This window comes from Homalodisca vitripennis, chromosome 4 (genome assembly GCF_021130785.1).
Source record: "Homalodisca vitripennis isolate AUS2020 chromosome 4, UT_GWSS_2.1, whole genome shotgun sequence".
NCBI classification, from domain to species: domain Eukaryota; kingdom Metazoa; phylum Arthropoda; class Insecta; order Hemiptera; family Cicadellidae; genus Homalodisca; species Homalodisca vitripennis.
Window position 1 is genome coordinate 127633945 of NC_060210.1, and position 144179 is coordinate 127778123.

Here is a 144179-nt window from a genome sequence, read left to right on the forward strand (position 1 = left end):
GCCACAAGTTGTACCTTTTAAATAAGACATTCAGTTTCCTAGGAAATAAATTATTAGAGAAATTTACATTTTTGTATAGGGTTCTCATGGATATTATTTTATTATTACCATTATTTTTCGTATGTTCAAATAAGAGTGGTGTTAAACGTATCGCCTATGTATCATAGACTAAACTCCCATTGTCTGTTTTAAAGGTTTATTTATTTAATTCTAGTTTGTACTTAAATGTAAGAACATAACAGAGCTACTTAAATGAGCAACGTAAATATACAAATGTTTGTTTTAATGGATTGATCAAACTATAGTTGATTGTGGATATTTACTAAATAATAAGGATTTTCCACTTTGCTTTATGAGTGCCTTATTAATAAATAATGTTTAGCTCATTTTCATGTTATTTGGAAATGGTTTTCAGCCAGAAAAGAACAAGTATTTCTCACTCCCCTCGAACTAGAACTTCAACTCTTCTTTTTCACTGTTCCAAATATTATATGGTGTGGACATAGCTTTTTAAAACATCTTTATTATTTTAGGATTATAATGTTAAATATGTTTTTTCAAAAACTTGTTACATGACCAATGATTTCTGATACTTGATCTTTATTAATAATAATAACATACTTTGTTTATTACCTCCTAAAGTTTGTAATGGCTTAAAAATATGTTTTCACTTTTACCACTCTTTTGAATTTTGTAAAGGCAATCAAGCACGCTTAAGTAACTAAACCTGACTAACTGAAGTATAAGATTCTAACCATTTCTACCCATGTGTTATATAATAATGTCACATTATCGTCCCTACAATTATTATTCCTTATTTTACAATTACAGAAAGTGAAAGAATCTTGCTAGGTATGAGCTAAGGCACGAGCTAAGCAGTCAGGTGAGCGTGTCATGTGTCAGACGCTCACCACGTTCTCACTGTGTAATTGATTAGAAACCACTGTTTCTCGCATTGCATGACGTCATAGCTGTTGTGTTTAGTTATTGACTTGGCTCTGGATACGAAGTATTAGTTTTAATCACGTATTAAATATGCAAGCATTACTTCGCAACATAATTTCCCTATGATGCAACAACTGTTCAAAGTAAAGCTGGAATAACAATTCGGGATCACGGTATGAATAATGCCAACTATAGAGCATTCCTTTCAAAGAATTCAATACTAAAACTTTTATATGATAAAGAAATATAAAATCGTGTTGTATCATTCTTCAGTTAAATTTTGGTTCAAAACCTTGTTTTATACAAATATCCATCCAATATTGAGTTTTTTTAGTTATATTTCATGAGCAAAGTGCCAATTTGCTTTGTATAAGCATAAAACATTGTTTTCTTAAAATAAATAGGAAATTGCCTTTAATCAAGAAATTAATCGTCAACCATGCCAGTTTTTGTGGAGGTTAAAATTGGAGGGCATCCAAAGATTTAAAAATATTATATGAAAGTTTTTGGCAGATCATTGTATTTACACGCTTGAAACACGTCAACCCAACGCAAAACACATAAATAAATGTTAAATACTCGTCAAATAACCATAAACAGACTCTTAAAGTGGTTAGTCTCAGCCTCTTTCTCGTATTAGTCTGAGGAATATATAACTATTATTTAAGTGTCTGACTGTTGGTAATAGTTGTAGAGATGTGGGAATAAATATAACTAATCTATAAAAATATTATCGTTTTAATTTTTAACTTTTCCGATACTGTTTCATTTTGACCTCTACCAAAGCAAACGTCGCTGACGATCAATTCTTTCCTAAGGAAATATCTCTATCTCTATTCAGATTTTTCTAAGTTGTGTGCTTATTACAGTGTAAATTGGCTCTCTGATTCTAGCTTATATGATATGTCATTATGTAATAAGCATTCAACGAAAAAAATAATTTTGGAAGGAATAAATTATGAATATTAGATTTTTAAATGGCATATGTAATACTTTAGTATACTAATGTTATTTGTATTTTTTGTATTTTATAATGAAAATATCAAACATCTTTAGGCTAAAATGAGTACGGTAAGTAAAATAAATTTCGATGCCTGAACCGACAAAGTAGACTAGAAACAAAATCCAAAATCAATATCCGTTGGACAGATTGGCTTCATCATTAGTGGAGCGGACATCAACAGTTCTGCAGCTGTGATGAATAAATATCGGCCAAAGCTATCTCTAGTCCATGTTCCAGCTAAACATGTCTGGTCCAATATAGGTCCAATTACTGATTTTAGATAATTTAAATCAACACATTGTGTCAGAGTCTGATTTTTGGAATACACGTTATTTCAACTCACTATTACGATTTGTCAGTCATGAAAATGCCTTCTCCAGAAACATCCTAGTAGCACTTTATTTTTATCTTTAAAAATCAAATAACAAAAGCAGCTGTAATATTCATTATTGTTATTAAATATGTGCTCTTATCTTGATAACATATGTTACATGTTGGAAAATTGATAATTTTATTCTTTGCATATTATATAAGTTAATATTTTACTTTATTTAGACAAATTAATGGGAACTGATTTGGCCATCTTAAATTTGTGTCATAGTTTATTCACTCTCGTTTCATTTATTTTTCTTATAATTTATCATAATTATATGGATTATTTTAGAACCAATTTTGAATATTGGATTATTTTTTTAACAAGTACGGCATTTTATACTTCGAAATGATGTTGTACTCTCCTTTAGGTAACAGTTGGAAACTTGTCTCATTAAATCATCACTGGCCGTTAGACAATCAATTTATAAACATGATCTATCAGAGGATGGTTTTTGTAAAAAGGTATGTGTATGATAGGTTGTATGTTCTATATATAGATAGGTAACAGTCGGAAATTAAATCATCACTGACCGTTAAAAACAACCATTATAGCCTTCTATGACAGTATGTGTATATTTATACTAGTTTTAAATATAATATTTATACATTGGATATCTTTTCGAAATGCGAAAAACTACATGCAAGTCGGCGAGTCTTTTTACTTTACATACGTTGGGATATGACAATACATACATGCATTAAGGCTTACTATTTTCAACCAATATGTCGTGTGCTAGGAAAGAGTTTAAATTCTTATTTCTTTTAGGTTTCCTCTGTTATTTCCGCTTTTAGTTTGAGTAAAAAGTCTATAATCATTTAGTTTAATATTAATCAGATATGCATCCAAAATATTTTGTATTTCTTCTGTGATGCAATGTTAATGTACTGGTATATAAGCTTTTTATACTAAAGTAAAAATAAAATTATGACCTATTCTTAAATAACTACTATTTTAATAATAGTTAATAATAATAATAATAATAAAAATTAAAAATATGGTAATTTTTACTTTTATATTTTTACATAACTAAAACAATAAAAGTTAGGTAAACACAGCACATTTTATAGCTTACTACATGTTATTTCATTATATTTCCATATTATAGTGATTGAGAAGAATAAAGGTGCAAGAGATGCTGAAGTAGAAATATAATGGAAACACTCTTATAATAAGAATATATTACGACATCTTGATTGACCAACATAGAAGTACCTGGTATTATATGAAAAGAAGTAATGTGGTATTAAACTTGTTCCAATTTTCTTTAAAAACATATTTGAAGCTAACCTTTGAATAATTTGTATTTTCATGTGCCATTTATTGTTTCTCTCTCTCCGGCGTAAAAGTAGACATAAAAGTCTATATATGTCATAAACTAAAGTTAAAAACTGTACTTAATATATTTTAATTACACATAGTTATTTTCCGTAATAATATATTCTAAATTAAATAGTCATACAGATCCTTGATCTTAAATCATGATTTCAACATTTCCACACAAGGGATTTCCTTGGGGGATTATCAGGGGTAAGTAAGGTTTGCATATTTAAAGAGTAATTAAAACTAATACCCCTACACCACAGCTATAGTAATAACCGAGAAAACAGAGACGACTACCTGTGGCGCGGTAAACAGCAGTTTCTAATTAAATACTCGGCGAGAACATGAGAGTACCTAAACACAAAACACGTTCACCAGACTGGTCGGCTCACAACAGCTCACTTTGGGCCGAGATGCTTTCACTCTCCAGGGCTAATGTTTAAAATATTATTGGGTATTTTTCCCTTGTTCGACCACATCAAATTTCCTACGTATCAATTTGGGATACAGACAAAATAAATGTAATAAAATAAAAAAGCAGCAACACGTTTGATTTTCATTTTGCGTTTTCTTTTGCATTTATTAAACTATGAAGAGATCACTAAACAAGATTATAATGTAATGAATATCCCTTAAATTAAAATAATTAATTCCAATTACTACTACTATTAACTACTACTATTGTATTAACGCACATGCGATATACAAGGTGTTAACGAACTCTTTGTTAATATTTTGAAGATTCATTCTTCGTGTTAATAAACAAACACAGATCATAAATAGTTAGTTTACCGTCAGTCTCTCTGTCTGTATGTTTTATTTTTTAACTTAAGAAATCAATACAGATAAACATAAACTTATATTTTGCAAAAGTTATTGTTGTTTTAGTCTCGATTTCGAGATAAAACATTTAAATTGTGTTTTCATATCACGTTTGAAGATTGTGAGCAATTTCAAGTTTTAAAGCTTAATATCCTTTAGGAGCAAATTACCCACATTATTACCGGATAGGTTGTAAACACTCTGGTTTTCCGTTACATTCTGGAAATAAAAAACTGACAAATAATTATAAATTTATTTTAATAAAACAAATTCAAAAAGCAGTGTACCACTTTACAGCATTTTCTATCAGCTATAGTTTTAAATCTGGAGGAAATTACAATTACACAAAGAGAGTCATCTGAGCATTATAGGTAAAATTGTGAGTGTATACCGTCCATTGAATATAGAGTTCAAAAATGGCAGGGAAAGCTATGCAGACTCAACAACAGCTTATGGGGTAAAGGGAAAATGAACGCGATGAAATATTAAGAAACGATTATCTTGCTTTATGTACAAGTAACTCTATGAGGTAAAGAACTCTGAGAAAGTTTCCACTCTGTTCCACCTAATCAGCGATTGACTTTCAAATGAAAGGCTCCACTGACTGAACTGTACAGCTTGCAATGAGCGTAGAGCTCGTATTATAATTAACCACGGTGATTTAGCTATTTACTTTGTATTTTGACTTTAAGAAAAGCAAATAGCTGAACGCGTCCTGAAGTATTCTGCCATAATATCTCCTGCCTTTATGGCCATGAAATGCTGGAGTGATTTGTAGTCACAGCTTTTTAATATCCGTTAATTAATATAATAATTAATATCCCTTAATTTTTCTGTGACCCTTACCATAGCAACCAAATATCGTATAATTATGTAATTAATGGAAAATGAAAGCGTTTATGAAATACAAGCCTTGTATTTTACCAAAAGATTTTAAACCCCTCGGTATCATCAGACATCCTTAAGTGGATATCAAAAATTCTGCTAGGATCCTTAATGATAGTGCTAATCGTACCAAATACATTATACAACTTGACAATCCATCCCGTGTCAATGATCGAGGCCCACAAATTTGCGGCCTCCAGAAAAGTTATCATTGATCACCAAATCTTTCAAGAACCTCAAGATATACACAAACATCACTGAAGTCAATAATCAGGTGGATTTACGTATTTGGCGAGATTTTAGAAAGCATTCGTAGCTTCGGTAAAGGTTCTTGTGATAAATCCCGATCTCCACACCTCATCCCACATCACTGATTACACAGATAGAAGATCAGAAAGCCACACAAAGACATCCTTCACTTTGATGGCAAATTCTAATTAGTAGATCACGAAAAGTTTAGTGCAATTCCTAAGTGGATGCAACATGCAATTCCATAGATATGAATGAATCCTCAGCCAATCTCCTCTCGCTGAATCAAGCCTGGAGGTTCGAAACTGTTAAAAAGGAGCCACAGGCAATTGTTTGAATCTCTAAAGTAATGGAGTAAATTTGTTGTTGGTTACCATTTTCAACTCGTAACTTATCAGAAACCAGTTATATATAACAATAAAAGAGCTGGTAAAATAAAGAAAATTAAACAATCAACGTTGGCGCCTGGAACTGTCATGTTTGAAATGTGATATCGTCTATTTTATACGAACAGAAAATAGAGTTGCTGCGACCATGAGAATTTTTGTCTTGTACCATTTAAAGTACCCCTATAACTTTCAAGAAACTTTGCCATCATGGAGATACAAGTTTTTATCACCGGATAAAAACAATTTGCTCTATTCTTTGAAAAAAGTGCGTTGTTGTATCCTGCTGTAGATTATGGGTCCTGCTTGTTTGTAATTGAGGTTTTGCTGGTAAAAAGCTGGGAAACCTGATAAAGACAATGTCAATATTTAAATGATTAAAGGTACATAATTTTAAAGGACATTTGCCAAATGTTAACCACAATAAACCAATCTCACTACTGTTTATGACGCTATCCATTTGCATTTATATGCCAAGACACACCGTCATCAAAAGACTTAGTGAACTGTTAAACCTTTTTCGAATGCCTTCTTTTATCTATTAAAGCCGTGGATCGGAATTGATGTCATAAGAGCTGAATTAATTTCTTGAAACACACTCTTCAGCGTACAATTTCAGAAGCAACATGCAAGTTAAAAAGTATAATGATATTATATTGAGCATAGTATTATTCATGTATTAATTCTAAGAGTTTACATTTATTATCAGCTGTTCTATGATTCGCTGTTTACATTCAATCTTTGTTCATCACCAAAGAAAAATGTTTACAGTTTACTTCTGTTCAATAAAATCTATCTTTAGATTCTTACTACTGTTAGTTATTAATTCAAGTTAATTAGAAACTCATTTACAAATGGAAAAACTCTTTAAACCAAATCGTTATGGTGTAAACCATGATGATGAAAGTGCAGAAGAACAGTGGATACATTGGTACCAGACATACGCAAACTTTGTAGAAAAGCGACCTACAGAAGAAATATCAGACAGAGAAACTATGAAACTACGAAAACTAATATGTTACATTAGTCCATCTATATCTTCAAGCACATATCATAAGCTACTACTAAATGAAGCAGTCACTATTTCAAAAGTCTTGTAAGTTAGCTCGAAAAAAGAAATTGTCTCCCGGCATATGGTAGCTACTCATTATAAAAACCAGGTGAGACAGTTTATAAATACTTACAGGTCGTTGCGTACACGTAACGTAAATTTATTCATATTCTGAGTCTGTTAGCAGTGTTTAAGTTAATGCCGGCTCTAACAAGCATGTAGTCTCATCAGTTACCAATGTTAGTTTTGTTGCTAAACAAAGTCATTTCCTTGAGATGTATCCTGATTTTGAGGCTAATTGAGTGGCATGTGGCTAAAAGGGAACTTTAGTAAAGTCTGTAGGTCTGGAAAATATACTACGGTTTCTAAAACCCTATACCTTCTCCACTTTTCTCATCTGATGCATCTCATAACATACAGTAGTAAAATCGTATACTTATGCAGCTTCCTCTCCTTCACACTCCAAATCTACAAGTGAATACAGTACAAATACATACCTTGGTTATATAATAATTCATTTAACAACACAGCAGGGATCACGCTTGGCTGATTTACATCTTCCAGTTGAACCTACAACTGGGCACAGCAAAACGGATATGCCTCTTAAATCTAGGCAATATTATGGATGTCTATGAGGCAAATAATAACTGCAAATGTCGAGATTATGAGGTGCAAGGGTAACTCGATAGGTCTAGTCTACTGCGGAAGATGACTGTTGGAGTTGGTGGGGTTCGTTCCCTAAGTATCAGAGGTTCTTGCTAGCCTCAACAAGGGTGTGCCACTCCCTACCTCCTTTGACTGGAGAGGCTGGTTCAGAGCTGCCCTCCCCTTTTTTCCGGAGGGACATGACTTAATGACCTAATTAATTAATGCCGTAATTGTTCATGGATCTCGATAGGGGCGGCCCTTACTCCCTAACCTTACCCATCCTGAATATCCTGTCACTCCGGAAGCAGCGCTAAGGTACTTATAGGACGAAGTGCAATTTAAAAAATTCTTGTCCTAAGAGAATAAAAAAGTCATTTAACACAATAATAACTCATTTACATTTTGTGAACATTTCCTATTATTATCTTCTGCCCGTTTTAATTGGGCCTTATTACACAATGGCCTAAATTGCTTACCTTAAATACCTGTAGTTTGAAGTAAAGCGATCATAAAAGTCGTATTTAATGTTTTTTCATCCCGGAAAATTATTTTCATCCAGGGCTGTGAAGTTAAGATTAAAATATTTAGGTCCAGAATTAATTGTACTTTGATAAAAAAAAAATAAAAAATGATACACAACTGCAAATATCGTCGACAAAACTACTAAAATATTACTTTATCAAGTTCAGAAAATCGTGTTATGCCACATTTCAAAGAAAATAATTTCCAGTGTCTAGAAGTCTGTAGATTCACATACGAGCATAAGTGTGTGAATAGTGTGTGCAAATGTGATTTACATGCACATACGTATTCCAGAGCTTAGGTGTTATCGCAACAACTTCTACAATACGTCCTGTTCCTTATTATAAACTCACTAATGAAGTTACTTTTAGCAGAAATTACATTGTATTATTTTATAAAACGTTAAATTATAATTTTATGCACTTTATCAAGTGAAAATTTATTTTCTTCGTGGCACACTCTATGAACATTGGTTTTACAAAACTTGTGTACTGATTGCACATACTTTGAATCTTTTATTTATATTTTTAATATAGCCTATTTCTCCTAACATTCAAAACGAATTGCTTGAAAATAAGATATAAATATGTGCAGACAAACCGAATTCGATTAAATTAAAATTGTATGCAAAATTCTGGGAAAATTCGCGGATTTCTAATTTACACAAAGAATATCATGCAAAAATAATTCCGAGCCAAAAACTTAAAACCTCCAGTTAACTTAAAACTCTAATAAGTCCTTCACTTACTCGGCGAGTGAAATATTACATCGAAACAGTTAGTAATTTTGTAAATCTTTTAATCTTTTACACTTTAAAGTCTTTTTTTAAAGAACAATTTACACTTCAATACGTATGCCTCGTACCTCATTTCAGCATCACCGTCAGACAGCTGGTGTGCTTTAAAAACTGCCTTTTAAGATGTAACCAACAATTTAATATATACATAGAATCGAGTTACTGTAAATAAAGAGTTCAGAAATATGATACTTGTAAGGTTTAAATTATGATTGTCATGTTTTTACCTGTTTCGATTGATAAAACATATGCTGTTACTAATCACCTTCTCATTCTGTTCCATTTGATTATTGCACTAGTCGATGACCTATACTTGCGGGTAGAATGAATCACAAAACGAAACTGCCATTTAACCCAAGCTACTGGCAGTTAAAATGTATTGCACATTGTCAGGCTCCACTTCAAATTTATTTTAATGCAGGAAATATCTAAACCAGTTTCGATAGTGATATTATTTCAACTGTCGTACGTGTTACTATTGTAAAACTTGTTTAACTTTAAAAGTTTATTGATTAAACTAAATACTTGTCACTTAAACGTAAAATGCACTGTGAAACTGTACATTTTATGTCCGACGCAGGAGGTGTTGGTAAAAATGGACAGGACTAAAAATTCTGAAGAATGCATGAAGCAGATCCTTAAGAACAAGACGGAAGAAATGTTACGCTTGGAGATTCATGCTGCTCAACGGAGATTATGCATTTACTGGGATTTATTCTCGTTTAATAATGAAAGTCATTTGACAGGTATTTGGTCTTCCGATCATATGTTAGTTTGGTTATTTAAACACATATGTGAAAGAAACGGCCAAATACAAAATAATTGAATCGTAAAAAGTGAGGGCTCTGTGGTGTAATGGTAGCACATTCACCCGGCAAGTGAGAGATCCGGGTTCGAGTCCCGGCGGAGCAAGTACTTTTTGCGATTCAATGTTTATTGAAATAAATTAAATTCGGCTATTGCCATTTATACAAATTTAATGAATGTAAATAAAAGTCATTTGACAGGTATTTGGTCTTCCGATCATATGTTAGTTTGGTTATTTAAACACATATGTGAAAGAAACGGCCAAATACAAAATAATTGAATCGTAAAAAAGTGAGGGCTCTGTGGTGTAATGGTAGCACATTCACCCGGCAAGTGAGAGATCCGGGTTCGAGTCCCGGCGGAGCAAGTACTTTTTGCGATTCAATGTTTATTGAAATAAATTAAATTCGGCTATTGCCATTTATACAAATTTAATGAATGTAAATAAAAGTCATTTGACAGGTATTTGGTCTTCCGATCATATGTTAGTTTGGTTATTTAAACACATATGTGAAAGAAACGGCCAAATACAAAATAATTGAATCGTAAAAAGTGAGGGCTCTGTGGTGTAATGGTAGCACATTCACCCGGCAAGTGAGAGATCCGGGTTCGAGTCCCGGCGGAGCAAGTACTTTTTGCGATTCAATGTTTATTGAAATAAATTAAATTCGGCTATTGCCATTTATACAAATTTAATGAATGTAAATAAAAGTCATTTGACAGGTATTTGGTCTTCCGATCATATGTTAGTTTGGTTATTTAAACACATATGTGAAAGAAACGGCCAAATACAAAATAATTGAATCGTAAAAAGTGAGGGCTCTGTGGTGTAATGGTAGCACATTCACCCGGCAAGTGAGAGATCCGGGTTCGAGTCCCGGCGGAGCAAGTACTTTTTGCGATTCAATGTTTATTGAAATAAATTAAATTCGGCTATTGCCATTTATACAAATTTAATGAATGTAAATAAAAGTCATTTGACAGGTATTTGGTCTTCCGATCATATGTTAGTTTGGTTATTTAAACACATATGTGAAAGAAACGGCCAAATACAAAATAATTGAATCGTAAAAAGTGAGGGCTCTGTGGTGTAATGGTAGCACATTCACCCGGCAAGTGAGAGATCCGGGTTCGAGTCCCGGCGGAGCAAGTACTTTTTGCGATTCAATGTTTATTGAAATAAATTAAATTCGGCTATTGCCATTTATACAAATTTAATGAATGTAAATAAAAGTCATTTGACAGGTATTTGGTCTTCCGATCATATGTTAGTTTGGTTATTTAAACACATATGTGAAAGAAACGGCCAAATACAAAATAATTGAATCGTAAAAAGTGAGGGCTCTGTGGTGTAATGGTAGCACATTCACCCGGCAAGTGAGAGATCCGGGTTCGAGTCCCGGCGGAGCAAGTACTTTTTGCGATTCAATGTTTATTGAAATAAATTAAATTCGGCTATTGCCATTTATACAAATTTAATGAATGTAAATAAAAGTCATTTGACAGGTATTTGGTCTTCCGATCATATGTTAGTTTGGTTATTTAAACACATATGTGAAAGAAACGGCCAAATACAAAATAATTGAATCGTAAAAAGTGAGGGCTCTGTGGTGTAATGGTAGCACATTCACCCGGCAAGTGAGAGATCCGGGTTCGAGTCCCGGCGGAGCAAGTACTTTTTGCGATTCAATGTTTATTGAAATAAATTAAATTCGGCTATTGCCATTTATACAAATTTAATGAATGTAAATAAAAGTCATTTGACAGGTATTTGGTCTTCCGATCATATGTTAGTTTGGTTATTTAAACACATATGTGAAAGAAACGGCCAAATACAAAATAATTGAATCGTAAAAAGTGAGGGCTCTGTGGTGTAATGGTAGCACATTCACCCGGCAAGTGAGAGATCCGGGTTCGAGTCCCGGCGGAGCAAGTACTTTTTGCGATTCAATGTTTATTGAAATAAATTAAATTCGGCTATTGCCATTTATACAAATTTAATGAATGTAAATAAAAGTCATTTGACAGGTATTTGGTCTTCCGATCATATGTTAGTTTGGTTATTTAAACACATATGTGAAAGAAACGGCCAAATACAAAATAATTGAATTATATATATATATATATATATATATATATATATATATATATATATATTTATTTATTTATTTATTTCTACAAATTAATTTCTGGTAAAGAAATTGAATAAAAGTTTCATAAAGTATAATGAAGACAAAATTTTTGAATTGTCTACTCGATGTAAATTATTAGCAATTTAGTAAAAGCTTATTTTGTAACTTCACATCAATGGTCTAAGGATGACTATTAAGTTAAGTACAGTTCCCATGAATAACATGCCAGAACGTATGATACAAATATCCCGTAATTTTGCATGTTATTACAGCAATACAACCAGTTCAGATGTTATTATTATTAGTTAGTGATAATCCTACAAAACCTTATTTGTGCTGAAACTGATGTGTGCGTTAGACTGTTGACTGCAATTAATGATTTACTAAGAATTGCTGATAATTTTATGTTTACTTTAATGTGATAAGTGTTCCTCAACAGGATCGAACTTAAAAAATAAAAAAGAACAACAAGAGCTTAAAGATATTGACATAAGCAATGTAGTTACAAGAAACAGTGGGGCTTTAAGCGGAAGCGGTTCTGAAAAAAACTGACGGAGAGCAATTTCCTGTTTAAACGTAGTGCACCGGCAACGTAGCGCACAGGAAGAGGAGTTTAAACTCGGCAGCTTGTTTGGTGAGTTATCTCGCACCTTTATACTTTAACTGAGTTTAGTAGTTTACCTTTTCTGTAAATGTCAAAGTATTTTATTGTTTTAAGGTATATTTTACAGCTCTTAAGGACCGAATACTACTAACAAGTACTGATAACAAAATCTTCCAGATCATACAAGTATGATATTACAATAACTCCATGTAAAAGTAAAGTTTAGATTGGATATGTTTAGATTTCAAATAGTAAATTTTCAGAGAGCAGCACTCAGTCCAGGAGTAAACATATAAAATAGTTTAATAAAGAGTATTTCATTTATACTATAATAGAGAAACGCAGTGATATGAAGGATACTTAGTTTTTGACGAGTATAATAAATATATAGGTATTCAAAATATCAAAATAATATAACAAACGGTATTTACTCATGGAAGATGATTTTCAGACGGTTGTACACCGGAACGAAATTGGATACTTTAAATTAAACCAAATCATAATGACTTCTTTGATATTACGTAATGTTTTTACCCTAAAAATTGAAATGATCCTGTCGCTATAGTTCCCATAATCATCGCCTGTTAAAGTATTATTAAAATACTGAAAAGCACTAGAAAAGGCTTTACTTTAGTTTCTTATTACATGTTTAATTGTTTTAAACGTCCTTAGTTTAATCTTTGAAGGAGAGTTAAGTTATTTGACATAATATTATAGCTCAATATCCAAATAAATTGTTCCAGGTTCTGAAATGGCGCTTGGGATGTAAATATACGTATATTGTACGATTATTACAAGCTGTCTCATACTTAGGTTAAATACTAAGCCATTAAACTAAGTTTACTTTCTTAAAATACCAGTATTTATATAATTAAATTGAATATTAAGCTGTATAATAGTAAAATGTAATTAACATTACTGTATGCAAACATGTCATTTTAAACAAAAGTAATAAAACTATATATAAAAATAGCTTGTTTATACACTAAATATTCCTCATCAAGGAAACTCTGGGATTATATTTAATATTCTATTACCCTCTTCGTCTTGTTGAAAAGTATCTAAAATATCTTTGGTTTCACACAGCTCGGTAGACGAAATATTTCAATTGCAAATTATCTTTATTTGCAAAGCGTTTAAAATGAGGTTAGAGACCAAGAGTCTAAATTCCTTAACTCACATATAGTTAAAATTTGTAAAATATGCAGTTCTTTAACTGAAGTAAATTTTATAATGTTCACATTGCTGGGCACGATGGAAGAAAGATAAATGACTTATTTTGATAACTAAAAGATGCACGTCAGAGTGAAAGGTTCAAAATTATTGCGTAAATGAAAGACCCTCATATAAGTATATAAGGCCTTTCAACTAAAGCTTTAGCCAAGCTTTACCAAGCTACCAAGTTACCAAGTTATGAATTCGGTATATGGGCAAAATATTGAAAATTCTACCCTGTAATGAAAGCTTAAACCGTTGAATACCAGATTGCTATTTAGTTTCATGTATCTGAAATAATGTGTCAAATAATAAGTGTCAGAAAAATATCAAAGTCTGTGAGTTTTGTTGTGTTCAAGTTGTCGCGTTAAAATAAATTAAGATATCACGAGGTTGAATGGCCAATATATTTATTTGATATAAACAATAAACAGATTGAAATTCGTCAAATACTCCAATAAAAGAAGATAGGATGTGTTCGATGGGTGTGTGTGAGTGTGTTGTGGGGGAGTGTGACCTCCCCCAGTGTAAGCCGCTCCGTCCAACGCGACTTACTGTAGCGGTCAGCCTCTCGCAAATTCAGCACCGCTCCCAGGATTCGTTACATCAGTCCAGCCACCATGATTCTTCTAGCAGGAAAAAGAATGAAGATGGTTATAATGGTAGCAGACTGGTTTTATTGGATTCTTCTTGAGACTCTGAAGGCCTGGAACACAACCTCTCTGTTCAGGAGACTTTTCAAGCTCTGCGATGTGGTAGTGGGTGATCTAAACTACCGGTTGTAGGCTCCTGCTTAAAACTTCCTCTTCTCTCGAGTAGCCCTTTAGAAGTGTCTTCTTTCCTTACTGCACTCCTTGTAGGTACTGTAGTCGACTGAAAGACACAGGCAACGAAGAAAAAGTTGTTGTATTGGTTCTTCTAGAGTTCTTATAAACCTTCCTTTTTCTCTTTTCAAATTATTAACAGCGAGAAGAGGGTGCAAAAAACGTCCGACCACAACTTGAATCTTTCAAACAAGACATATGGTATCCATGGAAATAATTTATTGTGAATATTTTAATTATATTCTACTATTTCTATGGTTATTTTAGTAATTGTTGCAATTGTTGTAGTTGTTGTTGTTCATATAAATGACAGAGGCCATATATGTATTTATCATATAAAAAGTTAGGTATTAAATGCAAAACTTTAGAAAGTATACGCTACCAATGGTGTTAGTCATACCTAGATCCCGAATTGTAATTCCAGCATTACTTTCAACAGTTGTTAATTATCTTAAGAAGTAATGCTCGCACATTTAACACTAAATAAAACTAATACTTCGCAGCTAGAGTCGTCAGTATCTAAACACAAGATCGATGACGTTATGACGCCGGAAACAGTGGTTTCTAATTACACACTAATAACGTGGCGAGTGTCACAAAACACGGTCACCCGAGTACTTGGCTTGTGGCCTACCTCAGACCTGGCGATATTCTTTCGCATTCTCATGTCACCATTTTGGAAAATAGTAAAGAACAGATTAGTAAGGTTATGTTCAGGTTTTTTTGTTATTTATTTTTATTTTCTGCGTAAGGAAGACGTTTGAAATTATTTTATTGTTTATAAATTATAAATATAAATTATAAATTGTTTATAAATTTGATCGCGTATGCTTAGTGTGAGAGTTATTATTCTATTTGTGTTGCAACTGACTTGCTTTATTATGGTGTGTTTCACTTGGTAATATTATTATTTATATTTATAGTTTAGTAAGTGTATTATTGCAGTATTTCTGGTCAGTTGTTTCTATGTCTTATATTGTAAGCTATGCCATCTTACTGTGTGAAATATTGTGTCAAATATGTTGTAAGAATTATAATGGTTTACCGTTGGAAATAAATAAATAAGTAAGTACAACCTTTTGAACAATATGATAATGTGTAAGGATTTATGAATACATGTATATTTTGGTACAGTTATAGATAAATGTCTGTAAAATACTTAATTATTACTTTATAGATTTTATGTAGCATTTATAACTATGAGTTTTGTTTTAATTTAATTTTTCTTAAAATGTATGGATAAAAAATGTCTTTTTTGTTTCAATTTTAGTTGTTCATAAAAATGTTAGAAGTATGAGACATAATTTTGATATTTTCATTTCTGAATTACAGGCAAATTACACGGATAAGTACAAACGAAGTTGACTTTTATAAAATACCAAATTATAATTTAATAACTCAATGTAACGATAATTATAGAGCTGGAGGTGTGGTGGTTTATATTAATGATTTAATCAACAATGTAGATTGTATCCAATTTGAGTTACAATCAGCAGATGCGTTATTGATATCTTTTGTTTTTTGTAAAGAAACATTTTATTTACTTGCTGTATATAGGTTTGTGTTTAATGCAGTTGATATTTTCATCGATGAGTTGAGGAACCAATTTAATAAGTAAAATTGTAATTTTAAAAATATGGCAAACTTTTTACTTATTGGAGACATTAATATAAATATATTGGACAATTTTCTGTGCCTCTGTAGATAGTTATAAAACTCTGATGGCTATAAACGGGTTTGAGAGTTTAATACGGGAGCCAACACGAATTACAGAACAGTCGGAAAGCTGCATTGATCATTCTTATGTGAGAGTGTTCAGTAAGAACAGGATTATTGTAGACGCGTCTGTGATACACGCGGACATCACAGACCACTCCATGGTCTGTGTGGGCGTGCAGGTGTGTAGTGCGCGGGAGGGGGGGGGTGGCGAGCCTGTGCTGTCCTCGCCCCGCTGCCACACTGATTACGCTCAGCTCGATCAGCTGTTGAATAGCGCAGACTGGTCTCTTGTCTATAATCTGGCAGATGCGTCTTTGGCGTTTGATGGGTTTTTGGGAACTTTACAAAGTTTCTTAATACAAAGTAGAGATACATTTTTAAAAACCGTGGATTACTAATTTTATTTGTTCAAAAATTAAGAGAAGGAACCATATTTTTAAACTGGTTAAGAACCACCCAAACAATACCAAATTGAAACTTTATCACTTAAAATTTAGATAAAATAGACTTCATACATACATAAAAGAGCAAAAAAAATCATTTTTATAAACAAAAGATTGAAAATTGCAATAGAAATTCCAAGGGCACTTGGAAAGTTTTGAAAGAAGTGACTGGTCAAGCTAAACAAATCAAACAGACTATAATACTAGACATAAATCACACATTTATTTCTGATCCACTTTCTGTTGCAAACTATTTTAATGATTACTTTTTAAATATAGTGAGTAAACTAAACTTAAACGATCCTCAATTAAAACATTTTCCTCTACTGCATTATAAAAATTCCTTTGCAAAAGTATACCAAGTAAATTCAATTTTTATTGATTCAGTTCTACCACATGAGCTGGTGAGCGTTATTAAATCACTTAAAAATAATACTTCACCGGGTCTGGATGGAATTAGTTCATTCACGGTTAAGAGGATCTATCCCAAAATCATGGATGTCTTGTTGTATATAATTAATTTGAGTTTCAAACAGTGGAGTCTTTCCAACGCAGTTAAAAAATGCAGTAGTAATACCAATATTTAAAAAAGGTTCTGATTTGAACAGCAGTAATTATCGTCCTATACCTTTGCTTTCATGCTTCTCAAAAATCTTTGAAAAAACTAATGAAACAAAAATTGTTGAAATTTTTTGAAATGACAATTTTTTTTAGTAATAATCAATTTGGATTTAGATCTGGTATGAATACAGAGAATGCACTGTTCATTTTGTGACAGATGTGAATGATGGTTTGAATGAGGGTAAATGTACCCTATTAGTGGTCTTTTCCTCGATATATCGAAAGCTTTTGACACAGTGAATCATAAAATTTTATTGGATAAATTACATCAATGTGGAGTGCGTGGAATTACATACAAATGGTTTCAGAGTTACTTGGAAGATAGGAAGCAATGTGTAAGAGTTAATTCTGTATTAAGTGACTCTGGAATAATAAAGCAAGGTTTACCCCAAGGATCTGTTCTGGGAGGGGATGTATTATTAATTGTCTACATAAATGACTGATACAATGGTAGTTTACAAGGAAAAATAACTTCTTTTGCTGACGATACAGTTCTCTGCTATTCAGAATCTAGTTGAAACAGTATAAGGTTCAGTATGGAAAATTATTTGGAAGCACTTCAGTGGTGGTTTACTACGAATCACATGCTGCTGAGTGTAGAAAACACTAAATATATAAATTCCAGCCTCAAAAAAGATATTTACTTCGAAAATCAAGTTTCTTACAAATGTGCTAAGTGTCTAGGTGTTCAAACTGTATGTATTGGGAATAGTTGTGCTGTAGTTGATAGAGTATTGGATGTATTGGAAATTTTTTTTTGATAGCGAGGTTAATTGGAAAATTCACATAAATCATTTGAAAAACAAAAATTAATAATATTTTAAGGTATTTTTATTTTCTTAGGGAGTTATGTAATGAAAGAGTTATGCGTATGATATGTTTTTTCATTGATTCAGAGCAAAATTGATTATGGAATTATTTTTTGGGCAGTGCATATGATACTTATCTGAATGCAATATATCTTCAACAAAAACATGCAGTTAAGTTAATATTAAATAAAGAAAAGACAGTCCATTCGCGTCCCCTTTTTTTGGAGTTGAAAATTTTACCATTGAAATATATTTTTGTATATAAAGTTCTAAAGATGTTCTTTTGCAAGATTGGTAACATGCCACAAAAAAATAGAATATAAGCAAAAATTAAGATCCGGGAACCAATTTGCAGTTCCAAAACCAAATTCTACATTTTTTACAAGAACATTAAATTTTATAGCACCACGAAGTTTTAACAAATTACCAAACAATATTAAAGAATTATTGAATATTAATACATTTTTGAAAAGACTTCGAGAGTGGCTGCTAACTTTGGAACACATTGACTTTCTAATTCAAATTCAACAGTGACATTTATGCTTGTATACCATAAATATTTTCCATCTTTTTTGCTTAGAAGCTCTTTTACATGCATTAAACTAAAAAAAATATTTTTCTCTACGACATATTTTCTATTATTTTTGTTTCAATAATTTCTCATGCAACAAACAAAAGAAGCACTGATAGTAGGAAGAAAATTAGCCGAAAACATATTAAATAAAATATTCATTCTTTCACAATCTGGACGCTGTAAAAGAAGTATAATGTTTAATATTTAGAACCTCCGAACAGGCCACGTGCCTTGGAGGCCCTTAATTTTCTCTTCTGATATTTATATAATTCAGTATATTTACAAGTTTTTTTTATAACAATTTTATATGTAAGGAGACTGAAAAAAGTTATATTAAGTAATTTTTTAAGTTACGTTATGTTATTTTTTAAAATCTAAAAACATGTTTCATTTAGTGCATATAGTCAGTCTTGGCAAGTATAATTATATTGTTTATGATTTTTAATCATGTAAGTTCTTCATATATTTTATGTATGTTTTGTGGCAGAAACAGAAAATAAATACATTTATTTATGTATTATTTATTTTAGTAAGTAATCACAAGGACGATAATGTAACATCATTGTATGACACTCAAAATGATGGAATCGTAAAATTTCAGTTAGTCTTGTTTTGTTACTTAATAGTGCTGGATTGCCTATAAAAATGCAAAAGAATTGTTAAAGTAAAAACATTTGTATACCATTACAAATGTCAGGAGGTAATAAGCGCACAAACTAGGTTATTGCTGTTAAAAAATATTTGTTTCAGAAATCGTTGGTCGTTAAAAAGATTCTTGATTTTTATAAACATATTTCTAATGTTCTAATACTAACAGTAAAAATGAAGATTTTATACAAAACTATGCTCATACATGCAGTATTGGGAACAGTGGTAAAGAACAGGTGTTTCCAATGCGTGGGGAGTGACGTATCCTTGATCTTTTCTGGCTAGAAAACATTTTCAATTAACATCGAAATAAGCGAAAAATTATTATTAAGGTACGAGATTCCCTTTAGTGAATACTTTTGTAATATCCTATAATAAACTATTGCCTATACTAGACACTATTGTATAGAGAAATCGTCTGCATATATGAAATGTACAGCCATTGGAAATCTTAATAGGGCAGTTTTACCCTATCTTATTGTGTGCTGTTTACTTAAAACACGGAGACACTGCTTGAGTTGATGTCAGTATAACCTTTCCGCTTATCGGTTGGAAAATCTTTATATTGGTTTGTGCATGTTTTAACACACGGTACAGGCACGATGGTTTGACGTGTTTTTACTTCATTTTAACGTTTTTTTTCTCTTTCTTTCCGGATGAAGCACTTATCGGATTTGATGATATGTTACTAAATATCCTTTAAAAGGTCATATTTTAGGGCACTGCGTACCATGAAAAGTGGAAAGAACTGTTATTGCTAATGTATCCAGGAAAAGCACTACTGACTTAATAAAAGAATTAGACTTACAAAATTAACATATAAAGTTCAAATCGAGTCAAAATATTGCTTACCAAATTAAATCAATTAAAATAAAGATGTCTTATTTTGCCAGACGAAGTTAGGACTAAGAAAACCCTCTCTAACACTTAACCTGGGGACCAACAGCTTAAACTAACTTCCAAACCACCACACCCAAAAATAAGTATAAAAAATGTAGAAAGTGTTTCGGCTTCGCTGTTTAAAAGCTAGCTTCTATTAAAAAATATTTGAAACATTAATCGTGATGTGATGACTGTACAATAGCTTTATCATAATAGCCATGTAATCCTAAAATGCAAGAAAAATGCCAAAGTGTTAAATGTTGAATTATACGTAAAGTCACTGATAGCAAATATTCTTCGGTAGTATATTCGAGCTACTGATGCTATGCTGCCAATAAAAGAGTTTTAAATTGTGGTAAGCCTTTTCAGATAATTTACACAATTCTTCAATCAGTAAAAATGTACCAAATATAACAATTAAGAGGCTACAGGCACCAGATATCACCCAGAGTAGTCAAAATAGTATCCACAACAAGGGTGTATTTACCTTGAAAGAATTATCTAAGGATGAAAAGTATAATTGTCTTTTTGGAAAATGCATTTGACTACAAAGATTATGTGTCAAAGAATTCCATTATATTACTAAGATTCTTACATGCACAAATATGTAAGTATCTTAGACAAATTAGAAACATAGGCCCCTACTTATTCGTTGAACAGAACAGACTGTCAAATTTTCAACGTCACTACTTCTACCTTCTACAAATAAATCTAATTATAGCATAAAACATTTCAACTGTGTTTTTGTACAACATTATCCTTTGATGTGTGTGTTTTTTACATTGTTACATGTTGTTAAAGTTAAATTAAACTGCACTATTGCTAATCCAGTACAACTATTCGAATTTAAAGTGTAGATTTATTTAAATGTACGGTCCTAATATTAGAAAAAGTTATAAAGACGCCAGCTCCATCTAGGGACAGATGCAAAGGTCTATTTAACTAGCTAAGGGACGATTATCATGTATTTGTACAACTAAAGAACTCGCTTTGTAGAATTTTTACTCAGCACCACAAAATCAGCTATTTCGATATACTTTGAAATAAAAGTCTTCATTAGTAAGTGAACTCACATCGTATAATAAACTGAAAGCTCCATCATGCTCTTTCTCACCCCTTTCATCCTTTCTCCCTCCCTCAACCTGCCTCCCCACATCTCTCTCTCTCTCTCTCTCTCTCTCTCTCTCTCTGACTTTGCTTGGTATTAAGTACGCCATTCACAGAGTTTTTTTAATTATTATCATAGCATTAACAGCTAATATTGTTCCTACGTTTTCCTCGCAGGTTAATATGTCCATACATGTTACATTAAAAACAGGAAATGTTTCAAGGTAAAATCATCACATTAGGGAAAGCGCAAATTAAATTTGAATAAAAATTAAAATCATTACACGGAAATTAGGTGCACGAGGCTTTATCGTATATTTAACCTATTTAACCGTATATTCACGGGTATAAACTTGTCTGGCTGGCAGCGAAGGGGCCTGGAATAATGCATCACTCTTGCGTTCGTTTGGTCTTATATTTGTCAGAAAGATATTTAGAGAACGACATGAGCTGTAGATGAGACATTTGTCATAATTTGCAGGCAACATAGAGTTGGAGGTGGTGTATGTCCCTCCAAGGGGCGTCCAAAGAAACGTTAATTTTAATTTACATGTGTTAGAACACAGAAGCAGCTAGCCAACGGCAGAATATTATCTCGGGATTATTAGGTTGAAAAAATAATGCCTTTTTCAGCTCTACAATGATATTTATCTGATTTCCACTGAATCTTTGCAATCGTTAATAGGTGAAACCTTTATATGGAAACGTTATTGAAGCATCTTATCATGTTGTGGTTCAGCAGAGAGTGTTTCTATCTAGATCCCTCCTTGATTTCAACCAACTACCATTTTAAGTTCAAAACTGCTGCAGTTTAGTATTTAAAGTATGTTTCACCATAACAATAAAAAAGCGCAAGCCCCGTCTTTGAAAGCGACAGAAGTCGATTTTAAGGATTCCTTACTGCCAATTGTGGCCTGTTCGTTCGTCAGCTCTACTAACTGTATGGTAATTCCAACCTGAGAGGTGAAAAATATTATCAGGAGGTTTTATGAAAATCTGGGTGAAAATACTTTTATCTTCTAACTTCTACTTTTATCTAGTAACAAATAAAAAAAGTTGTTATCACACTCGTAGTAGAAATATTTTTACCATAGTGAAACATGAATAATTTCACCTAGCATGACTTAAGAAACAAGTAGCTTAAAATAACTGAATAATATTTATCTTACATGAATATATTATACAGATTCACGATATTAATACCACAAACTCAGGAAGATGCTAAACTTGTCTAACTTCACATCAGTGAGTCATTCTATAAGCGCAAATGTTTGAGCAAAGGTTCGTAATAACAAGTAATAAGGAACATATTTTACTCGTAAAATACGTATATTTCTGATGAAAATTCGGTTAACTTGCATTTTCGATATTCAGTTTATCTATGCCCACCAGAAAAGCGACTTGCTTTATAACGTTTCTTTATGGCAGTGGTGGATTTTATGACGTGTTTTAATACTGAAAACAAGTAATTCCACATAAACTGCTATACATTTACTAGGTTTTCTGATCCATATATAAATGTACGTTTCTACTTGGAATTATGGTACAAAAATTTTGAAATTTAAATGACATACTGATAATTAAGATAATTTTGTACCGATCATATTGACGTGGGACTGGCTGTTCAGCTAAAGAGGAGAATCTAGCTTGATATATATATATATATATATATATATATATATTATATATATATATATATATATATATATATATATATAGGACACTAACGGTGTCCTGGAACTCTCACGTCAAATTTGGTGTGTATAAATACAAGTAAGGTACCTAGACTCTTCCCTCTTAATAAAAACTTAAAATAGGTTATATTATTTATTGCCAACTTACCTAAGTTATTTTACTAAATACATTATTGAATACATGCCAAATGTTATATCATAAGTTTTACTTATGTATTTACTACGGGTTACTTACAAGATAAACGTTGTTTACAAAATTGTTCAGTTTGAACTTCCTTTCATTTGTAATCACACCCGTTATATAATTTTTGAACCTGGGCTATCCTGTATACAAAACAAAGGTAAAAGCAATAACACGTTTTAAGAATCAATTCAAAATGTTTTACTACGTGAATTACATATTTACTAATAAGATTAAAAATAGCCAAACGAAAATTGGGGGTATTATCCTTACCGCTTTTCTACAAAGGATGGCCGTTTCCACGGAAGTTTACAGATTTATAAATTAAACATGATTTCGTGGAGCGTATAAACTATTTAAATTACTGCAGTTGTGTTTTGTTGAAGTTTTCATTATCTTAGTTCCCAGACGGAAACGGTTAGTTGCAAATTATTCATAAATGACATTCTATTTCGCTGCATCCGTTAAAGTAAACAATAGTTTAAACACGTTTTAGAGGAAAATGTTTGATTTTAACGCTAAGATAGTAATTAATTATTTTTTTAATGAATTATAATTCATGTATTATGTGTGTGGATTCTTAAAAATATGTGAATGCATTTTTATGATTATGCTAAATTTTATCACCCCCCCCCCACACTTATTAAATCACATTAATTGTAGTTGTCGCATACACTTATTTGGTGTGAAATAAACATTAACATTAATTTTTTTTTTTATCATATACTTTTTACTTTTAAAGAGTCATTTGCTGTGATGGTCAGGTACCCTACTCATATTTTCAAATTCTTTTCAATGTCCTAAACTAAAGCCTGGTCTTGTAAAGTAACATTATGTACCCATCCAATTGTACTAAGCCCTAAACCTTAATTGGGTACATCACCAGGTATCAAAAACAGCTCAGTTTAGGCCGAGGACGTTTTCACTCGCCATCGACTATAATGTGTATAATTGAGTAACTTTGCATTATTCAAACCATATAACACTTACTATCTTGGGGCTATAGTTTGAATAGTTTGACCAAAACGAACACCCTGTATCATCGTCACATTCTCACGAAATAAAATCTTGCAAGTTAGTACAAGATAAATTTTAAATACAGAAATAAAGAAATTGATGTTCTCTTTTACAGCATTTTTATTCAGCACAGAGTTTTAAAATCTGATGGTAACTGCAACTGTATAAAGAGAGAGTCATCTGAGTATAATAAGTAAAAAAAGACGTCTGCTTATCAATATGCTAGTGGGAAAATGAATGCGGTAAAATGGTAAGAAACGATTACCATGCTCTTTGTTAAACTAAATAACTCAGAGAGTTTCACACTCTGCACTTACCCAATCAGCGATTGACTTGAAAATTGAAATGAAACGCTCCACTGACTGAACTGTACAGCTAGCAATGACCGTAGAGCGCGTTTTATAATTAACCAAAGTGACTTAGTTAATTACTTTGTCCTTTTAGTTTCCCCCCCACCCCCCCCCCCCCCCACCCCCCCCCCCCCCCACCCCCCCCCCCCCCCACCCCCCCCCCCCCCCACCCCCCCCCCCCCCCACCCCCCCCCCCCAATATACCATGCCCATTGATGTAAATCGCCACCAGGAGGTGCTGCAATAGATACAAGTTTTCAAAGCGCCTTCTCATTATAAACTGCAGTTACGAGACAGTTGCTTATTTTAAATAGCTAAACACTATTTGAAGGGGCTACGCTTTTATATTTGTCTTAAAAATAAATTTCTGGTTGAACTTTAAGCTTGAGTGTTAGACCACTTTAATGTACATGTACAATGGCTATCAACATACACTTTTGACAGACTTTCTTGACTTCCTTGGTAACAAGGTAAACTCTACATCAGCGTTTGAAATATAATTCACTTGAATAAGAAGTGCTCATATACGGACAAAACTTACGAAAAGCGTGCGAAGCCGCGGGAAACAGCTAGTAATATATAAAATGCATTTGATGGTTTAAGTTCATCAATGGCGCAATCTGGAGTAAAATTTTGATATTAACCTTTTATTTTTACTATCTGCATTACACAACTGATCAAGCACTGTTTACTTAATATTTGATTGAATTTAAATGTAAACAGATGTTTCAGCCAGTCGACATAAAACTGAAGGTGTGAACAGAGCCAGTTTAATTTGGATTATGAAAACGTAAAAAGTACATTTTTTCTGAATTTCAAAATATTTAGGCAACGTTTCTTATACTTTGCTACATATAAACCTTCCTCTTGAATCACTCAAGAGGAAGGTTTATATGCAATCTATTAAAAACAACCGCATCAAAATCCGTTGCGTAGTTTTAAAGATTTAAGCATACAAAGGAACATAGGGACAGAGAAAGCGACTTTATTTTATACTATGTAGTGATTAACAGCCCATATCGGTCACTGACTAGTTGCAAGAATCATGTGGAGCAGAATAAGAGGATGATTGATTACAGCATAAATTTTGTAATTCAAAAAAGTAAAATGTATGACAATCAGAATTTAAGCCTGCGGAGTATCGGTATACTCGGGTATATTTAAATACCTTTTATTTGTGGTAACTTGATTCTTTTTAGTTACAAAAAGTCAGTGGCCTTTGAAAAGGCCGTTTGTGAAGCACACCAGCAGTATGACGCTCAAATAATGTATCAGCTACCAGTCTGAAGTGTTGGTTTAAAATAAACCTTAAGGTATAAAAGGATAAATTTAATTTTGCATGATATTCTCCAGATAAATTTCAACGTTATTAAGTTTTACTTAAAATTAAATCCTTTTAACGTAAATAGTCTTAGTTTTTTCAAAGAAGACCAAATAAAGGCAAAAGTATAAATTGACACATTACAATCTGTTGGTAGCATAATAACCTTACTTTTGTAACCATTGTATTACTATTATTAGACTTTTCAAGAGAATCATGACACTAGCTAAACAGAAAAAACTCTAAAGTGGATAATTCAATTAGAAGAGAAAGCACGAGATAACTCACAAGAAAAGTTGTTGAGTTAAAAGCTTCTCTCATGCCATTGTGTTATGTTTGCACAGAAAATTGTTTCCGTCAAATTTTCAAAGTTCCTTTCTCTTTAAACCTCAACTGTTTTTATGCCATCACATTGTTAATTTGTACTTCTCAAGCTGTTTCTCTGCCTTTCATTTTTAATAAAGAAGATGATATGTTACGAGTAACCTTACTTTTTTAGTAGATTTACTTTAATGCATTGCATTGTATATTTTTATTAATGTAAAATTAAACAAATAAAATTTTCTATGTAAATTAAGTCTCAGAAGTATTGATACATTATTTGTTTAACCATTGACGTGTGTGGAAGAATGATAACATTTAGTCACCTAGTCGCGTAGTGCTTGCACTCGTTTGCACGCACCTTTTCCACTTTATGATAATAATTGTAGTTATTGTTAAACTAATCCATAGAAAAATTATTTGAGATATGTGGAAAAGTTTAATAAATACAGATTGCTAACAGATTTTGCCACGACGTGTAAAAGCTAGCAAGCAATATGCTTTTTTATCAAGGAAAAATCGCTGACTTTATTATATCATGTGACAATTTTAAACTTTAAAACCATTTTATATTTTCTGAACTTGAGGCAAAATGTTTTTACGGTCCATAGTTGTATTTGATACCCTAGTTGATAAAATAACATTCAATGCAATATGGCTCATGAGCTTAGAGTCATTCTTTTTATTCACTCATTATCATGGTGCTCCCAACTTGTTAAAAAATGGAAGCCGTGTGTAGGATGTCATCATGCTGTATGATCCACAAGGTCCCGTCATACAGGGAATCTGATTATCTCAGTGACAGGTTGTGGTTTCAGGAGAAGGTCTCGTAACACAGCAACTGCCATGGCTATCTCCTAAATTTTTGCACAGTAAACCCTGGTATCGAAACGATAATCTTTTCATACTTCGGTTAGTTACTGTACAGCGAACTCCACTCATTGATATAAAATACTCTGCTTGTAGTTTTACAGTTAAACTTAAGGAATTAAAAGATATATTTAAATAATTAAGATTTCAATAGAAATGTATTTTTTAAGTCATTAAACTAATTGCATGCATGTTAGATGATTTGTAAAATACCATGGAAATCGTAGTTTTTTAACGAGACTATTGACAATGGAGCAGGTTGCTTCTGTAGTACAAATGACACAGTTCATACATAGCAATTGTTTGCATGAATAGGTTCAGTGTTGAAGGCTATCGAGAAACATAAATTGCCCTTTCTCATGCTATTAAAAATATAAAAACAGTTTCTAATAGAAAATAAAAAACTACTTTTTGTATATGTAGTTAGAAATGACTGATAGTACCGGTACTTAAATATTATACATGTGAAATTAAATAAATTTTTATTCAAAACTAAAAATGTTAAAGCAATTTATATTGCAGTCTGGAGGCACAGCGGTATTTTCAGGAAAGTCCAAATCAAAGTGTAGTCACTGTTGCTATGGTTATAGTCATTCCGTTTTTAAATTAAATTTGAACAGTCCAGATATCTGCGTTTGAGATAACGAGATCAGGAAGCAAGTTCCGGCAAAGCAAGTAAAGTGTAAGGATCAATTTTTATTTCAATACATTTGGAATACTGCCGCTTATACATATTCAGTAAATAATTAATTTGACAGTTATTTTGTTTTCTGACCACGCGTCAGTGTAAGCATTCAGTAAACGTGTGACAAAAACAGCCAAATACAAAATTATTATTATAAAAAGAGAAAAAAATGAGGATCTGCAGTATAGTGCAGAATAAGATAGAGATCCTATGGAGAAATGTATGTCTGTAAACTATCGTTTCTGATTCAAATATGGCGCATAAAGATATTTCTTTAAAATAAAACAGAACAAAAATATTGTTTGAAGGAATGGGTAACGATCTCTGTGGCGTTCATAGCAAGACCTAGACCTTCATAGCAGATCTTCAAAGAACTATGAATGATACACGGTAGTGCGTGATATATTACTTTTCCGCAGAATTTACGGCTGTAAAGGTTGATCTAAAACGCCTTTACAGGAATGGTTTGAGAGAGCATGTTCCAATGTTAATGGAGCCATTCTAAGATTTCAAAACAATAAACAACCAAAATATTGTCGAAAATTCCAGGTTAGTGTCCTACTCTGAAGAGGATAGTTTATTGGATAATGTGTCTTCAGAAGGTTGGCACTACTTAGATGTACGTTTAATTATTTATAATCTTACCAAACAATTAAAATGAGGCGTTTACTAAAGCAATAATAAAGATCTTCTTTTGATAAATCTGCATTGAGGGATGTTTATAGTAGTATAAAAGAATCTGCCGAGTTTACATTACAAATAAATAGTTTAGAGCAGTTCTTAGTTCTCATTTTAGTTATCCTGTGAATTTGATACATACAAGTTATGTTAAATGTGTCGCCGTGTTAACATGTTGATGTTTAATGGTTTATGTTGTGCGTCTTTACTATTATTTTAGGCATTAAACAGTTTTTGTAGAGCAATCGTAAAGTTTAAATTCATTAAGCACTTCACAGCGATTATCACCCAAGGGTACCACGTGTATAATATACATAAAAACTGTCTTTTAATTGCCATTTATTGGCACCACGATCTAAACCACGCAATTCGAACATAGTTAGTAAATGTTTAATGTGCATGCAGAAATTAACCTGTCAATGTAGGATATATTGACCCGAGCACAGTATAAACCTCACGGAAGTGGCAATAGTTTCTCTACTACAAAAAAATCAACGCATGGAATGTGCACTATGTTCTATACTGTAATGTATTGTTTTTACTTATTGTCTAGTGAAATTGCCCTCATGTTAACACTTATGGAGAGTTCTACACATCTTCACCTAATGTAACCCTAACACTACCACCATTTATAGTTTATACGACACCAATATTAGTATCATTAATACCTCGGTCGTTGTCTATGTTGGTACGCCAGCGGCATTTGGTGCCAATACGTTGGCCTATCAAATTAAAAAAATACAACTCCGTTACGTTTAAACATATACAAAAAGTAGTGTTTTGAAATTGATACATTTCCTTAATTCATTACTTGTTATAAAATTGTTTTTGCATGTTGAACGGGTTTCTAGATATCGATTATAAGTAATATTAATTTTTCTTTGGCTTTATTTATTTACTAACTCGTTCTTTGCCCTTACTTAACTACCTATTGATATAAATAAATAAACGTTTGATTTATGATTATTATTGAGTTTATTCGTCACATGTACGATACAGGGTTTCATGAATTTTACTGCCATGGGCACATACACAAAATATATTCAACATAGAAAAGGTTTTGGTGCATGTTAGATTTGAATTTATACCAAAAAAATAGGTTTGAATTTTGAAAGATTTGGTATCTTAAATTGGGTAGATCTTACTTGAGTTCAAGTCCAGTTTTACTTTGTGTGGTCCATTGACATTATTCATCTTGCAATAATCCTTTGGTTTAGTGTGGATTTAATACTGGAATGTTGATTCTTGAAGATTTGAGAGTTTTGGTTGCCATCCAATATTCGAGTGGTCATCCTCTAGTAAATGTCTATTCTGTTCTTTTACAAAAATCGAGATTCGCCAATTTAACACAAATAATAAAATGTATGACTGTGTTTAATAACTCAATGTTGATTAACTTGTGTTTTTTAATTAGATTTCTTGATTAAAAAAGGTTCATCTCAGTCTCATATTAAGTCATGATTCAAAACAATAAATTTCATTATTGTAAAGTTACCAGCTGATCTAAATTCACTTTATAACTCAAGGTGTTGTAAACTTACTTTGCATAACAAATCTCCTTGTTTTTTATATTATGATTTAATGTGTTCTGTGTTATTTGGTCTAAAGAAATTACTTTATTTTGTCTGATGATTCAATTTTATAATAGTTTATGTATTTTTATCTTATATGTATGATAATTTCTAGTTTGTCTTAATTTTAAAATCTATTGACTTATATATGTTTATTAAAAGTTATCAAAATTAAATAATATGAACCATTAACTATTCTAAACTAAACTGTAATAGTAAGTACCATAAAAAGTTTAGATTACCAAGAAATAGCAAAATAAATATATTAGACAATCAAATTTGGTACAAAAATCTGTCTTATGGGTAATTTCATTAGCCAGCTAGGTACGTTATGTCATTCTAATAACAACTTTGTTAACTATGGGCCAACGGAAAATTGCCTTAACAGTTGTTAGGCTAGATTCGTGTGTTTCTAAGATATATTACTATACTAAATGTTAATATAGCTACTACAGTCATGATAATAAGCTGTCTGAATGTTCCATTATCCGTCACGAATTCTTCAGGCAAAGAAAAATTTTTGAAAATATTATTTTCTAATGCATTTAATTACATTACCTGAGGTGCATTTCCTGAGTGGCATTATCCAATTATATTTGGTGAAGTCATCTACAGCTATCAGGATGTATTGCATTCGATTGGAAGACGCAGGTAATGGCCCATAAATATCCATATATAACTTCTGCATTGGACGACTGCTCAGATTGCTGTTCAAAGGTCCTTGGTCCCTCCAGTTGCTACTTTGCTTTCAAAACACACTTCACAACATTTTACATTATTTTTCACATAATCATTTAGTTTAGGGTGATAAAACCTTTCATTTATTTTCTGTTGTGTTTTTAAAATGCCGAAGTGACAGCCAGACAATGAGTTGTGATAATACTCGTATACGACCTTGAATAAGTGCTCAGGTAAATAGATCCTTTTAGAATTGTTTTTATTGTTCACATAAAATAACACCCCTTTTTCCACACTGTAAACATCACTATTGGTATAGTTCAATACACCCTCCATAATTTTAGTTATATTTACATCCTGCTTCTGATGCGTTTTTTAAGTCCATAAAGCTAAAAGGCATCGTACTTATACTATTTATAGACACTGTTTCCTCTCTTATTACTAAGTCCTTATTATTTACAGTTTCATTGTTCATTTTTTATAGAGTTATCATTCATCTTGTCCTTATTCACTAATTTTTCTAGTTCATGTAACACATTGTGGTCAACTTCACTATCTTGAAATAATCTAGATAAATTAGTCCGCTACTGGGTTCTGATTACCTTTAACATGCGTAATTTTAAATGGTAGAGACAATATAACCTCCACCCAGCGCCCTAATTTTCCTAACTTACGAAAGTGGGACAATAACCCAAGCCAATGCTGAGTTGTCGGTCACTAAGTTGAATGGTCTCATTTCTAGGAAATTAACGGAATTTATTTAGTGAACAGACAACTGCCAAGCTTCCTTTTGATAGTAGTAAGTTTCACCTCACTTTCGTTAAATTTTCTCGAATAATAGGCCACCGGTTTTAAATGTCCATTGTCCGCTTCCTGTAATAAACAGGAACCGAGGGCCTTATCACTCGCGTCGCATTGGACTGTGAACTCCTTGTTGAAGTCAGGGATGGCTAACACGGGGGGACGGGTAACCCGCTCGTTTCAGTTTATCGAACGATTCCTCCTGACATTTTTGGTCCCACACAAATTTGGACGACTTCTTCCTCATTTCATTGAGTGGATGAGCTATTTCCGCATAATTTGGAATAAATTTAGAGAAAATAACTAGTCATCCCTTATGAATCTCGCAATACCTTTCTTGTCCCGGGGCCTCGGAGAGAGATTCTAATAACGTCCGTGTACGGTCAGGGTCCATTCTTATAGTGTCTTTGGAAACCCCAAATGTCCCAGAAATTTAATTTCATTATAACAAAATTTTACTTTCTCCGGATTCACAGTAAGATTATTTTTCTTTAAAACACTCTAACACTTGTTTCAAATGCATATAATGTTCCTCCAATGTCTTCGAATACACAATAATATGGTCCCAAAAAGGCGAGAGTGCAAGTAAATCTCAATTCTCCTAAGATTTTATTCATATATGACGACAATACCCCACTTCCAATTAATAATCCAAAAGGAATTCGTTTAAAGCTGTAACTTCCGAAAGGTACCGAGAACGTAGTTAACTCCTGGCTTTCCTTCGCTAAACTTATTTGATAAAAAACTTTTGGTTAAGTCTATTACTGAGTCAAATAATATTGTTTCCCTTCAAATGGTAATATAAGTTCGTGCATGTCGCCTATAGGATAACTCACTCCTTCCAACTTCTTGTTTAACTCCTTGTAATTAACTACTAATCTTTTCCGATTTTCCATCTTCCTTACCTACTAAAAAGGCTGGACTCGAGTACTGACTCACACTTTGGTTGAATAATGTTCCTGTTTATTGGACAATAATCGTCAATAATTTTTTTTATTTTTAATTGTTTAGGTGCATTCAATGGATATGGTCTAAGTTTTACGGGTTCATGATCTTTTAACTTTTAATTTATACTCTTAATCTAGAGTTTTACCAATTTTGTCGGTAAATACCGTTGGAAATTCCTTTTATAATTTTTATTAGTTCATTTACTGGCCTCTTCGCATCCTATTTTATAAGTGTGATTGGTGTTCATACACGCTACTGTAATATTTTGCACAAATCTTATACACTTTTTCTATATTAAAGTCAAATCGACAACAATTATTTTTCAAGTCTATTAACAAACCAGAATGTTTTATAAAGTTCGCTCCTAAAATTGCCTTTTGAGCTAAGTCCTTCACTATAACAAATTCCACTTTCCAGGTGAACATATCTATTTTTATTTTTATTTTTATATTTACACTGCCGATTACGGACATTTTTTTATTTTTCAGCACTCATTACATGTCAGGTTAGATAAACTGGTAACACTTTACAATCTTATTCTCTAATAATAGTTTATACAGTCTATCACTTATTATATTTATACTACTACCAGTATCTAATAATACATTTAATGATATATTCTTGCCAAAATCTATTTCTAAGCTGGGCAATGAACTGATATTTCCGAATTTTTCTTTTGCCAAGTATGATTTAATTTAGCAGATATAATTCATGTGAATTTTTGTTGGACACAATTTTAGGTAACCGGGAAAGTTCGCCCTTCCTTAACTCATTGTTCGAACTTTCCCTACTAACTAGTTTTTTGACTCCTGTACATTACGACCTACATTTTCGGGGTTTATAAGCTGGAGTGTGGTTTACAATAGGTCTCCGCTGGTTTTACAACAGGTTTCCTGTTTACCTCCCGGCACTGATAAGCATAATGACCAGGTCTATTACATTTATAACAAGTTATTGTTTCTTGCCTCGCCCTGATGCTTGTTAAACCGGTACATTATACTTCCTATTCACATTCAAAATTTATTCCCTGTTTTTCCTCACGTTGTCAGCATAACCTACATTATTCGCCCTTATACACATCTCATCCAGTTCGGAATATGTGCTCGGATTTCCCATAAAACACTAGTTTATTTCTGGTTTCAGGATTAATTCCCACCTTAATTAATTCCACAACATCCCTTTCATTTATATTACAACAAAGTACTTCTACTGATTCCTTAATGTCTATAATGTAGTTGGATTAAGCTTTCATTATATCTTTGGGGACGGTGCACCTTTTCAAATTTCAAAAGTTCACGCTGATGATATGGCACGAAATAATTCAATAATATTTCAAGCATTAATTTGACCGTGACATTGTCCTGTTTTATTTCTAATAGTTTCGACAAAAGAGCTCCCTGACTATGTGAAATCGCAATCTCCATAATATCCTCTTCCGTACATCTAGTTTCCTTTTTAAGTTTCAAGATTATTTTAAAGAATTCTATAATTCTTGAACATTTAATCCATCGCAGATTTTTAACTCTTTCAAATAACGCTCAATGGGGTTCGGTAGTTTATTATAACTTAAATGTGGCCGTCCCGAAACAAACACCTCATCTCTCATATTTAGACCAGGACTTATCTTTCACTTCCGGTTTACTAGCCTCTTCCAGCTCACCTTCTATTTCCAGATTGGAATCAGATAACTTACGCACCAAGTTATCAGATGTTTCCTTGTCAATTTTTTAGGTTTTTTATTTTTAACAACAATTCACTTAATATACTATTCCGGTTTTCAACATGTTTAGCTATATCCTTTTCTTCGATTTTTAAACAATTTACTTAAGTTAGTTAGTCGGCGCTGCCAATGATTTATTTTTGTTTCATCACACTAACTATGTCCAATGTTAGTCCCTGTTCAATGGATTCCTCCAGTCTACTTCCTAATACTTGGGTTTCTAACTTAATTTTATCCCATTCCTCCTTGAAAGCGACCTTTCCACTCAGGTTCAAATAATTACTATTTACATCAAGACTTATTAACTGCCGTAACCTTTTCCTTAAATCTATCACTTTAAGACTAGGAGACACTTCCACACCTCTTAACCTAATTTCATAGTCCAATTCCTCCTTGGTTAACAAGTCCACCTTAAGTGCCATTTTAAAAGTTTAATATTAAACACTTTATAATTTTCCAGTATCCAAGCCACTTATTAATTTACAACCACTAAGTTCAATTTTATTAAGGTTCACCTGGAGAATATAGCAGAGTTGCGCACTTATTTGTATACTAAATGTTAATATACAAAAATTTTTTGTTTTTATTATGGTGACCTTAAATATTCTCGAAACTCATAAGATTTAAGTAGATACTGGTGGAAATTAAAACTGCACCTTTTTAGAAATATTCAGGTTTATTAAATCAATCCAAATTTCAATTAATTAACCTTGTATTCCACCAATGAATATGTTTTGCACAATAGTTTAAAATTACTACTTCCTTAGGCAAGGCACTTTCGATTTAACATGGACTCACTGTCCTTCCAAATACGTGTGTTATAAAATATAAAATAAAATAATAATCTTGAATAAATTTGTATGAAATAAAATAAATAGGCTTCTTCTCAAAACTAAATAAAATAAAAAATTTATAAACTTTTTTAAATTAAAATTCTCAAAAACATCTAAACAGTTTCTCAACAGGAATTTTTCACAAGTTCCTACAGGATATGGTTGCAGCACCTGCAGCTGCTTCTTAATTTTAACTAGAATCCCTATAAATTTCAATTAAATTTTTACGTTTGACTTTAAATAAATAACTCCTTTACAATTTATATATATATTAGTCCACACTCAACAGTATTTGATCGTTAATTTCAAATTTCAATTCCAATTTCAAATTAATTCACTTCTTAAATTTTCAAATTTCAAATTTAGAAAAATTTAATAATTCCAGTCAAAAGTACTTAGCTCTTTGGTCGTGAAGGTCTTGGAGTTCGGTATTAAAATAATCTATACCAACGGATCCTACGCCCGACACTACTTTTAAACTCGCACTTAAAGACTTTACTCTATCGCTTCTCAACTCGGAATGGAAGCAGAGCGTGTTTTCTTGGCCTGCACCGACTACGCTCCTGTTCCTGCAGGCCTGTTTGAATCAACTCTCAACGCAGGTTCGCCGCCTAACAAAAGATTGAGTCCACTGTAGACTATTGTTTAGCATTCACTGCCATCAAGTCAGGTCTAGACCAGATTCCAAGCGCGTTGTGCCTGCCGCTGGATTACAATATAAATTTACTTTTTTATTCCCTATCCATTTACAATTCTAAAATAAAATTTTATTTATTAAATTTCTATTTTTTATTTAAAGTATACCATGTAATTGGTATAATTACATTGTTATTCAGTTTTATTAAATGTACTTACTTCTTCCAAATAAATTGGAAGAACTATTTATAATATGCGTTGTAATTTTTAATACTAAATATAAAAACATTTAAATACACGTCTCGACATGAACTCAATATGCGTTAGATCATCCACTGATAATGTCCAGAGATGAGAATGGTGTATTCTGTGAATCATGTATTCCTTCAGTGCATAAACGATAGAAACGTCCTATCACTTGTAATAAACCACAAACAACATCAACTGGAGGTAAGCCGCAACTTGACGTTCTCAATAATGAACAGCTGAGCTGTGGTGACGTCACCAGCTGTGGAGCATTAATGGACCAATCAGATAAAGGAGAATACGGTCATTTTTAACTGGTAGCCCTCAGTTTGCGACGTCACATTTAAAATTCTCAATTGCTATAAATGCTATTTTTTTTATCTCTATATATTTTGTGTTTTCTAAGATCGTTAATCTTGTTATACAATTTAAGTTAACGAAGTCGTTCGTTAATTGAGCATACACACGTTCGAGCTATTGCGTATCTCGTAAGGTAGTACTAATCAATAATTTTTACAATGGCACCAAAATGCTCCAGTCTTCAACTTGAATATTTGGCATTTATTCAAATTTGCTATAACACTCCGATATATCTCTCGTAAATGTTCTAAACATGTAAACATGACTAAAGTCCAAGCTTAAGGTAATAAATACACTTTTTATTGTATACTTAACTGTAAAACCACATCATTTTTTGTCAATTTACGTATTATTGTTCATCCACTTAAACTTATTGAAGATTTAGAATAGTTTGACAGAACATTTTTCTATTACATCAACATAAGACAACCAACAACATTACAAAGATTTGTTATTATTAACATATAGGTACCGATTAAACACCGGTTCTTTTGTAGAGTGTCTACAAAAGAACTAGTTATGAAATACTTTCTGTAAAATTTATATTGAATGATTTAGCTAATAACTTGTCAGGAATTCGTTCTTTTGGTTACCTGTACATATCAGTTAGGTTAAAAAACTATAACGCTAATCATGTTACGGCAAGGTAAAAACAGCATGATAGCACACACCGCTGAAACATAATGAACACACTTGATCGTTTCAGTTGATTCACCTTTATATTCACATTCTTTTTTTTTTTCAAAAAAGTTTAGATTTTAAAATTTTGATATGTTACTCGCAGTTCCTTTTCAGAGAGATAATTTTTCGTATGTGCTGCCGTAGCCTGCTCTGATTGTAGGAGACGTTGGCGATGAAAATTTTGTATACAATTACACCAAATTTTAAATGGTTATAATCGTCTTTGTTACAATACACAGGTCATTGACTTTTTTGTGTTAAATGTTTGTAGACATTTTTAGGAGTAAGTATAAAATCGTTAGGAATATGCAGGAACATAGTACAAAAGCCAGAAAAACAGACTTCTTTAGTATTACAAAGGTCCTCATAGGCGACAAGACATTTTTATAATGAGCAAATATGTAAGCTAGTAATGGTTAATACGTCATAATACTGTGAGCAATCGATCATAACTCTGAACAGACAAGACCGCAGCAGGTGAATATTCAGCGCAGGGAAGTGTTTAGCCTTACAGTCTGCCTGTGTAGTGGCCATGTCCGATTTACATTCGGGATCATCAGTTTGATTGCACATAGAGGGTCAGTTTTTTTTTACATTACCAACACTCCTTTTAGGGCAGTCTCAATGTAAATATTTGAATAGTTTGCAGCACTAATACGAGGGTCAGTCAAATATAAACAAGACTTTTAACTTATACGTTTATTAAAGCTAAACAATACAATGATTACATGTTACTGCTTTTCTACATAGTCTCCCTCAACTCTCACACACTTTTCCCAGCGTGAGGATAGCTTATGGATCCCTTCTTCATAAAAGATTTGAGGTTGTGTCTTAAACCAATTGTACACAAATTCCTGTACTTCCTCATCACTTTCAAAACGGTTTCCACCAAGTGCTTCTTTGAGAGGACCAAAGAGGTGAAAGTCACATGGAGACAAACCTGGGCTGTAGGGAGGATGTTCCAATGTTTCCCAATGAATTTGGCGTAAATTCTCTTGGGTCAAGGCAGCTGTGTGAGGCCTAGCATTGTCATGAAGCAAAATTACATCTCTGATTGGCTGATTACGCCTTTTGTTCCGAAAGGCTGCTTTTGCTTGCTCAAGAAGTTGACAGTAATAAGCAGCGTTCACAGTACGACGTTCGTGTAAAAGTTCAATAAGCAAAACGCCTTTGAAGTCAAAAAAGATGGTGGAAAGAACTTTCCCAGCAGACAACCGTGTTTTGGCTTTCACAGGGCGAGTTTCGTCTTTCCTTCGCCACTCCATTGACGCCATTTTGGATTCAGGAGTGTAGTGATGGACCCACGTTTCATCACAGGTTATTATGCGATTTAAAAAACCATTCCCCTCTCTCTCACGCCGATTCAAAAGCCTTTGGCAAATGTCTCTCCGGGTTTGTTTTTGATCGAGAGTCAGAAGCCGAGGGACCCATCTTGCACAAATTTTCCGAAAACCCAGATGCTCTGTGACGATGGAATGCACACTACCATGACTAATTTCCACTTCACTGGCAATTTCATCTATCGTTAAGCGTCGATCATTTTCAAGAAGTTCACGAACAGCACAAATGTTCTCATTAGTCAAACTAGTCCTGGGACGCCTATTGTGACTTTCATTTTCAACTGTTTCACGTCCGCCTTTGAACTTTTTAACCCAATCGTACACTTGAGAACGTGATCAAGTCTTATCCCCAAACTGAATTGTCAGTCTAACAAAAATGTCACTTGGTTTAACACCTTCGTTTGTCAAGAACTTAATAATAATTCGTTGCGCAACTGCAGGTACAACCTCTTGTTCAGACATGGCTACAATGACAAACAAAACAGCACTGAGAACGCATTGTTGCAGCTTTCCCCCTCCCCCAGGCTGCCCCCTACCACTACTGCAACATGGCTACCTGCTACAACCTGGGTTGGGTATAGTAATAAAAGTCCTGTTTATATTTGACTGACCCTCGTATAAGTTGTAACATAAATACAAAATGAACAATAATATAGGGTTGTAAACATATTTTGTTTACTTTGAAAAATAGCAAAGAAAAGCCCTTATTTCACTCAGTCCAAAATGCGCATTTGCACTTGGATAGGTGGGCAAGGTTGTGAGAGGGCTCGCGTCCTTCGAACTACCATGAGTATGTATTGCGGGATCTATATTTCAGTGATGTTACTTTGGAAAAGGGAGAGGCCAGCTCTATTCAACCTTTTTTCCAGTTTAAGCGGGCAGCAGAAGGTATTCTCTCATGTGTAAGCTATCAATAGCAGTTAACAATAAGAGAACTCCACCCTCCCTTACAGTCATCCCCCGTAGTAGACTAGACCTTTGGATCCTCCCTTTTACTGCAAAATCTCGAAAGTTGCAGTCAATGGACATTCAGAGAGTTTCCCATCGGTTGTTGCTGTACCCAGTGTAGGTCCAACTGAAAGGTATAAGCCAACTAGACGTGTACCCTCCTGGGACTAAGTAATCTCAAGCCAAATTAAAGACAAAAATATACAGATGCTAAACTAAATATCATGTGAACGTGTGACTTCATGTTCATTAAAAATTTACCTCCTAAAATATTTTATAAAGAAATACAGGTATGTTACCTTGTAAATTAATAAACTCTATACTTGTATATTAATTATTCATTATATGAGACAAGAAGTAGGTCAAAGCTTTGAAGAAAGATAGTTTTTGGCTGTTTACTATTAACAATACAACAAAAAACAAACAAATAAAGGAAAAACACTAAAGGAAAAATAATTTGTTTAAGTATTCTCATGAAATAAGCAAAACTCACACTGTAAAATACTTCATCCTGTGTTATAAAACTGACCTGCCAAAATGAATATATCACGTGATTTAATATTTTTAGCTATTTAAATTAATTTACTTTAATATTTTCGTGAATCCACGTACCTGCGGTTTGTTTTATTAATAGCTTTTAATGAATATTTAATAAAGGGTGAACTGTAACAACAGCTTATCAGGCATCAAATATAGCTTTTAAAACTAAATAAAATTAGAAAATTGTTAATTACTGTTAATTCTTATTAGCTGTTGGATAAGAAAAAGATGGAAATAGGTAGAAACATATAGACGGAAATTACTACATGCCACACACCAAAATATAATAATCATATTACTAGTTTAAAAATTGCTAAACTGGTTTTAAATAATACATAACTTTCAGTAAGTACAGAAAGTTTAATTTATCCAATAAATTGTTTTAGTATATTTTATGCTAGTGGTTTGACAATATAATACAAACGTAATATATGAATTTATGTTATTTAAAGGTAACATTTATATGCGACGAACTCAGCCCAAGTGTTCCCCAGGGGAAAGTAAGCTGCATATCAAAATGAGCGTCTTGTGTTCTTACATTCTCCGCTTCAACAGTATTAATATATTCTGCTCGCTCTACGGCTTCATTCTGTTGTCTTCTGAATATTCCAAATTCACGAGATGAATTTTTCTCTTATACATCAGGACTGCGATACACGTGTTATATTTGAATACAAAGATTTGTATCTACTGTATTACAAGGTGGTATAACCTTTATTGTAATATCTGGGTATTTTGTAAGTGATCAGTAAAATTACTAACTCAGTAGTATACTTAGATGTATAGGAGTTTTTATATTGAATTTCAGTCAAGACATGCGTATTGTGAAATAAATTACCACTGTATAGATGCACTGAAAGTTAATAAGGTTAAGTATAACAAGATTCGATTAGAAGGAAAGTCCATTTCCACCACAACGGTTACTCTCAAAGGGCAGATGAAAGGAGTTAAGCTCATATTATCCCAGGTAGAGCTACTTCAGCCACTCGTGTTGGTTTGTTTTCCTAACCACATCTGCAGTTCACTAAGTAACAGAGTAATTGTAGACTATTATTTGAAAATAATACTTTTTGATGTGTAGAAAGAAACTATCAGAATTAATTTTAGTTTCAATACATTTAAATTAATGACAAAAATACTTTCTTTTAAATGAATCGAAAAAATTGTATAGATACGTAGACAAATTTTTCAACGAATCTGTCCACATTAACTTGGAATATAAATTGAGTGTTTTATTCGCACTACCAGGTATTAATATAATTAAAATATCAATTACACATATTTCATAACAATCACCAAACACGTTTGCTGCTAAAGGGACGTGGAACTTTGTTGGGCATTTTAATGATGGATAGAAACGATAGATAAAGTGAAAAGATAGAAAACACTGAATGTATTGATACGTTGTTGTTGAAAATAAACGTTTAATGTACTGCAGTGTTTTCAATAATTTTTAAAAAGCAGTGGAGCTTGACACTTTTAAATATTGTTCCATGTCAACTCTTTTGAAATTGTGACACGTGGCATGTGTTTAATTAGCTTAAAATATCCTAATAATATTATAAATGCGAAAGTGCCTTTGTTTTGGTTTGCTTTCACGTATAAAATAATCAACCAATTGTTCTGAAATTTTACATGGACATTTCTACGGTCACTATGATGACCATAGGCCTATTTTTATTTCGTAAATCCTTCCAGACTACTCCCGACTGGTATTTAAATCAGGTAAACCCCATCTTCGTCACTAAAGTAGTGTAATGTGAATTGAAGGAGTCATTTAAATGTATTCAACTGTTATTTGTAAAATTATGAAAGCACGAACATATATTTGGTTATTTTAACCAACATTTTCAATTTGTTTAAATTTGTAGGGTATAGGCGTAACAAAAGTAAAAATACTTCTTATGTAAAAATTTTAGGCAAATCAAAATTTATTTATTATGGGTCACAAAGCAATACACGAGACACTGATTTCAATTTATATGTGTACGACGGAAATCTTCGAGGTGACATCGCATCCATTTCTCACTGTGAGGTACACGATACTGATTAGGTATATACATGCTGATATAATTTCTAGACTGTACTGAGGAAATAGTATGAAATAGCGAACATGGAGCAAGAATTTTACCGTACCATCTTGGATATTACGTTGATATATGGATATCAAGTGTCAAAATGTAAGTATTAAAATGTTTTAGCACTATTGATGTCGATTTTAGTTCCTAATTTTCAATAATTTTTATCTATATTCATGTAATTAAGAAAAAAGTTCTGTTTTGAATGTAACCTCATCACAAAATTGTATATTAATAGGTCTATTTATATTCTTTCTCGGTGAAAAACAGCAAAATCCAATTTTGCGTTAGAAATATAATTAATTAGTATAATTAATTTGAACTAGAAGTGCAAAACCTGAAATAATAGTTACTCACACTTTTGCTTAACTGCTGGTCCTATTAATCATGAAAACTTTAAAAAGGGCTCCTGATGCACGGTACATTACTAATGCTACTGAGGCATACATTACTAAAAATATCATAGTCATAGAAGCCTATCATATTACATCACGTGATTTCACTAAGGAAGTAATGAAATTCGATTACATTGAGTTAAATTAGTTTACCGAAACCGTGTCGTATACTACTTCATTACTTGGAACGAAGTAAGGAAGGAGGTTATTTAAACTTACATGAATTAATGAAATGTAAGTAATAAATGCAAAAGTATACATAATTAAAGGGACATAGCGAGTAACTTTGCAAACTACAGTTAAACACGGGTTTCTACAAAATTCCTCGACAAACTTTGCAAATACTTTGCTGCGAACATGAGAGGAAAATAAGAGAGATACCAAACTCTATAAAAAACTGATCCAATAAAGATGACCAGAAGAGAGATAATCGTTGGTCTTTTTATGAAAAACAATAAATATGACGCTTTACGTGATATCTATGTGGTACTCCTAATTTGTTTTAATAAACCATCAACTTACATAAGTAATTAATTGGCCATGCCTAATGATGTGTGGTGGATAAACATGCCAGATACACAAGCTAAACTGAACCAAAATCTGATTTTATAGGTTATAAAACACTAAAGTGGTGCTATAAGCAGTATGAAAGCATTTAAATTAATATTTTGGTATACGTTAGAGAAAGAATAATCGGTGATACAGAGAAGGGTTTGCAATATATGTTCCTAAATATGTCGCTTTTATCACTCGAGTAATAAAATTTACTTATAAAATATCGTTTTTATTCAAGAGATTTTACGAAAATTTGAAATGTTCTACACGTACATTTTTAAGTAAATTGATTTTTAAAATATTTTTAAATTTTCCAGGTTATTCAATTTATTTTATTTAACGAATAATGTAAATACAAAGGGAACCAATTTCGCGTCAAGAACAAATATTGAGAATTTAGTAAATGGTTCCTTCAGTTAAGAAGCTTATGTCTGTAAGCTCAGTCACTGGGGAATTTTTCTTCAGTTATTTAACTTCTTTAACATTTGATGATATAATATGGTATTTAATCAGGAAATCTTACCTTATTGCTGTGAAATCTTGTTCTAATCTCGTATTTAATTAGTATTACGATTCATTGTATAACTGATTATTTAAATTTGATAACTTTCCCTCATACTTTCCAATAATTATTAATATTACTTTTTATAAACACTAATAAATTAGAAAGGAATGATTATATGCTAATGGTACTTATCAAAAGTGTTACGTAATAATGACAATTTTATCTGTAAAACTCTAACTAATCGTTCTTAATGTTTATAAAAATCCTCAACTAAGGTTGCTATTTGTACCAAATAAAACAAGTTACGATTTCTATAAAAATAATAAACAATAGAATAAAAAACAAACACAAATAATGTGTATTTTATCTGTAAAATGTCAGCAAAATTGAACCACGTACTAGTAGAAACTTGATTTTAAACCTTACAACAAGTATCTGATATATTCTTTTTTTGCTAAAATATTTGTAATGCCATGTGCCATGGCAATATGTCTTATGTAAATGAGGTATAGTTACGAGCTCTGTTTCTAGGTCACAGTATTTTTAGCGCTCACAATAAAACTTAAAACAAAGATAATTCTCAAAGAAGATTTTGTTGGAATAACCTGATACGTCAAAAATAAAATACATAGAGTGAGAATTTATCACATAATAACATCGGATTAACAAACCTCTGTTTTGAAAGTTTTAGGATAATACTGAAAACCTAAGATTCAACTTTTAATATCATGCGATTTGCATAAAAGGTTCAGAACAAATTTTATTATGGATAGCCTTTTTGGAATGAGTTAAAAATTAAATCTTAAAAACATAGCCATTGTACCTTAACTTATACCATTGTTTTCACAGTCATATTCAAAATGTAACAAATAGAAATACAGACAATTTTTTCCATACTATCATAAGGATTTAGAATATAGTTTATTGATAACTGGTGTCACTTCCCATTAAAAAAGTTGTTGATGTCATTTTAACTATTAAAAAGTCTACAGGAGTACATTGTTAAAATTTGCAACACCGTTTGTTTTTTCCTTTCTTTTTGTCAAAAATATTTGGTGGAGTAACATTTATTGCAAACTATCTAGGTATTTTAGAAGTGACAAGTAATATAGATGTATAGGCGTTTCAATCTTGAATTTCTGTCAAAGAATGGCAACTGTGAAAAACTACCTATTTTAGATATTAAACAGCTACACGAATATATTTTTACAACTTGCAATGCTATTTTTTCATTCCTGTTTAGTCAGGAACACATTTATGATAAACGTATAGTATTGTTCTTAATATATCGTATGTAATAACTCGGTACTTAAAATTATGTATGTGCTGGGACAATTACGTTCCATGTATTAATATATCCCATATTTAAATCTCTTATGGGTGAATTGAGTTTATTTACACATTTATATATTTGTTTATTCTAAATTGACTATCTGGAATGAAAATTTTTCCAGCCCCATGTGTTATAAGCTTCGCTGAAACTCAGCCAATTAGAGTCAATTTATAAATAGGGTCACACTAAAAACGTACATAATCTTGGGTCTAAAAGTTCAGATAGCAGGGTTTTTAAGTTAACCGCAAACAAACCAGTATTTATATATGCTTTCAGAAATTAAAAACAAATTATTGAAACACAATAACATCTATGTGTAGTTATTTTTGACTGTTAACTTTCAAATTCGAGTATCTACATTATGATTAATTATAATTACAGTTCGTTTAATTGGAACAATGTCGAGTGCTGATAGTGAAGGTATTAACAAATTTGTATATGGTATATCAAAGCAATTTACCATGTTTCTGAGTGATTGGGTATTGAGGGAGGATTAATTGGAACACTATTAAGTGCTGATGGTGAAGATATAAAAAATATGTATATGGTATACCAAAACCATTTTACCACGCTTTTGAGAGGGTGGGTAGTATAACTATCCTAAAAGAACAATATAAATTTTAAAAACTTTATAATTGGAGTCTAAACATGAATAAAAAAATTAACATAGTATATTTGATAGTAAAGCTTAGTGTTTGCATTCTTTAAAGAATAAAATATAATATATAAATATAAAATATAATTATATATTATATAATTGTGTGTGTGTGTGTGTTTTTAAAATGTTAGCGTTGGTTAATAGTAGCTGTTTTATGAGTTCAAAACATTATATTAATTTCACGGAATTCTTTAAAATGCTTCACAGCGGAATAAATCATTTATTTATAATATTTGAGTATTTATTACATTAGTTTTTTTTTTAATAAATGGGAAGTAAATACAGTTTGCTTAAGAAATAAAAATAGTAGAGGTTGTAAGGGATGAAACAAGTTAAACGCTGATGACTGCTTTGTCAATGGACGATTGACTGCAGCTTTCAATGTTGGACCCTATATTACACCTTTTGTAACCGTAACTGCAAAAACTTAGGGGATCTTAAGATGGTCTGCCCACAACTTATTGCCAGAAAACGTTTTCTCATCATAGTTTTTCTTTATTTGCCACTGACGACATATCGCCAATGTTACGTCCTTCACCTCAATATGTTATATGAGATATACAGTGGTGAGTTTTTTAAAGTGATCCAATAGCTAACTTTTTAATTACACGACTTAGCACCACACTTTAAATTTGGAACTTGCTCAATTTAAGTTTCACTCAGGGATACACTTTCAAATTTTGTGAAGATGGCCGCCATTTTCCAATATGGCGGCCAACTTTAAAATCTCTTATGGAAACACCCTGTATTTTATGTTGTTTTTAGATTTTAAACAACAAAATAATACATTTTTGCTTTTGAGAGTTTTTCAATATCTCTAATGGTTCAGGAGCTACGTGGACTGGAAGTTTTCATAATTTTTTGCCAATATGGCGGCCAACTTTAAAATATTTTATGGAACACCCTGTATTTTATGTTGTTTTTATATTCTACACTACAAAAAAAGACATTTTTGCATTTTAGAGTTTTTCTATATCTCTAATGGTTCAGAGCTACGTGGACTGCAAATTTTTATCATCAGTCCGAAAAAATCCGAAAACTTGCAGTCCACGTAGCTCCTGAACCATTAGAGATATAGAAAAAAACTCTAAAATGCAAAAATGTCTTATTTTGTAGTGTAGAATATAAAAACAAACATAAAATACAGGGTGTTCCATAAAATATTTTTAAAGTTGGCCGCCATATTGGCAAAAAATTATGAAAACTTCCAGTCCACGTAGCTCCTGAACCATTAGAGATATTGAAAAACTCTCAAAAGCAAAAATGTATTATTTTGTTGTTTAAAATCTAAAAAACAACATAAAATACAGGGTGTTCCATAAGAGATTTTAAAGTTGACCGCCATATTGGAAAATGGCGGCCATCTTCACAAAATTTGAAAGTGTATCCTGAGTGAAACTTAAAATTGAGCAAGTTCCAAATTTAAAGTGTGGTGCTAAGTCATGTAATTAAAAAGTTAGCTATTGGATCACTTTAAAAAACTCAGCCTGTATAATTTTTATTTCTAAGTGCATATCATAAAGTTGTCTTTATATACAAATTTCATTTATGGATTCTGTCAACCATAACGAGTTTTACTAAGATTGAGATGATGGTTGATCAGTTTGAAAGTATTTTTGTTTAACTAATAACACATACATAGAGACGACAGGTAATAAAAGAGACACGTAACTTAGAGCAATAAATTAACAGGTTCCTCTTTATTCATAGAACAATATCCTTAGGTTTGCAGTGAGAACCTCCGTGTACTTGGACTTTACTGACTCTTTTTACATAAGTTCACAGGTAACTCAATCATTACACAGTTACTTCAATCAACATCCTATACCGGTAAAGACATAAACTCAACCGACAAAGTCGATAAAATACTACATCAAACGATTTTAAAATATTCGAATAATATAAAAGTCTGCCCTATTAAGTATAAAAACCGTATTGAGCTCATCATAAATCATATCAATAATTACAAAGATATATATTGATCAGACACCGGCTTTGACAGTAAAGCCGTGTATCACCAGTAATCGATGTTCCACTTCTCGATCACCGGCCTTGCCTGTATTGAATTTTTTTGCTGCCAGCTTCAATTTAACTTTTAGATTACACCGGCTTTTCCGGCAATTTTCTGCATCGCTAGCCTCAAGGTATAGTCTTTGTGTATATATTTATATATATATAAACAAAAAGAAATTTTGTACATGTTACAAGTACTACAAGTTAAGTATTGATCTGTGTACTTTTTTATTCATAACAAATTTTATCTCTTCTAGAGTGAACTTCTTTGAACTTTAAACTGTTTTTTGAAACTCGATAGGAAAAAATCTAGTTCTCGTGTTTCATTTAATAAGTTTATTTCTGGTTCTCTTTTAGAACTACAGTAATAGAAAATATGTTAAAGATTCCTTTACATATGATTTTACGCATTATTTACTCGTGTTGTCTATGATGCATCATGTTTCTGTTATTTAAATGTCCATATTATCTACATGAGTAACCTTCAGTCCTTACTATCGGAATTCTACCAATAAAAGATGTACGCTAAACCAATGCACACCGGACTTAATTAATTAATTAATAAGCAACGTCAGTGAAGTATACAAGGAACCACCAGAGAGTGCAGTTGGCGGCGACCAATAGAATGGACTGGCCTGCGCGACGTTGCCACACAACTGCCGCTGCCCGCCCGCACGGCTGGCGCATTGTGGCTGATAAACCGCTGCGCTGTCACAACTAACACTGACACTGAACATTTAAAACTTATCAGTATAATTGAACAAACAATATTTAAAATGCGTTGACAGTTTGCTATATTATATTAAATTACTTGTATAGTTTATTAATGTTATTACAAACGAACTATCGATTAAAACAAACAAATCGTCCCGTCAGTTAGTCAGAGTAAAGTACTTGCTTATTTCCATACAACTTTTCAGTGATTTTAAACGATTACTAAACACACACAAAAATTAATATACATGTTGCTTATATTGGACACTGCATGACGTGTTCCTTCCTTGATTAAAAAATAATTAAAACAATATAACAAGATAATCAATTTTAAAATTATCGAACAATCCTATTTTTAAATTATGAAATAATCAAATTTTCCACTAAATAATTTTTAGGCCTACTATTTTAAAATGAAATACGTTAAAAAGCCATGATTGACTTAATAATATTCTTACCTTTGCACTTGTATATTATTTATTCGCTCTCAGGCGGCAACATCGTAGCCAAAACCTCGAAGTCTTCTTCATTTTCACTTTCTGCCTCACTGCTACTCGTGTCAGAATTGTCTGCTAAGTTTATAATTATTTGATCTACAAACACTTGTTGCGGATACATTCCTTTTCAAAATCAGCTTGCTGCAAGGCTTCTGCGTGCTGAACTCTTGATTGCCAGTCTTCTTTAGTCACTTTGTCCAAGCATCATGAACAAGTTTCTCAACGTCGGTTATTTTAAATGTCTTATTATTACGTGCTACCTCTCCCTTCACTTGAGCCCATACCATTTCAATGGGATTGTACTGGCAGTGATAAGGAGGGAGCCTGACAACTGTATGTCCCATTTCATTGGCTAAATACGTCGAGTTCATAAGTTTTTTTGTTGGGTTTTATATGGGAGAACCCTCATTATAAGTTCTGGTTTCGTTTCTTTCATACAGTATTGTATGTTTTTTCGAGACAGCAATTTTGAATCTCTTCCTTTCTCCACGATGAATTTGGAATTTTCTCGGCGAGTACTGAGTGGTATGGAGCATTATCCATAACGATGAATCGAGCCTTCTTCCAAAATGCATAGCAATTTTTTAAACCATTTTCTAAACGATTCAGCGTTCATTTCATCGTGAATAGTCCGAACTGGATGATGTCTTAGACCGAAAAAAACCCACTTACATTCTTGCAAAAAACCCATCTTTTTGCCGAACGGACATGACAAAAAATTATTAATCTTCTACCTTTGCCGAGAGGAACCTTTAGTCCACCAGACTCAGTCGTATCCTGCCATATGTATTTTCGAGTATGGTTTTTCATTAAACCCATGTTTCATCGAGGTAATATATGGGCCTACAATCACCAGATTCTCTAAGCTCTTGCATAGTTCTCAAAAATTTTAAACGAGCCGCTACAATATCATTTCGTTCCAATAAAAACTTTCTACCATCATTGGTTTTCTTATACCTGAAACCAACATGCCTTAATAATCTATTTGTTGAAGTTACTGATCCGTTGTAATCAAGGTTTTTGTTTGAGATCCTGCGTGATTCTTTTTGATGTGGGAAATTCCCCCTCTGTCGTAGTACGAAAGGACAGTTCGTCTCAAAACATCTTTTTCAAAGTCGTCAAAGCCTGTTATTTTTGATTTTCGACTTCTTTGTTTTTCCTGGCGTTGAAACTTAATTTCTGATGATGAAGGTCCATCTTCTTCGGACAGCTTAGCTTTTTTACTTATTTTGTTAACGGTTCTTTCACTTACAACCACAGGCCTCAGCACACAGTTTACCCCACTTTGCTTAAAGTTTAGAGTTTCTCGGAAATTTGTCAACGACAGTTTTTTTGAAAAAGTTGTAAACGTTTGTAAATAATACGTCGTTCTCCCCACTATGTAGGGTTTTTCCGCTACCACTCTTACTTCCGGATGGCTGTGCACTTGAACAAACATCATCACACTCCATTTTGTCCAAATAAGGAATCACAATAACAAGTATATTACAATTGACACTACACAGAAAAATAATCGGTACACTTATAATAGCTACCAATAAACAACACTTAAAAACACGAAAACGTTCATCTCAACAGTAAAATTCAGCACAAAATAATATACGCGTACTGGAATTGAAGAGAATGCAGTATTTTCAACCGCCACTGATGAAGCGACAAATAGGCACTGATGACGGTCAGAGACAGGAAGGAGAAAAGGGGCTGTTTCTTGGAAATAGTATGACTCATCTGTCTGGTATTACCACCACTGCTGGCTGGTGCGGCTTTTGTTTACAGGTATTTCACCCGTTTCCTCCACATTTTCACTCGTCTGAATCTATTATGTACTGTGTTTCAAATTTCATTGGATGTTATAGAAAACCGTTACTTTAGAATTTTATAAGAAAGTGCATTCATATTATAAAAAATACTTGTGCTGTATGATTTTTCAACTATGACCAGTTTAAATATTTAAATCACCCACTTGTAATAAAAAAATTTTACATAACACAGATTCAAGACTATTAATAGACAGGTAGGAAAAATGCTTTCAAATGGTTATAAATTTATGAGAACCGAAGTGCGTAACAAAACCGTTGCGGCAACAATTCCCATCGTTATGTACTGAATAATATTTATGGAAAAGAACATATATTTCAAATGTATTTGATAACTTTCTTACCAAATTGAAAATCCATTTAACATAACATGATTATACCATGCACACAATGTAATGCCTTATATCAATGATAATGGCATTATCTAACTGTTAAATACGGAAAATTAACGTTTTTGCGGTATTTTTATGTTTTCTTTTTAATTTATATTTCGGCTAAAAGATTTTAATCCTACGATCTTCGTATATGAGTAATATAATACAATAATTATTTCAATCCATTTAACTCAAACATGGAAATAAGCTACAGAGATGTACTTTTTTTTTAAAATGACCGTAAAATTACATTTTGTAATACGTAGTTAATTAATTCAAGGACAGCTCTAACATTTCTTTCGAGCGTAACGGTTAAGTATTTTAAGAATGCTAGACTCGCGCGGCTTGTGGTTACAGCGGGGAACAAGTTTGGCAACGTCGCTCAGCTCTCGTTGGCCGCTCTCCAAGGTTACGGGCAAAATAGGCTCCTCCCTCAACTGCACTCTCTTGTGGTTTTTCGTATAGGTATGTATGATGTAACACAACTGTTATTATCGAAACATAATATGTTCACTCTGCTGCTTTCTCGTTTATTCTTGATAAACTGTATTTACTATTAACAGATATTACTGCTGTAACCATAAAGAATATTGTTGTTACTAACAATCTGATATGATTATTAGCGAAGGCTGAAGTATATAATATTTTAGTAAACAATACATTCACATACCAAAGTTTTGGTAATTTTTTTAAAGTTTTCAGTTTAATAAGCATAAGTTTTGAAACCCTAAATGGGTGTACTATTTATTTGATTTTGGAGAAATATTCATAGTCATAACTGCATGATGAGGATATTAAAAACTTAACATTTCCTGTTTTAAATATCAAAACTACCCAAAGAGTTAACTCTCAGCGTGTATTTTAATATGCCTTTTTGTGGTTACGAGTTAAATGTATAAATTCAGATTAAAGCAATAAAATATACACATTGATTTACGAAGATTAAAATATAATGCAGGAATAAAGACCAAATATTTTGTCTTGCTCTTAGAAACACGTTCGCAAAAATTGACATCTGTACATATCCTTTTGAAATGTTAACTTACACTTTATAAGGAAGCTAAAATACTGTCATACATAATTGTTTATAAAATAACTTGTAGTTAGGTTTCTGTTGGATTTTAAACAAACCCTTGTATGTAACTTTCGATTTCTTTACTTTTTTACTATTTTATTACAAAAGAGTATACATAAAAAAAAAATTATGGTTGCCTGTAAAGTCGGTTTTACGGGTGAAGATTTTACGTGACAACGTCTTTTTCTCGGTAGAATATTTATTGATATGAATATTATTAAATTGCACAATAGGAACAAGGAAATGAATGAAAATAAGAATTGCACAAATTTTAACTATAGAAATATATTTTGTTTACTAAAACATTGTACATAATTTCAAATTAATTAAAATTTGTTATTTTAAATGGTAAAGTTGAATAAAACATTTACTAAAATTGGAATTTGAAATTCTTGCTAAACACAGTTAAATTCTAACTCCGCGCGTGGTGATTGGTCGGTTTAGTTCGTTTGTTTGGTCGCACTGTTATGACAGGTTAGAGGTTATAATTTGTTATTTTAAATGTTTGACTAGCAATACGCGCTGTTTCTTCTCAATCGACTGAATTGCGATTGATTGCAGAGTGATTTAAACTAATAATTTACTTAACACTATCAACATTTGTCAATAGTATGACATAACCTATAAACTCAGTTTCTCAACTTTTGTGTCAATCTAACAATTAATCAATCAATCATAGTTTACGATAATGAAATATCAGTGTACAATTATTTACCTTTATTGTTGTAGTTGTTGTAAATGACGAATCTAAGCACTCCACATTTTCACGAATAAACATAGTTATCTGCTTTATCCCGTGCGGCGGACCCACGTTATCTGCTTTATCCCGTGCGGATCCCGTGCGGCGGACCCACTGGACGGGCATCGTAACGTTACCGGGCGTTACACTTTTTCATAAGTGACTCCGAGCCGCAACCTAATTTAAGACGTTGTCACGTCAAAATATAATAATCTTTATTTAGGCAAAAAATTAAAACTATATCAGATTTTATATGTAAAATAGTCATAATGTGTAAATTGATTGTAACTTTAAGAAAAACAGACAAACAATGTCAAAATCTGTACAGCATACTGTTAAATTAAAATAAAAAAACCTACTTCTATTTTTAGACTTTTACCGAACAGAATGTGTCATAACAATGGTAAGTTGCCTAGTGTACATGAAGTTGAAAACATTGCTAAACACAATAACATTCTTTACATATTTTGGTTACGTTGAGGAGCACCATACGTAACACCTTTCAACTAAAAATGCAGACATATCCCAATGTAATTTTGCTATCAACGCTTAAATGATACCACAAATATAATTGAAAACTTTCATTCATACAATTGCTTCTATTTATTTATATATTAATGCATGATTAATGCATTATTAATGCATTAACATATTTTAAAGTTAACTCACTGAATTTCTACACAAAACTAGTGTGCGCTAAAGCATAATCATTCTAGGCTGATATATAGTAATTGTGACTGAAGTCATACATCATGGTATGCTCAAGTTGTTGACAGCAATGCCAATATCACAGTGAAGGCCCTGCAGCACGGCGCAATGTGCGGAGATCTGACGTTAGGATATTACACGCCGAACATCTGTGTCGACAAACAATCTAAAGAATCTTCAATTTTACTTCTCTTTCCCCCAAGCAAACTCAAAAACGATGACGGAAAGAAAATTCTTTCCTTTTACATGCATTTTTACCTTTTGTATGAGTTATCTGTCCTTTAGGAATGCTTTTATTTTGTAACCGTGTAAAATACTGTATTTATTAAATTGTACGGGCTGCCTGGAATAGAACTCTAAAACGATCTATATTAGTTTAAATAGTTATAATAAATAAACAAAACATTCATTAAAAAATTTCATCTTTAACAAGTAGTGGCCCCGTGTTGTATGAGTATATGCTAGTTACTGAAATATTATTCAATGTTTGTGTATCAACACATCTATTTTTAAGTTCATAAAAACAGTTCTATTTGGTTTGAAAATTAGGTAATCGTTTTATTTTACTGCACAGACAAGTATATATTGCTACGATACTAATTAGTAAAGTTATAGTTTGGGCACTTTGCTTTTTTATAATTTTATTATAATCTTTATATTATGGCAGTTTGAACATTTGATTAAAAATGATAAAAGAGTTCGGCAAGACAACATGTCTTGTAATACGCTTTGCTGAAGCTGCATGCAAAGTCTGTGATAATTTCACTCGAGATGTATTGCAGAAAATTGGGCAGAAAAGATTTTTTTAACGCCCAGGCAGACTGCTGCTCAGCCAATTAAATGCTTACGTGGGACATGCACCATCGTCGATCTCAATTTTTATCTCAATGTAGAAATGAAGTTTCGTTCTAAGTGTAACTAACACACAGCCAACCCCCCTAAGGGGACATACATGCACCTATCAAGTATGACGTAACACAATGGAATTTAACAATACTTTAATTTAATGACTAAATGGCATAAATAATTGCATGGGAGAAAATATGAATAAATTAAGATACCAAGCATAGATATTTAGTTGGGATGTATAGACACTTAAAGATTCAAAACACATCGGTTTATGGTCACGTTTAAGTACGAAATTAAATAAAATATTACCTGAATTACTATTAATGAAATATTTATCAATTACATAAGTATTATATGCTATATATCCTATTTACCTATCCAAATCCTCTCAAGAACATTGAAACACAGTCATTTAATTTTAAAAAGTGTGTTTTAATGTAAATATTTTGTTTAACTCTGGATTCTCGAACGTTAATCGTTACGCTAAAGTGATTTTTAGGTCTCCACATCATTTAAATCTTATGAACAAAAATATTGTAACTTATCTTTAATATTTCAAAATTGTTCTTTGTATCATTGTTAAACTAGTGTTGATTTTTTTATTTTATTTTAAAACAAAATTTAAAACTACGAAACATTTAAAATTTAAAGAAGCACATACAAATTAAATAAAACAAAGACCTACCTAAATATGGACAAATTAGGCTGGGAAAAGTGCTTTGCCAACCATATGGACAAACAGTTTTAGAATCGTTAGGCAAAGTAATGGTAGGTATGTTATTTTAGTATACTACCACATCTGTGCCTATTATATCAATGAATTTATACTGCAAATCCTGTCTTATTTTCTAACCAATGTACAGTAAATGGGTAGCATGGTGGCATGTATACTGTTATCAAAAGATTTGGAAAATGTATTACCTGGAAATTAAAATTTAGTTATAAAATTATGAGTACAAACGTAATTTGGAATATACCTGTACTGTTCTTGAATACTGATCCAAATTTTAAATAATTGTAAATATTCACCACTTCCAATAATTTGATGTAAGAGTGTATGTAAATTACATAAACTTTTATTTTAATTAGTTTTGATTTAAAAAATGTCAATCAAGTTTGTGTTTGGAAATTTTTTTTACCAAATTCATAGCCCGTAAGAAAAGTCCTAAAACATTCAGACAAATAATTTTCTAATATTTTCAAATATTTTTTTTTATTTAAAGACATATATTTTCCTTATTTCATAAAATATTAGGAAATCTTGTCAGAGCTAGGCGTTCATTATAATCATTTACGTCGTAAACTACTGAAATCTTCGTATAGCCCCCAATTGAATCCTCGCTATATATAAAAAAAACATTAAGTGAGTAAAAAGAAAATTGCAACTTATTACTTTTTTGTGTACAGTGCATAATAGCTGAAATACCTGTAAACTCTTCCAAAACACCAACTTTTATAATCTTAAGAGATATAAAAAATAAAATTAACTTAGTTATTTGAAAATTAATTTGAATTTAGTTTTTTATAATATGATTACCACTATATTATATATACGTTTGTTGAGTTTAAATACAGTACTTTGCAGGAATATACCGTGTGTCAACATAATCGTATTCGATTTCTCCGGAAATTCCCAAACCATTAACGAAATAAATTAATCTAAATGTTTGAATTAAATTGCAGTTCTTAATTTATTGAAAGGTATAATGGGAAAAAACATTATCCTCAAACTATAGCGGTAGCTGATTTTGTGAAGTATAATGGTAATTAATTCAAAGCTATAACTCATTTTATTCTAAACGTTAAGCAAATTAAATGTACAGGTATTAACATATTTCGAGTTTTCTAGAGAAAATTTAATGGCGTAAAATCAAACTAATCAGATTTAGTAAAAATACTCACTTTTATATAAATGTGATATGGTTAGTGATGTACTAGCGACCTTTTTACATATCACCAGTAAGTCAACGGAAGCTGTAATGGATAAATTATGTAATACCTAAACGTGAGTACTTGTGATTTTATATATTGTTGAAATCACCATTGATGAACCCAACAGGCTTCGCACACTGTTCTTTTAAATGAGTAAAATAAATAGCTTTGAAGTAAATTTCGTTATTTAGTACATGTTAAACTCAGAAACGTCTAATAGTGATACTTTCAATTAAGTACATTTCCTTATACACAATGAAAAAAGCTGTTTATAATATTAATATTATGCAGATAATAATGATTAAATTAATCAAATCTAAAGCTTTTTCTTATTTAAAACTGCAACTGGTGTGAAAATTTTCTAACAAAAGTTAAATATTATATCACGTGCCCACAATATACACACTCGAAGACGATGGAGGCGCTCCCTAAGGTACTATTATCTCCGGTCGTGAGGGGAGCAGTAGTACAAAGTGCAAACCTTATCTTAACAACAAGGGAAGAATACAAAGCCTCCTTATCATTACATGAGTAAACCTTCTTGTATGTTTCTTTGTTATCCGTGCATTATGTTTTGCCTAAGTTTAAGTGATATTTGGGTGAAATCTTGACTGTTGTTTCCATAGTAGCATTTGGTGTAATGTGTTACTTTCTAATGTATATTTAAAACATTCGTTTAGTTCGTTAGCAATGTGTTTTAATTTCTTTTAACTAAACTGTTTTAGAATTTAAATATGTAATTTCAAGTTGACCACAAAAAATAAATAAATTATGAAAAAAAAAAACACAGTATTTACAAATTGTGTCTTTACTGCAGTAAGCATAACATGAAAGTAAACTTTTCTTTTAGTTGGGCTGAATTCATGTCTCAATTCGTGTCGCTCAGCTATTAAAATTGTTAACATTCACAAAGTATTAAAAAAAGTCTTAATTTCAATTTGTTTATCGTAGATTTCAAGTTTTATAAATCAAAAAAGTTTTTTTTAGATTGCTTCTAGCTGTATTAGAAATTTTTATACAAGACAGAACTTCATGTTCTAAATACTGGCATTGTAGTCATAGAGTTATACTATAACTTTGTTTGACGTAGTTGGTAATTATCATTGAATTAAGCTGATATTCCTAATAAGAAATTTTCTTGCCTAATAATTATTATTTGTACTCAACCGAAGCTAACTAACTATAAATTATGGAGTATAACCCATTATAGAGTCGTAATTTTACAAATTAAAAGAGTTAAGAAAAGAAACTGGTATAATATTCCTCTACACTACAAGGGTATCCCCATACTAATGAATACCGGTAAAGTAAAATTAAGAAGATAATTTTACAAAACGCAAACTATTTTCTGAAGTGAAAATGAGTTTAATATATTTGTATAGACAGCACACCAATTTGGGCGTGTTATATCCCATAAAATAATATCTAAAGATCAATGGGTTTAAAAATGCAAAGAATGTAAAGAATATTATTTACTTCGTCAATCAATGAACATAAGTAATATTTAGCACTGCTAAACTGATTTTTCCAATAATTATAAGAGACAATCCTAATATTAATACAACAATTAAGTGTAAAATTACTTCAAAATCATTCGATGTGGCGTTAGTAAGGATTATTTTTCAATTTTGACTAACATTTATAAACAAAGTTTGAAATGCTAGCGACGTGACTTACTTCATCATTAAATAAGTATTAATCCATTAGAACATCCTATTTATTATTTGTCTAAGCACCCTCAATCTTAAAAATATCGCTAATTACATTGAAGAAATTTTACCCTCATGTCTTAATGGGCACTTGTAGCTCAATGATTTACATTAGCACTTCGTTCCTAATTTCAATCCTCAGCGTGCAACATTCAGAGTTTCGTGATAAGGAAATGATTTACTGCCATCCCTAAATCACAAGATTGGTTATAACAAAATAAAGAAGTTGCGAATTGCAATCATCATTGAGCAATATTTATAAATGTTTAGTGGTAAGAAAACTATCTTCAGCAATAATGGTGTTCCCAAATCCCACGATTGTGTGTGGAAGAATAAATAAGGTTTCTAATTTCAGCCTGGAGTATTTACACATTTATTTCTTTATAAACAAGTAAGTGATTGTTTTGTGAGGATTCATTCTATCAGTTGGAGAAGGCGAGACGAGGGCCTTTAGTCATTACCAATTTAGTAATATTTAGGTAGAAGACTTTATGCATTTTTTATAATTTAATTTAATTCCTAGTCCTTTATTTACATGAATCTATAACAAAGAAAAGATAATAAATATTTAAAAAGATGTAACAGGTGTATTGTTATCAATTGTGATATTTAGCCATAATACGCCATCATGATAGCGTTTGATCCAATTATAGATATAGTCATGAGGTTTCATCCTCTCAGAGATAGCCTACTGTCGCGGTTAGAGTTTGTCATTAATGTGTATGAGAGTTTGCAGGTTATCCCCGCACTTATGTGGTTTGTGTTTTTTCCTACCGCGAGCATTTAGGGCGAGCAGGATATTATCAAGGGGAGTTTTATTCCCAGTTACTGCTTTATTCATGTGGAATATTCACAACTTGTGTTAGAGCACTGACTCTGGGTTCATGGAAAATAAAATTGTTCATAAGTAAATAAATGTAATAAATGATGCTGTATAAAAATAGATGTTATTTACATATAATAATTCTTCTAAGCAGTAATATTATGGCAGTTGGTTATGCAACTATACAACCTATATTCAGCTCCAACTAAGTCATACCATGCAACCATGTACGTGTGATTCATGGCAGGTGCCCTTTTACCTAGAACTATCCTACCATAGGTGCCCTAACTGTAATCCTTATGCTAGGTTGAGTGACCGTGTGAAAACCTATGACTGTATTCCTAGTGCAAAATAATACCTTAAGACGTTATTGAAGCTATTCACCTTTCATAAGAGTTGAATTATCAGCAGAGGCGATGGTAACACTAACTTTTCATGCGTTATGACTACTTTTAGTATAATTTGTTTACTTTACAACACAAAAATATGTTAAATTAATTTAAATACCTTTTAAAAATGTATTGTTATTTATATTCTAAGCATATGAGTATGCATAGGGTAAGCATAAAAGTAACATGGAAACCAACATAATATTTATAAGCTTAATTCCATTCCTAAACTGCACAGAATGCCGTATATCATTATGCACTATATCACCATTATTACTATGCATTATATCATTGATGGATATTGTCTTCAGTTTAAGGATTCCTTCCCACTGGCCTAAAATAGTTCAATTGTTATTAAATAAATAAAATAAATAAATAAGGCCTTTATTCTTGAGTGGATTTCAGTTTACAATCTGTTTTACAAATCGACTCACGTCAAACTAATCATACAGTACAATTTGTATTTTTAAAACTGTGACACCCAAATATTGCGTGCTGGTAATTTACATAGAAAATTCATACTTAAACAACAATACATCATTAAGGTACCTATACAGTTTTAACTTCCTTTTTGAAAGTTTTAACAGACAAAGTCTTTATAACTGGTGGTAAGGCATTGTACTCCTGGGGTCCAAAGTACGAGAAGGACCTTTTTGTAGCCTCCAACCGCACACGCGGCAGTTGCAGCTTTGTCGTCCTGTCGAGTGTGCCGTTCTCTTAGAGTCGCTCGCGCCACTAGTTTCCGTCTCAGGTAAGAGGGTTCACCAGTTACCAAAACCTTATGCACCAATGTCACAGTTTGGAGCCTACAAAATATCTTGAACAGAGTGTAAATTTGCTCTTTTGCGATAAGGTGAGATGTGGTCAAATTTTTTTAGATTATAAACAAACCTCAGCGCAATGTTCTGTATCCGTGCAAGGATGACATTTGCCTCTTGAGTTAAGCAGCTACCAAACACTGGAAGGGCGTAATATATTGATGGAAATACCAGAGAATTTACAATATGCAGCTTTGAAAGCATTGGAATTAACGCTCTGTATCTATTCAAAACTCTTAATTTACACATTGCACGTTGAGAAATCAATTCAACATGTTTGAGAAAGCTTAGCTGATTGTCAATTATAACTCCCAGAACTTTAGCAAAAACACGATCTTCCAAACAAATACCCTCAACAGAAACAGAGAGAATACTCCTGTTCATGGTCTCTTTAATGGACGGTGAGCAAAAATTGCACCACAGAACACTTATCTGCATTCAACTTTAGGCCATGTCCTCCGACCACTCTTTAACCCTACGCAGATCAGCATTGAAACACTGCACCGCTTCATGGACACCTGGAGGGGGATATGTTAGAAGCATCTGAGAGTCATCCGCATAGGAGTAGAGTGAACACGAGGACAATGCAAGTTCAAGATCAGCAGTATATAAAATGAACATAACAGGCCCTAAACATGACCCTTGAGGAACCCCTGTATCCTTCGACAGCGAGGAAGAGCATTTTTCTTTTACCTTCGTCACCTGACTCCGTCCGCTCAAATATGAGCCAAACCATTTTATAGCGATTTCATTAAACCTATAGAAATTTAATTTGCAAGAAACAGTTCATTAATTCACTGAGTCGAACGCTTCAGAGAAATCAAGCGTCGCCAAAAATACTTCCAAAACCTTTATCTTTCGCTACATGCAGCTCATCCATAATGTTTATCAAGGCGGGAGGTAGTGCTGAAAGACTTCCTAAAACCAGACTGATGTACAGGAAGAATATTTTCAGCCTCAATGAAAAGCTGTCAACTGATTCACCACTACCTTCTCAAGGATTTTTGACATGGCCGGAAGGATCGATATCGGCCTAAATTGGGAAATCACACTTGGATTCTTTATTTTGGGTATGGGGCGTGACAAGACTTTGCTTCCAGCATGATGGAAAACACCCAGAAGCAAGAGACAGGTTAACCAAATGCGTAATAGATCCCAAGCAATATGGGCTCATGGCTTTCACTAGCCTGATAGATATTCCATCAGTCCCCACAGCCACTGACGTAAATGTTATTCATTATGCATTTGATCTCACCCTCAGTAACTGGCACAAAATTGAAAACCATGCGCTAGATCCTCACAAACATTGTTTCTGTAGAAATTTCAGTTTCTCGAGGCTAATCCTGCTTCCACCACCCATGCCTGCAAAGTACCTGTTGAGGGTCATCAGCTGAAAATCTTATATCGTCACTATTACGGTCATTTTCCAGCACTCCACCGGACCGTTAAAACAACCCCAGAATGATTTAGAGTCCTTACAATTCAGCTTGTCGTGGAAAGTAATTTCGTTTTTGCTCTTCTGATGGCGCAGTTCAATTTATTTCGTGCCTTACAGTACAAACGTTCTAGCAGCCGAAACATCACTATCATGCAGTCTGTGTTGAAATAATTTTTTTCTTTCTGAGCTCTCTTATCTCGTCACTCCGCCATGGGGCTTTCTTCTTGGTGACTCGCTTTCTTCTTGTTAACGGTACGCAGGTGTCAAGCAGTTGGACAATGTAGGTAGTTAACAATTGACTAACTTCCTCGACCGAGGTCTTTGTCACGATATCATCCCAATCAATACGTGACAATAAAGAAAACATAAAGAGACACATCGAAATTGGAAAAATTTCGATAAGTTATAAATTTCTCCTTTGGCCTATAGTTGCCATACCTGAGATCACAAATATACCAGGTGGTGGTCCGTAATTTGTTCATAACATTTATTCATAACAGTTGCAGCACTGTTGATGTCCGCTCCCACTAATGATGAAGCCAATCTGTCAACGGATATTGGTTTTGGATTTTGTTTTTAGTCTACTTTGTTGATTCAGGTATCGAAATTTATGTTTACCTACTCTGTGTTACCCTACAGATATTTGATATTTACATTATAAAACAAAAAATATATATCACAATAGTTAAACATTACATATGCTATTTAAAAACTATTTTATAACAAAATCACCTCAGTTTAGAAAAATTTATTCAATAATGTTTTAAAAATGTGTATAGCAATTAATACCTGTCTGATTTCAACACATGAAGAGTAGATAAGTTATAAATTTCTCCTTTGGCCTATAGTTGCCATACCTGAGATCACAATATACCAGGTGGTGGTCCGTAATTTGTTTACGTCTTGAATCAAGAATTTTGGACGTACCCCCACTAAACCAACTTTGACTATGTCTAGACCTTTATTCACAACAATATGGTCGATCAATGTCGAAGAGCTCTCGGTGACACGAGTGGGCTCTGTTATGAGTTGTACCAACCCTAACGATTCATACAGGTTTTTCAGGAATCTACAATCGGCCTTACCAGTATCCATAAGATTTACATTAATGTCACCCAACAAATGAAAATCTTGTGCTCGTCGGAGCAATTTAATAAATTATCATGGAATTTTTGAGGGAAATTGAAATAAGAACTGTTTCACTCTACGACATCAGGGTCCAAAAAGAATGTTAAAAAAAAACTTAAAATGGATCAGGAGGTTGGAATAGCTTTGACTATCAATTATCTCAGGAGCGTTTGAAATCTCATAGAAAAATCATACGTGAATATAGTGTGTCCTGTTTTCAACAGGAAATTGCGTGCGAAGATGGGAGTTACTGCTAGTAAAACTATGAAAGTAAATATTACTTGTAACCATATTTTTAAAGAGGAGTTATTTAAGAAAAGTTAATAAATTTAATTTTACCTTTGTATAAACCGCTTATATACGAGTATACCGATATTTTATGACAGACCTAGGATAGATCTAGGATGATTATTATAAAACTAAATAATTAGACTTAGTTTTACTCAAACTGAAAGCGGTAATATTATAGTAAACCTAAAAGAAATAAAAATGTAAACTCTTTCTCAACACAAGACTTCTAGATGGAAAATCGTATGCTTTAATTAATGAATGTCTTATATTATAACGTATGTAAAGTTAAAAGACTCAGTCATGCATAAAGTTCTAATTTCAAAAAGGTTACTTTTTACTTTTACATTTCGAAAGGACATTGAATATTTTATACATATATTACTTTGGTCACACTAGTATAAATATATACAAGCTGTTATAGAAGCCTATAGTGGTTTTCTTTTAACGGTCAGTGATGATTTAGTTAAACTATCTTCCGACTATTACCTAAAGGAGAGCAAAACATCATTCGCCGTAAAACAGACATCATGGAATACCTAATGTTGTTAAAGGTTACAAAGACTTATATTTTTAATATTAATTTAATTGTAAGATCTCGTAGAATTAAAAACTTTTGCTCTCAGCTGAGATTTTGGACTAGTCCATATTACTCACTATATAATAGTGAAACAAATCTGTATTTGATACTGAAATAAATGAAATAGTGACAATGAAATATGATGTTTTAAAGATAGGAGTTTTAACGTAAAAGTAAGCAAAAGCTTTGAAAATGTATACTCTCCTTGCGTACTTCAAAGTGGTTATTTAATTGATGCTTTATGTATACCGTTGAATACAAATATAATTTTAAACTATGGTTTGAGTCTACTCACGGTATGAATTTATTGACGAAGAAGTAGGATAATGCAGTATGTGTTACAGTAGGATCCAGAATTAAAAATATGCTCTAAAAAATAATCAATAGAATTATAATAAATTGCAAAACAAGAAACGATAGTGCATAAACTATGACAGAAAACTAAGATAAACTCAAGGAAACGCTTTAGAAAATATCAAACTAATATATTGACTTGTATATACTAAGAATAAAATTAACAACTTTGCCACGTATGACATAGGTTATCAAGATAAGAGCACATATGTAAGAACAACAAATTTGCTTAAAGTTATGATTTTATTACAGCTGCTTTCATTGTCTGAATTGTAAAGATCAAAATATAGTACTGAAATGATTGTTGAGGAGGCTTTTTTATAACTGGCAAATCGTAAAAGTGAGTTGAAATAACGTGTCTCCAGAACCAGATTCGGTACTTTGGGATTATACCGACCACACCCAGATATGAATCGTTATTTGACATTTTGCTTCTACTGATTAAAAGATTAGCGTAGAACAATATTTCGTCAATATAAAACAGGAATTGTCTTATCGCAAACCCCTCCCCATCCTCAGACAGAGGTCAAAGTCGAGCGGTCTAGTAGATAACGTGATTGCAGAGTCTCGCCGCCCGTTCAGCTGGTTCGTCGCTTTGTTGTACTTCCGTGTTTTTACCTCTACATTTCTCTAAACACACAAAAATTCAACAAAAACAAACATTACTAAATTCTTTATTGAAAAAAACACTTAAAATTTGTTTTTATTCTTGATCACACTCCGCCACCCAAAATGCGAGTGCCTGCGGCCGAAGGTGCTGCCGAAGCCCGCGCTGATGTCGACGAAAGAAAAACATCCCTCGAGATAGTACCTATCAGTAAAATATCAAATTCTATAGGGGCTGATCAGAAATATAAATTGAATTGTAATGGAAAGGCAATTATGTACCGTGCAAATCATGTGTTTTTTCGTTCTATCATGTTTGTTTCTATAAATTTATATTTTTGTGTTCTTCATACTGGTGTGGTCGGTATAATCCCAAAGTACCCCAGATTCTGACACATTGTGTTGATTTAAATTATCTAAAGCAGTAATTGAACATATATTGAACCAGACATGGGTAGCTGGATCACGGACTAGAGAGAGGTTTGACCGACATTTATTCATAACAGTTGCAGCACTGTTGATGTCCGCTCCACTAATGATGAAGCCAATCTGTCCAACGGATATTGGTTTTGGATTTTGTTTTTAGTCTACTTTGTTGATTCAGGTATCGAAATTTATGTTTACCTACTCTGTGTTACCCTACAGATATTTGATATTTACATTATAAAACAAAAAATATATATCACAATAGTTAAACATTACATATGCTATTTAAAAACTATTTTATAACAAAATCACCTCAGTTGAGAAAAATTTATTAAATAATGTTTAAAAATGTGTATAGCAATTAATACCTGTCTGATTTCAACACATGAAGAGTAGATAATTCTCGTCCACGAACTATTTATAGGTTGTCTAGACTTTTCAAAAATATCTTTAATAAAAAGTGTTCTATAAAATTGAATGCTTCAAATACCATGATATACTCAAAATGTATTAAAAATATCTATGTTTCAAGATGATAATACTACAGTAGGAAAACTATTGCAGGAAGGACTAAATAAATATGAATGCTGAGTTTAGCTCAATTGTACTTTCAACTTAGTGCACCGAATTCACCTCTGATGCAAATAGTTTGTTTTAATCATTTTCATCCTCGATTTTTAGTCTCTTTAAACGGATGCGGACTCCAAATTCCAGTCTGTGACAGTGTCAGATTTGAGACACTGCATTCACAAAGTAACATTTTTATTTACGTGTATTTTGTAGACAGTGATATGCAAAAAGTCATGATGGCCGGTGAGGGCATACCTATTATGACCTGTATTCTATCGTTTGGTTTGAATAATTAGTGTTTAGTTTTTATTAAGTGCATGTTTTAGAGTTTTTCTTCAATATACACACAACAGGGCTGTTGTGACTTTTTACTTTAATCTAGGTTGTAGTCACGATTTGTTTAGTTATTTACCTGAAGAAGAGATCATATTGCATATATATAGAAACTTAGTGTACCTGTAAGCTCTCCTGACACATTGGTAATATTGCAACCTAAGGGTTGGAAATGCACATTGTTTATCAGGAGGTTTTATGCAAGTTCATGTTTTTCTCCAGTAATTTTCTATTGGGAGTCAAATTTTTCTTCCAGTATAAAATAAAATATTTTTTTATCTTTTCCGATTAAACAAAAGTTACCGTCACACTCGTGATAAGCGTGAAGTACTTTTACCTATTATGACTTGACAACAAGTAACTTAGAATGACGAAATCTTTTTTTTTTCGTTTATCTTACACGATTATATAGTACACATCATGCGTGATACATATTTGGTGAATACCACAAACTCAAGAAGATTTGAAACTTCCCTATTAGTGAGTCATTCTGTAAAGCTAACTATCTCAGCAAAGATTAGTAATAACAAGTAATATAGATAACGTTTTAAAAGCAGAATATTTCTAATGAAATCGGTGAACCGATGACTTGTATTTTCGATAAAGATATTCAGTTTACCTGTGCCCAACAAAAAAAGAGAATGGCTTTATGACGGTATTTATGGCAGTGGTAGATTTTATGATGCGTTTTACTACACACAGAGAGTAATTCCTCATAAACTGCTATGAATTTACTAGGTTTTCTTATGTTTATGTTAATACTTATGTTTATAATTTGATAGTTTACCATTTAAACCAGTAAAATTCTTGGTAATACAATGGAGTTATTTAAAACATCATTTTAGTAAAATACATTTCGAAAGAAACGTAATGTTTTTTCTTTGACAATTCTTTTAAGGTAAATACATGTTTGTTGTTGACACGGTTCGAATATTTTGGATAATACCAGGCCTCTTCATTATGATATTTGATACACTCTTACTGTTCGAAGAATATTGTGGATTGTCTGAAATATGATTACCACAATATTAACTCTTTCTGTTGGCAGCACAGCATCACTCGCTCGATATTTCACATGTTTCTTTGTCACCCTTTCTCGGTTCGCTTCCTGGAACATTGATCTAATATAGTTTCTTCTAGTTTAGCATTGAACTCCTTGGTAATTTTCTTAGACTTACACGGCCATTATCACACTATTACATAGTTATAACAACATGATTTAGTTTAAAGTACTCTATTCTAGCGAAAATAGTTTTTAACAACGAAGCTGAAATATTTTATAGTGTAATATGGCAAGCAGCGTTTTGAACCTGTTTAGAACTTTGGAACTCTGCTTCTTTTGCTATCTGTAAGTTTTGAAGTAGGTTCCATTTTCCTGGAAATACTAGTATAATCTTATTAACTTTTCATGATACACAGTGATCTAAAATGTCCACTTTGTAAGATTATTTTATCACCAATCATCAAACCCGATAAGCAAGTTCTCCGGATAAAGAGAGAGAAAGAGGCGTTAAACAGTAGTAAAATCACCTCAAACCATCCAGCCTGTACCGTGAGTTAGACTTTAGACAAACAAACACATAAATCACTTTGATTTTCCAACCGACATGCAGGAAGGTTACGCTGACATCCACTCAAGCAGTGTGTTCGTATTTTGAGTAAGGCTTACTCAATGAACTACTGTCCAATTAAGATTTTGAAAGCCCGTCCATATTACATATACGCAAACGATGTGTTTATATAATAATATGTAGTCGAAGTAATAGTTTATTTTTGAATCTGTAAACTATTAAACGAGGGGCTTCCGTACGTTCATAATAATGTTTATCTCATTTTGACGTTAATTTAAAATGTCTTCCAGCCAGAATAGAACAAGTATTTCTCACACACCACGTATTGAAACTTCACTTTTGACTGTTTTAAATACTACTCAGTGTGGAAATTGCTTTTTCAAAAGTCTTTATTTTTTTAACAACAATAACGTACTTTGTACGCTTATTACCTCACAATGTTTTTAATTACTTACAAATGTGTTTCCACTGTAACTATTCTTTTGAATTTTTTTATAGGCAATCAATTACGCTTAACTAACGAAACCTGACAAACTTGAATATGCGATTCCACTATTGTGAGTGTTATATAATGATGTCATACCTTAGCCCTTACAATTACTATTTATTTTTGTGATTTTAAATAATAATGACGTCAGAAAGGGAAAGAATGCTGCCAGGTCTGAGCTAAGCCACAAGCCAAGCAGTCTGGTGAACGTGTTCTGTGTTAGTCGCTACGTTCTCGCTGTGTAATTAGAAACCATTGCTTCCTGCACCGTCGCTGTTGTGTTTAGATACTGACATGGCTCTGGGTGCGACATATTATGTTAATTGCGTGTAAATATGCAAGCATTACTTCACAACACAAATTTCCTTGGTAGCAACAACTGTTGAAAGTAATGCTAGAATTACAATTCGGGATAACGGTATGAATAATGCCAACTATAGAGCATTCTTTGCAAAGCATTTAATACCTAACCTTTCAAATGATAAAGAACTATGAAATGTGCCATACCATTTTTAATTTAAATTATTATTCAAAACTGTGATTAATGTAAATATTCTTTCAACATTGAAGTTTTTAGTTATAAGTTCAGGAGCAAAGCGCCAATTTGCTTTGTATAGGCATAAACATGGTTTTCTTGAAATCAATAAAAAAATTCCTCTAATAAGGAAATTGATCGTCAGCCGCGATAGTTACTATGGAGGCTAAAATGGGAGGGAATCATAAGGTTTAAAAATATGAAACGAAAACCTTTGGTAGACCATTTTTTTTACACACTTGACACGCGTCAACCCCATTGCAAAACACGTAAGTAAATGTTAAATACCCGTCAGAAAACCATATACAGACCCTGGTACATTTCAGCCTTTTCCTCGTATTAATCTTAGGATTATATAACTATTATTTAGGTGTCTGGCCGTGGGTTTTAAGTGTAAGGAGGTGGGAAAAATATAAGTAATCTATGAAAATATTGTTGTTTAAAATTTTTAATTTAATCGATACTTTCTCATTTCGACCTCTACAAAGCAAACGTGGAGACGTTCCTAGTAAAAAACGTTCTTTATCACACAGAGCAATCGGTGCAGGAGAGGCAGAGGCGAGCGTTACCATAGGACAAACTTCATCGTCTTTTAGACTGGATAAGAAGTATAACCACAATATCAATTTTGAAATTTTTAAGAAAATGTTATAAAGTTTGTTCTCAATGACTGAGCGCATTATATAATAAATTTTATTTATTTAGCTGTGTAACGGTTTTTCGTCCTCATATGTCAATACTAACAGGGATTTGTTTTAATTTTCACCATTATATTTATTCTGTTTAGAGAATGTTAGCTAAGTCTTAAAGGACCCAGCAAAAAATGTGAGGCTGCATGTCGGGAATAAAAGCTTTTCTGCCGAAATTGATTCATAAGCTATAGGTTAGTACTTGATTTTGTGAAACAAATTTTTGGAGTATAATGTGTAAAAGCGTCAACTGTTCTTACCTATTATCTTCAATATATGTGTGGGTTATGTATTTCATTTTAAAGTATGTTCTATTTAAACCTTTTATACCTCAGTGCAGATTATTCATTTGATATTCGATACAATATAAAAATAAGGTAACAGGATTTTTCCGGACATTTGCCATCGTTCAGTGAAACAAGAAAACAGTAAGTGTTACTGTTTTCTTGTTTCACTGAACGATGGCAAATGTCCGGAAAAATCCTGTTTCCTTCATAATCCTTCCATCGTCAAAAATAACCTTTAAACAAAGAAAAATAAGGTTTTTGAAGTTTTTTTTATTAACTTGCAATATTTAATCTACAATTTATTACAACTGGTTTATTTAAATACAAGCTTGTACAAGATATGTTTTAAATAAACGTACTATGTAATATATTTTAAACCAACTCTTACAATTTATTGCGATTTAAATTTGCAGATTCAAAAAGTCAAAGCAACTGTCTAGATATCATATAATGATTGTAATGGGGTGAGGGGTGAGGAAAGAGGGAATTTTGTTACCGAAACACGTCACAGCTGTCCGCCCCCTCCATTCACCGCGCCATACTAATGGTTAAGGCAATCATTGGATTCGGTTTCATGCAGAAATATTTATATTTATACTATTGTCTATATACTGGTCAAATTTATGTATTTTCTTTGTTTGGTCAAGCAATTAACTCAAGGATTTGTGACCTCTATAAATTCGCAACTACGGCTAACGATTTAATAATTTTATAATGTACAGCATACATAATACTAATGAAAATATCTTCTGCAAAATATACTTGCCATGTCATAAGCTGAAACATTCATTAAAGGCCTTTTTCTGTTCTCTTAGTACTAGAAGCTGAGAGATTGAACTTAGCCCTAAAATGACTTTTGCACTGTTTCTGGAGTGACGGGATATTCTGGATGTTTAATGTTGGGGGTAGGAGCCGCCTCCTGACAAGATCCAAAAAAAGGACTTTAGGTATTAATATCGGTCATTTATCCTTAGTAGAAAGGAAAGCCATCTCTATACAAGCCTCTCCAGTCAAGCAGGCAGTGGGTACGCTCTTATGTCTAGGCTAGCCACAGCACTAAACATTTACGGAGCCCCACCAACTCTATCAGTCATCTCCTGCAGTAGACTAGACCTATCGATCTACCCTTGCATCCCACTATCTGGACATTAACGGTTAATGATGTAAAGGTCCTGGAAATTCATATGGTTGCCCATATTTAAATGACATTTCTGTTTTTCCTGTACCAAGTGTAGGATCACCTGAAAGATATAAAGCAGCCAGAAGTAAATCCTCCTTGGGAGTTTCATAAAGGTGGAAATACTGCAGAGTAAGTACTTACTATCCTTGATAATATCCCCACATTTATTTCAAAAAGAAGAAATAGCGAAAGTGAGTAAGCTGCAAGGTATTTTAATAAGATTTAATTGATAGAAATATGCGGTAGCTCATATGATGGTTAAAATAACTGGTCCAATATCACATTTTAAGTCTTTGTACCCTTACTCCGTCATCAATCACTTACTGACCTATACTAACTCACTAGTCTGGTGACGTCAATATGTTTCGATTATAAATGCTTCTATCAGTTGATCCATGTCGGTGGCTAGGGAAACGGGTCCTGGGATGAGACGTCATTAGTTATTTACAACCTGAAGTCAGTTGAGTCACTCTGAATTACCGAATCAAAACAAGTGGTAAATATATTAACGTTAGATAGTATATAAAGTAATATATAAGAAGTAATTTTAGATTAAATTTTTATTCTATTTAAAAATGAATTATTTATTGATCTACAAACTTATTTTAGATATTTTTAACACAACATTCTTATGAAACTAAAATGATTAAAATAGATAGATGATTATTAAAATTTCAACCTTCTAAAAAGATATTTGATCATTTCTAATAAAACGTTTAGTATATTATAATTTATAAGAAAAGGAGAAAACGTTATAGATACCTGTATGTGATAAAGCGACACGTAAAATCTCAATTCTTTAGTAAATAACCACATTAAACTATAGTTTGATCAGTCCATTAAGATAATAAATGTTTTATAAATGTTATGCTTACTTAAGTATTTCTGTGTGTTTTTACATTTAAGTACAACTTAGGATTAAATAAATAAACCTTTTAAACAAGAGATCAAGTATTCTTACTCTAAGATATATTAGTGATACAACTAACACCATTTTCATTTGAACATGAAACAATAGCATCTGGACTATTTCGCATGTAGCTATAGCTTTTTTAGAAATAGTCTTTTCACCATGCTCAATGATGCTTAATTTATTTTTTTTCTGATAGCTTGGTTTTAAATTGAACTTATTTGTTTTGTACTTCTTTAATGAATTAATAATTGTTTCTAAAATTGCACTGCTGAATGTGGCTGTACATTGTTAATTGCCTGATTTCATGTAACTGTATAGACTTTTTCAAGTAGATCTGCTTTGTTGTTTGTTATTTGCGCTAAATTTATCTTGTTAATTCTTAAATTTGTATCGTTGTTTTTCTTTTATCTTGTTGTTATTGTTATTATACTCGAGTTATATTAGTTTTCAAGTTGGTTAGTGTTATTTATGATTTGTTATTTTTTTATTCTTATTGCGTAGTCAAAACTAACACACCATGTTTTTATTGTAAATTTGTTCGATTATGCTGTCTGTCTTCAATTAATCAATTTGTATTATTCTTATAAAAAATTGTTGTCCGCTGATAAATAAATAAATAAGTAACAATTACTTAACTATCCATGGAAACATTAAACAAAAATTTAAATTTCTCTAATAATTTATTTCCTAGGAAACTAGATGTCTTATTTAAAAGATACAAGTTGTGACTGGACGCTTTTTTCACTCTCTTCTCGCTGTGATTAAATTGTAAAGGACACAAGGAAGGAAGGTTTAGAAGAGCCTTATAACATCTAATCCAACAACCTTTTCTTCGTTGCCTGTGTCTTTTGGTTGAAGAGACTAAACTACCTACAAGGAGTGCAGTAAAAGAAAAGGAGTCATCTAAAGGGCTACACAGGACACAGGAGGGGAGGAGGTTTTATTCGGCGTCTACATATCCAGAGTCCACAACCGGAGGTCTACCACTACCGCATCGCAGAGCTTGAAAGGTCTCTTGGACAAAGGGGTTGTTTGTGGCCATCAGTCTTGAAACTCCTAAGAAGAAGAGAAGAATCTAATCTAACCTGTCTGCTACCATCAAAACCATCTTAATTCTTGTACCTGCTAGAATAAGTATGGTTGGCAGACTGCTCTAACGAATCCTGGGAGCGGTGCTGAATTTGCGAGAGGCTGACCGCTACAGTAAGTCGCGTTGGACGGAGCGGCTTACACTGGGGGAGGTCACACTCCCCCACAACACACTCACACACACCCACCGAACACTTCCTATCTTCTTGCATTGGAGTATTTCATTAATGTAAATCTGTTTTATGGTTTATAACAAGAGAATAAATTTGGCCATTCAACCTCATGCTTTGTTTTTATTTATTGTAATGTGACACATTGAACAGAACCAAACTTCAGACTTATTATTTTTACCAAATATTTTTCCAACACTAATTATGCCACATTATTTCTGACAGCATAAAACTAAATAACACTGGTATTTAGTTTCAACTATCAAACCAGCTTAAGGTAGCACTTTATTCTACAAAGACTTAATTTATACACTGAATTCAGAACTTTATATTTGGCTATTAGCTTTAATTGAAAGTCATAATATACTTGTATGAGGGACAATGATACAGAACCTTACACTACTACTTGGATCTTGTAGCTATTAAAATAAATAAATTCTCTTTCATCGTGCGCAGCAGTGTGAACATTTAAGAATTTACTTTAGCGGAAGAAATGCATATTTTAAAAGTTCAAATATATAGGGTTTAATGAATTTAGAATCTAGGTGTGGGATAACTCACCAAACAAGCTGCCGAGTTAAACTCCTCTTTCACTGTGCTACGTTGTCGGTGCACTAAAAATAAACAGGAAATTGCTTTCCATCAGTTTTTCCAAAGAAGTTTCTACTTTCATGTACTCACATTTTTTATTTCAATATTTTTAAGCTCTTGTGTTTCTTTTTATTCTGAAAGGTAGACCCTGTTAAAGAAGACTGTAATCCTATTAGAGTAAATATCATTGGATAGGGACAAAACGTATTTTTTGAGTGTAACTACTCAGTAGGTATAATGCTTCAAATTAAGCAATATATTAAACAAGCCAAATATTATTATCTTGTAACATTTCTTGGTTGCTGTGAAGAACGTTTCAAATTACTAACATGCATACCCATACCCTAATCAGTTGCTGTAGAAATATTCTTTATTATATAAAAATACTAAGTAAACATTGCTTTCCGTTTGCAGCATACTCCCTTCGTATAGCGTACAGAGTATATGCGTTACACTATAAGGCGCAAGTAAGTACAGTCTAGATCCAAACCTTCTTTTGGTTTCTTACAATGAAATTCCTCAATACACTTTATCCTAAAAGTACTTTCGCGCTTGCTTTTGGAGTGCCGTCTCCTGTTGAGAGATCCAATGACGAGGGATAGCGGGTTCTATATTTCACATGTCACCATAGAAGCGGTGGAGGCTCGCTCTGATCCAGTCTCTTCTAGTGAAAGCGGCTGGCTCATGTCAAGGCTATGTAAAAGCCTTAACACTAAAGGAGCTCCATCCATTCCAGCAGTGATCCTCCACAGTAGACTAGACCTCTTGCTTTACCCTTTTACTCCACATTTTTTCTCGACATTTGCGGTTAGTGATGTGCCGCTCCTATACATCCATTGGTCTTCCAAGATGTAAGTGACACATCGGTTTTTGATCTACACAGAGAAGGTTTCACTGGTATAATGTATACCAGAAACATATGAACCCTTCTTGAGTCGATGGAAACCTTACTTTTCTAGTGAAAACATTTGCATCGGTCACACAACTTGCATAGCCTGATAGAATACACATTATAATAGAAATACCAGCACAAAAATGTGTATAGCATTATAAAAAAACAGTATAGTTTGAGAGTGTTACTTCATATCCCCCATACTAATGAGGAAGTGTAATATTATAGAAGTAGAATCAGCACCTTATAAACTTAACAAACTAACCCTGTGCTATCAGTAGCAATAAGCTGATAGTTATTTAGCGTTTTACTTATAATATTCACTGATTAACCTGTGGCAAATAATTGATGATTCCGTCCAGAAATATCACACACATGTCTGTATTTGTTGCTCACCAACGCTGAATAATGCTATGTTTTTGTGAGTAATGTGACTAGATTCTTTTAAAAGATATGCTGGCCTTCAATTTTCTGAGTATTTTAGCTATCTATTAGTAACTGCCTATTACTATTAGCTGAGTTTGTATCTTGACAGGTTTCCAAAACTGAACTTTTTAATTATGTAGTAGAAACTGTATTCTTGATTTTTTAATCTAACAAAATCTTTGACTTCGGTGCTAAATTTAGAAAACAATCAAAGAAAGATGAATTGAACTGTATTGTTATAAACTTTATAATTTAATTTTGTTGGAATATACAAGTTATACTTGAAATTATATTACATTTTTCTTTACTAGATAAATCAATTTGTAACTAATTTACTCTGAAGTTAGAGTGATTTTTTATTCTTAGTTTCGTCTAAGCTTTCTGTAAAGACTTTGTGCAAAGAAATGTGATTTTCAATTAAAATCTTCATTTAATGAGCTGAACGAGAAACTTCCTCTGACGACAAAGAGTGGAAGAGAGTTAATAGAATATTATCTTATAGAGAAGTTTATAGAGAATATCTTATCTTTAGATAAGATTAAACGTGATTTTTTTACTTCTTAAGTCAGAAAGCGGCATACATTCTTGATGTTATACTTAATTATTCATTTATTGCACGGATTTCCCATTACTTATATGATAATTTACAATAGTACTTTTCAGCTAATAGCTACAAAACTTTTCTTTTTTTAATAAATGGATAAATTTAAACCTACTAGATTATGTACAGTTCCACACTAACCAAAGGACCAGCCCGGTAAGTGAATCAAGGAATTAATATAAGATTTAACGCGAATAACGTAATGTTTATTCAAATGCAATATGTGAACTTAATAAACTGGACATATGGACTATAAATGTACGTGACGTTTACCATTATTTTCTATCACTAAACTTATCAACCCAAATTGTCGTGGTTCCCACGTGGTCGTAAGACTGACCGGCTTATCGACCTTCCATTGTTTGCGACCTATTGGCCAATTCCCACCCTTCTCCGACAATTTACTGCATTCACACGTCTCCAATGTGTTTTATCCCGGTAAACATTGTCGAATCTTGCGTAAATACTGTGCAATGTGACGTATCCGTTAACTATATCTGATTTCACATGTTTAATATTTTAATAATTAATAATTTTCTCTAACAAATGAATATAATTGTTTTAAATTTAAAAACTGTTTTGTTCTAGATATTGGTTTATCAGGAATATGAGTTATAAACCAATATTACACCTTCAGATGAGATTTATCCCACATTCGCCAGCGCTGATGATAGTGCTCTTGAATTCTCGTTCTCGTGTCTTGTGGTCGTTACTATTGTGCAACTAAAATGCCTGGGACCACTTTCTCCTGTCTGGAATAAACGCAGTTTTCAGGTATGTTTGGCCTATATTCTTTTTCTTTTTTATCTTCCTTTTATTTTTTTCTTATGAACTGACTATTTTCTAACCCGATGAAGGAGATAGATTTCAATCTTGGAAACGTTTTGTTATACATTTTGTAACATATAAAGATAGAAAATGTCCAAAATCCTATTATCCTTTCAAACCTTCCATCGCCAATTACAAACTTTAAACACTAGTTATTGTCAACGTGATACCTGTTATCAGGAACTTTAAGTAAAGAATTAATTGTAGTGAACCGTCTATAGCACGCATCACTTTCACCACCATGAGTCTCATAATAAACAATATACAATATGAAGGAATTATTAGTGTTTAAAGTTTACTAGGGTAAAGTAGGAATTTAATTTTGTATCAGATTCTTTGAGCAAATTGCAACAGTTATTAAGGTTTAATTAAACATTAAATCCTGTTCAAGTAAATTGTCTTAGTTATTTTCAAAGTAGAACTAACAAAGGCAAAACTATAAATTATTGAAGACACGTTGCAATCTGTTAACTTTTCTGTTATAACTAGACATACTTTATTCATAGTTTTATTCGTAACTATTTTATTGTTATTATAACATTTTTCAATAGCTATAATCATCACACTAGTTAAACGCAAAAACCTCTAAAGTGACGTAATTTAGTTACAAGACGAAGCACGAGATAACTCACAAGACAAGCTGTTGAGTTGAACTCTTCTTCCGCCGCGCCATGCCATTGGGTTATGTTTACACAGGAAATTGGTTTCCCAAAGTTTCTTTCACTTTAAACTTCCACTGTTTCATGTAATCTCATTGTTGTTTTCCACCCCTTAAGCTGTTTTAATATCCCTCAATTTTGATCAGTGGATTTTTAAATATAAATTATTTGCAGAGTATATTGTTATTAATGTTAAATTAATCAAGTACAATGTTTGTAGTGTACTGTAAGTTAAACCCCAGAGGTATTGATATATTTTTGTTCAACTATTGACAAATTATTCAATCAAGTGTCGCCTTATCATGGTACTGCCAAAATGGAAGCCATGCGTAGGATGTTATTATGCTGTATGATCCACAAGGTCCTGTCATACAGGGAATGTGATTATCTGAGTGAGAGATTGTTGTTTCAGGAGAAGGTCTCGTAACACAGCACCTGCCATGGCTATCTTCTAAATGTTTGTACAGTAAAACCTGATATCGGAAGGAGAAGCTTTGTATACTTGGATCCGTAACTGCACAACGACCTCCTTACGTTTATATAAAACACTTGCATGTAGCTCATTTAGAGCTAAACTTAACGATTTTTTTAAAAGATATATATTATTAATATAGCTTTAATGATGTTGTTCTAAGGTTTCATTGTGACATTATATAAAGTTAGATAAGTGAGTTTTTGTAAATAAATAGAATTAGTGAGCTTTTAAATTTTTAAGTTTTTAATTGTGTCTATTTATATTGTACTTTTAACTTTTACTTAGTTGGATCATCAATCGACTTGAATTGTTCTGGAAAACAGCTTTTTGCCGAGAAACATTTTAAAATAAGGGCATTGTTATCTATTTATTTAGTAAGCAACTATTGACTGCTTTCAACATTTTATTCTCACATATCAATGGATGAACACGCAAACTTCAATGCTTTAATAAAGTAGGAAATAAGCGGACAAAGATGTTGATCTTCAGTGCAAGGCTGAAGATTGTGTTATTACAGCAACCCCGCTTCTCGCCACCATCCTCCTATAGGCCGGCCCGCGGGGACGTTTTATCCCCATTATTAACGTGGCTTCGCTGTTTTCTACTTTTAACATGTGTAGGCTACCATTATAACTCTGAACTTATCACGATAGGCAACGCTAAAAGCTATCCAACTGGGTACAATGTATGAAATCGATTAACTTTCTTGTAACAGTGAGAATAGTTCAGTTCCTATTATAACAAGGACTGGAGCTGCACCAGTTACAACTATATTAACACGTGTTCACATTTCTGAGTTGTTTCAACAACATTGTTTTCTAGTGTGAACAGCAAGCGAGGCTTGTTTTAGAGGATGGGTTTATGATTACATAAAGGTTAAAGAATTTCTGTTGAAGGAACTACTTCTATCTACATTGAAACAGCCGTTACTTCTGCAAAATTTCTTGTGTTATAACATGCAACATTATTAATGATAGATAACAACAACAACAACAATTAATAACTGATTACTAATATTTGATAAGAATATTCTATCATTCATAAAATTGACTAGATATTTTTGTACGGATTATTTGGTACTTGTACTCAATACTAGCTAATAAATAGTCGAAATGCCAGAGAACATACCTCAGTTCACACACAGTTTTAGCTCTGTACTTCTTCTAAGTACAGTAATCTCTGAACGTCGTTCTATATAAATACTCACGTTGTTGACACAGATAATAGACATAGAGAGATAGGAGTGATCTTCAGCAGAACAAAGATCTATACTACCGGTATTCTTTCAATAAATTAGTATTAGTATGTCCTATAAATTTATTCTTAAAAGATTATAATAAATAATATATGAAATTTCAATAATGTTATTAAAATAATATACTATTAAATTAGATTATTTACTGGCCATGGTTGTTGCTTTTCAACAATTTTAAATTGCATCGTAGTTACTGTATTACTGTTAGAGTTTATACAAAAAAGTCAAGAACCGTTTTAAATCTGTAAGCAGCTATGTTTACTATATAAGTAAACGTGATTTAAAATCGTGGGTAATTTTTCAGGTATATGTTTATTTTACACGTATTTAAAGGTATAATATTTAACATATAAGGGTATTTGAACCCTTAGAATAGAATATTGCTAACTAAGGAAATATTCGGTTTTATAAATCTTGAGTGTACACTACGAAAATAAATGCCGATAGAATTGTATTTTGTCAGTAAAGATATGTAAGCAGCATAGTAAAATATAATTTCTCACGTATGAAACAATATTGTACATACTTAACAACTTTAACTAAAATAAAGCTAATCATTAGTAAATTGTCTGCCATAAATTCTTTACCCTACAAATTGAGTGGGAATTTCTCCATTTAAAATTACACTGGCTTGAATAAGTAAACAATAAGACAGCAACAAAAAATTATGAATAATTTTATTTAACAAATTAGTATTCTGTAGTATATGCTAAGTACGTGTAATTCAATAAAGTTCTATCACCATTTAAGTATTAAAAGAAAACATAATGAACCTTTTAAAACTGATAATAAATGTGTTTAGGATTTGTTATCATGTACTTACATAGTCAAATTAAATTATTATCATGATTGTAATTAATTGAATTTCTCGGAAATTTTATTCTAAAAATAGTATATTGACTGCGACAGATGCACTTAACTACTACCCCAACTACCCTTAATTCCTTTGATTGATTTTAAAGTAAATTGCTATAGGAAAACCAATGTTTGTAATTTGAGGTTTATAAAACGAAGGTGATTCCGAGAAGGTTTTTTTTTTTTTTTTTTTTAAGGGCAATTAAAACACGCAGGTTATCAATGCCCGTAGGGTTAAACGGACACCTACACTTTAAAATATTTGGTGTCACGTTATCAGTCTGCAAGGAAATAGGGACAGCGGATTGCTGTGTCAAATAACAGTATCACATTAAGACAATAAGAAAAACAAACAGCAGTGAAAGGAGGGACTAAAACTAAATAACAAAAATAGCCGAGAGGCTGTAAAGGGGTCCGGTAGTCAGATATAAAATATGTCAGATAAATAATAACGATAATAAATATAACAAAATCTAATGCTAAAACCAGGTAAGTTAGTGAAGGTTAAGGTTGTAAAGGGACCGACCCTCACTAATAACAAATAAAAATAGAAGGAAAAAATTGCCCGTCTCCTTACGTGACACCTACATATTAAGGATAGTGGTGTCTCTCGCCTCACAGAAAAATTTTTAACTGTAAAGGGGCTTACCCTTGATTAAAACACAGAAATTTTCCTAACGAAATTTAAAAGATTGCACTTAGCGGCGGTGCTAGTTAAGAGCCTTAAAACTAAATAACAACTCAGGGGAGGGGGTGAACTGTAAAAGGGCTCACCCTTGCCTAAAACTAGCGGCTCTAAAATGTTTACTAAAACTAATCAGGTACTATAAGACTCATATTCTGGACATTAATTTGGTGTGCTCTCCAGAAAACTAAAGAGCTTTGTTTAAAACATCTTCTTTGTCACCAAGCAACTCATCTAACCGGCCTGGCAAACGATGTGCTCTCCTCTGCCCGGCGTAGAGGCAGCAGTCTATCAATACGTGGCTGACGTTTAACGCCATGTTACAACTCCGCACACTGCGGTGGATCGCCACGACTCATTAGGAAACCGTGAGAGAGGCGAGTGTGTCCGATACGGAGTCGACACAGTACAACTTCCTCTCTACGGTTAGTGCCGGTAAGAAGTTGACCAAGGCTTTACTGTGTATTTAATCTGCCGAAGTTTGTTATTGGTCACTTGATCCCACGATATATTCCACTGATGTTGTAGTCGTGACTTTACAATCGGCTTTAGATCGGACGCGAATGATCGCCTAGTACATGGAGTCAGATAGATTGCCTCCTTTGCTGCCCTATCTGCGATCTCGTTACCAGGTATTCCGGTATGTCCAGGTACCCATAGTAAACGTAATTGCGATACCCCGCGACATCATCTCGCTTAAAGCGTAGCGGATCTTACCGGACCAGGACATGTTTGGAGTACATATCCTTGATGATAGCCAGCAGACCGCTTAGCGAGTCCGAGCACACTACCACCCTATTTGTTCTTGGACATACAATATTTAAAGATTTGAAGATTAGCAGTTTAGTTCTGCTGTGTATATTGAAGATTCAGGAGTGAGGCAGAATTTGTACTCTCCTATTGGAAGTGACAAAGGCACAACCCGTTCCTGCCTCACTCTTTGAGCCATCCGTGTAGATGACATCGCAGGGTGAACAGGATGAACAAAATTTATCTACAGGCGCTTGTGGACAACAGTGATGCGTCTTGCTTGTCCAACTGTAATAATGACAGTATTACATTGGGAGTTCTGACTGTCCATGGTGGCTTATCCATCTCGTGGACATACTTCAACATCAATCGCTCTCATGTCCACTTCTGCGAGATGTAACAGGATTCTAATGCCAAAAGGTGCGGGGGCATTAGGCTTATTGTGGTACAAGGGAGCAAGCAATGTGTCTAGGACTACCTCAAAGGCCGGATTTTCTGGCCTTGATTTTAAACTAAAAAAAATAGTTCATAGCCAATTGAACACGTCTGAAAGATAGGGATGGCTCACCACTTTCAGCTAACAGACTGACAACGGGGCTGGAACGAAAAGCTCCAGTAGCTAATCTGATAGCAGAGTGATGGATTGAGTCCAACATTTTAAGGGCTGTTGGTTTGGCAGAAGAATAAACCTGTGATCCATAATCAATACAAGGTCGAATATATGCCTTGTAAAACTGAAGCATGCATTTTCTATCTGCACCCCACTTCGTTCCGCTTAGAGCTCTCATCGCGTTAAGTCTCTTTAGACATTTCGCCTTAAGTTCTTTAATGTGCGGAACCCACGTCAGTCTGTAATCAAACCACAACTTCAGGAATTTCACACATCGACTCGCTGGGATTATTATTCTATTTATCCTAAGAGTTGGATCAGCGACGTTCCTCAGTCGAGAAAAGTAATTACATTTAGTCTTTGAAGGAGAAAAAGAAAACCCGGTTTGGTTGCTCCAATCTTCAAGACGGTGGATGGTGAGCTGAAGGTACCTCTCTGCAGTAGCCAGCCTCCTGGCAGGGACAAACACAGCAAAGTCATTCTACGATTTAGAGAGCATCTGACAGGAGCTCTGACGCAGGAAGTGATTTGCTGTTTATGGCCACAGCAAAGAGAGTACAGCTATAGGACACTCCCTTGAGGTATACCGTTCTCAAGAATTTTGGGGGTCGGACAAATGAGTTCCCAGTCTTACATTAAAAGAACGTTCATCCATAAAAAACCTTTAATAAAATATAACATATTACCGCCGACGCCCCAATTTGAAAGGGTGTGTTTATAACTCCCCTACGCCAAGCTGTATCATACGCTTTTGTTATATCGAAAAATACAGCAACAAGTTGCCTCCGTTCAAGGAAAGCATTCAGGATTGTCGGACTCCCAGGCATACTAGGTGGTCCAGAGTTGAACGGTCTTGTCGGAAGCCACATTGCTGTGGTGACAGGAGATTATTGTGTTCTAGGAACCATACCAGTCTACGATTTTATCCATCCGCTCCAGTATCTTACAAAGACAACTGGTAAGCGAGATAGGCCTGTAGCTAGTTAGGGGAGAACTTGTCTTGGCCAGGTTTGTATAATGTTAACGTGAGAGTTACGCCATGAACTTGGAAAGCTGCGTTCTTGAAAAATTCTATTGAAAAGGGACAAGAGGCACGCTTTTAACCTCTATAGGAAGGTTTCTCAACATGGCGTAGTGGATGTCGTCAGCACTGGGAGCTGAGTTTATAATGGGGAGAAATAGCAGATTCTAGTTCGTCAAGGGAAAACAATAAATTTAAGGGATTTATATAGTTGTGTTATTGTCATTTATGGGCTGTGCTTCATGTTGTTCTTTATTGCGCTGGAACAAAGGACTGTAGGACGTCGTCGTCCTCGACACGTTAGAAATGGACGAGGCCAGCAGAGCGTTTGCCACCCATCATCTTTAGGCTTGGTTAATATGATGTCGTTCACCCTTAAGCCAAGAATAGGCAGAGGTGGCTGTTTTCCGCAAATTGCCTTTAGTCTCCTCCACACCAGAGATTAAAGGGGTGGTACGGTTTATCGAAGAAGTAAATTTCCTTCCACGAATTTCGTCGACATCTTTTAAATATGAGACGAGCTTTAGCTCTGGCAAGACGAAATCGTGCAAGGTTTTCCTCGGTCGGTGATCTATTAAAATAACCGCAAGGCTTTCCTGCGCTCCCGAAGCGATATCCTACACTCTTCTGTCCACCAAGGTACGTTTCTTCTTTTGATGATTCCTGTTGTTTTTGGAATACTTTCCAGAGCGGCGCTTGAAAATGGCCAACTGTTATATTGGTTGACGGCGAGTCTATATCTACTGATGTTGAAACATCTGGTGCCTGTTAAAACTTGTTTAAATTTGCTCCAATCTGCCTTTATCAAGCACCCATTTAGGTCCTTTGGGACACATTACCTGGAATATCGAGAACTTTAGTTATGACCGGTTGCATGGGTCGCTACCGTAAAGGTCAGAGGAAACTGACCAGTCGAAGCGGGTAAGCAATTTGTGGAGTGCACACGGTTAGGTCTAATACTGACCAGGAACCTGTTCTCGGGCAAAGATAAGTTGGCGAGCCATCGTTCAATAAAACAAGATTCAGATCATCAAGGACCTTGGAAACCATGTTGCCCCTTGGAGAGGAAGTAGTAGAGCCCAAAAAACAAAAACGATGGTGGGCGTGGTTGAAATCCCCCACAAGTACGAAAGGATGAGGCAATTGATTAATAAGGTCCAATAGATCTTCTCTTGGAAGACATTCTGGTGGCGGGTGGATATAAACACAACATATATGTAATTTAAACGGTATGTCAAGCTTTATGCATTAGTTACTTTGTAGAGGTGTGTTTCAAAGGTACCTCCACTGTATTCAGAGAAGGATTTGCGAGGGAGAACCATAACTCCTCCACATGCATGTCCGTCATTATGGTTGTCATGGCGGAAGATATCCCATCCCCTGATGGAAAATTGGCATGCACGGCGAAGCTTGGTCTCCTGAATACATATGACATTTGGTTTTATTTGTGATGCTAGTAAGGTTCAGTTCTTCCAGATGGCTTCACAGTCCGTTAATATTCCATTGTATAATATTCATATAAAATTAGGTTTGAAATTTACAGTAGTTTTTTTCAATTTCTGAATGTGGCCTAAGGTCGTCATCAAACAAATCCTCCTCCATTAGGCTGGATTTGGAGGACTGGTGTGAGGGAGGGGTTCTGTTGGCACCCTTTGACCGTTCGACCACTTTAGAGGCAATTTTTTTTATTTAGCCAGAGAAACAAGTCTTTGGCGTACTTCCGGCGATATATTTTTTCTTTCCCGTCACACTGGAACCTCCAGCATTAGGGGGTTTTTAAAAATTGAGCAGCAAACCTGGCCTTCAGTAGACTGTTGCTTGCTTAAAGTAAAGTGTTCCGTCCCTTGGGTTGAGTAGGTGTAGCCGGTCTTACAGACACAGAAGGTGCAAGATCTGATATATCAGTGCCTCCACTACGTGGGAAGGTCTTGGCAACTAATTTGTTGCACCAAGGCAGCAACCTGTTGCGTTAGTTCTCTAACCCCATGCCTTCCAGAGCTGAGCAGGAAGAAACACGGTTTCGGTGTTGCACAGGGACAGAGGCAAGCCTGAGAATTGGATACGTCCTTCTTCGGGGTTTGTCCAAGTCGTTTCCTATTACTCTTTACGAGCATCGCCGAAAGACAATTTCTCGCTAGTAACTATTTTCAGCACTTCCTTTTTTTCTAAGTATACTTTTACAGCTGCGAGAGCTTGAAGGATGCTTGCCCTTGCAGTTGACGCACTGTTCTTCGCCACCGGCACAGTCCTTGTCACTGTGACCACTTTTTCCACAAAGACTACATGTTTCAGGGTTATTGCAAGTTTTGCTTGAATGCCCAAAACGTTGAACATCTATAACACCTCTGAGGATTTCTAAAGTATGGACGAACTTGTAGGAATAGATATCCTGCTCTAATTGTGGCTGGTGGGTGAGGAAGGGGCAAAAGTCAAAATGTAACCTGGTGTAGGTGTCGGTACACCGTGTTCAACCTTCATTATTCTCACCACATCAGTCACTAAGACAATCTTTCAGTTCTTATTTCAATTCTTCAATTGAGCAAAAATAGCATATCACGACAGAATACAATTCCTTTGCAGAAATTTTAATGTCTCATGAGGATGGACAACGACTTCTACTTTGTCGTAAAAGGATCTCGTGGAGAGAAATTTCTGAGCCTGTGGAGCGTTCGCAGACTCTACCAAGATGCTTCCATTACGAAGCTTCCTAACAGAAGACGGCGAGCCGCCTACTCCGACTAGAGCCTTGTTAACAAGGAAGGGGCTCACCTTTGCCAAGTTCTGAGATTCGTCTTTGTGTTTAAATACTAGAAAAAGTGGGGGTGGGAATATTTTGAATATTCATTTTCTTATCTGCAGTTTTTCTCTGTTTGTTTGTTTCCTCTTCAGATTCTGAAGAGAGGGCACGCTTCTTTTCAAGATCCATACTAGAATCTTTTTCTACAACTCTATTTTTTTGTTCTTGAGAAGGGTTTAAGGTAGCTAGCCATTCAATATTTGAACCAGCGCATCGTGATTTAAAGGTGCAGGCCGAGACATCGGGAACGGGTATACCCATCGGGAACCTGTCAGCCAAAGCTTGGCAGGGCACCCTACCCCAGTTCCCTGGGGCCCGATGTTATCTCGTTTAACCGAGTCGGGAATTCTCGCACGACTCGGGCTCGCACGTGAGGCAACAGTAATCTCCGACAATTTCTGTCCAATAATCACTTCCTGACCAGGGACCGAAGTGGCTGGCACCAGGATTCATACTACCGTTTGCTTCGGCAGAGCAAGCTCACATCAGCTCTCTTCTGCTACACCTTCTCAGAGTGTAGCAGTTCAAGCACTCCCCACAAACAATAGCACGATCCAGTCAGGAAAAGGTGTGAGAAGGAGAATTAGGAAATAGGTAGGATTTATGGATGAGACAGGGGAAAGTGCCAGGATTGGAGATGTGTCTGGTACTAGCTCGGGGTACGAAAGGTCGCCAACCTTTTAAACGAGATTCCGAGAAGTAGTTTTTGTGCTAATCCAATAGTTTTAAACAAATTATTAGTAACTCTTTTTATAACTTAATCGGCAAAATCGTTTTTTAGAAAAGCTCGTCCAGGCCAGTTGTGAAAGAAATTTTATATGTTGTATAAATTAATTTAATGTTTTTTAACGGAGAATCAATAAAAAATTCGTTTCTGCCTGTATATTTACAAGATATCTCCAAGGACAGACAATACAATAGTACAGACCGAGACGTTCCTGAGCAGTTATAGAGCACAGCACTTACAGAGACAATTCTATCGCTCTTGTCTCTCACAACCCTACATTATCCTTCTCTTCTCGCTTGGTCTGGAATGGATCGCTCCTTAGGGAGCTCTCCGGCGGCAGCTTGTCTGTAATGTGCATGGCTCAGACAGCATAATAGATCGATTGTTTCATCATTGAGCAACTAACTGGGTTAGAGGGCAATAAACAAATACTTCGGGTATCTTAAAGAAAGATACATGAACTGTTAACATTTTGTTAAAATTGATATATTTTAAACATGAAAATAGCTTGTATATAATACGAAAACTATTTTATGGCTATGGATCTATTTTTGAAAATTATAGACGAAAATTTACATGCTAAAACTATCAACAGAAGCTGTATAATAAGAAAAGAAATGCAAAGCACTTACATTTCAATTTGAACAACTATTATATTTATAGCAATATACTATCAGACTTAGCAGGCTTAGTAATAAAAGGATTAGCTATGAAAAAAGATACGATAAGTATCTCCAAAACTCAATTTCTGTGTAGTTTTGCTGTTATTACAAAAAGATATAATAAAATAACTACCAGTGAGCAAGAAATCACAACAATATAGTTTATTACCCCGGAAATTATTACACATACTCGAAACTTAGTTCTCAATTTGATTATGACACATGATGTTGTTGTATACATGATATTTACATGGTAAGACAATTACAGAATAATACGTAAATATAACAGGTTACACAGTGAAAAGTATTAAAAATCGTATAATATGCAACGATAGATTTCTAATCTTCATTTAATGAATGAACATCCGTTCCATTACCACCAGTGATGCAGGATCTGATCAAGATAAACAACTTCCTTCCCTGTTTGTTACCTGATCGACAGTCACTTCCGATATATAGTTCTATAATATACATGCAAAATTCTGAGTACTTGAGCTATATTCAAGCAGAATCTACATATGTTATGTAGTCTCGAATATTCACATATGTATCCATAAGAACGCATTTCAGTGATTACATATGAATTAAGACCATTTGATGTGATACACGGTATGTACGGTCTACACTCCTTCATGATGTAAAATATCGTATTTCAGCACTTGGCAATGAATTTAAGACTGTCCTACTGTTACTATTTATGTGTATTGGTTTAATTTGCAAATATAGTGTAATTAATATTTCAAGGATACAGCAAGATCAAAAATATGTACCTTTAACTAGATTCTCTTATTGTTTAAAGTTGAAATAAAGATAAAAATTCCATCGATCCTTATCTATAATGTTTAGTTGAACCTCGCACCTTTATGATCTTCATAACCCTGAGAAAAAAGTGTAATAAATTACAAACTGCACATTATTGAGCTCAACGCCTAATCACAAAAAACGCATGTAAACTGCGTCTTGCGTATGTATTATATGACAACTTTACTATTTAATCAACTGACAATACATAGCGAAAACAATGAAGAAACTAATTATCCCATTCAATCCCTTTTGATTAAGACACACTTTGTGTCAATAAGTGTCACAATGTTATTAGCATTTCAAAACCTCTGATACAGTAATTCATTAATTAAAGAAAGATCTTTGGGCATAAAGTAAATAAATAACATATTCTACTTACTTCATCAATTTTTTAATTTGAAAAATTATTTTTTGTAAACTATTAGAGGCCAGTTTTTTAACTTATTTCCGTTTACTCATTCAAAGCATCTTAATTGGGATTATAGTAAGAATGTTTACGATATAACTTAGAATACAACTAGATAGAAATAAATCAACGTCTCTTCTTAGTGTTAAAGTGTTTAAAATAAAGTGTACTTTATGATGTTTACTATCAGTTAGACTAAAAAAGGCGAGAAGTTACTCCACAACTTTTAAATGGCAACACAGGACATGCACATTTATGAGTTGACACACTCCACGTACTAAACCAAAATAACAAAGCAGAAAACTGCAGTTTTCATGAGTTTTTGTCAATTAAACGCATTATTTTTTATAACAAATTTTAACCTTGTTGAAACTCAATCAAACTCTGTTGGATGTTTTCAGGGTAATTTTAATTAAGTAATACTGAATTTTTAAATCTTATTCTGAACTCATCCTCAGGTTCATAAATAATAACACAACGTATTCCAAAACATTTTGTTTCACCGGTATGAGAAGCTCTGAACCTCCAACTTCTATGAGGTAAGTTATGAATGTTAGAAAGAATTATTTTACAACCCATTCTCTTTGCTGCACTAGATCTGGAGATCTGTAGATTTCATCAAGGATATTGTAATGCACCTATAACTATATATCACGTTATTCATAGGCATAAATAAAGTTATTAATTGTTCCTTAGGTAAATTCGTGCCATATTAAGATATCATTATCTTAATATACGAAACTCAAAATCTAAACTTTCAAAATGATGAATCGGAGTACATGCATTTTGAAGCTTCAAAGAGGTTAGTTAGAGTAAGGGAATCTATTAATAAGAAAGACTACCCTGCCGGACCAATACCGTTCTCTACCCCAAAACCTGACTTGGAGTCTCATTTACTCCAAAAATAAGTAATTTCCAAGTTCATCGTGAGGGTTTTCTGGATAGGTCTGATGCTGATAATGTCATTTTGCGAACTATTTTTATCACTATCTTCAACACCATTTTCTCAATGCAAAAGCATCCATGAGTTCTCTTTCACTAGACTCCCTCAGCTGCAGGACATCTCTAATCTTCACTGTGGTCAGGAAGATGGATGGATTTGACTTGGGTCTCACAGATTAGTTGTTGGCATCACTCATACATGCACACCACCAAGCAAACCCCACAATATCCGAGGACTGGAGGGGACCGGAGCAATTTAATGAAGCTTCCCTTCAGGCAAGACAAATTAATAAATGCACAACAAGGGATTTAAAATAATATTAATTTTTCAGCTAAAAATTAAATTCAACAATAAAAATGAGTTTTAACTGAGACATAAATACTACAAATTATAAAACTAACGGCTTTTGGCTGTCTTTATGTGAATTCCTAGAGAAATCATCTGCTCGTTAGCGACTCGAGTATCTCTCTCTCAGGGTTTGTCAAGTAAAATGTGATTTGAAGTTCCTTTTTGCTGCCAAGAATTTTTATAACCTTTTCATGTAGTCTTTAGAGTAACTCTTTATGTTATGTTGAAGTGAAATATACATTACGATGTAAACAATTTAGTAATCAAGAGTACAGTTTACGTTAAAAAGTACTTCATAGAAATATATATTTGACTTGTGCAGACAACTTAATATTATTTTCCATTACAACTTAAAAAAAATTAAACCGGGGCTACTAATTTAAATGGAATGATACATTGGCAAGATTTATGAAAAGTGTATACGTATGGTTGGAAACAATAAACTATCGTTTTAATTTCCAATATTAAATGCTGAGATTTTATATCACAAGAAAACGTTGAATTGTTATAGTTTATAACGTTATAAGTTATATTTGTGCTTAACAAGAAACATTTGCATACAAGTTCTGTTCAGCAACTAGTGATTTTGTTACGGTTTGGCTTGCCCAGCGGTTTGTTGCAAGATTTTAACTGTCATTTGACTGATAAATCTGACAACGTCTTCTAAGACTAGACAATAGATTGAACGGCAAATTCTGTAGAAACTATATAATGACTCTTAATACATTATTGATGTTTATACAGATATGGATAAAAGGAGCAGTCATATCTAGTTAGTAAAATTAAATTCTAAAACAGTTCTGTTATGAAAATACGTATGATATTTTAAATTTAGTTTACAATTTTCATCATAGTTAATAGGTACAATGCGCTGTATTTTAGGATTCACTATTATACAGAGTTTAATCTCAAAGTAACATTAAAAGTTACTACCCCATCGTGATGTTCGAGGCAAGAAATAATGCTGAAGTAAATGCTTACAGGTTGTGATATATATATATATTACAACCTATGCCAATTGAACCATTGATGTAAAATGTTTGAAAACCAATGTCGGCATATCTATTACTATTATCTTTTAGTATCAATATAATATTTATAAATTTAGTATTGGCCACGTTTAAGGTCCCGGAAAATAGGCCCTCCAATTTCCAGAGAGCTACAATGATAGAGGGTGTTGATATCAAATCTTTGCGACTTATAAGATTCAATTTCGACTCTATTGTTTTTTTAAATGTAGAGTATAATATTTTTAACTTGTTTTACGTGTTTAAATTTAACAAAGAGAACCAATCCTTGGTATTAAACGTGTGTACATAACAAGAGTTTCGGCATTACGTCATGTAGGTTTTTGTACTCTATGAAGATATGTACACAAGTGTAGTTAATAAATCATACGGGTTATTACTATGGGTTGTAGTTCTTTGCATACTAACTAGAAATAACTCTACATACCTAGTGAGTATATCAAATTAAATTATAATTCTAAATTGAATAACACAACTATTCTAATACAAATTTGTTTTAGTCAACAAATTAATGCAAGTGTAGTAATTTAAATTAACACACCGAAATTACCTCGCATTATCTGTTGACATTACTGATCTTATAAATAAAGCTTGGATTGTAAAATGCTTTAAGAATAAAACATGGAACGCAGATATAGAAAGAAGGGTTGGTTGTAGGCGAAAACAATTTGAAGCCGGTAGATTACATAAGTAAAGAGACCAGTAATACAACTTTCAGGCTCGTCTCGTTTTCCTCTTTTCTTTTTGCAAGTCTCGACAGTAAAATCTTTTAAACTTTTAAAACATAATCACTCACTGATATTGTAAAATTTCAATGCAATTAATATATAAAGGTATGTCGTAGATTTTAACCAACCATATTATTCGGAAAAATTAATATTAAAATATTTATTCTTTGAGAAATTTTCATTCTCTTTTTCCTATACTAACATTTTTGTAGTTCTTATTATCATAAATGATATTAATGGTTAACAGTATTTTTTTTTTCTTATAAGATTTTGTGTTACTTGGTATCCTCAGATTCAAATTTTTGAACATTTAAAAATAATCTTATAAAATTTTGATCAAAAAAGATTGAACCCTTATCGGATTCTAGGGTTGAAGGAACTGGATCATAAACGTGGCATTGGATATTGCCGTTAGACGATGAAATATCGTTATCTACGCAAGATATCATATGACTGATAAGCTTGTAGGTTTAAACATTCCAACAAGCACAGGGAACCTTTATGTGGGTCTTGGAGTGCTACATGATAGTCCTGTGATCATTAATATATCTTGGGATTAGTCTGCAAATCCGCGCTTTATTCATTACGCTGCACTGGAGATAGTCTTATATATTGTGCCCATTAGCTAGATCCGAACACATCTCTGACTGACAGACTGAGAAGCCTGTAGATTTGTATATTCCAACAAGAATAGGGAACCTTTATGTGGGTCTTGGAGTGCTACATGATAGTCCTGTGATCATTAATATATCTTGGGATTAGTCTGCAAATCCGCGCTTTATTCATTACGCTGCACTGGAGATAGTCTTATATATTGTGCCCATTAGCTAGATCCGAACACATCTCTGACTGACAGACTGAGAAGCCTGTAGATTTGTATATTTCCAACAAGAATGTCATAGGGGGCCTTTATGTGGATGTTGGGATGCTACATGATAGTCCTGTGCTCAGTGATATATATTTGGATTACTCTCCAAATCCGCACTCCATTCATTAACGCTGCACTGGAGATTGTCCTTACGTATATTATGCCCATTAGCTAGGTCCGAAGACATCTCTTCAGAGATTCAAATCTTTCAGACCTATGCCTTAGAACCAAATAGCTTACAAAAAGAAAGTTTCCTACCACGTTTATAATTGATTTCAGAGGTAAAATAAAAGTAAATCATATCTCTACTATGTGAACAATAAAGTATCCCTTAAATTAGGCCAATGGCCGCGTCTTTGCTGGAATACAAGAACCCTCAGGCTTAAGTACAGACAAGATATACTTCTAAGATGAGTATTTGTAAAAATAACTCTATTTTTACAATCTCTCTAGGAAAAGATGCTTCGGGAATTCCTGATATACATGTGATGACTATATACATTTATACTGCTAATTGAAAAGTCCTTTGTTAGAAATTTGTTTTTGACGATGAAAGGTTTGTGAAGAAACAGGAAATTTTCCCGACTTTTTCTATCGTTCGGTGATACAAAAAATTGGTAACACTAATTTTATAGATCCCTCCCTCAGGTTGAATAACTAAACTAACACGTAACTGCAATCAAGATTAAAACAAACAAATCATACTGGAGTGCTGTGACACGCATAAGGCAGGAATCACAACAACATTACTGTGTATCAAATCCATGTAAATGCACTTAATAAAACACAACACCAATTGATAAAACTGAACTATAGACTACAGGTCACAATAAGTCTGCACTTACCATCGAAGCACATAGAACTGTATTTAAATTTAATATAATAATTTTTTCTCATTTAAATGATCTAAAACCCATTTTAATATCCTTAAAACTACAAAATATTGTATATTATTGTTTCATCTAGTCTCAATACAAAAGTAAGAACAAATAAAATTATATCTTGCACTTATTTTTATCAAATAATCAATTTAAAGATGACTAAAAAAACCGTTCCAGAAAAAGTGTAGCGAGTCCTATTTTCAAATAAAAACTAATATGACTTAACTTTTAAGAATTTGTATTTCCTTAAAACAATTTTTCTTAATGGTTTTAGAAAAAGGTTATCAACCTTATAAAAGAAAACCCAAAAGTCCCAAAACTTATTACTAGAGCGTGTGGAGGATAAGCCGGGGAAAGAGACAGTCCAAGTAACGTGACTGGATTGTCTACAGCGGATTTGTGGCAATGCGACTTCGGTCGGTCAGTGATTACTCCCAGATAGACCCTCTAGATCTTAAGGTTACTTTTAATTGAGCTTCTCTAAGCGAAAACTTCTCTGAAGGTTCTAATACCATTTAGTTGAAGTACAATTGAGCTTTGCAGCAATTATTCACTTCGAAATACGGAATTCAGTGAAGTTATTTAATACCTATTCGTAAAATTTTTTTTTAGTCAAAAAATATTGCAATTAGAGTTTAAAAATTCAACAGCTATATAAAGGTATATAGAACAAAACCTTATAGTTATATAGTAAAATAAATCAAAAAACCGTAAAATCCGTTTTCTAAGATTGCTATACTAGATCTAAAGGGATCGACATTCATCATAATTATTTTTATGTATTTATGAAATAGCTAGACCTGTATCCATACAAGACTTTATCATAGCGGTTAAAAAAAATTGTTATTATTCTTGATATATATATATATATACAGAGTGAGTTTTATGTCCTTGCACACCTGCATATAATTTAAACGGCCCGAGATATCTATGTAAAACCTTGACCCTACCTATTATAACATATTTTTTTTAATTTTTCAAGTTGTTGAAAATTTTGCCCCCTTTTTCTAAAGGGAGGTAAAGAAGGGCAACTAAACATTTTCAAATACAAACCCCTATCCTGTGACCCCTCATTTTAAAAGGAATAAAAAAGAAATCCAATAATGCAAACTAGAGGTCTCTACGTTTATTTTAACAGAATGGTGTTTGAGATACCAGTGGTGTCACAGTTAAATATATATATATATATTTCAGCGTAATTGGCCAATCAATATATTGCATTCCTTTTTCTTGTGGAGTCGAGAAAATACTAGTGTTTCCACATGTTTTACGAGATACAAACCAGACCTTGTCCAAGCCATCGGCCCCTTTCACGGTTCAGCAGCAGTTCGGTCTCGGCCCATTAACTGCTTTCACATAAGTTTGTGCGTTCTTCCTTTGGGATTAGAAACACATTTTGACGATCTTAGATATGTCAGGAGCATTAATAGTAAAATTGGAGCATTTATTATTACTACATGTTGACCGTCATCGAAGCGCTTGCCTAGCGCACTCCTACATCTTTTAATATTTTAATTTACTGACCGTTAGCAAAGTCACTAGAAATCATTCGAAGGTCTGAAAACATTAGATTCCTTCTTTTTGTCTGTTTGTCCGCACGATAACACATATATCTCACGATATATCATAAACAAACCAACCTAAAGACTTTTGCATCAATCAGCGTTTCTGTATACACAACACAGAGTTATATTATGGTAAATGCCATTCCATGATATTTTTCTGAGCTTTAATGAACATTTTAACATTGTTTAATATTATAATAAGTATACAAATATTGTAAACAAACTGAATATAAGCATAACTTATGATACTTTAACATGTGAAATATTAATACAAATAGCCCAACTACCACAAAACATGCGACAAACACTTTTGGTGACTAGGTACGTAACATACTCGTAGAACATAACATAACAACAAAACACAAACAACACACATAAAAACACAAACATAACATAACATAGAAATACAAAAAGGTGTGGAACTTTTTATCATTTGAACACTTCTATGAATACTAACTTAAAGATCACACAAATTTGAATGTATCATAGAGCAAGATACCTAGTAGGTATAGCTAATATCATCTATAGACATAATATTTTGCATCAAACTGTATTTCTGCATAGATAAGAACAATTCTTTAATGGTGCATGTCCAACTATATAGCCTATTAAGTAAAGTAGGAGTGACATTGAAGCCTATCATTCAGTAGAATAACAACATTGGCTTTTGCCTGCCGGACGGTAGTGGGGAGTGTAAAATTTATTTTCCGAATGATTATCTCCCTGTCCATCTTTGGTCAAGACATGTCAATAATAAATATAGTCCTGAAATATTTTTCATATCATCTCAACACGAAGCCTGTTACGAAACACGTTGGGTAGCGTACTTTTTATACTTACACTATACTTGTTAAACTTGCACCATACAGTGTTATATTTGACAATACTCTACTATTTTTGACTTCTTGTCCTGAGATCGATAAGAATTTACAAAACCGTATAAGAAATAAGTGATTCTTAATAAGCCCCAGCTTCAAAATTGCTGACTGATTTATGCTTTGTAGTCCTACATTATAGAATTTAAGATACTGTTTAATGCGAGATTAATAAAGGTTTTAATTGATTATTAGATAACTCATTTGAATATAATACATTTTATATTATTTTATTACTGTTGAAGATAGTTCACTCTGGGGATCGTATTATAAACTGGACCTCTGATTAATCAATCCAGTTCTAGGGTTGTGGAGAAGTTCATGAAGAGGGTCTAGAGGCTAACGAAGCATAAACTCACAACACTCCCTTAACGAGCTCTCGCTCCGCCACATCTACCGTACACAGCGGTCTCCTTCCCAGCCCAATGGTTCTTAACTTGAGGAGAAAATATATGTAGAGACTAAAAGTACCACTACGAAATATAGGTTTCAGACTTAAATACTATACTTGTATGTAAAGTTTGGGCCAAATAAGCTATTACATAAGCCGTATTACAGGAATCTCAATTTTTATATCTTATTACCCTAATTCATAATATTATGTGAAATGGCTAAGAAGTAAGTATGAAAGTCAAATTTAAAGTATGTGCACTTGGCAAGAATATGATGTTAACAAGAATATGACTATACTTAACTCCTAAATACATACAAACTGTACATGTGAAAATACTATTTATGAGAATATCAATATGTGTAAATATTTATAAACATAGATATAATTTCACTGTTGGAAAACAATTACAATACGATTTATTAAAAAAATAAAATTTGAATTGAATACGTGTCCAAACCCTTATAGCATATACGTGTAAAATCTTACACGGAAAACTAACTTACACTCAAACGCGTCTATGTATCTATTCATTTTCCTTTAAAAATTTTAATTTACAACAGATTTTCTTCTAATTTTACATAAAACCTTTTTATGAATTATCTTCAAAATCCGAAATTCGGGTAATGCAAATATTTTAGAGAACTGTCTACAAACATTGTTATATTTCGTTGTAGTAAAAAAGTACATTTTATTAAATTGTTAATGATTTCTTAAAAACAGACACAAAATCTGAGTTTGCAGGTAAAAACTTTTAGTCAGGGAGTGGTTACACTTATAAATAATACTTGCCGTTTTACTATAGAAACGATACCTTTTTATGGAAATGTTTTATTTTAAAATGACATATTAATTTTGTGTTATGACATATTAAAACGTAGTGTTACTGATTTATTGTTTCACTGAACGATGGCAAATGTCTGGAAAAATCTTGTTTCCTTCATAATTTTGTGTGTTTGTCTTCCTGTACAAGTTGCTCCATGAATTTCTTTGAAAGATCTATGGTAGCTTCTCTGTAATCGTTTGGCCTAACAGCATCCTCCAAAATGACTATAACAGAAGCAACCATTGGAGTAAAACCACACAATCTAGATGGCAGATGAACCAAACATTTCTTCATTTCTGAAGTTGCCTGATGATGGAATCATTGATTCCGAAAGGCCTTGTAAGAATAAAATTAATATTGGAAAATGTGCATTCATTTACCAGTGATATTAAATTAAACTTTTTCCAATATTTCATGCTTCTTCATTCAAGTATCAAACAGATTAGATATTTGTAATTAACCAAAACTCTAGTACTACATGGTAATACACTTACTCAATTACTCCATAGAATCGATTCAAATGTTGCAGAGTTAAAAAATATATAATTTAAAGTGTTGATTACTTGTCTTTGTTGTCTAGTTGATATGTACGGCTTTACGATAAAATAGAATGGGATTAAATATAAGGTTGCAACTTGCAGTTGTGTTGAAGTTGTCTGGGGATTACAGAAGGGCGTGAGGACGACCGGAAGGAGGAGATAAGCGGTCACGTGACCAGACTTCATCACGTGACTGTATTGTAATATTGAGTCTCTAGGAGATTTACTGTTACAGCTTCCTGTTGAGACTTTATCTTGCAAATAATTGATTGAACCACCAATTATTAACAGTTTTGTTTAATAACTGTTTGATCTTTAACTTCGGTTATGACAATAACTGTACAATAAATCATGTGTTGCGAATTACATAACTCAGTTCAGACTGATAAAATGTATGGACATACACCATGCATTAAACAGAGTGTCCCGTAACTCTCTAGACAAGGTTATATCACAATATTACTCAGGTCAAGACAAAAACATTTACCTATTTGAACATGGGTTTTTCTGTGCTCAGTTTCATATTCTTCTAGTCTTTATTTTTTATACATAATTAATATCTTAAAAATTAATCAATTAAATCGTACCAAACTTGGCTCAGGCTATATACTTGGCCTGTTTATAGTAAAAAGTCTAGTTATAGCAGAAAGTATGATGCTAGTATCTTTAATATTTAAAATGGCCGAAATTAAATTTTAAAAGATTTTAAATGCCTTTAAACCCCGCATTTTCATCAATAATTGTAAGAAAATTACTTGTTTAAGGATTTTAATAACAATTAATGACACCCAAATTATTTAAATCGAATAATAAACAACATTTAAGTTACATTAAAACATAAAACCAAGTATTAAACATTGGTTTTATGCTTTAATGTAAGTTAACAGTAACCAATATATAAGCTCCATCTACAGCAATAAGCAACATATTTAGAGCAGATTTAAAACAAAAAGACATGGCCCACATTGAGGTTCTCAGCGAATAGCCAACAATAAAAATATAATAAACGGCCGTTCCCCAATATCTTATGTCTTTTGTTGATTTTGTGTTTTATAATGCAAAATAATTATACAGACAATTCATCATTACCTTAAGGATAGACCAGGATTAAATATGCCATGTTTAATTTATTTATTTTATTATCTGTTGTTTTAGGATTTATTTATTTACTGAAATTATGTCACACGAAAATCTGCTGTCAAACAAGTGATATATGTCGTTGCCAATTAAAAAGGCATTGTTGTCTGAACAATATTGTAAGTTTATGATAGTTATTTACTCGTATTATTCTTAATAGGCACCATTTAACCTAGTTAAAAGTGAAAGAATGTCTCATTTACGGGGTCAAGTAAGAGCTAAGCCCTCTCTAACACAACCATCAACGGCTTAAAGGTGACTTACGAAACCCAATGGGCTGCTTGCAAGAACAGGATCGGTCAGTGGTGCATCCAAGCAACAGCCACGCTCGACGTTGCTTGATCCGGTTATCTTGCGATAACAGCCGTACCCGCTACACTAGTAAAAAGTACCTAGGATATATAATATATTAAGTTCATACATTTATTTATTTATTTATTTCAACGGTGCACACCATTTATACAAATAGAATAGTACAGAGTAAACTTAGTGTTTTAAATTTATATATAAGTACAACAGTAACAAGAATATGACTAGGATTAATAAATTACTACACAACAATAACAAAAATATGAAACAAATAGATACATTACTTAAAACAAATGGTAACAAAACAATATTGAATTAAACTAGGAAAATAAATAACAAGACTGACATTGGTACCTATAGGCCAGCTGGTGAGCTAAATTACATATCAAATAATGGAAGCTACCTTACTTTAAAAGACACAACGATTTCATTGAAAAAGTCTACATGAGTAGCAATATCACTTCCAGTTCTCAGGAGTCTAGAGAGGCCGCTGTGGTAGGAGTAATAAGTCGATCGATGGCTTCTTTGAAATATCGTTCTGGAACGGGGTTCCTCTTGAGACTAAAGAGATCAACACTGCTGAGTAGAACCGGGCAGTCAATCAATCCATTTACTAGCTTGTATAAAACGTAACCAAGTCACTGATTTGACGCCTCGAATCCAGTGGACGGAGAGCAAATTGGTTTTCAATCTCGGCAATGGGAGTGCCAAAATAGGTCCAGCCAAGCCGGCAGCCAAGCATCCTGACAAAGGCGTTTCTGTACGTTGTTTAGACTGTGTACATGGTTGATTTGATAAGGCGACCAAATAATAGACCCATACTCAAGAATAGGGCGGACTAGGGCTTTGTACAAAGATTACCATAGAGTATGGCGAGACGAAGTGTTTAGTTGACCTGAAGATGAATCCAAGCAACGAGTTGGCTCTAGAAACTATATGCTGTATGTGATCGTAGGGACTGAGAGAAGATGAATGAAACACACCCAAGTCCTTGAATTTAACAACTCTTTTCAGTGGAACATTATCCAGCAAATAGTCTATTAAGATGATGTTAGAACCACGTTTAAAAGATAGTACAACACATTTGCCAGCATTCAGCTCCATACCATTAGAACTGCACCAGTTAACGATGTTATTTAGTGAGCAATTGCAGGGCTTTACCATCAGAATTAACCTTATCAAAAATCTTTATGTCTTCAGCCAATATATGAGAAAGTTTGTAAGTATAATCCCATGGATGTTAATTTCATAAAATCAAGAAGAGTAAGGGACCCAAGTGGGACCCTTGGGGAACTCCAGATAACACAATTATAGGTATTGAAGTACTTCCATCAAACTTCACTGTAAGAATTCTGTCTCTAAGGTAGCTACTCAACCAATTTAGGAGTGACCCTTGAAACACCGTATCCCTTCAGTTTAGCAATGAGCAAGCAAAAATCAACTCTGTCAAAGGCCTTAGATAAATCCCAAATAGATGCAGTCCACCTGACAAGAATCATTGAAAGCTGTCATTGACATACTCTGGAATTCAAGCAAGTTAGACACTGTTGAGCGAGAGCGTAGAAAACCCATGTTGTTCCAGAGAAATGAATTTGCGGAGATGAAAATACAGATGATCCATGATGATACTCTCAAACACTTTAGCCAGAGCAGACTGGATCACAAAAATATACGTATATAAAGATGTACTAAAATTATATTCAAGAATTTATTTCAGAAACTTCTTAATTTATATTACAGGATTTTGAAATTAAATTTAAAATGCCTTTAATGAAGAGGCGGAGTTAGGACTATAAAACCATCTCCACAACTCAAACTCATATCAAATCCAGTAAAGTAATAGATAGTAAAAGCCTCCCCCAGATATTAAAACAAAAATATATCCTTAACAAATTTTCTAGATTGTATTATATTTTTAACTCATCGTATTTGTATTGAACCTGTCATAGAAAGATAAGGAATTACAACTTTGGTACTTTACTCAGATTTTATAAACATAATATAAACACATTTAATCCCATATAAAAAACAATTTATATTTCATTTATTCTAGTTATTCATAATAAATTTTTATCACAGTTGGCATAAACCTCTTCCGATTTTATAATATTGACAAAGGTCTCATGGAAAATTTCTAAATGTTTGTATATGTCATATGCTAAATGCGAGATTCCTTATTGTTTAAATCTCAATGTCTCTGTCTCTTTTTGTTTTATAAAGTCTTTGGTATGACATAACAATATATCTACATAACAGTAATAGTTTGTTATAAATATTTACAAATCAGTAATTAATTTAAGGGCTTTACAATAGATACATTTGATGTTAATAAATTTATTTACCGTTATAATATATGCAGGTAGGATACCAAGAAGAAGAAAACAAAGTTAGTTTGTCCTCTCAAAACTGTCAAGGGATTGCTGAAAACAGACGTCCCTCGATAAACCTGTTTCGTTCGAAAGTAAACTAGAAGTAAAATCCTATTTACATTCATTTTGTTATCCTTCAGTAAACAAGTTATCCTTTACAAATGAGTACTATACGTGTCACATCAATGTACGGTAATTTTAAACATTTTCTTGATTGGAATACTGAGAAAAACCGAAGATTATTACTTAATAATAACAGACATCGACTCTCCTTAATGTCGCTAAAATCATGAAATAATGCTTGCTGCTAAGTGTTAAAGTAATTATATGTTAGATAAACACAGATGTTATTACTGAGATTTTTCTGCACAACCTAATGGTTTCAGCCTCCATATAAAAAGTGGCAACTGTCAGAAGCCATAACCTAACAACGATGAACTATATCTAACAAAAAACGAACAGTGTTCCTTGTTAGCGTTTTACTTCCCTCTTTTTTACTTTTAATAATCTCCCAATTTGTCCATCTACTAAATTTACAGTAAAAACATTTTAAATGTTTTAAAGAGAACCCAATCTCCTTTAATCATCATTCCGCCCTCATTGGACCAATGATCTGTGCGACGATATTAGAAAATAAAAAGAATCGATAAAGTAAAGGTCACGCACTACTATAAGTGCCCGACGTCACCATCTAGAATGTCCTTGAATGTCCGTAGAATGAATGTATACCGAATGTCCTTTTCCCCACTGTTACAAGTTTCCTTCAAATAAAGGACGGTAGAAAATTAGTTATAACGAGCTTTCTCAAAATCGAGTCGTTTTCCATCTGTGGTTGGGAACTCTTTGTAGAAAGGTCAGAGAGACTTGAAACTTGATATATAGGTGGCTCTTGGTCCTTCCTTTTCTCTCTGCGTCTGCGGTATAATTATTTCTTTACGTTTTGAAGGTTCTTTCGATATTCCGTTGTATTGGTTTACTAACAACTGAATCAAATGTCTTAAAAGTGTTATACATGAACATATTATTGGTACATGTTTTTCCGAGGTATATCACGGTGTCAAATAAATCATTGTAAGGGTGTAATACAGGGTAAATCAATAGTATACATTTGGAATTGGAATATAAATTCTAAATATTTTTGAGGATTCACCAAGATTATATTATGCGTGAATAAATTTCACAGTTTTATTTTTAGATTTACTTGTATGGTTAACGTGTTTAGGTCGATACTTTTAAATGTTGTAAAAATTTATTTCTTATTGTAAAAGTTTTAACAAGCAGAGATTTAAAACCATACAAAAGTGTACTGCAATACAAGATAAAGGAAAGGGAAATAGTACGTTAAACAATTCTGAATCTGTCAGTATGTTGTATAAAGTTCTACAAAAGTCAAACAAGTTGTAAGTGAGTCTAACAAACCGTGACAGCTACAAGAGACGCCGCAACTTTCTGGCACAGGAATCGTGGAGAAAGAGTTAGAGACTATTAAAATGTAAATCTTGAGCTTACTGTACTGCTTTTATCATTGTATTCTGTATTTCATGTTAAATGTTCCACTCCAAACAATGTTTATAAAGCAGTTGTAGCTGTTTGGTCCCTTTATTGGTTTCCAAGACTGGTCACCTACTTACTGACTGCTGAACGATTTTTCTTCAAAGCATCGTTTGGATGTAAATTATTGTTTAGCAATAGGGTCTTTGGCGTGTGTCTGTCAAATAACTCAAGAAAAAATTTATGTATAAACTTGAAAAATAGCTGAAACATTATTTACGTATATATATATATATATATATTGTAAAATATATGTATATATATATTTATATATATATATATATATATATATATTATATATATATATATATATATATATATATATATATACAGTCATGTGCAAATTAATCTGAACAAAACCAATTTCAGTTAAAAACAAACGTTTATTAGGCTAATTACATAATTTTTCAAATTATGCATACATTTTATACTTAATGTGGCCTCCTTTTGCTTGTATTAACATTTTCAAGTCTTTTTGGCATTGAATCGACCAGTTTCTTGCACATTTCTTGAATTTCAAGGTCATGAAACCAAACCTGAATTAGGGCTGAAATCATCTTTTCTTTAGTTGTGCAGTCCTTTTTTTCTTAATCTTTTCTTACAAATGGACTAGAGATTTTCTATTGGATTGACATCAGGCGAGTTTCCAGGCCATTCTAATCACAAAATACCCTGTTCATCCATGAATTTCTTAACTGCCTTGGATGCGTGACAGGGTGCGAAATCTTGTTGAAATAGCATATTTTACGTGATAGTCAGCTTCTAGTTTTTAAGTTCAGGAATCACTCTGCTTTGTAGAATAGGGATATATTTCTCACTGTTCATCATTCCAGATATTGCTACCAAAGGGCCTAAGCCTAAAAAATTCTCAACTTTCCAAAATTTGTACTTTTTGGCCCAATGTACTTCATCATAGCGGCTGTTAATAGTTGTTTTTTCCTTGGCCTTCTGGCTATTCTGTTAACGGCCAAAAGACGTCTTCTGACTGTTGAGTCATGAATATGAACCCCAGGACCTTCTAAGTCTTTTTTAAGATCAAAACTGATTTTTTTTTCAGGGTGAAGTTTACTATATCTTAACAAAATTGCATCATCTTTGGTTGTAGTTTTTCTTTTTCTTCCACAAAACCCTTTTCTTTTAGGAGATATTGATAAAGTTACGTTTTTTAACTTAATAATATTATTTACAAAGCCCAAAATAACACCACATTGTTCAGCAATCTGTCTTTGAGTCAAAAAAGTGTGTTCATGCAGAGTTACAATCTTGCTTCTTTTCCTAGGAGTTAGATCCATAATAAAATTACATCGAAAATAACCCAAGAACTCACCAAAATAAAACAGGTTAAACACATTACGACACAAAGACAGTAATATCACTTAACCATGTGCAAACATAAAAATAACCTCAAAAAGTGTTTGTAGTGATGTAGAAACAATGAATCACATGTACAAAAGAAATAACACCACATCTGCAGGTTGCCCAACGCCGAAAATCCAAATTTACCTCTCTGTTCAGATTAATTTGCACATGACTGTATATATATATAGGCAACATCGGTAATGGTTCATGTAACACCGTACGTTTGAACTGAGCGTTAGCGAAAGTTTTTACATTATTTTATGAATAATAATTATGGTAATGAGAATATTATAGATTGAACAAATTATCAACCAATAGTTAATTTCACCTATTGGGTTGCCCAGACGTATGTGAAAGCGTTAGCTTTTAACATACTCTGTCTATATTCTACTGAAAAGCATATGTCAGCCAGAAGGTAACTATTAACTATATACATATATGAACTTTTTTTACAGATAAATTCGGAACTCTAAAACTTTCTGTTCCTGACCATAGAATATATTTCTGTTTATATATTTACATTTAAATGTTGATTTATTTCATTTTCACAAGTATAAATTGTGAAAATGGTATGGTTAAAAGTAATAAACGACTTCGTAGATTTGGGCTTTATAAACCGTATTACTGTAATTGATTGACGAAAATAGTTAATTAAAATGTTACGCTATTACTATAATTACTTTACCATTTTCATTAAAGCGTCAAAGAATGGTGATTTTTATGGTAAATTGAGGATTATTGTGAATATTGTGCTTACCTCGGATTAACCAAAGTTATTTATGTTTTATATTTGTAATAGTATATTTTATTTTAATTTATTTCGACAAGAGCTTAGGAATTGAAGATAAATGAAAAAGTGGGAATATAAACACAATGGACACAATGAAAATTGGCGGAAAGCAATTTCTTGTACAAACTTAGGGCACCGACTAGAGCGATACTAGTGGATGAATAGTTTAACGGAGCAGCTTGTTTGGTGAGTTGTCTCAAACCTTTGTTCTATACCAGAGTTAGATGATTTACTTTATCTAGAAATGTTACTTATTTACAGTGCTTGCAATAAAGTCTAAATAATTATTACTAGTTATGATTACGATTTTATTACAAAAATAAAGCAACAAATGGTTACTGAGTTTTTGCCTACTCAGTTTACAACTTTGCATATTTGGAGCTGAAGTTTCAACTAAATCAATCTGTAACAAAAGAAGGATTTATAGCGTTATAATAAATAAAGAAGTAAGTGTGGTTCTTCCATTGTCGAATGTGGCCAACCACCATCTCAAATTATTTTCTATATCAGAAATTTATCTCACACGACTCCAAATTATTAAAACAGTATTATAATCAGGGTGAAGTTTCTATATATTAATTTATTTATTTATCTACGTAGATGAAATAAAACGGTCTTATTAATTCATCAACGACCATAGAGACATGGCATTTCGTTCAAAGGTTAATCTTGCGCCCTCTGGGAGGAAGGATTCCTCCTTCCCCATCCAAAACAACATAAGGGCTCTGCCACGCTGGCCTCTAAAGTTACAAAACATTAGGATTCCTCTTCCCTGGCCTAAAATAGTTGAATGTCACTGAAATAGAAGGGACTATTAAAAAATATATAATAGAATTTTGGAAAGAAATTAGTTATTTAATGAGTATTTATAAAAACTGGTTCATTATCCAATTTCAAGGACATAAAAAAAATACCCACTGCAGTAAAGAAATCTGTTGATTTCTGTAGCTCTGCTGTTGTTTTTACAGTTTATATAGTAATATATTTACACAGTTATAGAAATAGTTTTGTTTTTTGCAGTTGGAATAACTGCCAGTGGTAAATGTTGTCCTGCTTATTCACGAGATAGTTTATGTTGATGTTTTATAAAGTTTTTTGTTCATCTAAACGAGTTCCAAGGTGAATATGGAATCATTATATAGAAGTCCATTATATGGAGTCATTATATGGAATCAAAGACCGAAAAACATTTCAGTACAGTTTGACACACTAACCTTACGTTTTCATGATGGTGTAGCAACCTACAATGTTGGTAGTATTGTAAGATCTACTAAATATTACTGGGGTCCGTCTAGAAAAATTTTGCGCAAAAAAACAATAAAGACATTAGGCGTATACCGTATCCATAAAAAAGTGGCCGTGAAACCCAGCCATTTTTAAAAACAGCCAACAAGAAGACCATTGCTGCTAAGAGGAAGTTGAGGAAGCATTAGAAGGACAGTAAGGCTAGTATTTCCTATGAAGCAGGACTGTACTTAAACAGGAAATTGCATTTCAAAACCTTTGTTTTCCGACAGTTTACTTTTTTAATATATTATGTTCCGTATCTTAAAACTTTTTCAAGATAGATCTTTAGATTTTTATCAGTTGTTTAGTGAGACCGTGGGAACCTACTGTGCTTCTTATTTTGTAAAAACATCTCTAAGGTTTTAGTATTTAAAATTTAAAATTGTATAAAATAAGAAGTTTCCGAAAATAATATTTTATATATAGAAAAATATTTTGTTGAAAGCAGAAAAAGTGCAGTGGGTACATGAGGCTTGGAGTATAAATAAACGATCTATGTGTAATAGTTTCTTAGAATCTGAACATCAAAAAGGGCTAATTTAACATTTTAGTTCAATATTTATTCCACGATAAATACGAGACAGTTTTAACTGCGCAACAAAACGAATCTACCAGTTAGTTAACACATCACAGTAATCCCGTACGTTTTCACAAGGGTATTATACAGAAGCACCGCTTGTAGTGCTTTGCCCTGCTTGTTTTCATCTTAATTAAAATTCTTGTTTACTTTTTGGGTGCTCAAAACTTACAAATTGGCAGTGAATGTTATACATTTTATTACAGTTTTTGGTAGTTTAACATAACCATAACACTGGGAGGTATCTATAATATGATTAATCCAACTCCTGGGTTTTAAGTTTTATATACTCGCAACCTACTTTATGACTAAGAAAACACGGTTTCTACATTTACAAATTGTATTAATAATACAATTTTGTACTTATGTTTTATGTACACCTATAAAAATGTATCTCGTCAAATATAGTTTTCGTACAAACGCCTACCGCCATGTATTTTTGTAAGACGGCAGTAATTGGAGAACTCATTACGGGCTCGCATGACCTTCTGGCACTTTTTGGGAAGGTTGATGAATTATCTGATTTCTCGGAACCCATCATCTCTGGTGGTAGTTTTATCTCGTCTACTACAGATGTATACGTAACCAGTACCAAAAGCGAAAACAAGTTAGGACATTCGTGGTAAAATTGCATATTATTGCAACATTATTAACTCTCAACATATCTCACGTAGAATGACTTAACTACCTACCAGATGACACAAACAACCCTGCTCTGACCTTTATATTGTCAATTAGTGTAAATGTTCATTAAGTAGAGACCTAAACAAATGTAATTTTAACGTTTTACTTGGGATCATAAAAATTATTTTCAATAGATTTAACAGTTCTGCAATGAAAATAAAACCCTTTTTGACTTGGCCACTTACATGGTAAGTGAACCATCCAACACAGGAATTTCACTAACCATAACATTTTTCAATGCTTTAAATTCTTCTGTCATATATGGAATTTTCACTGCAAAGACTCCTACAACATAATCCAACTAATGTCAAAAATTCATAGACTCCCCAATGGATAAGAACATAGGTGATTGATTGATGTGAGAAAAATGACCTCGGTAAAGACCTTATTACCACTTCCAAAATATGGTACTGATTATCTAATAGTCAACTTTCTCTTTCGTGCTAACATACTTTAGTGCCTTCATCTTTTAAGAATGCAATTGTTTAAAGATGAAATAATCACATATAATCTTAACCCTGAATTCCAAAGAAAGAAGAGTCTATACATGTATTGAAGGCAGTAACGATAGGACTATAAAAATGTCTGTTAAACTGCGATGTTTTCAGCATCTTTGAACAGGATGAATAAGGTGAATTGCAGATCTGCAGAGAATTCGAGGACCCCTCTTCGATGAGACTCATAATTGCCTATGAATTCGTCACATAAAGTAAGGTGGCGAGTCTCTTGGTCATTATATATATATATATATATATATATATATATATATCTTTTTTTAATAAAATCATATTAGTGGGAAGTACAAGTATGCACTGTATTACCAGTAACAAAATAAAATTTTTATATTTCATATTCTATCAGCTGATAAAATTCCCTGCAGAGTATTGATCGAATAGAATTTGTGATAATTCTAAAACCAGTCACTTCTAATAGCTAATTATAATTTTAAGAACGACGCATCTGTGTGATTAGTTCTGCTTCTAAACCACGTACAACAAGATTGTGTATAATATAAACTATAGTGAACTCTTTTCACTGTGTACTTAACATTACAATACGGCTGTACCATAAATGTGTTCCAGGTACGACTTACATAAGTACGTAAATTAAAAGTTCATGTAATTTATTTACATATCTTAACTCTAAACTATAAGTTACATTTATTACATACTCGGTTTAAGTTTACTGTCAAAGTTTCTAAAGAGTTAAGTTACAAGCAGAGCCACTTAATACTTAAAAAATCACCAATCCTAATTAATGTTCATACGTTAAACTTTATTCTGAAAAGTACAAAGTGAATATTTTAGGGCAAAAGTTATGCAAATTAAAAATCTGTGTACACAGCACAACCTTTTAGTAGGTTTTATAGTCCATCAGCCGAGTGCCAATTTGCATTGCATAAACACATTACCTGTTGTAATTGAAATTTTTCGAGGATTAACCTTGAGAAATTAAGATTTGCATATTGTGGATATAAAATTATTTTTAACATAAAATTCTCAAAAACAACCATCAGATACGTAAATAAATATTAAACCAGCTTCAGTTAACCATACAGTGACCGAATATTTGGCAACTTTCAGTGTCTTTATTTAGTTTACAGTCACTAGTTGCTGTCATATTGATTTTGATTTTACTAATGGAAAACATATCCGTTTTCAAAGTCATATTCTGTTCATCAAAAGTCTGGGACAATTGACTTAATTGCACTTTATTTACCTTGAAACGTAAGCTTCATGATATCATTATTGTAATGAGTAAAACTACCAGTTGTACACAATTGTAGCTTGAAAGCTAAGCACTTTTAACACTTTACTGAGATATATACTTAACTGAACAGTTTGTGTGAAAAGTAATAACAAATACAGGCTGTTCATGTACCGGTGTCACAAACTTAAAATTATATATAGGATACTTTTCTGAACACTCTATATAGGATACTTCAACTAGTCTCAGATTGTTACACAGGCTTTATCTCAATATCTGTTGGGATATTAATTATATGTTTATGTTTTATATGTTCATTATATAAACAAAACAACTTATGTCTAGAATCTTTTGCAGCCACATGTTTAAAAGAGAAATTGTAAAATATGCTTGTGTTCTATACTCATTACGCATTCCTAAAATAAGGAACGCGTTTTTTATTAATTAATATTCCTTTAGAGGTAATAAGTATATGAAATAATGAAATGAAATGAAATAATGATTTATTCCAGCATTTTTTTACATATAAAAAAGAACAAAAACTCTTTCTACGGAATAAGAACTGGCCACGTTTACAAGTATTGCGGCCAGATTGCCAAAAAAAGAATAAACAACAAAAAAGCTAGAGTCCCAGATTTTCAATTGAATGACACAGAGCCGCTCACTGTGACGTCTGTTCTTTGTATCACACTACAAATACATTAAATTATACAGCCACCATTACACTGTTATATTTAATAAAGCAATACAATTAATAATTTTTTAAAAAATATCAAAACTATTTTAGCAATAATGAAGTTTTAAATTTTATTGTTCTAAATTACAATAATTTAAAATAATTACAAATTACTCAAAGAAAACAACCATATTTTTACCTTAAAGCTAAAAGTTCTTAGTCCTACCGATTCTTTTATTGACAAGGGTAGCTTATTAAAAAACGTAGGGCCACTATGACGAAATGAACATTTAAACGACGATTTATATACTTTTGGAGTGCTAAATATTCTACGATTTATATTACGCGTCAAGTATAAAAAGATCAGTAGTTCCAGTATTGCCACTTCTCTGGTAAAATTAATCTAAGAACTTTTATAGATATAAGTATGCTGAATGGGCAAAATGTTTAACTCCATAAACAACAGGAAAAGAACTGTCACGGATTTTTGAAGTGAAAACTTCTTTAGGCGCGTTGAGCGTTTTGGTAGAGGGTAAAATCCTCGGTTCGCGTCACCGACATGCTAAAGTGGTTTCCATGGAAACGTTTAATAATCTTTGGAAAATTTTGTTTATTCTATTTTAGTCACTTTGTGCTATTTATGATATATTAAACGCCTAATACTAAATCTACGCAATGTAATATGCTAATGATAATAGTATATCTATAGCTATGGAGAGCCAGACTAGCGCACGCGCAGTAGCCTGTGTACACGTATACACTAATACATCGACTATTTCTGACTGTATTATGTGCGCGTTGGACGCTTTTTGGATAAGTATAATTTTGTGAGTCACGTCAACAATACGTTATAGTAGCAGTACATCTGTAATTGTAAATGTGACGCGTTGTACATTAAGTATTAGAGTGTAGAATACATAAGTAAAGTTAAATTGACTACGTGGGAAGTTCAACTTGTGTGTACTGGATTTTGTTTAATCTAAGTGAATTTGACTATTATTGTAATTATTTAATTGAAGGATTACTGTTTATTTATTGAATTTTTAAATTCATTGACTTCAGTATAAAAGTGAGTATGAAACATATTAATATTTTTATACAGATAAATGAATAATGAAAACAACGAATATATTTTTAAACATTGATATTAAGCGGAGACTTTAATATTAAACTTCGCAGATGACAAAAAATTATCATTAATTGAATTTTTGAATGAAACATTAGGTTTGGCTATGTCTAATGATCGAAAAGTCAGTACAACAAAGTATTAAAACGACTATCGATGCTGTTTTTATACGATATTTAGATAAATTTCAATCAAACATTTTTATTTATTATTTCAGTTACCATATAACCTATTGTATCTTTTTTTAGAATACAATGAAAATGATTGAAACGAACAGATAATCTAAGTATTGTCGAAATTAATGATGACAATGATGTAAATAATGAAAATAATGTTCAAACTTGAATTCATTGAAATTCGTGTAAATATAAATACTATGTATAATTAAGATAATTGTATATATTAATTATTTTTTTCAACCACTTTGTATTTATATTTTGTTCATGATTTGTTTAACCCATCATATGTAACTAATAAATAAAACATAAAAAATTTCATATAAATTTTTGCATATAGTTTTAATTACTCTCAACTTAATAGTTCTGTTTTTCACTTCTATCGGCAGTCCCACGACTGCTATTTTTTTTTTTTTTTTTTTTTTTAATATAATAATTCGTAAAAAGTGATTTTGAACGACACGCAATTTTTGAATTAGATATTTATATGCACCACCCCCAACAAACCACCCCATATTGTAGTCTGGAGTCAACTAAGGCAAAATACAACGTTCTTAATAAATGTGTAGAGAGCAGAAATTTTCTTAGAAAGTAAAATTTTCTTACCGAAGATTTAAGTGTTTTATGTAAAGAATTTATATGTTTTTCCCAGTTAAGTTTTTCATCTAAAACTATCCCAAGATATTTGAATTCCTTCTCTTTATAATGATCTCACAATTACAGCTAATCTCACAGGAACGATTGATATGATACTTTATTAAACTAGAAAAAAAATTGAAACCTTTAAAATCAAAATTTACATATTTTGTCTTGCTAACATTTATTTGCATTGAATTTAATTCACACCAATTTCTTAATTTATGCAGATCGTCATTTAGAATTTCAGAAAGTGTTTCAATATTTATATGACAGTAAAAAAGTGCAATGTCATCAGCAAAAGCATTTGGTTTTCCATTGAGGTTATATGTTTGGGTTACCGTTATTTTATTTTCAACTGTATGTAATAGAATGTGTCTAAACCTTTGATGGATTTTCATCTACTTAAAAAGAACTACTAAGTTAGTAAGTCTCACAAAATACTCTATACATTACCGTTTACAGACATAGGTATTCCATCCTCCTGTAACTATAGACATATCTTAAATCAAAAACTTATCCAAAGCTATTTTGAAACGTTTAAGCCATGAGCAAGTACAAAACATTTTTTTTATCTGAACAAAAATATTTTAGCGAGGGAAATTGCTCAAATCGCTCTTATAATAAAATAAAAATCTGTGATAATGTAGGAGCCTCCTACTCTAAATATTATTATCAAAGAGGTTGAGTGTGTACGTTTTACTACCGTCATAAACCATTAGTAGATAAGTAATTAATTATTCCAAATTGAAACAATTATTAAGATCACAAATTTAATTTTAAAAATTATAATTCCCTAAATACTCTTCTGTCACTGTATTGAAAAAAGCTATTACATTAAGTTATCATAATCATTAATAACGTAAAGTTTTATGATCCTTTTCTTCTTTTTTATGATGTTTTTTGGGGTAAAAAATTACTTTTCTGAGACAAACTAGTAAACCGTTAGATTTTTTAAAATCCTTCACTGTTATCATTGTTTGCTTATATTTTTTTCTTAAAATGCCCATATATTTAATGTCTTATACAGTATTATATGCTGCATACTTTAGAGTTTCTGTTTTTAAATCGTTTTTCCATTGTATTGTTGAGCAATTAAAACGTAATACCACCTTAAAGTTTATGAATTTGGATGTTAGTATTAATAAATTATCTAATTTATATAAGCTATCTAAAAAATAGTTAATATATAGATAGTTCTTTAATAAATGATTTTTTAAATTAGTTTTTGCTAAGTTCTAAAAACGTTTGATGTCATTTAAAATGCTTAAATAGCTGAAGAGAGCATTGAATCAGGAGAATAGAGTAAAAAGATGGAGGAATGCCATTCTATTACATGCTCTTCTCCCAACCCCAAACCTCCTCATATCAACGCACATCACTGTATATAATTCGATTTGAATATATTATACGATACGTCAGCGTCGCCTATGATGTGGTCCCTGAATTCTTATATTCTGATGTGGTCTGATGTGGCAATATTGATATACCTTAAATATCCACGAAGTCCCCATTAATAAAAATTGTAAACTTTAGTAACTAATAATTATTATTAACGAGCTTTAATAAAACAGCGCTATATTAAAATCTTATCTTTATTCTACCGTCTGCTTGTCTGTCTGTCTGCCCGTTTGTCCTTCGATTGTTCTTTCAAATATTGATAGGAAGGTCATCATTTAAGGAGACTTAAAACTTGGTACTGTGGGCCTTCTTGGTCAAGAGAAAATCCTATTGATTTTGGCGTCAACAACGAAATGGAATCCCGTCCATGCGTCTGTTGACTACCATAATAGTACCCTAATAGTGTTTTTCGTGCCTCTTTACTTACTTATATCGGTTTATTTAGGTTAAATTTCGTTAAGTTTAGAGAATTAGTACATCAACGCTGTACTAATTTATATTACTTTTGAACTCAAGGAAATAAAGTTAATCGTTTGAGGTAAGAATAAATTATACCCTTAAATTAATTAAATGTCTGTCATTTATGTAAGAATACTCACTTACTGACAGTGAATTATGACCATTTTATTCCATCTTTATGGAAATTTTTGTTTGTCATATTGTACTTAATTTAAATTAATTTTGCATCCTAAACATTTAGGTAAATAAAAAAGTGTTATTATAAAGATATACATACTCCTGTGATATGAACTCACGCCAAAATAACATTTTGTTCCATAATTTATGACACAAGCTTTCAAACAATACTCTCATATGGCCAAACGTTTAATGTTTTATACATGTAATTTTGTTTTAATAAAATACACATAACCAAAAATCTTCAATGATAAGAGGTTTTGCTCTACATCAAATTAAAGGCCGTATAGAACTGAATAACTTAAAGTGCTTAAAGTTCTTTTCTATCCCTAACCATTACAAAACTACGGAAAATAAAATATATTTGTACGAGTATGATAAAATAAATAAAAACCATGTGCTCAAACCTGGCCATAATCTTAAATAAAAATCTAAATCAAATCACAATTGAAAATAAAAAAATCATTGTATTATACGATAATTAGTCTACCAAGACAGCATTACACTGGTATACAGTACAGATTTTTCCGTTGCTCTTCTTATATTATAATTATAAAAACCCGACCGCGACCAACAACCCAACAAGACATGCAGATGCAAATGGAGAAATGTTACGGTATATTCGTGGTTTCTTTTAGATATTTCATTTTATCACTGTGCATTGCCAGAGTAATACATTTGCCAAATTAGTGTTAAAGATATCCACTAAAACGAATTTGTAACCCACTTTTATAATAGCATAAGACTTAAAAATGACAATGCCAATTTCGAGTAGATGGTTGAAGTGATACTTTTTAACGCAGTGAATGAGGCTTTTTTATGTTTTGTTATATTTGTTGGCCTCTTAAGTTCCTACATATTTGTAAAGAAACAATATAAACTGTCACTTGGTACCAATAAATATATTTTATTTCCCACAGTTTTGTAATGGTTGAAATATAAAAGAACGTTAAGTGTGAAAGTTATTCATTGGTGTATGGCTTTTATTTTGATGTGGCGGAAGTCCCCTGTACCATCTAAAAGTTTTGAGCTATGGACATTTTTATATTGAAAACCACTGTACAGCTGTACAATAATTTTGAATAATACGAAATTAAATTTGAAATTAAGTATTGAGAAAACATTTATTATGCCATAGGTTATATATAAAATTTAGACCACTACTTTGAAACGCGTACGGATATTTACATTTTTATTCACCAAAACTTTTAGTATCTTTAAAATGATGTACACCTCAACGTATATTTAATTTGAAAGTTTTTTTATTTGAATGTATGGGACTCTGGTTTGTGATATTTTGTATTTTAATAGAGTTGAAATTATTTTAAACAAATTGTTTTGGATCGATTGAGAGTGATAAATAAAATCTCCACAGTAAGCCTTTAGAACTCAAGAAATTTAAGGCGGGTGGTTTATATGACTAAGTATAACATCCTGTATAAGTAATAATTAAAATTAGGCCTACAAGAAAACAAAAACTCACCAATAAATAGTTTGTGTAAACTACTAGAGACGATTGATTGTTAGTCTAATTATAACGGCAATCTAAACAATTACAAGCTACAACATTAGTAAAACACCGATAATAAGAAAATAACTAATTACACATAAAATGTAGAACTATCCAGTTAGCCAATATATAGGTACAAAGTCAATGTGAATGTTGATTGAGTTTAGCTCCATTTCACATTTCTTTTCGTGCAGCGTCCAAGATCTGAAGCTGTATCAGACTTAATTTCTGGAATCTGAAGTCCACGTCAATCTGAAGGTATCCAGCAAGACAAAAACAATACCTTGGTTATTCTGCTTGGTACTAGCAATTAATTATGATATATGTATAATGTTATTACCTAAATAGCTAGCAATCTAAATATAAAACGATGTTCAGGAAAAAATAATTATTTTATAATTAGTTATAATCAAAGGTACGTCTAGCACAAAACAGAATTAAAATCACAAACATGTACGTTGACTACAATCTTAGTTTTCTCTTCTCATATTAATAAATTTTCCTGTATATTTATTTATATTTATAAAATGAATAAGTTATTTTTGAAATTACTCACAAGGGTATTTCAGACTGTTCAACATATCAAAATGTATTATTTACGTTACACATTTTCTTTATTTTTTTTAAATAAATAATTTACAGCGTCATAATCATCTACTCACACAACTCGAAAGCATAAAGTATCCAACTAAATACTAAGTTGTAATTCATTATTGAATTCGGGGGTTTCCTTCCATTATCTAAACTTTTGCATTAAAAAAAGAATTTTGATAAGGCATTTCCCACCTGAATCCAAATATATATATATATATATATATATATATATATATATATATATATATATATATATATATATGTGTGTGTGTGTGTGTGTGTGTGTGTGTGTGTGTGTGTGTTTTATTTTAGTGTAATCAATTCAATAAACTTTCAATGACATACTTTAGGATTTAAAGGAGTTATATTTCAGCATTCCGGGCATGAAATTTACCACTAGCTTAACAGCAGTATTGTTAATCTTTACTACGATGATACAAAAGTTATTACAGCAATGAAAAAGAGATGCTTTTAGCATTTATAGAATAAGCTACATTTCTCATAGAGAATAATGATTCAGCTTGTGACAGACCATTTGTTATACTCTGGGTTCTCGTGTGTTATTGGTTACACTGTCAACGTCTTGTGAATAATTAATTTAAGGCCTCTACTGACTTGGTGTCAGTTGGCATGTTATATAATTAAATAATTAATTGTAATACTATTGGCTGGGCGTAAAGAATCCTTCGACGGTTAAAAAACAACGCCTAACATTACTGGGTTGTAATCTGTACTAGCTATTATGTAGCTTGAGCATCATTCTGCACAGTAAACCACTAACAATAACTATGTTTACAAACAACGCCTAACGTTACTGGGTTGTAATCTGTACTAGCTATTATGTAGCTTGAGCATCATTCTGCACAGTAAACTGCTAACAATAACTATGTTTACAAACAACGCCTAACGTTACTGGGTTGTAATCTGTACTAGCTATTATGTAGCTTGAGCATCATTCTGCACAGTAAACTGCTAACAATAACTATGTTTACAAAACAACGCCTAACATTACTGGGTTGTAATCTGTACTAGCTATTATGTAGCCTGAGCATCATTCTGCACAGTAAACTGCTAACAATAACTATGTTTACAAACAACACCTAACATTACTGGGTTGTAATCTGTACTAGCTATTATGTAGCTTGAGCATCATTCTGCACAGTAAACTGCTAACAATAACTATGTTTACAAACAACGCCTAACATTACTGGGTTGTAATCTGTACTAGCTATTATGTAGCTTGAGCATCATTCTGCACAGTAAACTGCTAACAATAACTATGTTTACAAACAACACCTAACATTACTGGGTTGTAATCTGTACTAGCTATTATGTAGCTTGAGCATCATTCTGCACAGTAAACTGCTAACAATAACTATGTTTACAAACAACGCCTAACATTACTGGGTTGTAATCTGTACTAGCTATTATGTAGCTTGAGCATCATTCTGCACAGTAAACTGCTAACAATAACTATGTTTACAAACAACGCCTAACATTACTGGGTTGTAATCTGTACTAGCTATTATGTAGCTTGAGCATCATTCTGCACAGTAAACTGCTAACAATAACTATGTTTACAAACAACGCCTAACATTACTGGGTTGTAATCTGTACTAGCTATTATGTAGCTTGAGCATCATTCTGCACAGTAAACTGCTAACAATAACTATGTTTACAAACAACGCCTAACGTTACTGGGTTGTAATCTGTACTAGCTATTATGTAGCTTGAGCATCATTCTGCACAGTAAACTGCTAACAATAACTATGTTTACAAACAACGCCTAACGTTACTGGGTTGTAATCTGTACTAGCTATTATGTAGCTTGAGCATCATTCTGCACAGTAAACTGCTAACAATAACTATTACAACCAAAAACCACTAACAATAACTATGTTTACAAAACAACGCCTAACATTACTGGGTTGGAATCTGTACTAGCTATTATGTAGCTTGAGCATCATTCTGCACAGTAAACTGCTAACAATAACTATGTTTACAAACAACGCCTAACATTACTGGGTTGTAATCTGCACTAGCTATTATGTAGCTTGAGCATCATTCTGCACAGTAAACTGCTAACAATAACTATGTTTACAAACAACGCCTAACATTACTGGGTTGTAATCTGTACTAGCTATTATGTAGCTTGAGCATCATTCTGCACAGTAAACTGCTAACAATAACTATGTTTACAAACAACGCCTAACGTTACTGGGTTGTAATCTGTACTAGCTATTATGTAGCTTGAGCATCATTCTGCACAGTAAACTGCTAACAATAACTATTAAACCAAAAACCACTAACAATAACTATGTTTACAAACAACGCCTAACATTACTGGGTTGTAATCTGTACTAGCTATTATGTAGCTTGAGCATCATTCTGCACAGTAAACTGCTAACAATAACTATGTTTACAAACAACGCCTAACGTTACTGGGTTGTAATCTGTACTAGCTATTATGTAACTTGAGCATCATTCTGCACAGTAAACAAGATATCATTAAAGAAAAAAAAACACATGTTAATATTCACTTTATATAAACCGATTAACTACCCTTTAAAATAATATCTAAATCTAAATCTAATGACGACAAATTTTAATTAAAAGCTGACATTAGATCCATTTATACATCCTATAAAAATAGTCATAATAAAATATTTATTTAGAATATCTTATGTTAAAACAAACTATCATTTTTAATTCCACAATTATGCCTTAATGTAAGTAAACATTTTAGCTTGTTTTCATTCAGCTTGTCTATTGCTGGTCAAATTTTTACTTATGACATAATTAAAACAACCTACTATGTAAGGTAGTAACTATGTAAGTAGTACTATGTACCTACATTTTCAACTACATAATTAAAATTCTAAACCACATATTTTTAGTTTTGGATTTTTTAAACACGCACTCATACTTATGTAGATTTAAATAACGGTGTAGTTTAATAAGGGTTTCTTTTTTTTAAACACGTAGTGGTTATTTACAATAATAACAAATGCAAGGCTTATATACAATATAACACAGACCTAAATAACCAAAATACATACAAAATACTTTTATATGGTTTGTACAATAATATGAAGAAAAGAAGAATAACGATAAAAAATTACCTATTTACCGCATCAAGTCCATCAAGAAGATCTAGGCAAGAGGCTGTGTCACAGTGGTAGCGGGAGGTGGTGAGACATTCTGTACTAGATGTTGGGCTGCTGTTGACTGTTCTAGCTGGGCGATATGCTGGAAGTCCCTGACACGGAAGGGGCGATGATCAGGTGTCAGCTTTGCCATCACCTTGCTATCGGAAGTCCAGACAGTAGACAGTTTCCCTTGCTTGACGAGAGCTCTGGATCCATTGAAGATGGCTCTTGACTGAGGCGTCAGATGTTCATTGAGGTAGATTGGAGTGTTGGGGAAGGAACTTACTAGCCCTTGTGCCGTCATAGAACCCTTCTTCCTTCTCGCCGATAGCCAGGACGTTTTCACATCTCGTGAGATAAAGCAGACTACAATGGACGGTGGTCCTCGGTCCCCTTTCCTGCCCTGGAGTCGATGTGCAGTGGAGATGTCCACGTCCCTGCAGCTCACATTAAGTACTTGTGCGATACTTCCTAGAATGTCGTACAAGTTTTCCCTAGGTGTCACTGGCACACCGGAGATCAAAAGATTATTCTTCCTAGTATGCTGTTCTAAGTCAAGCACTAATTACGATATTTGCACTGTTTGTTGTTGAGTAAAAAAACTGGTACCATGTATCCACAACGCAATTTTTATTGGTGTTCTAATTTACAGAAAACAGGTATGTTATAATAACAGACTCAGTTTTATTTGTCCTTTTTCTCTTAATTATCTTTTATATTGAATGGCAATTATTGTTATGTTTATAAAGTATTGCAATCTAAAAGAATTGCAAAATTTCAACAAAATGTTTACAATCAGAGTCGGTAAAACTATTACCAATTGTAGGTAATATTAATATTGTGATTGGCGCCAAGCGTAAGATTCCAGAAAGTAGGTTAAACTGTTCCGGGTGAGGTAAACTGGTTATTAATGCAAGAATGCTTTGGAATGAAATATTTGCAATGACATTTAAACATTAACCTTTCACTCTTATTAATTCATTAATAAAGGATTGAAACTAAGAGTGACTAAGTTAAAATCTTATAGTCATATTAATTATAGTCATAGTCATTCTTTAGTCATAGACTATAGATATAGCCATATTCGTGACATGTTTCAAAATAGACTTTATTAATTTTTTTTATATTTCGTCTTTTAAAACAAGTTTTCACCTTCTTTAAAGTTTGTAAAAAGCTTTCTATATCACACATACGTTTACCGAATGTTATTAGAAAATTTCAATAGACTAAATACGTATGTAATTTCATATACATTTTGTATATTAAAACCAATTCGTGATGGGTTACCCATATAAGGGTAAAGCGAAGTTAAATTAAAATTCAGACGATTAAAGTCAAATTGGAGAGAGTTTCTGTATGAAGAGAATACTGTAACAAGACGAGAGGTTGTCTCATTCAATTACATTAATCTGCCTTAAACCCTCTCACCCCCACCCACCATCGTACCAACGCGCGTCACAATATCTTCTTCGATTTGAATGTATTACATGTTACGTTACTCTCACACTAGCTGCGATCTTAGCAGTCTGGCTAACCTTATTAAATAAATTGAATATCAAGCAACTATTTTGGAAAACCAAATATTCAATGAATCCGGAGAAAATAGACTAATATATAAATACTTTACTTAAGGCCTGTTAATACATTTTAAGTTCACTTTGTATATAACTAATTAAAAGTTATAAGAAATAAATTTAATAAATAAAAGAATCTTCCAAGATTCTTTCAAGGCCCGAGTCACTCATTAAGTATGTTCATGGTGGTACACAAAATGAGGAATTCTTCAGTAGTTTTATTTGGTCATTGAAAAGTATGTAAAAACACAGTTTTCATTATGATATTTAACAGTGCAAAATATATTGACCCGCTGATGAAAAGATTTATTTTGCGTGTATTTCTTATTAGAGTAGCTATTTTAGAATAAAACTAAAACTGTTGGTGTTATTGAGTTTATTATTGACACAGTTGACAGTTGCTATATTAGGTACTATATTAGATAATTCTGAAGGCTGATCTATGAGACAATCATAGATCATTGAGGCTTTTAGAATTACTAAATGCAATATCCAGCAGGAGAGCGAGTATATTGAAATCAGGGTGAGCCTAGCAATGTATACTTTATGTGGCAAACTTCAACGTATTAGCGTAAGTGCATTGCATTGTAACAGCAAAATGCTTGCTATTAAACGCATGGCTATTAATAGTCAAAGACTCTTATTAGTAAGTTATCTTTGTGCCGTGAACTGCAACAAGATGCAATTATTGCCATTCGCATAGGCAGTTAGTGAGGATATTCCCTGTGTGGTCAGATTCACACAGAACATTGCAATTCACAGAGGGAAAACTCTGATAATCTACGTAAGTTTAATATTAGTCAAAATTAGTTGGGGGAATTATTATGAATATTCTACTGTCAACGTCAGCCATTCTACTAAAGGAAGTATGACACCGCTGTCACCGTCCAATAATCACGCTGAGGGTAGAGAAGGGATGGTTCCTTCAAGTATACTTTAATTATGCCTTCAACACTAATTAAATATTACAAATCCTAGCAGGTATTCACTATAGTGATGCATATTTATCAGTGAAACTAGTCGCTTAACCTAGTAACTCGATATTCATGATAGTTACCATGCAATGGATTTCCAACTTGAAAATGACGATATTCGTTTTCTTTGTACCTATTTAAGGTTATAAAACCAGAAATGACTATTTCAAAGTAAGAGAAATATTAGTAGTTTAATCTGTGTAATGAACTGCACTGGAAGAGCAGAATAATTAATGAATGTACGAAACTGCATTTTACAATATTGTTACTAATTGTGTTGACGAATGTTACAGTTGCCATTGTTGTACATAAAAAATGAACAGGTGTATAAGGCATTAAGCTTTAAAAAAGAGAAAACGATGATTTTAACGAAGATAAACACATTTGAGTAAAGTGCTCCATCGTAATACCTTGTGAAAGCATGAAGGGCTTACAGTGGATTTTAGTTCACAATTAATTAGATGATTTGTTTTTATGAGCAACTGGAACTTTAACATGTTCCATTAGCTATTAATATTACATCGATGTATAAATTTACATAGCTGTATAAATTACTGAAATCACAAATTAAAAAATAAACACACACACATACATATGCACGTAGCCTATATAGAGACAGAGACAGAGAGAGAGAGAGGCTATATATATATATATATATATATATATATATATATATATATATATATATATACATATACATATATACTGTATGTGTGTGTGTTTTTTTTTTTTTAGAGAGAGAGGAAAAAAATGCTCTTTACGCACGAAGTGCCGGGCTCGATCTTGGCCTATGGAGTTTTGGTCCATGCGGTTACCAAGACTAAAACGTAAACCTCTCTTCACCCATCCTTTGTCCCCCCGCGGGACTGCCGCTAGGTATTACTTCGCGGGGGAAGGCATAACCGATTTCGCTCTTCCTCTACTTTTGTGTGGAGAGTTCATTATTCCATAGCCTGGCGCCTCGCCCTTCTGTCTCGCTCTTCCCTCCTTTTCTTTTCTTCCTTCCTCAGCTCTTCGATGACTTCCCTGGAGAAGTCCGTTGCTGCTTTCCATGTGGTTGCAGATGCTAGCATTTCTTTAGCTAAGTTTTCTGGCGTAATCACCACATCGCTTAATCTTTCAAGCTTTCGTCGCTGCAGGTCAAATCTCGGACATAAGAAAAACACATGCCTCGCGTCCTCCTCTAGCCCTCGACACTTTGGGCACTCTGGTGAGTCCACGTGTTTATACTTGTGTAAGTATTTACGGAAGCACCCGTGTCCCGTGAGTACCTGCGTCAGGTAGTAGCTGGGATCTCCATGTTGGCGATTTATCCAATCTGCTAGACTCGGTATGAGCTGATGTGTCCATCTACCCTTTTCGGAGTTGTCCCAGTGGGCTTGCCAGTGCTCCAGACTCTTCTGTCTTTCTCTTTTTCTCCAGTCATCTACATTTTCTTGCTTATGGATTCTACACTGGTATAATCTCCTGTATTCCTCTACTAGGATCTCAATTGGCAGTATTCCCGAAATTACGTGCGCTGCATCCCTGGAGACGGTTCTGAACGCACTCGTAACTCTCAGTGCCATTTGTCGGCCTACAGGATATATCATCCTCTGGCACTCCTGCAGTTCTAGTGTACTTGCCCAGATGGCAATGCCATAGGTCAGTATCGATGTAACTACTGACGCTAGCAGGGCTCGTCGTCTCGGTTTTGGCCCACCTACGTTTGGCATGAGACGGGATAATGCCCCTCCGACAGCTGCTGCTTTAGTGCTTGCATGCTTAACTTGGTATTTGAAGTTGAGGCGTGCATCGATCATCACCCCCAGGTAACGGATGGATGGTTTTGACTCGATATCGTGCTCACCAACTTGCAGCGTGAACGTTTCGACCTCTTTCCTGCTTTTTATGAGTACTATCTCTGTCTTGTGCTTGGCCATCTTGAGTCCTTGTTCATTCATCCAGACGGCGTACGTACTTACCAAATACCACCTTGAATAGGTTTTTGATGTCCTCCAGATATTTTCCCACAATTACGAGGGCGACATCATCTGCAAAAGTGACGGACGTTACCCTCCTTGGTATCCTCAATCTAAGTAGGCCGTTGTACATAATGATCCACAGAAGCGGTCCCAATACCGAGCCTTGTGGGATACCTCCAGTGACCCTGTATCTCTTGATTCCATCATCTGTCTCATACTGCAGAATTCTGTTTGTAAAGTAGTTTGCCACTAACTTTTGCAGGTACTTTAGGATGCCGAACTGGTCGAGTGTTTCCATGATTCAGTCCCACCTCGCAGAGTTAAACGCGTTTTCCATGTCCAGCGTCACTACTGCGCAGTATTTTTTCTTGCCGTTTTTTCCATCTATCTCCTGAAATGGCTTCCTTCACTGTGTTGACTACCACCAGGTTAATAGCATCCACAGTTGACCTTCCTTTGCGGAATCCAAACTGTCTGTCCGATAGGTGCCCCTCAGCCATCACCGCTATTCTCGCATACATGATCCGTTCGAGGACCTTGCCTGCCGAGTCAAGCATGAAGAGAGGACGGTATGCCGATGGTTCATAGGGTGGCTTTTTCCCTTTTAAGAGAAGAACCAGCCTCTGCAGCTTCCATTTGTCTGGGAAGTAGCCTTCTTCCAAGCATCTGTTGTACATGTGGAGAAACATGTTCGGTGCCAGCTTTATCGCACTTTTTAGGGCAACATTTTGGATGCCGTCAGGTCCGGGAGCCTTCTTGTTTCCTAGTCTTACACTCGCGATGTTTAGCTCCTCTAATGATATCAGCGGTATCGGCTGCTCTGAGCTGAGGTCACGGGTGTTGTGTGTGGGAAAAGATTTGTGACAATCCTATCCAGCAAGTCCAAGCAAGTGGGTGAGGACTGTGGCTGAATTTTCACCTTTTTCAACACCACCTTATATGGTCTGCCCCATGGGTCACAGTAAACCTCTTCAAGCAGTTCATTCCAGCAATGTGCCTTGCTGCTTTTGATCGCTTTCGTTAGCTTTAGTCGCGCCGCTCTATGAGACTCCTTCAGTTCTCTATAGTTTGGCTTTTTCCTAGCTCGCGTGGCTTTTCTTCTTGCCTGAACGGTTTCTTGGCGACTTTTGGCAGTGTCGCTATTCCACCAGTACATCGGAGGGTGTTCGTTTTTTGGCCGTTTTCGCGTCATCGTGGCGTCGCAGGCAAGGGCAACTCTGCGCATTACTTCTTCTGTTTCTTCATGTGCGCTGTTAGCGACAATGGGTTCACTATTGAATGCTTCTTGGAATAGTTCTGCGTCAAATTTATTGGCATTCCATCCTCGGAGGTTCGTCGTTTTGTGCGGAGATCTGTTTTTTGCTGGTTCTCTTGTTACCGTCCAGCTGATGAGCCGATGGTCGCTCTCGTTGAAAAGGTTGTGGACTGTCCAGTCGTTCCCTCTTCTGACGATGTTAGAGCTGGCTATGGTCAGATCAATGATGGAGCTTCCATTGTCCGTCTCGAAAGTCGGCGTGGTCCCTCTGTTGAGGAAAACCATGTCCAAGCAGGACACCGTCCGTAGCAGCTCAGTTCCTCTGGTATTGGTTTTCTTACTGCCCCAGTCCACTGCCCAGGCATTTACAGGTACGTCCCCGGCTATCACGCAGGGGGAGTGCTCTTTAACATCCTCGACCAGTCTATCAAGTAAATCCGTGAACTCGTTGATATCTAAACTGGGAGGAGCATATACGCTGTAAAAGTGTACATTTCCAAGCTTGGCCCTGATAAACCACCTTTGCGTGCTGTCGACTTGGTCCTCAAAGGTCCGATTTCTGCATGACCAGATGGCAGCCTTACCTGTGGCGTCTGTCACCCAAGCCTGCGTCTTGAGTCTGGTGTAGGGATCAGCGAAAATGGCCAGATCTATCTTCATCTCTATGACCGTTTGGGTGAGCAGATCATGCGCCAGCTCACAATGATTTAAATTGTGCTGTAATACTTTCATTCTCTTCTGGCAGTGTTGCTCTTGTTCTTCTTCTCGTGGAAGACAACACATTTGTAACTACCCACTATGTGCCGGTGGTCTTTGTCTCTTTCGGCGCACAGTATACAGCGCGGATTTTTCGTGCAGTTGGCTATTTTGTGACCTGCCTGGCCGCACTTTAGGCAGTTGTTTGACCTGTCAATTTGACTACGGCAAAAACTGGCAATGTGCCCTGAGTTCCAACACTTGAAACAAATGCATTTCGTACCTTGTACGCAAGTGCCCGAGTACCACCATTTACGGTCCTTTTGTTCCTGTCATCCAATACTTGGATTAGATGCTCTATGGCCTCCTCCATACGCCCTATCTTTGTCAACATCCCCTTCAAAGGAGTACTTGCAGTATCCTTCGTGGCCAAATGCACCACTACGTTGTTGTCTTCGTTCGTGTTTTCGTGATCTTGGCTCCCCCCAAAATCCATGGAGCCGGCGACGGCCACAGGGGCTTGCACCCGATCGGAACCATCGGTGGGATTCCTGGGATGTCCGGTACCCACTTGGGGTAGTGTTGTTTTAGACGCACTACTCATAATTGGTTTATTATTCGGGGTTCCTTCCCCTATCCTGTATCCTAGGCAGGAGCCCTTTAACAAGGTGCTAGCATCCGGGCCAGATGCTCCTTGGTTTTTTAACGAGGTTGATACTCCTCCCCCTCCTCCTCCCCAGGCCTCTTGAGTAACAGAGTAACTGTGTGTGTGTGTGTGTGTGTGTGTGTGTGTGTGTGTGTGTGTGTGTGTGTGTGTGTGTGTGTGTGTGTGTGTGTGTGTGTGTGTGTGTGTGTGTGTGTGTGTGTGTGTGTGTGTGTGTGTGTGTGTGTGTGTGTGTGTGTGTGTGTGTGTGTGTTGTGTGTGTGTGTGTGTGTGTGTGTGTGTGTGTGTGTGTGTGTGTGTGTGTGTGTGTGTGTGTGTGTGTGTGTGTGTGTGTGTGTGTGTGTGTGTGTGTGTGTGTGTGTGTGTGTGTGTGTGTGTGTGTTGAAGAGATGACAATGTGTAGATATTTTCGGACGTATCAACCAAAACTTTGTTCAGACGAGATATATTTATCCTCAATATTAATTTATTTAAATAAAATTTCTTTTTATCGGTGTTGTCCAGATAAAAATTAGTTTTAAATAATTTATAGGGAAAAGATTATGCTAATTTTAATTATTTTCTTTTAGAAAACTATAACGCTGCCAATCACATATGGTGTGCAAAACATATACGGGTTAAATTAACGTTAAATAAGCGTTAAAACACGTGTTTCAGTTAGTTTTCCTCATCTAAACACGACGGTTTATTTTCCCGTAGAAAGCTTAAATAATAGAGAAAATTATAACATACACACTACTTTTTTGCATTACCATAACTAAAAAATAGTAGTTGTATTAATTTATGCTAATCGTAGTTTTATTCACAACAAAAGCATGAATTTTACATTTATTTTTAAAATGAATTGGTTAATCATGTATATGGTGAAGTATCTTATCTAAATGTTTTTTATATAATACAACTATAGGAGTTACATGCTAATAATACATAATTTTACTTCATAGTCTAGAGTTTATTATTTAGTATAAATAAATTCAAAATAATGTTTGCTAAATCTTTCCTTGCCAATGAATTCATGAGTGATTAACGTGTTATTTGTTTAAGTAAGCGATTAGGTCAGCTAGTTTGTGTTGACAATTAATTACATGCTCCCATCCAATCGACCTCAGAACGCAACAAACATGTTTATCTTTGCCTGGAACAGCGAGTAAAATAGTGTTGGTTTAACTAATGGAACAAAATTATGATATAATGAACGTGGAAAGAAAAATAAGTCACAATAAAGTAATAACGGTGGGAGAATTTTACGACATAATTAAATATCCGGTTGGAAAATAATATTCAACTATTAAATCTACTATCAACTATTTACACTGAATATTACTTGAATGGTTTCCTTATAGTAAAGACATATATGGCACACCTTCATTATGATATAATAACAGCAAACATGTTAATGCATTGTCTTTGTTAAGATTAAAAAAATAAAATACAACATTTAGGTAACTATTAGAGCTCATTCTTTTTCAAGTGACAGCCACTGAAACCAAATGTTCAGCCTCATCTTAGACCTGAGGATTTCACAGTCAGTTTCATGAGCATTATTAAACTTTTTCACACACTTCAGTTAGTGCACAGTTAAAATCTTGAAATATTTTGGCATCAATATGCAAAACTATATTCAGTTAATGAAACATTACTCCTTAAATTGAAAAGGATTAAAAATCGAACAAATCACTCATAACTATGTTGCTTATTTATTTTTATATAATTATTTTTATTTTTTATAAAATTATAAGTTATGATACAATTATTTGAAACTAACATGCTATTTGGCTAATGAAAAAGTACAAAAATGTCAGTAACAGTCATTTTTAGAGTGGCCGTGTCTGATAATTTCTGTTTTACTAAACAGCTAATTTCAACAATGTGTAAAGTGAAATATCAGTCAATTTTACCCACTATCCGAATATTAGACTAAAAATACCCTTCACACAACCATACAAAAACGGGTTTTCATGAATTATTCAATAAAAACTATGAGGAAAGTATAATATGTATGGTTTTTTTTTAATTACAGAAAATCTACTTTCTACTGATTAGATAAAAAGCGGTTATTGATTTAAAAATAAATACTTGAACCATACATCTCCTGCTTGCTTTTTTTGAAAAATATTGTATTACACTATTTAGTAGAAAAATGTCATGCAAATTTCACGTAAAAACGTTTTACTATAACGTTTTAGTTGTTTTTAAACAAAATATATATGATCAATAACACATAGACAATATGGTGAGAAAAGTACAGAAAAGCCCAGTTTCTACGATGCATGTAGCCTATTTGTGGCTCTTTCTACTGGATTTAGTTAGAATATTAAGAAGAAAAAAAACCTTATCAAAGAATATATCCAAGGCTTATAAATGTTTACAACCTAGATAGAGAACATGTATTGGTCATTTAGTAGGGTTTTTAACGTAGCTGTAATTTAATGGTTTTGGGAGAAATGAATGTAAACCTTTATTTGTTGGTGAGTAGGCCATGGCATCACTCCCTTTCGAAATTATGTTTAGATTGCTTCAAGAGGATGCATCCGGCAGAGGGCTTCGAACATGTAATCATTTGAGTAATACCAAGGTTCTATTACCTTTCTTCTCTTTTCTAGATCCCTCTATTTAAAGTTGTGTTTATGTTTGAACCTGTATGTTACATCATGTCTTGTTATACTCCAAACAATGATTTCTTTTGAATGTTGGCCGATAAAAATTTCGAGTCCCCACAGAAAATGGTTTACATAATATTTGGTTTAGTTTATTCTAATTGCTAACAAACTCTCCTCTTCCTTTAACTCGAGTACAGACGGATGCGTATTAAAGGCGATATTATTGCTTTTTATTCTAAATTGAAATTTTCCCTGTACATTGAAGCCGTAAGGTTTAGAAAATTTACGTGCGTAATCATTGTTTTGGAGTGATGCCATTCCAACAATTTATATGATATTGATATATCTTGTTATTACTTATAACTTTTCCCATTTAATCTGTGCTGTATCTCTCATAGTTTCCAAGATCCCTTCAATGTGCATAAAACTTTGTACACACCGTGTATAATGTTGTACAAACTCAAAAAGTTTCTAAAGTTGCTACTAATAACTTGAATACCAACTAAAAAGAAATCATAGTACGTAATTTACACAAGGTTTAACCAGTGTTTTTGTTTATACGGTGGCGAAAATCGACCCTAGTGGTGTTGGTATGAGTGTGAAATAACGGGATCCCTCAGAGGTTCCTAAGTACCAACCATATAGAAACAGATAAAGGACGAAAGGTCTAATGAGGATCCACCGCTGAAAGCCGCAGTCCATTGTCAAGGCGGTTTTCGGTGTTTAACTTGTTTCCTCCACTATAGTCTTTTTTATACTAATAGGCTTATCGTATATTCACAGTTTTAAGTTATTATAGTAGCATAGCTGTTCATAAATTAAAACCTTTTTCATTCAACAGATCTAATTATGAGATCCGAAATATTAATATTGCCACAAGAAAGTAGATTGTCAGCAAATAGATTATTTACAAAATTAAAACTTAAAATAAGCACTGCTAAATAAAATATCTGCATCAAAACGGTGTTAGAAATCTGTTAAAATTCTAACAACAGGTAATTTAATATAAATATTTTTGGATATAACAATGCAATTTGAATTAAGCTTACATTAAAAACTTACAGCCAATTGTAATGAGGACCACTAATAAAGTTGTAACATCCAGTTTGAATTTAAATATAAACTGGGTTCCAATTTAATACCTTAAATGCCGATAATGATAATACAATATAGTCTGTACGGAATTCAAAATATAATAAACTAGCTATTATAGAATAATAAAAACATAACGCCTTACGTCCACTTGTGTTGTTAATATTTAAGCTAATGTCCAAATTTATTCTTTAGTCTTATCATTGCATAGGTTATAAAACAAATTTATAATTTTATGCACTTTATTTCCGCTTTTCCCGTAATTCATTAAATATTTCTGTAGACACTGCAATGTTCATCCAATAAACCGATTAATTTTCATTTTTGCTAGAATAAAAAATATCTTTCCATCTCGATATTCTGTTTTACATATTTGCACTGTTTCTGACGGTTGTTACACAATGCTGTACTGCACGAAGAAGGTGATCATATTGCAGATCTCGAAACGTAGTGTTACTGATTATATTGTATCACTGAAGGATGGCAAATGTACGCAAAAATCCTGTTTCCAACACAATACAATTTGCTTTGAAGTTTTATACAATCCGACAGACAAGTTTTATTCAAGGTATTACTTCAATTTTATGATGACTGTGGTTCCATAGTAGTATACTATAGAATACTGAATAGTGAGTTTCTAAATATACTTCGAAAATATACTCGACAAAAAATCAAAAAAACAAAGTGAACACTCTTATTAAATAATGCTTGAATTGGGTTTAGTGTTACAATAAGATTGGTTTTTCAAAATCATAAATAAATGATTACAAAATTCTACAACTTTTGTTTTACTTCTAATGGAAAACACACACACGCGCGCGCGCGCGCTAGAGTAGGAACAATCTAACTAAAAAGGAGTAAACCTCGTCCTGTTTGAGAGGTGTACAGAAAAAGTAGTGAATATATTATGTTCAATTTTTATTTAACATATCATTGAGTGTTACCACAATCCACTTTAATGAAATTCAAACAAAACACTCTGATTTTGAGATCGACAAAAAAACTTAAGGCCAAAGGGGAGCCTTTAACTCCCCACCTTACCGCATCGGCATATCATGTCCCCTTTTGTCTCCGACCATAGACCGCGCTCCCACTGGAAGTGCGTATACTGATTTTTCCTCAATATTTCATAATCGGTTGTGGGTGCGGAAGCGTTGCTCAGTGTCTGTCCAGTGGTATGGTTGGTACTTGTTCCTATTGTTTTGATTCTATATTGTATAATATGGGTTATATTACACTGTTATACTAAATATAATTTTAAACGTTAAAAAATTTGGTCTCTTTTTAAAGAGATTGTAAACGTATTTTAGAAATATTCATATTAAATCTTCATATTATCTTTATTCTGCCAGTCTTAATAAATAGAATAAGGAGGCTCTCGGTGTAGAACACGGTAGAAAGTAGTCACAAAAATACGATGGTTAACTTGTGATATGTCCAACTCGGATCCAAATACCACCACCGAAGACAGCTCGGTTACTGGTTCTCCTTATAACGTCATTAGACACGTAATTTGTTATAATTACACAATGTTTAATTAGTACGGTTGTGTTAAACATGTACGTAATCCTTTGAACGTTGACAAAAAAGCTTTAAATAGTTTACTCAATAAGTTAAATATTGATTTTTATTTTAGCTTGTTTTCAACAAGAGAAAGGGAAGCTCTTTTGGTTTTAAATATTATTACATTGATGTGGTTGAAATTTTGCAGGTGCTGGCATAGTGTGCGCTTGGATAAAAACTAACGCCGAAAAGTGAGTGATGTACCCTTTATTACTATTAGTGTTTCCGTGTTTTGTGTAGTAAAAGCCATAACAGATGATGGAAAAGAGGAAACAAATGTTTGATATTGTCAATACTTCATCTATTGCTTTTGTTGACATATTACTCTATGAATCAAACCAGACACAGCCATTCATTTGTCACTTGGATATGCCCATGAAATATTGCTGCCATTACTATTGTCGTTGAGTACGACGCTATCGTATTTGTAGCTAAGTCGATATGAACAGGGAACATAATACTACTGCAAGTTATATTAAGTGCATTCGTGTTAGGTAATACATTAAAAGTAAATATACTTAAGGGTGGTATATAACTTGGAGATAAAAGACATCGTAGTTTATTTATTTATTATTCATTGCATTACACAGACTTAGCCACATTATGTTACGCAGAACATGTCGGTGAGGTCCAATTGTAACAAAAAAAATATATAAATAATAAATTTTTATATTTTTTACGTCGTTAAAAAACGATAAAAAGTTACTTACTTTCATAAACTGGGCGGTTTAGGGCAGGCATCTACAGAGTAATGTACAGACTAATGAATTGCAACGATGAATATAAATTCAGTTCTGTGTGGTTACTCGTGTATTTTGAATTTTTTTATTTTTAGCGTTCAAATTGAGCTGAATTGTTTGGTTGCCAAAGTTTTCCTGAAGGATAAGATATGTTCGGGGATGGATGCAATGTCAATATTGGATGGAGTCACAACTAAAGGAAATTGTAACGCAGAGTTTAAGATCTGGCAGCTAGACTTAATTTAAGTTAGTAATTTTAAAAATATTTGAAGTTTGTGGAAGGAAAATGGAATTTCAAATGGAATTGGTTGAGTTTGGACCATACACGTTTAATATAAAATCAGATACCAATTTACTAGGTTCCCTCTGAGCACAGCAAGCCTTTGAAGATGAAGTGAAAGGACGGATTGAAAATGGGTGACTTGAAGCTTATGACGGAGAATTTGACGGAGTCATCCCTTTGATGGCGGTTATTCAGTCTAACAAAGACAATGTAGACCAGTTCGGTGTTACAGAGAGTTTAATCAATAAGTTTCAAGTCACACGGCATGTAGTGAGGTTTGTGGCTTTAAATTAAGATCATGGAAACAAATAAGAAATCAATTAATTACTATTGTTAGACGTAAAACTTATCTAAAAATACATGTTGCTCCATACTAGCGGAAATTTTAAGATTTTAGTTTAAAGGGAAAAAATAATGATTCACGCATTTACGTTTTGGTCTAAAACGTTGCACCAAACCATTTCTTAAGTTAATGATAATCTGAGAAAATAAAATGTTATGTTTAGTAAAATTGTGATTGAGTTATTGAAAATTAATAGTTTGGAAGCAAAAACCAGTAGAACTTCTTGTTTGAAGTAGTCTTAGGGTTAAGGTTACCGAAAGTAGTAGAAAAGGTTGTAAGTTTGTTTTTTAATGAACAGAGGAGCAAAACTCAAAAGTTTGCTAGAAACCTTTCCTAACCAGGGCCTCCACAAAAAGTGCTGATGGACAACAGTAAAACATGTCAATGTGAACTAATCCAGCAGCTTGGTGAAATGTTAATTGTTTGATTACTTTTGTAAACAAACCGAGTGTATATGGTATTGTTGATAGATATCATAGAACAATAAAAAGAATGACAGTCAGAAGCAAAGGAAGTATCTAATAAAAGGTATTTTGGTATAACGTTACAGCTAAGGAAGGACTTATTCATGATACTTCGCCCAGTTATCAATTTTCTAAATGTAGTTGGAGGTGCAGTTTTCAGTTGGTGAACAAATTGTTTCACGATGTAATTCACGATGGCAACAATGAGTGGATAAGTAAATTGAAAGCCACTCCATTTAAAAATATTCGTAAAACGAAGAGACTTTGTGAGAAACTGAATTTGACATAGACACCATGGGAGTATGTGGTTACATTACATTATGGTCAACTTTTTGTTCTGTTTTCAAAATTAGAGTTATTGTGTTGTTAGCCGGAGTTGAGAGTAGTAATTATTAAGGTTGTGTATATTGTTTGCGGTTACTTGTTTGTTTCGTTAATGATTTAAATAAATGAAAGTTTACAAACATTTTCTACTTAGTTTTATTTTGTCTCGGGAATAATTCTGTAAAAAAATAACTATGTGTACAAATGAATAGTTAAGTTGATGAATGTCGAACAAAAATTTAATTTCTACTGTTTTTCAATCCCGGGATACAAATTCTGGCAATTTTTCTCCGTACACAAACTGAGCACTTTTTATAATCATATTATCGATGAATCAGTAGTTAATTATTATTTTGTAATTCTGGATTAATCTGGTTAATCCCATAAAACCTGTTTCTATAATTGCACAAGATTACTATGACATGATCTTATCCCTTTGTCCATAATATGAAAACATGTATACATTCCTATTATGAGTTTCATCAAAAGAATACTCCAAAGACTATAATGGTATTACCTTATTATAAATGACAACTCGTTGATTTCTTCCTTTGAGTATTCAGCGTCGGATCCAGAAGTCCTCAATCTGTGGCGTTCAAGATACAGGACGTTTCCCTGTAGATGTAACATACATTTAAATTTAAAAATAAAGAGCTTATTTATAATTATTTCAAGTAATGCAACAATGTCAACATCGTTCTTTCCTATACAAATATTAACAGCTAGTTTCATCTCATGTTTGTTATATAATAAATAAATCACTAATATAATTTTAATGATAGCCATTTTTAAATTAATGGCAATTTCAAAATGAATTTATGTGAACATATTGTACAAAATTATGAATTTAGAGCCTTAAGGACATGTCTTCCGACTCATTTCACATTCCGCGTAGTACAGCGTCTAAAAACTGCTGTCATAGACTTGACTGTTAGACTTTGCAGTACACGCCGTCTGAAGAGATAAAATAAAGTCGACGACAAAGAAGCTAACTCTTTGCATGGTGTGTTTTGACTTAAAAGACACCTTGACTACAAAATCAAATGTAATCTAAATGAAGAGATTTTCTCATTGTCTTATAGGTGCACAAACTGAAAGCAAGTCTTGATTCCCTGCTTGATCCGAATGATTTTTCTATTTTTCTAACTTTAGATAAAATTATTTTAAAGAGATCTAAACGTTGAATGTTTGCTTAGTTATAGTAGTACATCTCTTAGACTTCAAGTGAAGAGTAGTACAATATTTTCTGTTTATCCAGAATTATTTCAATATAAATTGTTTATTTACAAACTCATATATTATGTTAATTTATCATTTCCATCGTGTTTTACTATAAAGTGAGTGTAAAAATATTCCTTGAAGCTCAGGAAACTCCCATGAAGTGACATGCATCATCATCAAATACAGTTTTCCTCATATAGAAATGAAGCTTCACGCACAATTTCAAGTCTGTAATTCAGTTAGTTTTCGAGATATCACGCTGACAATATCTAGTGATTACGCTTAAACAATTGAGAGAAAATGTTTTTTCCCACTTGTGATAACAACATTTTTACCATACAGAAATATTAAGATTAAAACATATGTACATTTTGTGGAACAAAAACAGTTGTTATTTATTTGTACTGAAGTTATAATAAAGTTTGAGGTTATAGTACTTATAAAATTTAAATTGTGTACCGGCTTCACTTTTCTATCTGTTGTTATAAGGCAACAAAAATCGTCGCTTCATATAAAACGTCATTTGTGAAGTATGATAAAAATAAAAAGGTCACTTTTCATTATTGATAAGAGGCAGACCTAAATGCAGAACTCAAGTCCGGTACTGGTGACATCCTTGTTGTCAGGCAATGTTGTACAGGAAGATGTCGGGTTTATCTCTACTCGACCAGCCAGGTCGTTATATTACTTTACGATGGACGGTGGAAATCAAGTTAGTCCTTCATTACTGATGCGGGTCGTTGTTGGAACAGTGGGAGGCTTTAATATTCTGACGCTATGGCAAGTTTTGTGTTTAACTCATAAAGAGGACTGGTATGTGACATATTAGGTAGATTATGGACGATGAAGAGGAATCGAATTAGTTCTTCACAAATATTGATATTTAGGACAGTATTATAGCAGAATAATAGTTATTTACAATTTTGTAATATAAAATTTGAACTTATAAACTACACATATTACGTATACTTTTCTACATCGAGTAATATTCCCAACCACCATTTTATGGTATGCAGAGATTATTTTTCATTAGAGTATATTGTATATCATAACCACCAGAGCAAAGCCACAGTTCCAAAAAGATGGGTCAAAGATATAATCAAATTTAAAGAGGCTTTTGGAACTGAGAAATATTTGTGAATATCTGTAACATATTGTTTAACTGACGTTGTAATAAAAAAGTCTCTCATAGCTTACATAAAACACACACACACACACACACATATATATATATATATATATATATATATATATATATATATATATATATATATATAAATCGGACATAAAATCTTTATAATACTGGATTAAGACGACTACCTTATAATCTACCTAATATTTTCTGGAAAATGGTTGTAAGCTTAACAAAATAGACAATATTCACAAGACGCATAAAAACAAATATTTTATGAAGTATAGAGTGGTATACTGTATTCTATGATACGAAGACGATGTACTTGGCTTTCAAATATGTTAGTTTTGCACGAGACAGATAAATCCATTCATAGTTTTTATTTAATTTTAAGTTTTTAAAGACTTGTTACTTATAAAATTAAATGTTCGCAAGCATTCTTTTTCTTGTTGTTATTTTAACATCAGAAAAAATATTTAAAACGTCTTTAAGCAGATTATCAAATTAAACATAACATTCTTCAAGCTCTTTTAATTATCAGCTTTCCAACCTGAATTATATAGACTGTGTAACCAGAAAAGGTATTTCAATTACTACTTTAAAACCTCCACTAAAGAGGTTATTAATAATAAGAATGATGTAATAGATTTTTAACATCTACTATTTTGCTACCAATATTTCGTTTGCCATATATTGGTGTTGTGTTACTAATAAGACAATAAAATGTTATCTTATAGTAAATAACATGCAATTAAAACACCAATGTTTTGCCAACTTACTCCCATACACTGATTCTTGGAATATTGTTTGAAAAAACTTTAATGAGTAGTTGCTAGACACAATAATATGGCTAATGTTTTTAGCTTATAAATATTACATAGAAAGGGAATGATATCCATCATATTGGATAGTCATTTTATCCATATTCAAATAAAGACATTTTCAACTATGTTATATGGAATGTCATATGCATTGAAGATGTTAAAATGCGAATCTACTCTCAGCAATAAAACTGAACAAATTAATAAATTTTAGTACATAAGTATTGATGAGTTAATAATCTATTGTTTGCAACTGTTAATACCATTAAACTAAATTGCTTTGGATACATTCCACGTTCTAGAAGAGTAAATTTATATTATATTGAGTTAGTGATAAGGTATGTAATTAAACTTAAATAGAATAAATTAAAGAATTAATTGGTTCATTAAGTTTCAATATTTCATTAATGATTCATAGAATTCGCAGATTAAATACATTATAACACTACCGTTTTAGTTTTGTAATGCTCTAAATGAATTTACTGATTAATACGTTTGAAAGGTACGAACATAACATGATTCAGACACAAATTGCCATTTGAAATATACTCTCAGCCTCAAATCGCACCACATTTGGCAGAATGTCTCATGAGTCCTCGAAATGTTCTCAGGATCTTGTGAATGTATCATGAGAGATATCAGTCACGCCAAGAAACCTCTTACTCTAACGACGGTGAACTTCATTACTCTCAATGCCACTGAGAATACTCTCAGTCTTTATAAGACTCAAAATACAATACTAGAATACAGGTGGTACGATTTACTTTAAATTACTATTTATCATCAAGGCTGCAGTGTTAGACTTCTAGAATTTTTATACTGTAAATAATCATAAAATAACGCGTAATTTATATATATATATATATATATATATATATATATATATATATATATAAGTAGATATGAATATGAGGGTTTCTAGGACACTTTTGGGACAGACAGAAAATCAATGTAAAATACTGTTCATTGAACCATAAACGAATCTATAAATCATTAACTAAAAATAAACGAATCTAATAGCTGTTTGATTCTACTTTCTTAAGCTGAAACTTAGTGAAATATGCTTCGAATCAATCTCATATCTGCTTCGAATCTACGAAAATTCTGTTGTAAATATATTAAAATCTTAATGAAAAATCTTGGAAAAGTTAAAGAAAAAATTATTGAAAAAATAGTATAAAGAATTTAAATTGCCCCCTACAAACCAATATAGTAATAAAAGTACTATTTTGTTCTATAATTATACTATTTTTTTCAAAAATTTTAAGTCTTAGTTTACAGATTTTTCTATAATAAATAGAAGAATCTACAGCTGTTTTACTACAAATTTGTGCTGATTTGTGTCAAATTCTAGTAAAAATTCTCCACTTTTGAAAGTCTGATTTGTATCAAAATCTTTAAATTTTTCCTATATAAATAGAAACATTTAAACGCTGTTTCTACATAAATTGTGCTAATTTTTATCAAATTTTGATAAAAATATCCTTAGAAAATCTACTTGAATTATTGCTATTTTTTCAGCTAAGTAAAAAGATATTTTACTAAATAGTAAAACTTGGCAGATTCAAATTTTCCCTATTTAAATGGGAGAGGAAAAAGATATCCTGCCCATACTGCAAAAAAGACATTTTTGAACATTACTATACTCGACATTACAAATTCGAAAAAATCATCTAAAAAAACAAAGACATTTATGAAAAAGAACTAAATTATTTGAGGACTTGGGCCGAGGAAAATCAAATTGCCGATCACCAAAACATGTATAATATAGAAAAATTGCGTGAACTAAAGAAAAATTTTAAGGAAAGTAAAAAAGATCTCAATCTATTTAATGATGAAAAAATTCATTCAATAGCTGAAAAATTGGCTATCGAAAACTAACGACAAAACTAAGTCAGAAATGATCGAAGAAATTGATAAAACGATTAATGAGAAACCTGAAAATATCATTGATGTAGAAGTTTTTATCCTCAATACACGGTCTATTTAAGCAATACATTTTTTTAACAAATTTGAACGACAATTTCATGTCAATTTAACAAATATCTTTCTATTTTGCGCCCAGAAATTAAAAGTTTAATAATCGAAAAAATTTCAAGAGAAACTGTGAAAAATAGTAAAGGATATCTCTCTTTAGAATGCGAATACGAACGAACTTTAGTGAACGGTGAACACAAACTTGTCCAATGTACTTTACTATAAAAGCAGACGAGATCTTTGATGTAAACGACTTTATTTCTAAAACAATTTAATAAATTAACACATCGAGAACAGACAAATCATCCAAATCGAGGTTCTGGATGGACATTAAAACGCTGTTAAAACAATTAGTTTTGAGCCTTAATAAACACGAAATTATGAACGCAGGATCATATATCGATTTACCACAAGAGATCAAGGTAAAGAAAGCTTGTGTAAATATCAAAAATGAAGATGACTATTGCTTTATTTACTCTATCCGATGTGCAATTGAAAAATCAAAATTTTCATCCCTGAACGTGTAAAACAATATGAAAAATTTGTAAATGACGAGATATTTTTCTGGGTTCGACTATCCTATGTCTTTAAAGATATACAATTATTTGAAAAAACGAAGCAGTAAAGCAAAGTATAATTATCCGAAAATGTCTGTAAATGTCTATAGTTTTGATGAAAAACTCAATATTGTTCCGTTGCAAATTTTCAGAAGTTTATGACGCCAAATTAGAAATCAATTTATTGTATGTAAAACAAGATGAAAAATCTCATTATGTTTTGATAACAGATTTAAACAAACTTGTATTTTCTCAGTTATCTAAGTGTAAAAATAAAAAAATTTCTTTGTAGAAGATGTTTAAGCCATTTCTACAAATCTAGCGCTTTAGCTGAATCATTTAGAAATTTGTAAGCAACATGAAGTTTGTAAACCAGTTATGCCGTTTCTGGTCAAACAACTAAATTCACTAATTATCAAAAGAAGTTTAGCCATCCGTACGTTATTTATATGGATTTTGAGAGTATATTAGAGAAAATACCGACATGTAAGAACAATCCACAAAGATCGACTACAACCAAGATTCAGAGGCACATTCCTTATGGTTTTACTCTATATTTAGTTTCGAACGTGACCAAGCGCATGTACAAACCGATATGTTATCGAGCCAAAAATGAAGAAGATTTGCCGAATGTTCCTAAACAATTGTTTGAAGAGCTCAATAAATTATCGAAATACATAGCTAAAAAAATATAATTCTAAGAACAAAAAACCTATAAAAATTAACTGAAGAAGAAGAAATTTCATATCAAAATTCAAAACGTTTGTCATATCTGTGAATGGTCTGCTTATGATGTTGGGTCAATTCAGTATGGTTTTACTCCTGATAGTTGGAAAGATAAGAGTTATAATAAAGTGAGAGATCATTGTCATTTAACCGGCAAGTTTCGAGGCGCAGCTCATGCATGTTGCAATCTAAATTTGAAATTCCTCAGAATATTCCCGTTTTTTTCTGCCACAATATGTCAAATTACGATACTCATTTGTACATAAAAGAATTGGCTAAACAATATGGAAACGTTGATTTTGATCGCAAACCACCGATGTAGAAATATATAAATTATTCTGTAAATTCTGGATATGGGTATGAGTTTGAAGATGATAAACCAAGAAAGTTCATCAAGTTTTCTTTCGTAGATACGTTCAGATTTATGGCATCGTCTATAGAAAAGTTAGCTAAAACCTCAAAAAAGATGATTTCAAACATACAAATCATTTTATACAAGATGGTCTGAACGCAATTCTAGATAGACAACCAAATGACGAAGAAGAAATCTTTAAAATTCTATCTGGAAAAGGAATATTTCCCTATGAAATTTATCGACAGTATTGAAAAACTTGATTACACAGAAGAATTGAGAATTCAAGATTTTCTATTCACTTTTGACAGATGAGAGCATATCTGAGAAAGATTTTCAACACTACTTAAATGTTTGGAACAAATTTAAAAGAGAAAAATCTAGGAAATTACTCTGATCCTCTATAACATTCAAGATGTTCTATTGCTCGCTGATATCTTTGGAAAATTTTAGGAATATTTGTTTGAATTGCTATAAGCTTGATCCAGCACACTATCTAACAGCTCCCAGTCTTGCATGGGATGCTATGTTAAAATTAACGAAGATAGAATTACAATTAATTAGTGATTATAATATGTATTTGATGATCGAAAAAGGTATTCGCGGAGGCATTTTCTCAATGTATTAAACGATATGTGAAAGCAAATAACAAATATTTAAAAGATTTTGATAAGACAAAGCCCGAAAACTATTTGTTGTACGGTCGATGCAAACAACCTTTATGGGTATGGACTTATGCAAAATTTACATATAACGAAATCAAGTGGATGGATCCTAAAACGTATACAACAGCAGAATGGAAAGAAAACAATTTTTGGAACTCACTGGCGACGAAGATTATGGATATATTTTAGAAGTTGATCTTGAATATCCAACAAATTTGCATGAACATCACAAAGATTTACCTCTTGCTCCAGAACATTATAACAACAAACTTTGCACAACTCTTTTAAAACAAACAGAATATGTTGTTCATTCTAGAAATTTGAAATTCTATCTAGAACAAGGTATGATTTTAAAAACATGTGAATAGGGTTATTGCGTCTTGATCAGAAACCTTTCATGAAAGAATATATCGATTTTAATACTAGTATGAGAACCAAGACTTTGAGAAGGACTTTTATAAGCTTATGAACAACTCGGTTTTGGAAAATCGATGGAAAATGTAAGAAATAGATGTGATATTAAACTAGGAAACGAAGAATTTTCAATGAAACAAGCTAAGAAAACGAATTTCAAATGTTTCAATATCTTTGACGACAACTGTATAGCGAGTCACATGTACAACAAAAGGTTAAATTTAACAAACCGATTTACATAGGATTTTCAGTTCTCGACCTCTCAAAATTGCTAATGTACGAGTTTTTATTACAACAAATTAAAGAAGTTTGATCCAGATTTGAATCTGTGTTACATGGATACAGACAGTTATTTCCTAGAATTGAAACGAGATCCCTTTAAAATTATTAAAGAAAATATAGATGATTTCGATACGAGCGACTATCCAAAAGATCACGAATGTTTCACTACTAAAAATAAGAAAGTCATAGGAAAATTCAAAGACGAACTAAATAGCGAAGTTTTAGAAGAATTTTGTGGTTTTAAGATCAAAGATGTACTCGTACAAATATCTAGACAAAAATCCAGTTAGGTGTAAAGGAATTAAGAGAAGCGTTGTAAATAAAAACAATAAATATCGAAAACTTGAAGAGATGTTTGTTCGAAGATAAAGAAGAATTTAGGGAGATGACTGTAATAAAAAGCTATAAAACATGAATTGTTACCATCACTATAAACAAGTTAGCACTGAACGCTAAAGATGATAAGAGAATTGTCCTAGAAAATAAGATCGATACAGTACCTTATGGCTATAAAAATGAAGCAAAATCTGATATATTAGATGAGTTAAATAAACTTGGAAACTTTGACATGTAAATGGAAGATGATTTGATTCACTGCCACAAATGCAAGAAAAAAACGAAAAATATAGATTCTAAAAATCGTTCAAACTAAAAACGGATTGTATAGAATTGCAGCAAAAATGTTCAAAATGTAAGACAAATAAGAGTAAATTTATAAAGAATCCTTATGAAAAACAAGTAAAGAAAGAATTGAAGAATAAAGAAGAAATAGAGATTGAAGCTAGAGAAATTCATGCACCAGTACGAAAAAAGTTTAAAAAGAGAAAAATTATAACTTTAGGAATTGACGATTTATGGGCAGCAGATTTAGTTATAATGTCTAACTATTCGGATCAAAATGATGGATTCAAGTATATGTTAAATGTTATTGATACTTTCTCAAAATATGCTTGGTCAAGAGCTATCAAAAGAAAAAACGGTAAAGATGTTTCAAAAGCCTTCGAAGATATAGTAAAAGACGCGAATAAAGATCAATCACAAACCTCCTAACCTACTTCATACAGATAAGGGTTTAGAGTTTAAAAAATAAAGAATTTAACGATGTTTTGAGGAAATACAACATTAAGATTTATCATACTGAAAACGAAGAGAAATCAAGTATTGTAGAGAGATATAACAGAACTCAAAATGAGAGAATGAAAGTAATTTTTGAGATTAATAAAAACTTTAAATGGATCGATATTCTTCAAAAAATCGTAAACAATTTATAACGATACAGTTCACAGCACAATCAAAATGAAGCCCAAAGACGTAGATAAGGATGCAGAAAAGGAGTTTTTAGAGACCGTTTTCAAGTATGTTCCACCTGAAATTCACACGAAAACTAAATTTAAAATCAATTGATCATGTAAGAATTGTTAGTAAAAAAACAACATTTTCGAACAAATATAAGAACAATTGGTCAAGAGAAATCTTTGTGATTTATCAAATTAATAACACAGATCCTGTAACTTATAGTATAAAAGATTTAAATAATGAAGAAATAACCGGAAAGTTTTATGAATATGAATTGAGAAAGTCAAAGATTTTTTTCTATATAAATGGAGGCCCAAAAGAAATGTTCAATGTGCAAAGAATTAAAAGGTTTTGAAGAATTTTATAAAGATAAGAATAGAAAAGATGGAATTATTTATAATTGTAAAGATTGTTATAGGAAGTATCATAAAGAGCTGTATGATAAAATAGAAAAATTAACTTTGGAAGAGAAAGAATGTCTTAAATGTAAAGAAACTAAAAAAATTTCAGAGTTTAATAGTGATCACTATAGTAGAGATAAGAAAGACTCATATGTAAAGATTGTGTAAAGAAGAATCTTCATAGATTTATATTATGAAGATACTCAATGTGAATGTGGAAGAACTATAAAAATGGTTAAATAATTATCAAAAACATTTTACAAACCAAATATCATAAGTTAAGAGTTTAACATTTTCATCGTGTAATAATTTTTTCTATAAAAATGGAGTCTCAAAAGGAAATGTACAAAGTGTCAAGAAGAGAATAGAAAAGACTGTTATTGTAAGGAAATTATATGATAAAATGAACAAATTAACTTTAGAAGAGAAAAAGTGTTACTTTTGTAAAGAAATTAAAAATATTTCTGAATTTAATAACTGGCAGTATAGTAAAGATAGAAAAGATGCTTTTTGCAAAGATTGTGCTAAAAAAATTTTCAGCGAAAGTTATAAAAACGAAATGCCTTGTGAATATGAAAAAAAAATTCTACGATGGTTACCTAGTTATGCTAAACATTTACAAACAAAAATATAATAAATCGAGAGTTTTTAGTAAAATTTAGAAACATTTTCATCGTGTAATTTAGATATTCTATAAATCAGTCGAGATTCTGCCATATTTGTAGTAAAATGATTTCCGTTGTATAAAATATTCAAAGATTCTTTTCATTTGGTTGTAGAGATTTATACTATTTGGATCTCCATGTCTTATAAAATTTCCATTTCTGGGTAATCAATTTCAAGTTCTTTCAATCTTTTCGGTATTTCTCTCTTTTGAGCTCTGATAACGTAATAAGGATATTCCCACATGTGATTCTTCTTAATTAATACAAAAACATGGTGTTTTTTCTTAGCAAAATCTTTACAAACAAGGTCTGGTTTCATTAAGTCAATTTTTACACTTTGTTTTGTGATTATTTCCGTTTTGATTTCATCTTTAATTTGCAAGTGTTTTACTTCATCCTCTAAATATTTAATCTTGTTTTCAAGTTTGTACTCACCAAATTTACGAATACTTGGCAAAAACTTCTTCTAAAACCCAATCTTGAAACATTTCTGCTATTTTCATTTTAGATTTCAAGATTAAAGAATATATGCCTGCTTCACTAATGAAAACAGCGTTTTTTTTGAAAGTTTGAAGGCGGGGGCGAATCACCCCTACCTTCAGAATGTATGTTTTCGAAGCTTTTTTTATATTTTTCTTTAACATGTTCTTTAATTGCTTTCTTCGTATCTTTATATTCTAACACCTCTGCAACATCTTTCGCCTTAAACCAAAATTCATTATTTTCGTCAACAATTGTAAAGATATGTTTGCTTTTAAATCTAAGTTGATTATTGAGTAGGTCTACAACTGACTCCATTTAGATAGAAAAGAAATTTAACTAGTAATTTTTATTTCGAGAATAAAGGCCAGATTCATTAACGAAAATAGTGTCAGGATGAAAGATTTTGAAAGGGTCTATGGCATAGGACTCTTGTAATTTATATATTTAAAGGCTATTTTCTCGTCATTATCAATATTATTTATGATAGCTTGTCTAGTATTTTCATATTG

The 144179-nt window shown here is 32.7% G+C and overlaps 1 protein-coding gene across 1 annotated transcript; it reads right to left on the minus strand.

Moving 5' to 3' along the window:
* Nucleotides 1-123456: 123456 nt before the first annotated feature.
* Nucleotides 123457-124692, minus strand: LOC124361184. The gene has a single exon (XM_046815223.1). It carries the CDS (start codon nt 124690-124692, stop codon nt 123457-123459), a length of 1236 nt encoding a protein of 411 aa, XP_046671179.1.
* Nucleotides 124693-144179: the final 19487 nt, after the last annotated feature.

Coding starts and splice junctions, on each gene's coding strand:
- LOC124361184 (XM_046815223.1), bottom strand. CDS start 124,692: ATGTGTTGTCTTCCACGAGAAGAAGAACAAGAGCAACACTGCCAGAAG.